We start from the raw sequence: 121,896 nt of genomic DNA on the forward strand, positions 1-121,896 counted from the left end.
GGGGGGGGCATTTCCAAAGAGTGATGTCACTTAAATTCTTTAGTTAAAATTACCCTCAAATAAAAGCGTACGTACTTGGTCCTTCAACACCTTAAATACCAAGTATAGAACACAGGTACATGAAAATATGACAATGTCTGAATACTTTTGGAGCTCACTGTACCTCCAATCAACCTCCATTTAAGGTTCCCTCCCTGCTATTTGCTGGTTGTGGATTTTGGAGAATTTGACTGCTGTTTGTAACACACACATCTGGAGATTTACATTCTTCACGTTTCCCCTCTTTCAGTGCACCCTCCCCCTTCCCCACCAAAAAAATATATATATTTGAACTGTACACACAAATAAAATATTTTTTCCATGGACAAAACCTTATATCCTTTATAAAATAAATCTTATTTCAAAGTATACAATAATAAAATGATGAACATCACAGAAAAAAGTAACAGTAAAACTCCCTATATACACATTATACTATTTTGGCAGACGAACATGAAAAAGTTCAGTGTTGTAAACAGCTCTTTTCGCTTTCATTCATTCGTTCGTTCAATGGTTTTCTTTCTTTTTGCAAACCTTCCGCTTACTTCCTTCTTCCTGTTACATTCACAGCCTCTGATTGGTCAGAAACCCACTTGTAAAATTGTGCTTAAAGAAGTCCTTTCACCAATCCCAGAGCCTTTTTTGTCTGCTGGGGTTTTACCCTGGTCCGCTGAGGTTAAGTGCATATCTCTGGAAACTGGCTCACTGCATTGAGATCCTGTGGCCCCTCGTTCAGCCGTCTCTCCCACAGGATTCAAAGAGGAATAGAGGGAGAAAATGGAGGGCTACAGAGTTAATGTGTGGCACCTATGGTGGTTATCTGGAGGTACTGTCTCATCAAGGTTTCCATTTCTAAAACAAGCTGAAAGGATAATTCTGGGGTTTTTGTTGTTGTTGTTGTTTTAAACCTGGGTTTATTTCCATAGTTTCTGCCATCATGCAAATCAGCTATGATATTTTAGTCAATGATTTAATTTTGGAAATTTCAGCCATGGGACCCCTACTGGATTCCTCTTTACATGGCATTTTATGGGGCCATTGAATATTATCCTAAGATTTGTCCTTTAAAGAAAAAAAAAACCTAGTGCCTCAGTTAGACTGTGTACACAATTTCCCATTTTCGATTACTTCTGTCTTTATTGATGGTTACTACTGCCTAGGTTAAGTAAAGGCTGCTCATTCCTGCAAGGTGAACCAGGGAAAAGATCAGCAATGCCATTGATCAGTGGTTACATATATTGGATAATGACTTTCTATTTTATTTACACTTCCAAATACATGGTTTAAGGAACTGGGTTAAATTTGACTAGCTGAAACATTTAATTCCATGCTCCCATAAGACACAGCTGTAAAGCTGAGTCTAGTGGTGGCTCCACAATGATGCCAGTGAATAAAACAATATCTTGACTGATATGCACAATGAGAAAAACCATGAAAATAAGACCCAGATTGTAAAAAAAAAAAAACTGGAAATTATCCTCTCTTTTCAATTTTCCAACTGAAGATGACAAATGTCCGAACATAAACGTGGAATGAGAAGTGGGTCAAGTTGTGATTTTGCCTGGGATACACAAATGTACACAACAGAACATAGAACAAAACAGCAGTACCTGTGGAAAAGCAGTGCTTTGGGTAGGGGGCACTTTGATTGGTAGATTTGGGGACTTTGAACTTTGAGGGCAGAGAGGCATTAGGGCAACACATCACATGGAGGTCAGCACTGAAACAGGAGTGTGAGCCTTCAGTAGTCTTCATCAGTGAGCTCCTCTTCCCCTGTGGCCTTCTCTGGAATGGCCTCCAGGCTGCGTCGGTTCTTCAACTCGGTGGAACCAGAGGAACCCCCTGAAGAACCTCCTTTACACAGGTTACAGGTGAGTGCAGCATAGTGGATCTGCTTGAGGTTCTCCTGGACTTCACTCTTGGCATGCTTGAGCAGATCTGCCTGACCCTGAGGGATGGAGAAGTGCAATAGTGAGCTCTTGCTCAGTTTTTTTTTTTCATAAGGAAGGAAGCAATGAGAGCAGAATAGGAGAAGAAAAGCAGATTTGTCAGTTCAGAAACTTAGGAGACTTAACACTGGCATCTAACCTTAGATGGATGAAATTTTCAGTGTCTGTGTCTCGTCTGTGAATGACTTGGTGCACAATCAACAGAAGCATGCAAGCATTAAAGAATAAGCCGCCAATGTGGTTCTGGGAAATGAATTTTACTCTGCCCCATATTAGCCGAGGAGGGAAAATGCAATGCAGAATGAATTATGCAGCAGTGCCACACACTTGCCCAGCTCAGTTCAATTGCCTGGGGACAAAGTATGAATTATAGCCGAGTTACTCATGAGGTAATCTTAATTAACACAAGCAAATAATATACATCAATACGCAGGACATTCATCAATCATTAGCCTAGCTTTTGTTGGCACTGGAGGTTGAAATTAAAGGCTCAGTGGCTGACTATTTAGGTTAGACTTCTCCAAAGTGATAGCATCAGCCATCAGATAGGAAAACCAGTCTCCATCTTCTGTTTACTGGTTTTCAGCTTTTATTACAGAAAGACTTTATTACAGAAGGTCTGTGGGATGCAGTCTTCATTCATCAGCACCCTGTTTTTGAACAGACTACAGTAGGTAGGATTAGACATACGATTACAGATAATGGAATAAATGAAAAGAAATCGGTTCAATTCCTGTTGCAGCCACTGCTCTCTTTAAGCAAGGCAACCTGTTCCAAAGCAAATGACACTGCGCTATGAGCCATCTAATATACCTGTAATATGCCATTTCCAGTTAAATATGCTCTTAATTCTGATAACAACATCTTGACTGGTTTCATTTATTTTCATAATAGACAAAACAAAAATATCTGATGTTCGATTATTAATGTGAATAACACAGTAGTAATTAAGCTATGTTCAGACACCAGAAAATTTGATTTGTTTTACAAATTTAATTTTCAAGACTGACTGTCCACACTGTTATCTGTAAGTGATCAGACCAGATGTGTGTTCAGGAAGGTGTATGTATTCATTTGCTGGCATATCTCCATGTGTTGATATAGCAATGACTTGGGCGTATGCAAGCTGATTAGCTGGCAACTTTTCCAGAAACTCTGGCTCGAGAAAAGTTACTGGTAAGGCAAGAGGGTCTATTCCCTCTATTTTCACTGTGATTTACACTCGTGGTGCAGAACAGATCTGATGCATGAGACAACATCAGCATCAGAAGAGGACAGTATGTTCTGTGTTGTTCTGTTGTGCTGTCACCATGGGTATCACTGTGCCGTGAGGGATATGGTCATGTTACAGGACTGATGACTGGCAGAGACATGCAGCTGGGAGTTTAATGAATTGTTTTATTTCTGTAGGTTCCTTTGAGTTTTGCCTGCACTAAGGCACCAACCCACAATGAGATCAGACATATCATCTTTGCATTTGACCATGAAAGACTGTTCTCTAGACTCCTCCATGTTAATTTGTTCCATGCTTTGTTTTCGTCATCGCCATGCAACGCACCGTCATGCTCTTGCCCTGTGGCATTGCAAGTCACATGGAGCTGCAGACAGTTGTGATTGATCTGAGCGGTAAACTTAAGATGCATTGACAATGATGTGCTTTAAATTGGGTAGCATCCACATGCAAATGTGGTTAGAAACTGATTTGAAAAGTTCACATTCCATGAGTTGTCTTGCTGTACAGATTCAAACTGGACATTAGAAAATGAGATTTCTGCTGCCAGGCTGAACCAACCCCAGTTGCCGTATCATTATCTTAGCACTAACAGTACTCCAAAATGCTACAAAAAGTTCCAAGCTTAAATTCCTTGTTAAAACCGATCCAGGAAGCTGCTGAGACCAACGTTTACCAAGGAATTGAGTGAAATCTTGAGCTAAGAGGAAAGAGCTCATCCTTAGTTGGCCATGGGTGACATTATGTTTCATCAACACACTCAGGTGCTATGCCTACAGTGATTGGTTGATTGGGACTGGTATGTGTGTCGATGACTAATATATTACAAAACTCTCAGAAGTTTGGATTGGATGAGTTCTCGAAAAACTTTGGAATGGAATCCAAGGCAACCCATACAGTAGATTAACAATGCAATGGCAGGAGGTAAAAATATTGTTGCCATAATAATCAAATAAAGAATTTATTTTAAAAAAAAAAACAAGTTTATCAGTAAGCTGATAGCATAGATGAAACCAAAAATGTTATACTGACTTTAAGAAGTAGACTATATTTTCAGGTAATTATGCAGCCTCTTACACATCTGGCACCTCCTAAAATAACCGAATTGATTATTTAGGATTTAAAATGCAGCTTTTTCCATTAATAATGTATGATGACAATGTCTGACGGGAACAAGCCTGACATATCGCTGTGCAGTCATTAACGGAAACCAAACTGGACTCAAGACCAGCTTTTATTTCTTCCACAACTCATCCCTAAAAGGTAAGAAACAAGTAAGGCAAATTTGGACCCGGGATCACCACCCATTCTAACAGCAGCAGCTGTTAGGCCCCATTTAGACTGCAGGCAAATCCGATTTGTTTCTCAAATGTGATCTTTAGGACTGACTGTCCAGACTGTTATTTGCAAGTGATCAGATCGGATTTGGCTTTGTTCAGACTGCAGCCACATCATCGACCGATCTGCATTGGTTGCCGTGGTAACGACATAGGCCTGGGTATGTTGCACGTGTGTTGTGTGATGTAATATGCTGGTGATCTGTGCAGACAGACAACAACAAAACACCATGGAGATATGTCATCTCACCCTTCAGGCACTGTCAAGTCATGGTGCAGAACTCCTCCATCGCACCAGACAATATCAGTGATGGAGGAGGCTGGTATATACCACAATGTTCCATGCTGCAGTCACGGCAGCCTTCGCTAGGCAGCGTGAGGTGAGGTGCAACCCAAAAAGGGTTGACTGGTGGGAAAATTGACTGTGGCATCCCCCCAAAGAGCTATGAGACAGTTCCCTTCGTCGTCTGTCCAGGGACTACTGTTCCCCACTTTTTAGGTCGTCTTCCTTCTCGTTGCATGTGGATTTGAACTTCCGCGCTCAGAATCTGACATCAACATGTGTTGTGTTGTGTTGTGTTGCGTTGCGAGTGACGTAATGGACAGTTTGAAATCCGATTTGAGTAGCTAGAGTGTCCAGACTGAGACACATCTTTAGAAATCCGATTTGAATCAGATATGAGACCACCTCCAAATGTGGCTCAAATCTGATTTGCAAAGACCAGATTCAAATGTGTTTTTTGCTGTTCAGACTACATAAAAGAAATCAGATTCCAATCTGGATTTGCCAAAAATCCGATTTGGCCTGCCAGTCTAAACAGGGTATTATTGGCAGAAGCCATTTCTAGGACTATTATTATTTGGTCTTAGTGTCACAGGAGTCCCCTTGACTACCCCCAACGTTTCAGATTTAGGAGCTATGTTTAGTGCTAAAATGCCTCATGATTTGCTCTTAGCCAAAAAATTGATGAGTCTGAAAATAAGGACGAACATTATTTTTAGGATTTTCTCCTAAATTGACCAGTTAGGAGCTACTTTTAGCCTTACGATGTTTCATGACTATGGCCCCTGGTATACAGCAGACCCCCTCACCTTGAGGATGGTGATGTTCCAGGTGAAACTCTCCACAGCCTTGTGCAGCTTCCTCCCCTTCAGGCCCTCCTTCAAGCCCAAGTCATGGAGGTTCTCATGGAATTCCATTGCTGAGGAGGGACAGAAACCACAACCAGAGGTTAATTTAGTTTTGTGGATTATACTAAGGCAGTCTGTCAAACACAAGAGCATGTGTACGGCTCTGGCAGTGAACTCTCTCTCTGTTTGTGTTGTGAAACTGGCTTCTACCTGTCAAGCCATACATAGCAACACTGGATATGTCAGAAGCATATATCTTAATACAAATTCCATTTATACTATATATTACCATTACATATTGCAAATTTCATCACTGAAGATATTCAGGGAGTTCTGAGAAAACACATCTTATTTTTCACTTTTTTATGGAAGGCAGACAGAGGTAAGAAAACCGTTTTTGCCTTTGTTTATAAAAACAACAATAAAAAGCTAACTAAACATGTTCCAGCAAGTGAAAGTAACACAGTAATACAGTGAGGATGTGTCCATAAATTAATTTTTTTAAAAACAATAAATTTACTATTCCAGCAGAGTTACTTCACATTTATACATGTAAAGCTGTTTGTCCTAGATTCAGATGTTAGGAAGCAGAGGACAAAGTGAAGTGGCACATCCCTGATAGATTTGCAAGAGGAAGTACAAGGGGAGACGTTAAAAGTCAAGATGTGGAGAAAAAACCCCATCAAAGAAAGAAAGAGGAGATGAGCGGAAACTACAACCAGTTAATAATGGGGTGGGGGGGGGTCAGATGACAGGATGAGAGGGGAACGAAAGAACCCTGCAGAAGCAAAGAGAGATGGAGAGAGAGAGAGAGAGAGAGTGTGAGTGAGAGAGACTGGAGCAGTGTGGGCAGACAGACATGACGTTCTCTCACAGTGGATTAGCATCAAGGCACCAAACAGAGAAGGGATTTGTGTCCTGAGAAGGACTGCTGCCTCCTCTCCTCTCCCTCAGCCCACTCCTATTTCACCTTCCTCATTGAGTCCATGTTCAGGACATGTCTGATGTCGAGTCAAGACTCCAGAGTCTGCTCAGGTTCCTATCGTACATACAGTTAAAACATACTCAGGCACCCAGAGCTTAAACTGAGCACAGGTTTGTTATGCTTGCGGTAACCATATCAGCTGATAGTGGTCCCAGCCCCTGTTGGTGTTGTTGCCATGGTAACACACATGCATGTGAAGAGACCCTAGGCATGAGAGAGAGAGAGAGAGAGAGAGAGAGAGAGAGAGAGAGAGAGAGAGAGAGAGAGAGAGAGAGAGAGAGAGAGAGAGAGAGAGAGAGGCTATGTGTGGATCTGTGCTGATGTCTGAGCCTGAGGACAGCCATCTGATACCAGTCCATAGAGCAAAGCCTGCCAGTAACCTTCATCCGTTTGGAAGGACAGGAGCAGTATACGAGCTGCCTGAGCAATGGAGCTGACAGATTATGTGTCAGCAGTACAGGCATGTGCATCTCTGTGTTCCCTTGCTTTGATGGATGTGATGTGCAAGATGAGGGGTGAGGGGGAAAAAAATCCAAATTCTTCAATATCTTAATAATTTCTCTTTTCAGCTCTGGGTAGTTGTACTGTAACCAGGGAATGCTGCTGTGCACGTGAAGCATGACTTTGCAGGACAGGGTGCACAACATTCGCTCTCTCAGACACACACACACACACACACACACAGTGAACTCACAGTGGAGGTTGCCTAGCAACATTTAATAGAGGCCGACGGGTGGACAGGAAAGCATTCGAAGCAAGGCATTTTAGATTCCGTTTTCTGTGAGCTAATGCTGCCAGACAGCAACTGTACAGTACAGACATATGCTGTGGCCTCTGACTGTATGCAACACACCCAAAAAAAAGCAGGTAAGTGGAATATGACTTCTCATTTTGCATCAAAGACTCAAGATCGTTAACCTAATTTGTTTCAATAACCAAGACTCAGCTAAAAATGGTTTATACCGTGTACTTTTATAAATCACATATGCAAGATATGGTCCACGAACGGGGCAACATCAGTACATATGTTGGGGCACATCGATATAAACGACTCACCAGGAAGAAAAGGGGCTGGCTAATGGATTGCATGAATACATGGCCATAATCCCTGGATGAAAGAAGTGACAAAAAATAAATCTGCTAAGGTCTTGTTGAAATGTTTAATTCTAGATATTACACTGCAGAAAATTCTTGCACACAAATATTTGGCAGCCAGTCACATGTTCAGCAAGATGTCAGTCAAACTGTTCCACACATCTTGTTGGACTGCCAGCCATCCATCTGTCCTGAATCCTATCTGGAATCTGAATGGGTTCGTGTTTACTCCCCCTCGGCTTTTTCAGTGGACAGCATGCCCTTCCACAGCTTGTTTGATGGTTTATTCACAACTTCACTGGCTGATGGTGCTGGAATCTGGAATGTTCTGCCCGCTGCCAAAGAGGAATAGAATTTGTATTGACCCACTTTTCTCACCCAACGGATGTGCGGGCTGACACACACACACACGTGCACGTGCACGGATGAAATGATGACAGTTGGAGTGGAGAAATAAATCAATGTTCAGCTTTATGGATTCGCCATCTGTTACGTCCTAGTTTGTTATGGCTGACTCTCGACGTTAGTCTATCTGACTCAAGGTAATTACAGAAATAGGCTTGGCCAAAGCTTGTTGAAATTGGCCCTTTATTTGATATTTCACTCTCACCTCAGAGGGACCAAAGGTGATATACTGTAAAAACCACAAGAACATCAGATCCTGATGTTCCAAAATGAGTTGTAGAAGCCGCTACAGTAACTTTTTCTAAAACCACAGATTACTTGAGTCTATTCCATCAGACGTTCAATGTTACTGCAATATCAGAGACATGGTTAAGTGATGATTAAGATGTGGATGCTGAGCTGAAGCGACATGAGATGTTTCTGGTTAACAGATCTAACAAGGGAGGAGGAGTGGCCTTGTATGTCGATACAGCTCTCAAATGTAAGACTAAGGAGAATATGACAACTACTAGAGACTATGTGATAGTATGCTTAACTATTGAAATTGAGATGGAAAAATCCAGAAACATACTTATAAGCTGTGTATATAGAACATCAGGAACATGCATGGACCAATTCGAGGATATACACTACCGTTCAAAAGTTTGGGATCACCCAAACAATTTTGTGTTTTCCATGAAAAGTCACACTTATTCACCACCATATGTTGTGAAATGAATAGAAAATAGAGTCAAGACATTGACAAGGTTAGAAATAATGATTTGTATTTGAAATAAGATTTTTTTTACATCAAACTTTGCTTTCGTCAAATAATCCTCCATTTGCAGCAATTACAGCATTGCAGACCTTTGGCATTCTAGCTGTTAATTTGTTGAGGTAATCTGGAGAAATTGCACCCCACGCTTCCAGAAGTAGCTCCCACAAGTTGGATTGGTTGGATGGGCACTTCTTTGAGCAGATTGAGTTTCTGGAGCATCACATTTGTGGGGTCAATTAAACGCTCAAAATGGCCAGAAAAAGAGAACTTTCATCTGAAACTCGACAGTCTATTCTTGTTCTTAGAAATGAAGGCTATTCCATGCGAGAAATTGCTAAGAAATTGAAGATTTCCTACACCGGTGTGTACTACTCCCTTCAGAGGACAGCACAAACAGGCTCTAACCAGAGTAGAAAAAGAAGTGGGAGGCCGCGTTGCACAACTGAGCAAGAAGATAAGTACATTAGAGTCTCTAGTTTGAGAAACAGACGCCTCACAGGTCCCCAACTGGCATCTTCATTAAATAGTACCTGTTAGAGCCTGTTTGTGCTGTCCTCTGAAGGGAGTAGTACACACCGGTGTAGGACATCTTCAATTTCTTAGCAATTTCTCGCATGGAATAGCCTTCATTTCTAAGAACAAGAATAGACTGTCGAGTTTCAGATGAAAGTTCTCTTTTTCTGGCCATTTTGAGCGTTTAATTGACCCCACAAATGTGATGCTCCAGAAACTCAATCTGCTCAAAGAAGTGCCCATCCAACCAATCCAACTTGTGGGAGCTGCTTCTGGAAGCGTGGGGTGCAATTTCTCCAGATTACCTCAACAAATTAACAGCTAGAATGCCAAAGGTCTGCAATGCTGTAATTGCTGCAAATGGAGGATTCTTTAACGAAAGCAAAGTTTGATGTAAAAAAAATCTTATTTCAAATAAAAATCATTATTCCTAACCTTGTCAATGTCTTGACTCTATTTTCTATTCATTTCACAACATATGGTGGTGAATAAGTGTGACTTTTCATGGAAAACACGAAATTGTTTGGGTGATCCCAAACTTTTGAACGGTAGTGTAATTGATAGCAGAACTACATGGTAAATTAAATAACAAGGTGGTTTTTGTATGTGGTGACTTTCATATTGATCTGTTAAAATTAAATGAACATACAAAGACTACAGGTTTCATCAACACTATGTACACCATCACTGGCTTACTGCTCTGAATTGATATCTAGAAATAACCACCATCCTAAAGTTCTCTTTAGGGTAATTGAGTCTATTGTTAATGGTCCCTCCACTTCTTTTTATGAATCTGATGTTGAGCTGTCTAAAAAAAATCTGTTGCCCATTTTGTAAATAGGGTGGAGAATATCAGGTCCCAAATCCAGCCTGACCCTTGCATCCTTTCCATTCCCCATGTTAATTCTGCCTCTTTTACCCAATTTCAACCCATTACAATTTCAGTGTTAGAGAGTACAGCCTCCCATGAACTCCTCCTGCTGCATCTTAGACATCATCCCACTAAGCTTCTCAAGGAGGTATTTTCAACTGTTAGCTCTGTTATTCTGCTATTTTTTAATAATTATCTGGCCTCTGGCTCTTTTTCAGACAGTTTTAAGCATGCCATTGTTCACCCATTGCTAAAGAAACCTAATTTGGATCCCCTGTCCATAAGTAACTACAGACTAATCTCCAAATTGTCTTTTTGGTCTAAGGTTCTGGTTCTCAACTAATATCTATTATGAATATTGTTTTTATCAATTTCCAGTATTACAGCACTTCATAGTACCAAGGCAGCTCTTGTTAAGGTTACGAATGACCTATTGCTGACTACAGAAAGAGATGACTGCTCGAGTTTAGCTCTTTTAAACTTAAGTGCTGCCTTTGACACAGTCTATCACAGTGTGCATTTTAACTTCTGGAGCAATATTGAATTGCTGGTTCGTCTAGAATAGAGTAAGTATCATCTTTCTTGCTTAACAAGTTGCTATTAGTCTTATTCCAGCTGTTTGAGTATTAGTCATTTTCTCTATACATCTGCTGCTGGTTCCTAGTGGGATCTTTTTCTAGCTGTAGTTGTCTTATTCTATTTACTTTCTTTCTTATTTACTTATTCTAGCTGTAGCTGTTTTTCACCTAGTGTGCCCTTAAATATTTCTTGTTGCCTAGCTGTTTTGACTTAGTTATCCTTTTAGCTTATAAACATATTCCTTGGTAACTTGCTGTTTGCAGTTTTAATAGTATTGTGTGAGGTTTGATAGAGTTTTACATAAGTGTCCAGTTTCTGGGCAATAAGCCTATTTTCAGTGTACCTCTTCAGCCAATTGGGTATTACATGGCCAGGGTGTGGCCTGCACTCATGGCAGACAATTAGCAATCAGTGTTCTTTAAATCACTGCTGCTACTTGGAAGCATTATCTTCCAAGCGTCAGGCAAACAAGCCTAGGTTGAACGAAGGCTAGAGTGAACAAAGGCAAGCGCGACTTTTTCAAGCCAAGACTTTGTCAAGCATGGACTGCTCTTTTTAGATCCGGTTAGTCATCTGTATTTTGTGTACCTAGTATAGACTATGTCTTTTCTTCGCATTCCTGTCCTTTCCTCTTCCCAGGGCTGGCATAGACGTTAGGTCACTCCTAGGCGCTGTGACCCTACCAATCTCATCAATCCCACTCTCTCCACTCACGTTGAGCAAGTGGTGATGGGAGGGCTCTGGAATTGCCAGTCTGCGGTGCCGAAAGCTGAGTTTCTCTCAGGCTATGCATCCTTGCTCTCCCTCAACTTTCTTGTTCTAACCGAGACCTGGATCATGCCAGAAAACACTACCACACCCGCAGCTCTGTCTGATGTGTACTCTTTTTCTCACACTCCCAGAGCTGGGAGGCGGGGTGGTGGTACCGGCCTGCTAATCTCCCTGAAATGGAAATACTCTCTTGTTTCCATTTCACAATTTTCTACACCCTCTTTTGAATTTCATGCTGTTACTGTCTCTTATCCAGTCAAACTCACCATCGTGGTTGTGCACCACCCACCAGGCCCCCTTGGTGAGTTTCTGGAGGAGCTTGACACACTTGTCTCGCACTTCCCTGTTGATGACTCTGCACTTATCCTTCTCAGTGACTTCAACATCCACACTAACAAGCTAGATCCTCTTCTCTCTTTCCTCTCCTCCTTTGACCTTCACCTCTCACCCTCTCCTCCTACCCACAAGGCTGGCAACCAGCTGGACCTTATCTTACTAGACACTGTCCTATTTCCAATCTCTCTGTTACTACCCTCCAGCTCTCTGACTACTATTTCATGTCCTACTCTCTCTCCCTCTCTTCACCCCCCTCAGCCCCTTCCCCTATCCACATGGTTTCCACCCGTAGACACCTCCACTCTCTCCATCACTGATCTTTCTTCCTCCGTTACCTCTATCCTCCCTACACCTGAATATTTCTCTCTCCTACCCCCTGACATTGCTACTGATCTTCTTCTCTCTACCCTCTCCTCTTCTCTGGACAATCTCTGTCCCCTCACCTCCAGACCTGCACGCCCAACTCCACCTGCCCCTTGGCTGACCAACTCAGTACGTACTGTGACAGACGGAGCCTGAGAGTGGCAGAGCGCAAATTGAGAAAAGGCAAACTCCCAGAGGACCTTCTCAACTTCCAATCTCTTCTTTCCACTTTCTCCTCCTCCCTTTCTGCTGCTAAGGCTTCCTTCTATCGCTCTAAAATCCTATCCTCTGCCTCTAATCCTAAGAAACTCTTCGAAACCTTCTCTACATTTCTTCAACCCCCACTCCTCCTCCCTTCTCCCTGATGACTTCGCTAACTTCTTTGACAAGAAGGTAAACAACATCAAAGCCTCCTTTTCTCACCACCCAGTTAGTGCTGCTTGCACTATCCCACCCTCTGCACCCTCCCTCACCTCTCCACGTCCCACCTTATCCCACCTCGCTCCCCTCTCCCCTGACGAGGTTCTAAACCTCATCACATCCAGTCGCCCCACCACATGCTCCCTTGACCCAATCCCCCCCCCCACTTCTTCAGTCTATAGCACCTGAACTCCTGCCCTATCTAACCCACCTCATCAACACCTCCCTCCAGGCAGGATGCTTTCCATCTGCCTTCAAGACTGCTAGAGTCCCCCCCCTTCTCAAGAAACCATCACTTAACCCCTCTGACGTCAAAAACTACAGACCAGTTTCTCTTCTACCCTTTCTATCTAAAACTTTCGAATGTGCTGTCTTTAACCAACTTTCTTTGTACCTCCACCAGAACAACCTTCTGGACCCCAACCAGTCTGGGTTCAGGGTGGGTCACTCGACAGAGACGGCCCTCCTTGCAGTGAATTGCTGCACTCTGCGAGAGCAAACTCTCTCTCCTCTGTCCTGATACTCCTGGACCTGTCAGCTAAGTTCGACACAGTGAACCACCAGATCCTCCTCTCTACCCTTGAGGGGCTGGGTGCCACAGGCTCTGCGCTCTCAATGTTTGCAACCTACCTGACGGGTCACTCCTACCAGGTGACATGGAGGGGATCTGTGTCGGAGCCTCGCAGACTGACTACAGGCGTTCCACAGGGTTCGGTTCTGGGGCCTCTCCTTTTCTCCCTGTACACGACAACCCTGGGTTCTGTTATTCGCTCGCATGACTTCTCTTACCATTGTTATGCCGATGACACCCAGCTGATCTTGTCCTTTCCTCCCTCTGACACACAAGTAGAGACACACATTGCTGCGTGCTTGACTGACATCTCGGAGTGGATGGCGACACACCACCTGAAGCTCAATTTGGACAAGACAGAGCTTATGTTCCTCCCGGGAAAAGGTTGCCCGCACCGAGACCTGGCCATGACCATTGACAACACCGTGGTGACGCCAACTCGGACTATGAGGAATCTGGGTGTGATCCTGGACGACCAACTGTCGTTTGCTGCAAACGTTGCATCGGTTGCTCACTCCTGCAGATTTCTCCTCTATAACATCAGGAGGATTCGCACATTCCTCACCGACGAGACAGCACAGGTGCTCATCCAGGATCTGGTCATCTCCTGGCTGGACTACGGCAACTCCCTCCTTGCTGGCGCCCTGGCATTGGCCATCAGACCTCTGGAGCTTGTTCAGAAAGTTGCAGCTTGTCTGGTGTTCAACCGCCCTAAGTTCTCCCACACAACTCTCCTTCTCATGTCCCTACACTGGCTCCCAGTAGCTGCTCGCATCCAGTTTAAGACTCTGGTGCTAGCCTACAGGGCAGTGAAAGGAACAGCTCCTTCCTATCTCTAGGCCATAGTCAAGCCCCCCCCCCCCCCCCCGCCCGACCACTTTGCTCTGCTGCCTCGGGACGCCTGGTTGCCCCGTTGCTCAGAGGCCCTTGCTGCCGATCGACCCGGTCATGGCTCTTTTCTGTCCTGGCCCCACAGTGGTGGAATGAACTCCCCACTAATGTCAGGAAAGCGGAGTCACGGCCATCTTTCGGCGCAGGTTGAAAACTCACCTCTTTAAGAACTACCACCCTGTTACTTGTTCTTAGCACTTATTGTATTCACTCATTTAAAAAAAAAAACTCTTTCTTGCACTTTTACTTTAGCACTGGTTTTGCTCTTAGATAGATGCTTGTTTAGATGCACTTATGACCTCTGATGACTAGTAGTTCTCCTGATTTCCTACGTTAAATGCCCTTATTCTAAGTCACTTTGGATAAAAGCATCAGCTAAATGACTGTAATGTAATGTAATATCCTCTTACATCGCTTGGAGACTTGTGTAGGCATCAAGGGCTCAGCTTTTAGTTTATTACGCTCATACCTCTCCAACAGAACTTTTTCTGTCATTCTGGGCCAGTCTACTTGCTCAATGGCTCAGTTGAGTTGTGGTGTCCCTCAAGGCTCAGTGCTTGGCCCCCACCTTTTTTCTATATACATGCTGCCTCTTTTAAAAAAAACATGATCCCTCTTTCTTTTTTCTTCTCCCTTTTTCTCCCCATGTGTTTTTTTTTTGGCCAATTACCTCACTCTTCTGAGCCATCCCAGTTGCTACTCCAACCCCTCTGCCAAGCTGGGGAGGGCTGCAGACTACCACATGCCTCCTCCCATACATGTGGAGTCGCCAGCCACTTTTCACCTGATAGTGAGGAGTTTCACCAGGAGGATGTAGCACGTGAGAGGATCACGCCATTCCCCCCAGTTCCCCCTCCCCCTGAACAGGTGCCCCGACTGACCAGAGGAGGCGCTAGTGTAGCAACCAGGACACATACCCACATCCGGCTTCCCACCCACAGACACCGCCAACTGTGTCTGTAGGGATGCCCAACCACCATTATACCATTTTCAGAGGGAAAAAATGACTAATGAAATAACTGTCTCTTTCCAGAATGATGACACAGGGTTTGGAAGGGAGTGCATCATCAAGGGACAATAAGCATAGTACTGAGACTGCATTATTAAGAGTGTCCAATAACATTCTGGCATGCTGATAAAGGTGAATACTATCTTCTTATTCTCCTAGATTTAACTGCTGCCTTTGATACTATTGATCATGCCATCTTACTTGATAGGTTGGAGAGCTGGGTTGGCATTTCTGGTACAGCATTGAATTGGTTTTGCTCTAATCTGACTAATAGATATTTTAATGTTTGCATTAACAAGCTTGTATCCTCGTCAGCTCCCCTACTGTGCGGAGTCCCTCAGGGACTTGGGCCAATTCTCTCCTCTTTATACATGCTTCCTCTGGGTCATTTGTTGAGTCACTTTCAAGACATATCATACCACTGTTGTGCCGATGATACTCAGATCTATTTCTCTGCTAAACCCAATAACCTGAATCAACTGTCCTCTCTCCATGATTGCTTAGCTGCCATCACAGACTGGATGTGCCTTAATTTCCTCCATCTAAACCCCAATAAAACTGAAGTTCTCTTGGTCCTGAGAACTTTGCCACTGCAATTGATCAGTTTATTGGTCCACTTAATTCAAACATCAAACCTACTGCTAAAAATCTTGGTATCATCTTTGACCAGAATATGTCTTTTGATCACCATGTTACTAAGCTTGTCCAATCCTGTTTTCTTCAGCTGAGAAATATTGCAAAAATCAGAAATATTTTGTCTTTTAAGGATATCAAAATATTAATTCATGCTTTCATTTTCTCCCATCTACATTACTGTAACTCCCTCTACTCTGGCCTCAACCAAGCTACTTTAATCATCTACAGATGACTCAAAATGCAGCTGCTAGACTACTAACTAGATAAGCCATAGGTCTCATATTGCCCCTCCATTGGCTTCCTGTAAAATTCAGAATAATCTATAAGATCTTATTGATTACATTTAAAGCACTGCTTGATCTTGCCCTCAGTGACATTTCTGATCTTCTCAATCCCCTTCCCAACCACTCAAATCCTCAAACATCGGTCTTTTATCCATCCCCCACTCCAACTGCAAAACAAAAGGTGACCGCGCCTTTGCAGTTTTAGCCCCAAGCCTCTGGAATAATCTTCCCCAATCCATTAGATTTGCTCAATATTTGGAGTGTTTTAAGCGGCTTCTAAAAACCCATCTTTTCAGGCAAGCCTTTTTATAGATCCCCACCCCTGCCTTCCGTTTTTGTTCATTTTTAGCTTAGTCTGTTACTCCCTATGCCATGTTTTATAGTCATTCAATTTATTTTATGTATTTATTCATATTTTCTGTACTGAGTGTAAACTACTTTGTAACTGTGTGTTTTGAAAAGTGCTATATAAATAAAATTTTACTTACTTGCTATGCCTCTACCTCCACGTGGACCCAGCACAACTATTGAGGGAGTATGTGGTAAATCAACTGATGTATTGTTGAGAGCAGAAATTGGGTTGAATTCAGTGTAGCATTGTGCAAAGTTAATTCTGTTATAACCGAAAATTATAACTGAAAAAACAAGGGCTAGGACAAATATACAAAATAGATGTATAACTGTTAAAGGGGTTAATTTACGGAATAACTGAAAGGAAATTAAAAATGTGTAGTACACTTCATGATTTAAAAAAATGCTCAAAAATAACATAATAAACAAATATAAAACTTAAGTATGAACATAATGGTGAAGTGTTTTATTTTGTATCTTGGGACTGTTGTTTTGTATTGTTTGGTTTTTCATATGAGGCAAAAAGGGTAGGCATAATAAATTAAAGTTTCAGCCTACACCTTATCAGTCAATAATATTTCTTTCTTTGTTTGACATAATTTGTTATGATTTATCAATGTATATAGGCATTCTTTTGTAACACTGTTAAAATGGGGGCCAAATAAATCAAATCAAATCAGAATCCTGTGTATTGGTACACGGTCAATAAATCCAGGCCTTCATAGACCCAGGGTTGACAAATGGATTGTATTGATAGGGCTATGGAAATATAAAATCCCTGCAATGTTTGTGTTTAAAGACTGTATTATATATATTTTTAAAGCTAAAACATGGTCAAAATAAAGTAATATTATTTAGTTTAACCTTTAGACCACAAATATGATAATTATGAGAAATATGATATGAGGATATGAGTTGTAAAGCCACTGTAAGATATGTGGGAAGCCAACGCTGCTCACCTGTATATACACAGTATAATGGTACTAGATATGCAATATGCATTCATAGGTTAACTAATAAATCTGTTCACATTAAAAATTGCTAGGAATCTTAACAAATCAAAGTCTTAATTCAAATGAGGAAGACACTAAGACTCTTTAATTTCTTTTAGGATTTTTATCCATGTCTTTTTTCTGCTGCTGTGATGAGCCAGTCATCTCAAAGGGATCGTTATAATTTCATCCTATTTTCTTATTTCTGCTGAGATTTGGTGATGGTTGTCCAACAGATCCATTGATGCTTAGTATTCATGTGTTGACAGTACTGAATGCATGTATGTAAGTCATAGGAGTACAACTATTCCCATCAACAAATGATGTTGAACTGAATGTGACAACGCACACTGAGCAGGAATGCAGACTGAAAACTACAATGAAAAAGGGGCATTGAAAGTTATTCTACAACAAAATGACAATGTTGTCAAGTTGTAGAGATAAAGCATTCATAATGACTGCTGAATGTAAAGTGTAAATGTATGGTTTGCCAGTCACTCTTCCAAGTTTTTGCACATTGTCTAGCCATGCCCTTCACCAAATGTAGCTGTGAGTAGGATAGACCCAATCTGTGCTTCTGATGTCTCTTTCAAAGCAACTGGGTTAATATGTGTACGTCTTCATTCAAAAGCCGCTGGTGGGTGACTGTTCAGGATCTGAGGTGTGTGAACTGAATAGTAAACAAGATTACAAAGCCTTTGATTTGCTGTAGTACTCTGGTTAAAAGGCACGCTCCCTCCCACCCTTTTGATGTATCAAGACAATAGACAATGAATATTTCATGAGTCATCTATCTGGAATCCAATAAAGCTGAGCTCAAGTAATGACAGACAGTCTTTTTTTTACCCTTCCACCATCACTCAGAGCAGCTAGCTGATAAATTAGCCATCTATGCTACTTACAATGAATTCAACAGCAAAAAGTACTGCATTACATCATAGCATGTTTTTTTTTCTTCCCAAGGCTGTTTTTATTCACAGGTCTGCTGGTTGGTCTGTGATGTGGCTGAAGAGTAAAAAAACAGATGTACAGATATCCTAGTAATACAGAACAAACAACAGCGAATATATCATCCTTACTTCCTACATCCTATTTCTGTATGTTTGTGTGTGTGTGAGACAGAGAGAGAGAGAGAGAGAGAGAGAGAGAGAGAGAGAGAGAGAGATATTCTGGGATTCTATTGACGAGCTCTCAATCAGGCTCCAGAGATGCTGGGCTCCCCCCTCCCCTCCAAAGCAAAATGGGATGGATTAAGTTTGCCTCTGGCCTCATTAAACCACAACATTATGAAGGGCCAAAGGTCATTCTCATCTCAGTAATGTATAAATAGACATTAAATACACTTTTTGCAAATATAAACTAAGCTGGACTGGAGACTTTGTTTGAAATACAACTAGAACACACAGCACATGAAAATCTACTGAATAACATGGAGTGATGTGGGGAATTAAAATTTAAACCTAAAAAAATACTTACAAGTACAAATGCCAAGTTCATTAAAAATGTACTACTGAAGTTTTGATTCAGCTAATAGACATTTAACTGAACAAACATGCTTTAACCCGTTATGTAAATTCTTCTCTTTTATTTGTTACAAGTGGGGACTGATGCTCATTTATACGTTGGTGTGTGTAGGGGGTACTTTTTGGTGTGCAATGCATTGTGGAGGAGCACAAAGTAAAGACTGACTGCTGTCGGTTAGCTTTAATGTTCTCTCCCTCCTGCCCTTCATGTTTAACTCCACCCACCTTTCCACCCAAACCTCAATACAACCCGTTACATCCCTGCACAACTGCTGATGTTGAAGCAAACCAAACATCCCTGTCTGAATCACACTTCATCACAGTCAAGCACAGCCATTAATTCAATTGTTGTTCTGACACTCATCCTCGCGTTGGCTCTCTTGGATAGGGAATTTTTGGATATATGTTTGGATGTAGTTTTTTGTAGTTTTTTTTTTTTTTTGTAGTTTGGATATATGTGTTCTTGTAGTTTGGATATGTGTTTTTGTCTTTGTGTTGTACTGCTGTGGGCTGAGGGGAAACAATATTTCATTTCATTTCATGTGTGCAGGTGCATGGAATGAAATGACAAATAAATGTTCCTGATTACTAAATGCCAATAACACTACTACTTCTACTACTACTTTCGGCTGCTCCCGTTAGGGGTCATCACAGCAGATCATCCGTTTCCATCTCTTCCTGTCTTCTGCATGTTCCTCTGTCACACCAGCCACCTGTATGTCTTCCGTCACCACATCCATAAACCCCCTATTTGGTCTTCGTCTTTACCTCTTCCCTGGCAGCTCCATATTCAGCATCCTTCTCCCAATATACCCAGCATCTCTCCTCCACACATGTCCAAACCATCTCAATCTTGCCTCTCTTGCTTTGTCTCCAAACCGTCCAACTTGAGCTGTCCCTCTAATATAATCATTCCTAATCCTGTCCTTTTCATCACTCCCAATGAAAATCTTATCATCTTCAACACTGTCACCTCCAGCTCCACCTCCTGTCTTTTCATCAGTGCCACTGTAATAATTTATTACCCAAAATGTCCAATATCACCGATGGTCAATCACAATGCTGAGCTACTTCAACTTGTAGGAATGACCAGCCCATACTTACTGCACATCGCAGTAACCATCAATAAACTGCATGGCAAGTGATATTGATAAGTCATAGATAATGGGAAATCATGTATATAATCAAACTGCGGTATTACTGATTTATTAATTTTTCGTTGAAAGGAATGGTTAAAGGATCATATTCAGTTGCCACATGAGGTGCTGTTGTAAAGCTGAGTCCAAATGTGGTCCTGTGTCCAAAGTCTCCCAAATAAAGCCAGTGAGTAAAATTATATCATTACCAATATGCACGATGGCAAAAACTACAAAAGTAAAACCCAGGTTGTAGGATATTCATGACTGCTGCGTTTTAGTAGTCATCAACTACCCCCAAAAGGCAGTCGAGTGGTCAATTAATCACTGGAGACATTTTTTTCACCCAATAGCAACTATCAATTCTTGTCAAAAAGGTCTCAAATACAACTGGTAAAGGGATAACTAATGTAGGTGGGACCAACCTGGGGGTAGATGAAACAGCAGAGCCCTGTATTGGCTCTGAGAGGCTGTTTACAATTGAGACAAGATCTGATTGGACTAAACCCGCAACAAGCCTGTCTGAGCTGGACTGCAATAACAACGTGACTGCCTTCTTGCAGGAGTTTCACTTTAACTACTGACCATGTTCTGGTGACTTTCAATAGAGTGCGTCCCTGGCTGTCGTGGTGACAGCAGCTGTTGAAAAGACTAAAAGCCTTAAATTATCTTAAATTGAATGTTCAATACAGTATATATTCGTCTACTCCTTTTAGTCCCACATTATGTAAATTAAACAGTGTCACCCACAAAGAAGCAGTCCAATTTCTTTAAGTTAATTTTAATGTTGAGGAAAAACAGATTAGCAGAGCAGCTCGTGTCTAATGAGGAATCTGACATTATAACGTTACAAGTTAAATGACTGAATATGGGTCACTTTTTGATTGAGGATAACGGTATAAAATACAGCTACACTGCCAGCTGCGGTTTGTTTCCCAAATAAGAAACGTTATGAGATGTGAATGAGTCTTCCTGAGCACAATTTAACTTGCGTAAATAGTTAGGGTAGATAATAAACACAGAAGAGTGTGTTTTTAAAATTGATTAAAGTAAAATTAGAAGCTTTTAGGAGGACACTACGTGTTCTGTTCGTGTTGTCAACAGCTGCCAACACTAAAGTCACAATTACTCATTAAACCAAAACACAGGGATAGCAGGATTCTTTTCTTCGCTAAATACCTTGAATTTGTTTATTTAACATGGCGTGACGTTGAAAATGATTGTTCCAACAAATCTATGTTGGAGCCACAGCGCCCCAAGCTGCATAACTGTTGCAGACGCATTGCCACTGCTTTATTACTGCCCATTGCTAAAACCACAGACGCACAATAAGGCTACAACTATGCAGTGTCGACTGGTGGCTTTGACAGTTGACTAGTCGAATATTCTATGAAATCCCTACCGGGTTGTAAAAATACAGCACTTTCCTTTGAGACACAAACTAGCTACAGCAACTCTCACCATTAAAAAACAATCCTTCGGGAAATGTTCAATATTTGCCAGAAAGCTGGAAAAACTAGCTTTATGGCCAGAGTTTCTGGAAATGAGCTGAAAAGGACAACTTCTCTACAGGTCCTCACTCCAGTTCAGTTAGGGTTGTTGTTTGTGTAATTAGTTTCAGTGTGCCGCTCTTAATAAGCCTGACGTATAGCTCTACAGCCACTTCTCAATGACTTTCAAGAGGGCCCTGCCAGTTTGAACACAACTGAACAGTATGCACCACCTTAAATGAAATGCCCTGATAAATATCAAAGCCCATTACCATCACCTTTTCAACAATCTCCCAACCCTTACCTGCTTTTTGGGTCTGAAGAATTCTGTCATAGACCGCCTCTGAGTTTTCTAGCAGAGTCTTGCTCGTCTGGATCATCTAGAGAACACAAAAACATGTCGTTCATGTGTGCTTCTGTTTTATTTCACTTCCTTTACAGCAAACATGCATCCCACAATACAGCAGTGGGCAATCTTCTTGTGGTGGCTGGGTGTCTATATCCAGGAGTGGAGCCCAAAGGAACACACTGTTATTATGGACACATTTGTTGAAGGCCATATTTGTAAAGGCCACAATTGAAGGGGAAGAAGAGAGGGGAAGGAAAGGAGCAGACTGATTTTTTTTTTAAAGCAATCGTGTTTTTCCAATGTAACTTTGCATTACTCTCCATCAGGGAGGATGGAGAGTAAGTACTGTTGCTTCTATTTAAAAACATGCCACTTTAGAAGTGCAAGCTGTTTATCAAAGCATCTTGTTTGTGATGAGAACAACTGGTAAATATGTGATTTTGTGTTTCTAAGTGTGCTGCTAGCATATTATCCGTTGAAACACAGCTGTGGAACAGGCTAACTTTAGCCCGGACTGTGTTACTCTTGGTCTTAAGTTCAGACTTTACCATCTTACAGACAGCTCAAACATCCATGGTACCTCTCATCACAGATAAACAAGGCTCAGCGTTTTCGGTTTTTATTTTTCAAAGCCATCCATTATGCTGAATTTCGCCACAAGAAGACACTGTTACATAACCTCTCATGAACAGGAACAACTTTTTGATCCGTGGAAACATAAAATCCGGGTGAAAATCAGTTTAAAAATCTGGGTATTTTTCGGTGAAAATCGGTAAAAACCGAAAATGCTGAGCCATGCAGATAGATAGGTTTTGGGAATTAATTTACACATTACGTTAATGCCAACCGCTGCCTCAACTCAGTCAATTCAACAACACCCCCACCCCCATCTTGAAAATAAATAGAAAAACACAAGAAGGCTTTCCTCACACAAGGACAACCTCAGTGAAGTTTCAATCAGTCGATGGCTTCCCTATTCAGCTTCCAAGGCAGAAGGGAGAGAGAGGATCTGGTGAGCCAGCCATTTTATTTGAGCTTTGCCTTCACAAACTTAGTGAGGAAAGAAAGAGCCATGACTGGTACTATGGCCCTGAGATCAAAACGATGAACCATGCCAGCACTCCAATCGGCCACAGAGACAAGAAAAAAGGGAGAGAATTGAGGATTAGATCAAAAACCCAAAGCAAAAGGACAACAGACGGCTGGAAAAACAATTGTTTGTTGTAAATTCATATAATTAAAACAAACAATACCAAAATGCCAAAGAAAAAAAAAGTTAGGGTTAATAATACTCTTGCTCGTGCCCCTGACCCAGTAATGGAAAGAAGAACTGGAGTTGGTCCCCGGGCACTGCAGCTGCCCACTGCTCCTATTCAATAGGATGGGTTACATGCAGAAAACAATTTTTTCATTGTAAGAATACAATTCGTTGTAAGACTACAATGACAAAATAAAGTGGCTTTCTTTAAAAAAAAAAAGCGCTGGAGGTGACGGTTTGTCTTTGAAGTGTAGGTTATTCCACTTCCCTTTCCAGGACTGTTCCGTCAGACAAAGCCCAGCCATCTGATCTGCACTGCTCTGGGGATTCACACCACTATCCTTATTATAGTCAGTTGATAAGATCATAGTTAGAGTCTCAAAACCTAGTCATAGTGTTGAAGTGAATTAACCCAGCCACTAAGGATGCACAAGCCAGTGCATCCTTAGTGCCGGTCCCAAGCCCGGACAAATGGGGAGGGTTGCGCCAGGAAGGGCATCCGGCGTAAAATCTTTGCCAAATCAAATATGCGGATCATAAATAAGACTTACATACCAGATCGGTCGAGGCCCGGGTTACCAACGACCGCCACCGGTACTGTTAACCAGCAGGGTGTCGGTGGAAACTATGCTACTGTTGGGCGAAGGAGAAGGAGAGGGGGAAAGCATGTCCAGAGGCAGCTAGAGAGGAGGAAGGGTAGGCATGTGGAGGTGAGAGTTGGAACTTTGAATGTTGGCACTATGACTGGTAAAGGGAGAGAGCTGGCTGACATGATAGAAAGAAGAAAGGTAGGCATACTGTGTGTGCAAGAGACCAGGTGGAAGGGGAGTAAGGCCAGGAGTATCGGAGGTGGTTTCAAACTCTTCTACCATGGTGTGAATGGGAGGAGTAATGGGGTAGGGGTAATTCTGAAGGAAGAGTATGTCAAGAGCGTGCTGGAGGTGAAAAGAGTGTCAGACAGAGTGATGAGTATGAAGCTGGAAATTGAAGGTTTATTGCTGAATGTTATCAGCGCATATGCCCCGCAAGTTGGGTGTGAGATGGATGAAAAAGAAGAATTCTGGAGTGAGTTGGATGACATGGTGGAGAGGGTACCCAAGGAGGAGAGAGTGGTGATTGGAACGGACTTCAATGGACATGTTGGTGAAGGGAACAGAGGTGATGAGGAGGTGATGGGAAGGTATGGAGTCAAGAAGAGAAATGTGGAAGGACAGATGGTGGTCGATTTTGCGAAAAGGATGGAAATGGCTGTGGTGAATACATATTTCAAGAAGAGGGAGGAACACAGGGTGACATACAAGAGTGGAGGAAAGTGCACACAGGTAGACTATATCTTATGTAGAAGGCGCCATCTAAAAGGGATTGGAGACTGCAAGGTGGTGACAGGGGAGAACGTAGCTAGGCAGCATCGGCTGGTGGTCTGTAGGATGACTTTGGAGACCAAGAAGAGGAAGCGAGTGAAGACACAGCCGAAGATCAAATGGTGGAAGTTGAAGAAGGAAGACTGTTGTGTGGAGTTCAGGCAGGAGTTAAGACAGGCACTGGGTGGTAGTGAAGAGTTGCCAGATGGCTGGACAACCACTGCAGAAATAGTGAGGGAGACAGCTAGGAGCTAGGAAGGTACTTGGTGTGTCATCAGGACAGAGGAAGGAAGACAAGGAGACTTGGTGGTGGAATGAGGAAATACAGCAAATTATACAGAGGAAAAGGTTGGCAAAGAAGAAGTGGGATAGTAAGAGAGATGAAGAAAGTAGACAGGAGTACAAGGAGATGCAGCGTAAAGCAAAGAGAGAGGTGGCAAAGGCAAAGGAAAAGGCGTATGGTGAGTTGTATGACAGGTTAGACACTAAGGAAGGAGAAAAGGACTTGTACCGATTGGCTAGACAGAGGGACCAAGCTGCAAAGGATGTGCAGCAAGTTAAGGCGATCAAGCATAGAGATGGAAATGTGCTGACAAGCAAGGAGAGTGTGCTAAGAAGGTGGAAGGAATACTTTGAGGGGCTGATGAATGAAGAAAATGAGAGAGAGAGAAGGTTGGATGATGTAGGGATAGTGAATCAGGAAGTTCAGTGGATTAACAAGGAGGAAGTGAGGGGAGCTATGAAGAGGATGAAGAGTGGAAAGGTAGTTGGTCCTGATGACATACCTGTGGAGGCATGGAGATGTTTAGGAGAGATGGCAGTGGAGTTTTTAACTAGATTGTTTAACACAATCCTGGAAAGTGAGAGGATGCCTGAGGAGTGGAGAAGAAACATACTGGTACCGATTTTCAAGAACAAGGGCGATGTGCAGAACTGTAACAACTACAGAGGTATAAAGTTGATCAGCCACAGCATGAAGATTTGGGAAAGATTAATAGAAGCTAGGTTAAGAGGAGAGGTGATGATCAGCGAGCAGCAGTATGGTTTCATGCCACGAAAGAGCACCACAGATGCGATGTTTGCTTTGAGAATGTTGATTGAGAAGTATAGAGAAGGCCAGAAAGAGTTGCATTGTGTCTTTGTAGATTTAGAGAAAGCTTATGACAGAGTGCCGAGAGAGGAGGTGTGGTATTGTATGAGGAAGTCAGGAGTTGCAGAGAAGTATGTAGGAGTGGTGCAGGATACGTATGAGGGAAGTGTGACAATGGTGAGGTGTGCGGTTGGAATGACAGATGGGTTCAAGGTGGAGGTGGGATTACATCAAGGATCGGCTCTGAGCCCTTCCTTGTTTGCAATGGTGATGGACAGGTTGACGGACAAGATCAGGCAGGAGTCTCCATGGACGATGATGTTCGCGGATGACATTGTGATCTGTAGCGAGAGTAGAGTGCAGGTTGAGGAGAGCCTGGAGAGGTGGAGGTATGCACTGGAGAGAAGAGGAATGAAAGTCAGTAGGAGCAAGACGGAATACATATGTGTGAATGAGAGAGAGGACAGTGGAGTGGTGAGGATGGAAGGAGTGGAGGTGACAAAGGCATTTGAGTTTAAATACTTGGGGTCAACTGTCCAAAGTAATGGGGAGTGCAGTAGAGAGGTGAAAAAGAGAGTGCAGGCAGGGTGGAGTGGATGGAGAAGAGTGTCAGGAGTGATTTGCAACAGAAGGGTATCAGCAAGAGTTAAAGGGAAAGTTTACAAGATGGTTGTGAGACCAGCTATGTTATATGGTTTGGAGACAGTGACACTGATGAAAAGACAGGAGGCGGAGCTGGAGGTGGCAGAGTTGAAGATGCTAAGATTTTCACTGGGAGTAACGAAGGAGGACAGGATTAGGAATGATTATATTAGAGGGACCGCTCAGGTTGGACGGTTTGGAGACAAAGCAAGAGAGGCAAGATTGAGATGGCTTGGACATGTGTGGAGGAGAGATGCTGAGTATATTGGGAGAAGGATGCTGAATATGGAGCTGCCAGGGAAGAGGAGAAGAGGAAGGCCAAAGAGGAGGTTTATGGATGTGGTGAGGGAAGACATGCAGGTGGCTGGTGTGACAGAGGAAGACGCAGAAGACAGGAAGAAATGGAAACGGATGATCCGCTGTGGCGACCCCTAACGGGAGCAGCCGAAAGTAGTAGTAGTAGTGTTGAAGTGAATCGAGCTTTCTGTATACCCAAGTAGTGGCGACATGGCACAACCAGTTTTTGAAGTAGCAGCATGCTGCTTTTCAAAACTATCTTGGAGAGCATTGGGCACTTTTTTTTCAGGCGCAGATGTGGATTCTAAAGTCCCCCAAGTGAACCCCTACATTATGTTAGACAGCAGTTGAGATCCAGTGTGTCTTTGCGGCAGTCTACAGCTGCTGTTGTGCAACACTGATTACTATTCTAACGGGATGAGAAATGTCTGTCGGTGACAGAATCAGTATCTCAAGAGTATTTAAGGACATGCTGTGGTAGGAGGGATGACTCAAAGCCTTGTTTGCAAGTTAAATACTATCGTACATATTTAGTGTATTTAGCAGTACCATTAATAGGATTCAACTAGCATTTAACAAGGTTACAAATGGATACTATCATTTTACATATGTAAGCACCGCAATACAATTCAGTGCCAAACAAGCAGTTTATGTGGGCTTAGATGGGGCTGACATCTTGGCTAATTAGGCATCCATTGTAAGGATGGGACTACACGCGAAATGGATCACATACGATTCAAGCACCATACAATAAATGGCATGACTTGGTTTACTGCCAAATGAAACAATGACTGGCAAAGGACAACCAAAATGGGCTGGTGGTCCACTAGAGTCAGGGTTTCAGAGTTTGTCCATCCTTATTTTTTTCTCAGACATTGTTCTTTCCATTTGTCTGTTGCAAAAATATCCAGGACTCTAACCATATTCTGCATCATTTCATGCTGGCATTTTGATGGCTTGACAAATGATTCTTTACAAGCAGAGAAATGGGAGGGGATTGAAATCCCAGCTTCCATTCCTGCCAATTAGGAAGACAAAGCCCGGTTACTCCCAATGGTAGATTCTGACACAAAGCTTGGATTTTCAACTGCATTGTTCAATGCATTATTTACAACTCTCTCAGTTCCTCTCTTGTTGTTCAGTCAAGCCTCTTCCTGCTCTCTCTCTTCTGGTACTTTGCTCTTCAAGGCCTGCAGCTCCACTTTGAGCCCACTTTCTTAATTTATTCAGTTTGGCTCCCAGAACACCTATCATTTTCTCCTTTCTATACTCCAACTTAATTTGCCAGCACGCTTTCCATCAGGGCCAATTACCTAGTCCTCCATTTTGAGTCTGAATGGAGAGGAGGGGTCACCTTGATCAGCCTGGGTTTTACTCCTTTAAGTCTCACCCCATTTACATTCATATTTTTATTTTTTATTTCCCCCCCTTTTTCTCCCCAGTTGTATCTGGCCAATTACCCCACTCTTCTGAGCCATCCCAGTCGCTGCTCCATCCCCTCTGCCGATCCGGGGGAGGCCTGCAGACTACCACACGCCTCCTCCTGCCTCATACATGTGGAGTCACCAGCCGCTTCTTTTCACCAGGCGTTTCGCCAAGGGGATGTAGCATGTGGGAGGATCACGCTATTCCCCCCAGTCCCCCCCCCCCGAACAGGTGTCCTGACTGAACAGAGGAGACGCTAGTGCAGCAACCAGGACACATACCCACATCTGGCTTCCCCACCTGCAAACATGGCCAATTGTGCCAAGCCGGAGGTAACACGGGGATTCGAACCGGCAATCCCTGTGTTGGTAGGTAACAGAATAGACCACCAAGCTACCCGGACACCCACAGACGTTCATATTTGATTCCTCAAACATGTGGTGGACCATAAAAGTAAGAGCTGCATAGCAGGGTACAGTTAACATCCTAAATAGTAACTCCTTAATCACAGTCTACATCTTTACTCCTTCCTCAACAGGCCTCTCAATATGATGACATGTACAACTACAGTCCATGTGAAATTTTTGTCAAACGTGTTGCAAAATTTATATCACATAGGTTTGAATATCTCTGGTCTTTGTGAGAGCCTCACTTGAAATAGAGTCTTGGACAAAAAAATACAATTGCATTAAGCAAATATGCAATGCTAATGGAAAACAGACATCGTCTGTGCCCTTTGACCTTTTTCCTCTACCACAAATGTCAGCCAATGTGTCAGGCTTTTTTTCTTCTCTGTGTGTACTGCTAGTGTATCTAACCTCCGAAACAGCCGTGATCAGGTGCAAATGTCACAGTGTGAATATCTTAATAGTACATTTGATGAATATTCTCAGGCCATATGCTATGGGATCAAAAGGATGCAGTAGAAAGCCTTCTGAAAGAATTCTTCCTGAGAACTTTTTTTGCTATATTTTTTGTTTCACCTACACATTTTAATGCATTAAAATATTTTCTCCCTTCACTAAAAAAATTCAACACATTTTTTCAACAACACTTTTTTCAGAAATGAAAGACTTAGATGTCTTACATAAAAAAAAAGTATTCACCCTCTCAGAATCCAGAATCAACCCTTTATTGAAATACCTTTGGCATTAATTACAAATGTGTCTTTTCAGGTTTGTCTATATGAGTTTTGCACAGTTCGGTTTTGGATTTTCGGGCCATTCATCTACGCAAATTTGTTTCAGCTCTGCCAAGTAGATGGCGAGTGTTGGTTGACAGCAATTTTCTGGTCATACCACAGATTGTCAATGGATTTGAAATCTGGGCTTTGGCTGCACCATTCAGGAAAATTAACTTTTTTTAAGCTATTCATTCGTAGATTTTGCTGTGTGCTTTGGGTCATTGTCCTTTTTAAACATGAATATTCACCCGAAACACAGATGTCTTGCTGAATCAAAAAGGCTGTTTATATAGACTGGTCTGCATTTGACTCCATTCATTTTGCTCTTGATGGCAACAAGCTTTTCAGTTCTGAAAAGTAACCCCATACCATGATGCTGCCCAACACCATTCATCCTGTCAGACATGGCATTGGCAGCATCATGGCTGTAGTAAACATAATTCTTTACTTTAAGGCCAAAAAGTAAACTTTTGTCTAATCAGAAGATAAATCTTCAAATGGTCTCAGATTTTTTCAGATGGTTTTTAGTAAACTGCAGCCCTGATTTAAAGTCCCCCCCCCTTCTATCCACTATCCTAAAGAGATTGAATCTGTGAAGTATGTAAGAGATTGTTGATCTCTGAACATCTTCTCTCATTTAATACAATGAGCTCTGCAGCTCTGTGAGTGTTGTTGCAGGTCTTTTGGTCACTCCGCTGACAGTTGCCCTTTTTGTTTGGTTGTTCAGTTTGGTAGGAAAGCCCAATCTTGAAAGCATCTGGATTGTGCTGTATTTTTTCCATTTTGTCACAATTAATTTTACAGTCATCCTATGAAGGTACAATGCTTTTCCAAAACTTTTCATAACCTTCTCTTTATTGCCTCTTAACAACTTCATCTCATCCACAGTTAGCCCCTTGGTCTTCATGACAGCAGAACTGATTTGACCTGCTGTTTGAGTTGTCACACATCAAAAAAGTTGTGGTATTTATTGAGCAGTCACGCAACTGAACACAGGTGGATTCAAAATCAACATATAGTATGTTAAAATATTTAGTATGATCTCTAACCGAACAACTGAGGATGCACAAGCACATTCTTAGTCCCGGTTCCAAGCCCGAATAAATGGGGAGGGTCACATCAAGAAGGGCTACTGGTGTAAAACCTTTGCCAAATCAAATATGCGGATCATAAATTAGATTTTCATACCGGATTGGTCCAGGCCCAGGTTACCAACGACCACCACCGGTACGGTTGGCCAGGAAACTATGCTACTGTTGGGTGAAGAAGAAGGAGAGGGCAAAGGCATATCAAGAGGCAGCAGCGAGAGAGGAGGAATGGTAATTTAGTATGATCGCTCAATAAGTGGCTTATATTAAGTTGTTAATAATGGGGGGGGTGAATTAAGTCATTTTCAGGTTTTTAGTTTTAATATAATTTTGACGACATTTAAATTAATTATTTCATTTTGATGTTATAAAGAATAACTTGTATCGGAGTGGACACACAATCATACTTGGCAGTTTTCTTCTTGCTCCGCCTCTGCCACAGAATTTCAGCAGGTGTTCTCATCTACTGAAATAACATGGTGGAAAAGTTAACAGGCTTAACAATAGGCTGAGAGCAGGATGTAATGACTTTGACTGGGAGTAGGCTCGGTGCCATATTGCATAACTTCAGTCCATCGTGAACATCGATTTTACAACATGACACCAGCCCTAATACCTAACCCTCTCCATATGTTCCCTTTGAATCCTCATAAAGCCAGGGTATTGACTTGGTTATAGTTAAAGCCTTTGTCTCAGTTGATGCACACTGAAAGTGTTGGGTTAGACAAATAGTATCAAAGTAAACTTTTTCTCTTGTAAAGAAAAATGAAGTAGACACATATTGTTTTGTCTTCGTCAAAACAAGACTCCTCAAAACCACATAATAAATCCTACCAACTATTCAACTTCAATAGATAAAAGATCAGTCAAGTCAATTTTATTGTTTAAAGGTCCAATATGACATCCAGATTTTAAATCCAAAAGTAGTTAAAAAAAGTTTTAAAAAAATAGATAAATTCTTGATAAATGGACTAGTAGCTGTGCCAGGTACCAGCTAGTAGCCAATTTTCAAAGGTCACTTAAACTTCTGATTTGGCAAAACACAAAATATATGTATTGTGATTAAAATACCACATGCAATTATTTTATTCCAGCATCCTTGCAAAAGATGTACTGGAAAACAGTACAGTGCTGTCTGATGGACAACTGATGTCTCACACATTGGTTCTGCAATGAGTTGCATTTAGCTGCATGTGCTTTCTTCATAATTGAATCATAGGTAAATATTAGCCGATGATAAAGGGACGAAAAGTTTTTAACTCTACTTTCCCAAACGTAAACTTACAAGATGTGTGTTACAATTAGATTTTGTTGTATCAAATACAATAATATTCTTTACAGCACAACACAATTTAGAATTTCAAAGTCCAACCAAACTGTGCATATTTTTTTCTAACAACAATATTTACCTGCTCTGTATATGATCTGTCTTATCTCCCGTTTGGTAAAAAAATCATGACTCAAAAGAAAGAAAAAAATTTTCAAAATGTTTTGTTCTCTTGAGGGTGCCATCTATCTCAGTTTCTACTGGTATGTGTGGATTTGGTTACCAATTTATGTAAATGGATAATAGCCAATCACCACATTTTTATCTCAAGGTCATTTATTTCCCCCAAGGTCAACCCCTCAGAGCAGGTCCAGTAGGATGCACCACGACACAACCGCATATGTGTACTGCAACAACTTCAGCTGGTCTGCAGTGTCTAAGTTAAAATGTTCTGTAGCTGGGTGCCATAGTGAGGAGTCCCTGGAGGACCAAAGGTGAGGTTTTTAGGGAAGCGTGCCACATCAGTTTACGGCATGGATTTGCAGACTCCACTTTGCTCCATTGTACTTTATCAAATGGGCTTAGAAACAAAGAGGCCTCTGTTCTTAGTGACTACAGTGCACAACTAAGTATATGAAAGTGTTTTTTGTACCCAGTGTTAACCCTCACACATCTAAAGGTCCGGATCAAAAACCATGGTAGCAATTCATACTGCTGTTTAACGAGGCTAATATTAACGGTTTTTGCGAGGAGCAAGCAACAATGTGCAGCTAACACTAGTAGCCAGTTCAAGCCAGCTGCATTCATCAACAGGGGCAAGAAACAGAGCGGCTTCAGTTCGCAGCTGCTGTTGAAATCAGGGGCTAGCCCTACAAATGCCCATACTGCACAAGTAAGTAATTTAGATATGTATGGGTTTAATACATAATATCACTGATTAATATAATCATAATAAGTAGCATCAACTAAAGATGAAAAAAATATTGGGTCAAATCACTGTCCGAGTGGAATTATTAACTTACCAGCAAATCTCATGATCACTCCTTCTAGATGTTGAATTGTGTAACTTGATAAGACAGTTCACCATCTTACATGTCAGATAATAATTTTTAGATAGTAAAAAGTGCCCCATAACATTGTTCATAGCTGTAGGGAAGCTGACAGAGCTTTTACTGGCAACACCAGCTTTCATTCAAACAACATCATGGGAATACCCACTCAGCTGCATAAGGTCTAATGCCATTTTCAGCATACCTCTCAAAAATATGCTTTACCTTCTTTAGAAAAGTAAAAAATGGAAATGTAACTTCGACATCACTTTGTTTTTTTTTTTAACATTAAAAGTGGACAGATTTCAAATTTCGGTTGGACTTTTCTCGGTTGGACCTCACACAGTCTTTCATTTAATTAAAGTCTAACCATTTGGGGACCACACTAAAGCAGGTAATAGCTCACTGCTTGGCAGGATCATGTACACAGTATGTTGATGATATGATATGAAGAGGGAGTAATTGCCAGAACAGAAGTGACAGAACTTTTACTTTCATATAGAAATAAAAGGACCCAAGATCTATGAAAAGGACCACCACTGTCAGAGGACATGTGAATGTTAAATGAGTTAAGGCTCTTGTGAAACAGTGAACTTTTCATGTTTAGTTGTTTAGAAAAAGTAGCCTCCACCCACCCTTTTTAGCTGAAAAGCAAAAAAGGAAACTTGTTTCTTTTGTTCCTTAGTGCTTTTGTTTTCCTTAAAACAATGTGTTTTTTCTCTGTTTATACATTTAATCTCCATGACTGCTTTTTCACCATGCATATAAGCTAAATGAAAGTATGTCCATGATCCTCAGCTACTCACCATGTCATATGTGGTGACCACCTTTTTGAGAACCTCCGGTAACAGGCCTTGGGCCTCCAAGTTAGGATACTGGTCTTTAAGGTTGAATAGCAGAAGGGGGTTGTTGTCAGCTCCAGTCAACCGAGGGGAAAGGGCCAGGATGCACTGTTTTAGGTTGGCCACTGCAGAAAGGCCACACAGCTCTTTAAAGGGCACTATAGCATTCTGCAGAGAGATGGAAATGAAAGACTAAGCTGGCACGAATGTAGAGCTTTGTGTTATCATGATGCATGGAAAAAGTGTGCCTCTAAAAGTTTGATAACATGTAATTACTTTTAGTAACAGTTGACATTGATGTGATATCAGCACGAAATCAAGTGACAATAATAAATGTTGGTAACACTATGGTCTTCATCATAATTACAGAGTCATAAAACCAGAGAGCTACACCCCAGCAGAGGAAGTGGTTGAGCCAGAGCACTCATTACCTGTAATAACTTTCATTTAGTCAATTGCTAGTAACTCAAAAGCCTTGCAGACATTTTTTACAGACACCAACGTCACAGCATGTCCAAACACAAATCCCTACCTTCCTGTGGAAGGCCAAATTTAAATCCTGTATAAACAAGCAGTGGAACAGCAGTGACTAAGATGTGATGTAGTATCAAGGTCAGGTGCTTGCTATCACAAAATAACTGGAATATAAACACAACCAAAATAAATTCTAACACACAGTTCATAACAGAACATCACCAGGGATCCACCACAATGTTGTGACAGTCAAGTATGGCATTTCCTTCTGATGTTAATTTCTAAATTCCTTTTCAGAAGCCTAAAAACAGTGAACACAAAAAGTCTCATAAGGTGCACACAAAATGATTGAAACAAGACAAATTTAGGCTGCATTCTTGAGCCCAGCAGCAAAAGTAGGGTTTTCTTAACAGTGGAATAGTTCAAGATGACACAAGCAAACTGGAATTACACTCATTCAAACAAACAAAAACAGTAATATTAACAGGTTTAAACTCATAAAAAGGAACCAAAATGGGTGTAATAGACTGCAGATTGTTTGATGATTTTATTGCTAAAAATTAATCCAAGGCAGATCATTTTTGTAGTCTCCTTTCTAATCCATAACAATTTGTGGTAAATGCATCCACGATTTTGACAGAGCGAAATGTTTTAATTCCAAAAGGCTTACAGCCACAAGGCTTCAAATACTATGTACCTTTATTTCAAGTTAAAATATTAAAAGCATGCTGACCTGCTACCTGGGCTTCTGAATATAAACTGTCTGGCCTCATTCCTCAAAAGGGGAATTTGCCAGACTGGTTCTAAGCTTTGAAGTCTCCCTGCATCCATCTTAACTGTTGTGCAACACAAAGGGATTAGATCAAATCTGATTAAATCAAGCCTGGTGGCTATGGTTTTCTCTTGCCAAAAGGAGGCTTTTTTTCCCTTTTTTTTTCAAAAGCGCAACAGTCTTTGCTGGAAATCTGGTCATGATCTATGCATGATTTGGAGGATGATTTTCTTCATTCCATCCTTTTTCTAAACAAAACATTATCATGATGGAATTCGAGGGATATAGCCATAGCCTACATTTAATATTGACATTGATAGATCAATCAATAATGGCAGATAAATCAATCAACATTCAAGGCTGAGCATATTGATACATTAAGGGAGAATATTGTGAAAAATCTCACCCATTTCTTACCTGCATGTTCTCTCTAAGGTCTGTTGCCTCCCTCAGTGGCAACATGGCTGTTTTAAAGACATCATCTACAGCCTTTATCAACAGCACTCGCATGGTGGCATACTCTCTACTCTTCTTCCCCTTTCGCACCGACAGCCCCCTTTTATGAGGTTTGCCACCTCCTCTTCGGTTGGTTATGGCTACATGAACAAACAACCAGGCATGTGGCAGAACTTCTCCCGTCAGAGACTGCAGTGGAATATGCCGGAAGCCAGGCTGGAGACACTCAAAAGGAATGGTATACTGTCCAATAAACTCGTCACCAATATAGTCATCATCTAGCACCACAAAGCGCACCATGGCCAGTTCAGGGAGGTTTATCTGAAACTCACAACTTTCATCAAACAAAGGGTTGTCCCCATTCTGGTTAACTGTTTTAGTCCTTTGCTCTGCACAGTCAGCAGGGATACCGTGGATCTCCACATACACGTAAGGGTCTACTACGTCACCTTTAGCGCCTGAGCCTTTGGGTTTGGGGAAGTTCTGTCCACTGATGATCTTGATGTGCAAGAGCTGTGGGGACACACCAGGTACTGAGTCTTTCGTGTTGGCACTGAAATATGATACCTGCTCCCTCATTATCGCTGGGCGCAACACATAGCCACAGTTCCCATTCTGACGGAACCAGCCAATGTTTAAATCCATCATAAGGCCTGGGGTCTGGTAGTTCATTGCCACAATTTGGCAGCCACACTTCCAGAAATCTTGAGGGTTCATGTTGCTGGAGTCGATCCGCATTGGGCTTGGGTAAACTCGAGACAGAAACTTCTTGTTGTAATTTACAAAGTCACCTGGAAAGTCAGTGGCACAGCGACTAGCAAAGACCTCATTGAAAGAGCATAGCTCCCAGTGCTTCTGACTCTGAAAAGAAGTTGGGAAGTCTTTGAACTCTACAGATTTGCACAAAGTCACCAAGTCAGAGAGGTCCTTAGACAACTGAAACTTCTTGGGTGCAACAGTCTGTTGTTCTCCAGACTCAATGCTCAACCTATGGGACATCTCAGCCCCCTCATCTTCATCAGTCACCTCGCCCTCTGAACCAGTACAGCTGGTGCCTAATTTCTTGCCCTTGAGTAGAATCTTACCTTTCAGTTCAGAAGGTGAGGGGAGGTAGCAATCCTCAGGTTTGGGTGCATCCAGCTGAATTTTGTCCCCAATTATCTTTTTAAGGTGCTGAAACATGACTCTCTGCTGCTTTAAGGAACAGTGGTTCTCCAGACATAGTATCAGCGGAAACTCAGATGCAACAAAGGCATACTTGTTAATGATGTCAATGACACTGCGAAAAACAATCTGTGATGTCATGGTGTGACCGGTATAAATGACAGGTTCATTATCTGGCCCATCCCACACATCAAGCTCTACACTGCGACAGCCCATCTTGAGGGCGCGGATGTATCCTGTGATGTCAGAGGGACCTCTAAATTGATCCTCAATCAGGTATGTGTTATGTGAAGCATTGATATAATAGTGAGACAAAGGTTGGTTCATGTCCTGGCATACTGTTTTATGTTCTGGGTCAAATATATGGCACTCTGGCGACATAAGGTAATTAATGAACCCATCAAGGGAGAGCCAGCCCTTGAGCTGGCCTTCTTTAGAGGGTTCATATCTCTGAATGACCTCTAAGCTGGTGTCTTCGCTAACTTGTGCCATTCCCTGTTCTGCCTCCAGAAATATCATTAAGTCCTTACTATCTAGAAATTCTTTGTTGCTGGAGAACTGAACAAGGAGGAAATAAATTTCCGGCCTGGTACAAAGGTCATGATAGACTTCAATGAACTCCTCCTTTATCACGTCAGAGCCACCTTTCTCTTTAGCTTTGTGAAACTCCTTGAACTTCAGTTCTATCTTGACATTCTTAAGCCCAGGGTTTAGCTTCTTAATTAGCTGCACAGCAGCACATAAGCTTATTTGTTTGCTGTTGCTAACATCCGCCTCATTAAAAAGTTCACCAAGCCAAGATGAACGCATGTTGTTCTGACTGCTCTCTATCATATTCAAGGTGTGTTTCCCATAGGAAATCAGGTACCTCAGACCTGTCACCCATATGTTGGCCACATCTGCAGAGTTGGCTACCAAGTCCAGTGACTCATAGTTTTCCCCATAAATGACAGAGAAAGCACAGTCCTCCGATATCTGATCATATGTTCCGTTGGTCCTAAACATGTCTGTGTTCTTCCCTGTACGAACCTCCTTGATGGATTTGACATCAATTTTGGCTTTTTCTGACTCCTTTTTTGAGGGCTCCCACCTCAGAGACTGCATGTCAGCATCCAACAGGAAGTAGCGGTGGTAAATGCGTGAGTTAGAGCGTACTTTCTTTAGCTCTGAGCCATCCACCATGGCATTAATGCAGTCACTAGCGCTGCTGATTTTCTTCTCAGTTGGCATGCTGCTGAATGACACAGTCTTCTTCCTCTCTTTGCGCTGTCTCGAACCATCCTGTAAAAAAGATGACCAAAAAAAGGGAACTTACTTCTTCAATAATTCAATACAAATACTTTATAAGCAATGAAAAAAAAAACGACATTTGATTCATACAATGATAATAGTTAAAGCGATGAAGCATTACAGCGAAACTTAAAAAAGTTCAAAGTCTTTGAGGCTCATCTACATGGTGTGAAAGAAAGGACTATCAGAAAGCCATGCGCTTCTTCAATGTCTGAGAACACATTTCTATTTATGGGGTGACTGGGTCACAAGCTAAATTTTTAATGCCAGGAAGTTACATAAATTATGAGCAAAGTGACTTACTTTCACCAAGAAATTTACCAGACAGTATGTCAGCTGCGTTGAATGATTATAACGTTAATGAGTTTCTTCCTCTATCACATGAGAGGAAGAGGAGCATCAGCGACACTTCTGGTTAAGTTACTTTAAATAACAAAACAGGCCTTCAGCTTTGATAAATAAACTGATGGCTTTTATTTATTTTTGAACAGTGAGAACGAAATAAATAAATACTGGTCTACTGAGTTGGCTACTGTCTGATTCACTCTGTATTTTTCAGTTGCTGGAGTGTTGCGGTCTTCATTAGGATATAAGGGGCATATCAATGTTTCCTTTTCATCCCATCCATTCAGACCCCATGGGAAAGGACTACCAGACCAAACTTAATTCAATTAAAAGAAAAACAATCATACCATTTCAGTAAAATGTATGCACTTAAACTCTCAGCCAAAAGGAAGCAAGGCCCAGAAAAACACAACCCATTCATATCAATGTGTAGAAGTAGCTAAACATGTGGCTTCAAAAACAAAGAGGTAATGGGCAGTCTGCATTCATTTACTTTCAGCTCCCGTGTCTCTAAAGAAGTGCTTTCTGTATCACTTAAGTTTGATGCAGTTTGTTTTATACCTCTACCTGGAGTTAATCATGTGTTAATCTCTAGGTTGGCTCAGGTAAACAAACATCTCATCAGTGATCCTCTAAGCCAGCGGTGGCTAGCCATGTGCCATGGAGAGCCATGTGTATGTAGATTTTCATTCCAACCCAACTCCACACCAGGTGATTTCACTGATACATTCTTCCTCTTTGGTTGAAGGGTTGCTAACCAGTGAAATCACCTGGCGTGAAGTCCGGCTGGATTGAAACCTGCATACACATGGCTCTCCATGACACATGGTTAGCCACCCCTGCTCTAAGCTGACCACATCTTTATGCTTGCTTTAATAGGCTATAGTTTTAAAAATGCTACTTCATCCTATTCAGACAGTAAAAATGCTTGGCAATATTGATATTTGAATCATATTTTACTTTACCTTTTTGCCAAGTTAGACTATGCCTTGAATGAAAGCAAGAAAATTGAGTGGCTACCTACAAGATGTCAGCAGTGAAAGATCAAATTAAGGTAGAACTATATCGTTTCAGAACAATACAATATCCGTTGATGTGAAGAACAGCACCAGCTGCCTGCTCTGATAGTCTGTTTGTACATTTTGTCCAACCTGGTTCCCTCCCCATGTTTCCTAAAAACATTCACCCTGCAGAACACAGTCATCAACTCCATGGTTGACTTAAGGTACCTGTCAATGCATATTATGGATGAACAACAGTGAGTCTCTCTCAGGAGCGAATCGCCCCCAGACATCTAGACATTCACACAGACCAAATTCCTGACATTTTTAATTGACCCTATGCCCTCATGTAGCAGCAGATTCCTTCAGTAGATGAGCTCAATCCTTTTATGTTTTGGCTTTGTCAGTCTTCAAAGGAATATTTCTGAGATATTAAATCTCAAACTTAGTTCCTGTTAAATTCAAAGTTTAATAACTGTGCGGTTAATTAGAAAAGTGTTTAATGGAGATTGGGGACTGTTGTATCTGTCACTCTGGCTTGATTGAAACTGAACATTAATGCAGTAGCTTAAAAAGAAAAAAAATATCACACAGCTTTTTTTATTATTATTATTATTATTCAGGTTTAGGTAGGCCTAACCAGGTCCTTTACTTGGGACTTCTGCTCATGTCAAAAGCTGAGAATACTTTAATGTTCTGTGGGTCAAGAGATGATCAGCTTCCCTTTTTGTGATTTGATCCAGCTTTGGAAACCTGTTAATTGCAAAATAAGAAATCCAAAAGGTTAATTTTGAATTTATTTCTGGGCATCAAATTGTTATCTATTAAATACCACTGCAGAATGAATCAATTTGGATTGTCATTGTAGATTAGTGCATATTACTATAAAACTTGATTAACTGCTGTGTTGCAAATTTTTGATTTAAACAATTAAACTCTTGTTAAGGTCTCCTGTAAGAATAGCCCAGGCTTGGACTATTCTTGAAGGAAAAAGGGTTGATAGAAACTCATTCATTGTGGAAAAGGGACGAAATCTAATTTAAGCTCCTTGCAAAACCATGGGATGACCCCCAGTTGCCTTGAACAATAGCTTACGATGTCTTTGTAATACATCATCTAGGGCCTCTTCTAAACAGCATCCTGGCTAACTTCCTGCTCCACTTGAGACTGGAAACACATGCTCATAGTTATGATTGTACGTAAGAAAAATAAAGCATTGCCTGTCTATTGTTGGTCTATAGACACACTGGAGAGGTCATTATGTGTGGAATGACTACACTGTCTGCAAAACAAATATGAGTGACACAAGATGAAAACAGGGTTCTTATTCTGCATAACCAAGCATCAAGTTCATTGTGAACTAAAAAGAGACAACTGAAACAGTGCACTCTGACAACTCAACATTATGTAATTCACCACTGAAGACGTGAGCAAATATCCTGTCCTACGGTGAAATGTAACTGTCCACTATCATTAGCTACAACTTAACTGTCAGTAAAAAAGACGTTTCCATTGACTAAAAATGTATTCCTTCACTAAGTCTGTAACTTCTTTCAGAGAAGCTCATCTTGATAAAGAGAAATTGTAAGAATTCAAGAAGCTTATCTGACACAATCGGATGGCCCAACACAGAAGGCCAAACTCCTCAGGACATGACTCAGCAGTTTATCTACACCTAAAGGAGAAGACACACTCCTTCGAGCACAGCAACGTACACATTTTGGACAGGGAAGATAGATGGTTTGAAAGAGGGGTGAAGGAAGCCATCTATGCGAAACTGGAAAAACCATCCCTCAACAGAAGAGGAGGTCTGCGACACCACCTATCTCCCACTTACAACGCCATCCTTTCATCTCTACCCAGGAGACTCAAGAAGCTTAGCCTCCAAGAACAACAGTCGGTCACTAACGGCTCCAACAACTCATGACCACTGAATAATGATGTCGAAACTAACACCCCCAACGACCGTCGTTGCTTAACATCGGATCACAAAGAGTCATGCACATCAATAGCTCTGATAACGACTCCAAAGAGGATAAATATCTGAGTTTCATCACCAGCCAGTCAGACTAGCTTGGTCTAGTCAGAAAGGCATGAACTGATGAAGCCTCTTGGATGAGAGGCGAAACGTCTTCACGGATATATACCAAGTCCAGTTGCACTTGATTCAATTCTTTTGGATAACCATGACCTGGATGAATGAGAACATTCACAGACATATCTGATTTATGTTTATCTGATCTTTTTCAAACAGACTTTTCCTAAAGATGCTCTCAAGATATCAGTGAATGCTTGTGCGAGATTTGAAACTGCATGTCATTCTCAGTGGGGGGGAAAAAAGTTGCAAAAAGCTTTAAAATTAAGGAACAAAAAGAGTCAGATATGTTGCCAATTTGACATATTGTGAGTCTCGGGCAACAGAGCACCACATACTCAACAACTTAAGAACTGACTTGACTATAAATCTCACACAAACACATCAAACCTACTGACATAGTCCATAATCCAAAAACCTGTGGACACAGTAATCACACACACACACACACACACACACACACACACACACACACACACACACACACACACACACACACACACACGCTTGCACTGAGTACAATCCAGACTAACATTTTCTGTGCCCCACCCCCCACAGGCATTTGGAATTATGTATCTCGATACATCAGGAATAGAGCAAATCCAAAAATACATATATCTTGAAACATTCTCTTACACAGTCTGGTGCTTAAGACACGCTCATTAGGTTAATTGGGAGCTACAAGTCAAGATGCATGACTGCAAATGATCCTTATGATCTGAGCAAGAATATGGACCTTTGTCTGGAGTCAGTGCTTTCACATTCACATGGACCTTTAATCGTGGTCAAAGGCACCTGGTGGTGTATTCCTAGTCCTTGCTGTATGGACACAGCCTCCAGGGTAGGAGTCTCTCTCAGGATATCCTCTGTCTTAAGATACCTAGGCCAAAAAACAATACCACATACCCCTAGCCCCATCCCTATCCCCACCCAAACTTCCCATCTCTGTCTTAGCTCTGCTGTTATTATTTCCCGAGTGACCAAGTCTTATGTAACTGCCCTATCCGGGCTCTATTCTGGAATTTTCACATATTGTTTTCTTTACTGCTGAATATGGTTTGATTTGGCTGAGCTTGCTGATAAAAGGGAAGATATAGCCTACATCAACACACTGGCTTGATCCAGTTTTATCAACATTTGCAGGGTAGGGATTGTTCTCGATACTTACAGCATTACAGCATTACAGCTCCAGTTCTTTCTTCTTGTGTGTGTGTGATGCACAGGGCGTGTGTGATGCGTCAGTGCAGTAATACTGGGGTAGTAGTGCTTGTAGTTAGTGCATGCTGCATGCTGCTTCTGCTTGCTACTCTCTGCTCTCAGCTACTGCCGCCGGCTAGCCCTCTTTGTGGGGGTGAAAAGAGGAGCCGAGTGCGTAAGTCTCCCCTGCCGGTACATAGCCTCTCTACCGCCAAGACTCCTGCAGTGCCTCCTCGTGGCCACACACGGTAACTGGGTACCTTGCGGTCCCTGGCTAAACTGTAGGGGATCTCGGAGCTACAGTGGTCCCCAGAGGTCTAATGCGCAGGCCCATGTGAAGTGGATACGCCCTGGCATTGACCAACCACTGTCCCACTGCCTTGTGGGTAAGTGTAGGACGACAAAGGCTAGGGGAGCACACCCTGAGAGAAAAGCAATGTGCATGGCGGCGCACGATAGGCGGTCCTCTGACAGACTGGAGCTCCGGCAGCCTCCTGCAGCTGTGGAAGAGTGCTGGTCGTCTTGGGCCCCCCTTGCCACCAGATCCCACCCTCTCACAGTGAAGAAGTGCTGCTGGGACATGCGCACCCCCAGCGGCACTGTAAATAATCTCTTTGCGCAGGTATCCACCTCTGCCTCGGTGAGACCAGCAACCGGAATATGGATCAAAGTCTGGCGGCGATGGGGTGTCTGGTGACGGGAGCAGGTATGAATGCACTGGAAGCTCCTAATCAGACCCCTGCACGCCAGCGGCACAGGGCTATTCATGGTCGCCAGCAGCTGGGCTTGAGTGGCAGCTGCTCTCGGCAGACCCCTGTGTGTCTGAGCAGCCCTATTTAGGAGCCACACTGCTCACCCCAACTGGGGAGGGGCCTAGAAAAGGTGGCCTAAACATTGCCCACTCAAAACATCCTGGATAGGCTACCGCACCTATCAGGACATTCCACTCTGCGGTCGAAATAAAAAAAAGAAAATAATTCCCTTTAAACTGGCAACATGGAACATAAGAACTCTGCTGGACGTTAATGCCGAAAGACCTCAGCGAAGGACTGCACTAATTGCAGCGGAACTCAATCGCTACAATATTGACATTGCTGCACTCAGTGAAACCAGGTTCCTGGATGAAGGCTCCCTGAAGGAGGACACCTACACCTTCTTCTGGAAGGGATACCCTGCAGGAGGACAACATCAGCATGGTGTGGGATTTGCAATAAAAAACAGCCTCCTACCAAGACTCACTGAAACACCGATTGGCATAAGTGAAAGACTCATGTCGCTCAGGATCCCTCTGGCCAAGAAACGTTATGCCACCCTCCTAGGTGCCTATGCACCAACACTGCCATCAGAGGATGACGTAAAGGACCGCTTCTATCAGTCACTAGATGAGGCTCTCCGTCATATACCCAAGGAGGACAAGATCTTTTTGCTGGGCGATTTCAATGCCAGAGTGGGGAAAGACAACAAGGTGTGGAGTGGTGTCATTGGTGGGCATGGCATTGGGAAAGTCAATGCAAATGGACTGCGCCTCCTAAGCCTCTGTGCTGAGCATGGCTTGACCATCACAAACACCCTCTTCCAATTAAAAAACAAGCACAAAACATCCTGGATGCACCCACGCTCCAAACATTGGCACCTATTGGACTACATCATTGTGAGACGTGCTGATACAAAAGACGTCTTACTCACTCGTGCAATGAGAGGTGCTGAGTGCTGGACAGATCACCGGCTCATCATGACCAGGCTCCAGGTGGAGGTACGCCCTGCTGTTCGTCTCCAAAGGACAGGAAAGAAGAGGCTTGACTGTACCCGGCTAGAAAAGGCTGAGGTCCAGAACAATCTCCGCCTCTCTCTGGCTGAAAACCTGGAAGACATTGAGCTTCTCTTGAGCACGGATGATTCCATTGACAGGAAATGGTCTTCCGTGAGCTCCAGACTCTACAAGGCAGCATCCCAATCCATCGGTTACAAGAGCAGAAAACACCAGGACTGGTTCAATGACAACACAGGCACAATAACTTCCATACTCAAAGGCATGCATAAAGCACACAGTGCTGTCCTCAACAATCCCACATCAGCTACACTCCGGCAACAATGGCAAGCATCCAGGAGAGAGGTGCAGTCAAAATTGCGTGCCCTGCAGAATGAGTGGTGGATATCGAAGGCAAATGAAATACAATCCCATGCCGATAGAAATGATATGCACAACTTTTATGATGCAGTGAAAACCATCTACGGCCCAAGAAACTGCTCTGTCTCCCCCCTGAAGTCTGATGATGGTACCACCCTCATAAAAGACCAGAAACTCATCACAAAAAGATGGGCAGAACATTTTGAGACTCTTTTGAACCAGCCCTCCCCAACCGATCCCTCGATCTTGGATGAACTACCTGTCCGCCCCACCATCCAAGACCTTGACCTTCCACCAACCTTTGAAGAGGTTCATTGTGCAGTTAGGTCGCTGAAAAATAACAAGACCCCTGGCCCTGACAGTATCCCTGCAGAGATTTTTAAACAGGGAGGCTACCTCTGCACCCGTGCACTTTTCCTGTTCATCTCACACATATGGAAGAACGAAACTGTCCCTCAGCAGTGGAGGGATGCTAACATCATCTCCATATATAAAGGCAAAGGAGACAAGTCCCTCTGTTGCAACAGCCGTGGCATTTCACTACTGGCTGTTGCTGGAAAAGTCCTGGCCAAACTCATGTTACACAGGCTGGTAAAACACATCTCAGAGGAGCTGTTGCCTGAGTCACAGTGTGGGTTTAGGAAGAATAGGAGTACTGTGGACATGGTGTTCACAGCACGGCAACTCCAAGAGAAGTGCAGGGAGCAACATCAGAACCTCTTCATAGCCTTCATCGACCTGTCAAAGGCTTTCGACACAGTCAACAGGGACATCCTATGGAACATCCTCCTGAAGTTTGGCTGTCCACGAAAGTTTGTCAACATCCTTCAAAGATTTCACGTGGGGATGATGGCACGTGTGACCATTGGAGGCCAGGAATCTGAGCCCTTCAGGGTGTGCACCGGGGTACGTCAGGGGTGCATCCTTGCTCCAGTTCTTTTTAACATCTTCCTCCTGTGTGTGACATTGCTGCTCCACAAGGAAATCAGGAAGGACAGTGGGGTTACTGTGGACTTCAGACTAGATGGAAACCTATTTAACATCCGTAGGCTCCAAGCGGTCACAAAAATGACATCGGAGCACATCATTGAGTTACAGTACGCAGATGACTGTGCAGTTGTGGCCCACACACCCGAGGCACTACAAGCTACCCTTGCAGCTGCTACAAGGGCGTATGGTAGGCTGGGGCTCTCTATAAATGTGACAAAGACTGAAGTAGTATGCCAGTGGGCATCTACTCCTCCATCTCATTCACCAACCTTCAACATCTCCGACAAACCGCTTGCAACAGTGGAATCCTTCAAATACCTGGGCAGCTTTCTCTCTGACGACTGCAGCATCGACAGGGAGATGCAAAACCGGATTAAACAAGCGTCATCCTCTTTTGGCAGACTTAGGAGAAGGGTCTTTCAAAACAAAGACCTCAACCTCCACACCAAAATATCTGTCTACTTGGCAGTTGTCATCACGACTCTCCTCTACAGCTGTGAGGCGTGGACCCTGTACAGCCACCACCTCAGGATGCTTGAGGCCTTCCACATCAGATGCCTACAATGCATCCTGAGGATAACCTGGCGTGACCGAGTGCCCCATACTGAAATACTCCGCAAGACCAACTGCATCAGCATGGAGGCTACCGTCACCCAGCACCAACTTCGATGGCTCGGTCACGTCATCAGGATGCCAAAGGAGCGCTTACCGCGTAAAGTGCTGTATGGCCAGCTACATCTTGGCCGCCGCTTGGCAGGGGGCCAGAAAAAACGGTACAAAGACCAGCTGAAGACCATCATAAAGAAGTGCGGCCTGAACCCGAGCCAGCTGGAAGACACTGCCGCCCAACGCTCCATCTGGCGGCAGCTCTGTCAACAAGGGGTGCAAAACCTCGAGAAGGACCGCGGTGATCGACGGACCAGAAGACGTCTGAAGAGACATGAAGCCAGTACCACACCTACACCCCCAGTCAGTGATTTCACCTGTTCTGTCTGTGGCAGACATTGTGGATCGCGGATTGGGCTTTACAGCCATAAGAAGACTCACAAGTGACAGAGGCAGGATTGTCATCATCGGACACGACGGACAACCTAAAGCAAGCAAAAAGCAAATTAATGATCACAATTAATCTCTTCATTCAATTCAACAACTCACCAAAGCAGCCCTGTAAGGGCCATGTTGGTTTCCAAGTAAACACGCATCACCTGAACAGGCTTTGGAGTTGGCAAACCTAACATATCAGGCAATTACTGAAGAAGCTGACCTAATTAGATGCCTCTCATTTGTAGGACAGCCAAGGCAACCACACTGAGTGCACGATCACACATTGAGATCCATTTCTTATTGTTCAACTTGGTCATTCTCCCTTACGTTACATCACCTCCGAGGTTGGCTTTTTTAGATGCAGAAGTAAAACTCTCGCAGAAAAACAACTTCAGAAGTCACTGTAGTGTGTGTGTGTGTGTGTGTGTGTGTGTGTGTGTGTGTGTGTGTGTGTGTGTGTGTGTGTGTGTGACACAAACTAGTATATTTTTATGAAAATCTAGTTCCTACATCATTTTCCTACAGATTGATTCACTGGGGTCTCCAACCTGTAAATTGTTCTTTAAATAGCCCTACTATGTGATTGTTGTCCATCATGGCTGAGACTCAGATCTCCAGTTTTGCAAAAGCCAGTGGTGCTTAAGCCAGATGTGCAAAGGGGACATTTTCATTTTAACATGACCAGGTACACATGTATGTGTTATGGGTAATGTGAAAAAATGGTTAATGTGCAAACTACCCGGTTAATCTGCAGATTACCCAACGGGGTGGTTAATGTGCACATTACCCGCCAGAACGGGTTATCTGCACATTAACCGGGTAGTCTGCACACTAACCGCTTGGGCGGTTAATGTAGATAGAATGAACCACATTATCCACATTAATCGGGTAGTCTGCTACTAGGCTATATTAGCCAGGCGAGGGAGGGGATCGGGCACATTTCTTGTCTTTTTTGGTGGTTGTGTAAAAGCGCATCTGAAAGGTATCGCCTGTTCATTCATTTTTCTTGCCTGATTGGCAGACAGGAATCGCATTTTGACATATTTTTTCGCTGCTTCTGGTCCTACATACTGGGCTTATAAAACGAATTTCGTTCTGTTTTCATATCATCTAGTCTTAGTATTTCTTCCCCACCAGTACCCCTCTTCCATTAAGTTTTATTTACCAGTCTGTCCACGGAGTGATTGCCATTTCGGATTGGTTGAATGACGCATGTCTCCAGTGAGAGTAGGCTATAGCAGCCTGATGGGAGATGGCCGAGACTGATATTTCTTTTCACCCTTGTCAAATTTGTAGGCTATTCATTCATATCAGGGATCAGATAGAAAGCGAGGAGGGCTCACTTTTGTGTTCTTTGATGCTAATAGCCTAGTTATACAAGTGGGGGAAAATGTTGATCTAAAGACAGAATGATATCGCCAACATCTGTTCTTTCATTTACCACAACTTGTGATTCCTCAGATGGCCTCATTTCATGAGTCATTAGGCTAAAGGCCTATTGCTGATTTAAATATCAAAATATCGTAAAAAGATGAGTTGCAGGTTCGTTCCATCCACATTAACCATCCAAACGGGTAGTGTGCAGACTACCCAGTTAATGTGGATAATGTGGTTCGTTCTATCCACATTAACCACCCAAGCGGGTAGTGTGCAGACTACCCGGTTAATGTGCAGATAACCCATTCTGGCAGGTAATGTGCACATTATCCGCCTCATTGGGTAATCTGCACATTAACTGGGTAGTTTGCACATTAACCTTTTTTTCACATTACCCGTAACGTATATATCACGATACCAAAAGGGATATAACTGCATTACCAAGGGTGTCCTACATAAACATTTTACCATGATCTCATCCTCACTTTAAACAAGTGGGATCTTAACCTTGACTTTGAAAGTCCAAGGCTGCTCAGAAAAATATTAGCCATCAACATACACACATTGACCATTTAATAGTCCAAATCAACATTCTAAACAATGTTTTCGAACAAAGAGTTGGTTGTATATTTGAAATGTGTGTGTGTGTGTATATATATATATATGTGTGTGTGTGTGTGTGTGTGTGTGTGTGTGTGTGTGTGTGTGTATATGTATGTATGTATATACTAAGTGTGCGATGCACGAAACCGGCCTGTACTGCAATATAATAAAACTTTTTTTTCCTGTATCTGTATTGATATTCCGCTCAATAGTTGAGCACTTATAACAAGACCATTGATGGTTTCGGGGGAAAAAAAGCCATATATATATATGACACACTGCTCCCCAGCTTAATTGCTATGTCAACCCCAGAGGAGCCAGACACTGCCTCAGGCCCAGCTGTTGTCGCTCTGCACCATGGGATTTCATTTATCAGTCAAATGAACTGTGGGAAAGGTGTATACCTAGGGAATAGTCATCCAAAGCTATAATTGCTGCCTGAATCCAAAAAACTAGCATCCAAACCTGGTTTCAGCTTCACAGATGTGATGAAAACCTATCTTTATTTTGAAGCTCCACATAAGGCTACTGTCGGGGATGTAGAGAAGAAGAAACCATCTATGCTCTGGTCTCATGTGTTGTTTAGAAAATGATGACAGGGGTTCAGAGTTAAACCATTATTGAGTAAGATGTGAGTCACATTGCTCCCACAGTCAAATTTTATAAAACTTGCCTCAAACAAAATATTCTGGCTAATAATTAATGCAAGAACTGAACTAACCTTTTTACACAACCATTCATCGCCATTACGTCTAAATAACACAGTGAACTATGACCACGCCAAGCCAACCTCATATAACTACTGAAGTAGGCCCAGCTACTTTGAACTGCACTGAGGAAGAGGCCCCACATAGAACGCCCAAGACCCGGGAAAGAGCACAGTGCTGGGGTGCCTGCAGGATTTCATCTTAGGGTACGGACAGAAACCTGACCATGCACGTGCACACACACTGAGAGAAACCTGACAGAGAGAAACGCCACTGACTGATCAATAAATAATTAAATCTGGCCTTCCTATTTGAGGTTTACTCTCCTCTCCAGGTCGCATTGAACTGTTTGAGCACTTCCACACGGTCTATTTTCATTTCAGGATGAATGTCCATAAGGGCAAGTCCAGTGAGTCTGCCGTCTGTCATCGTAAATAAGTCTTTAGATGCATCAGAGTGCTCGGCAGAGACCGTAGATACTGGCATAGTTAGCAGGACTTTCAGCACACAGTGAATGTTGGGGTAGAAATCTGCCATGTTCTTTAGAACCTGACAATTGTCACTGCTGATGGGTTGTGTAACATTGAGTGGCTTCCACAGCTCGAGTTCAGTGTTGGCACCAACAAGATTGGGCATCAGTTCCCTGTATTCATGTTTTATCTCCTGCCACAAGGTGTCCAACAAGAATGCCATTTTGTCCGGTAGCATATAGTGACCTTTGAGCCCCGGGAGTGCCAAGCAAACTCAGTCTATCACTTCTACCATGAGGTAATCAATGATTTCCCTTATGTGCGAATTTTCCCTTAGGTGGATTTCTCTCTCAATTTTAAATGTCAATTCCAAAGAGCTTTATTTGCATAACAAATATAGCACCCACAAATCGGTGATTTCATGGTACGCACCATACGTACAATCATACAGCTGCAGGCTCCTGTGGTGCTGGAGGCTATTGCTTCCCTCTTTACTGAGCTATGCTAACTAAGACTGAGACTGTGAACATAACTGACACAAGGATCAACCAACTTTCAATCACCATCAGGGGTGAACCGACAGCTTTCAAAAGTGAAACCAACACAGCCATTTCAGCTGTTAAAGTGGCCGCAAACGAGCATGCTAGCAAGCTCACAGATGTGGAGTGCAACACGTCTACTGCTGACACAATCACAAAGCTGGAGCGGAAAGGTGAGTGCTTAAACAAAAGTGGTGGATCAACTCTCCAACAAGTGCACTGATCTTGAGGGGCGCAGGAGGAGACAAAACCTGTGGCTCTTGTATGTGAAGGAGGGAGCTGAAACAAGGAAGATACCCAAAGACTTTGTTGCACAACTCTTAAAAGATGCACTGTCTCTGGAAGAACATCGGCTTATCGACAGATGTCACATAGCGCTCCTAATCCATCCAGGTGACAGCAAACCTCCTCGCCTCCTCATTCTCAAAATGCACTACACTCAAGAGCTGGAAGAAATACTATGGAAGGCAGCTGAGATGAAGTTGATCACTTTCAATGGACAGAGGATTTTTATATTTCCAGATTACCCCCTAGCAGTTGTGAAACAGTATGCAATGTTTAAAAGGGCAAGAGATCTGCTAAAGGACAAACCAGGACTGAGGTTTGGTATACAATACCGTCGAAACTATGGCTCACTGTCAAAAGCAAGGAACATTTTTTCACAGACCCATATAGGGTGACGGTATTTCCACAGCAGCACTTTGGAACAGCCTCCACAGGTTGATACTGGATATGTGAACCATTTGGATATATGACATGGATAAACTATTGAATGGAATACCCAATCTGATATAGATGATTTTTCCCTGTCTTTTCTGAAGAACTACAAAATCAAAATATGTTATAATGTTAGCTATAATTTGCAAGAATTTTATTTGCTTTCTCCTGCTGCGGCTACAATATATTGTCTATTTGTTGATAGGAATCTGTTTACATTTTAATTTAGACTTCTAGTGATCATCAGTTGATTGTTTTACATTGTACTACCTAAAAAAACTGCCTAATGAACCTATTTGTTGATGGAAATATAAGATCCACCCTGTTTTCTATCGCTCTCCTCTCCCCCCATTTTTTTTATATAAGCGATGTTACTTTACTGTATCATTCATATGCTAAAATGAGCTCGTATAATGTGTTTCTCAAAACCTAAACTGACTGAATTTCTGTCTGCATTTTACTTATCTGAAGGTTAAGGGCATGGTCACACATACACGAAATAAACATTAATGAATATTCACCTCCCATTCACTTCCATTCTATGCGAGCGATGGTGTGAATAAATCATTTGCTTCCAATGGCAAAGCAAATTCGCATCTTCACTTCTTGTGGAGTTCCACTTTGGTGATCTTTAACCAGCAAATTTGCGAATTTGACCATGACGTAACACTAAGGGTGGGCAATCTTATCCAGAAATGGGCCAGTGTGGGTGAAGGTTTTTGTTTCAACCAATCTGTCTTTCCAACCATGCACCTCCCCACTGTCACACTTCCCTCAAACATATCCTACACCACTCCTACATACTTCTCTGCAACTCCCGACTTCCTAATACAATACCACATCTCCTCTCTCTACTTTTTAGGATATGGACCTTCTAAATATGTATAGGCTATTCTGTTGTATCATCCTCGTGTTGAAATAGGCCTGTTTATTTTGTTTCCCAAAACCGACTGTGGAGTTACTCATTGCACTGTATTTACTTGAAGGCTGACATTAGGTTAGCTTATAGGAGGTTCCTTTATATGCTTGTATTTACTGATATTACATTGACATTATCTTTTTAATTTCTTTTTTTCCACTGCTCTATTGCTCCTTAGCCTCCCTTATGGAGTCATGCCGTATGTTTTGTTTTAGCAGCAGCCAGACATTATGGGGCTTCATGTTCATGTTAGGAGGGTGGGTATTCTGCTGTACGATAAATAATTTTTGCGTTGTAATGAAAACTCTAAGATCTTGCCAGGCTTTCTTTCTCCAATACAGGACAATGGTGTAGCTCATGGCAACAGACCAGGAGGCCTAACTTGCACCACTTGGAACGTGAGGGGGCTGAACCACCCAGTAAAGAGGGGTAAAGTGGGGCATCCGGGTGGCATGGCAGTCAATTCTGTTGCCTTCCAACATGGGGATCGCTGGTTCGAATCCCCATGTTACCTCCGGCTTGCTTGAGCATCCCTACAGACACAATTGGTCGTGTCCACGGGTAGGAAGCCAGATGTGGGTATGTGTCCTGGTCGCTGCACTAGCGCCTCCTCTGGTTGGATGGGGCGCCTGTTCAGGGGGGATAGCATGATCCTCCCATGTGCTACGTCCCCCTGGCAAAACTCTTCACTGTCAGGTGAAAAGAAGCGGCTGGCGACTTCACATGTATCGCAGGAGGCATGTGGTAGTCTGCAGCCCTTTCCCGGATCAGCAGAGGGTGTGGAGCAGCGACTGGGACAGCTTGGAAGAGTGGGGTGGCTGACCAAAAATTCGATTAGGGAGATAAAGGAGGAAGAAAAGAAAAAAAGAGCGGTAAAGCACATGCCCACCTTAAATCTCTGTCCTCAGATATGATGTTCCTTCAAGAAGCCCACTTAAAGAACAAATCCCAAGCTAGGCTAACGAGTAGATGGATTGGCCAAACTTATCACTCATCTTTTTCTGCCAAAGCTAGGGGTATATCTATCTTAATTCACAACGGTCTTCGATTCAGACGTCAATCAACAAAAACAGATGTGGAGGGCCGCGACCTTATTGTTAATGGGGAAAACCTCTCTGTCCCTATAACCTTTGTTAATATCTATGGTCCTAATCTGGCTTTTGTTTAGGAAGGTGTTCTCCCTAACAACAGACATATCACAAACCAACCTTATTATTTGAGGAGACTCAAATTGTGTTCTAGATCCTTAGACGCCCGTTTCTTAGAGGAGCTATCCTCTAAGAAACGGGCCTCACACTCTAATACAAGGGATTTCTTAAATGCATACAACAACAATTCCAACCTATCTGATGTGTGGAGATGTTTCCACTCCACAGGATAAGACTATTCTTTTCACTCACATGTACACTACCGTTCAAAAGTTTGGGATCACCCAAACAATTTCGTGTTTTCCATGAAAAGTCACACTTATTCACCACCATATGTTGTGAAATGAATAGAAAATAGAGTCAAGACATTGACAAGGTTATAAATAATGATTTGTATTTGAAATAAGATTTTTTTTACATCAAACTTTGCTTTCGTCAAAGAATCCTCCATTTGCAGCAATTACAGCATTGCAGACCTTTGGCATTCTAGCTGTTAATTTGTTGAGGTAATCTGGAGAAATTGCACCCCACGCTTCCAGAAGCAGCTCCCACAAGTTGGATTGGTTGGATGGGCACTTCTTTGAGCAGATTGAGTTTCTGGAGCATCACATTTGTGGGGTCAATTAAACGCTCAAAATGGCCAGAAAAAGAGAACTTTCATCTGAAACTCGACAGTCTATTCTTGTTCTTAGAAATGAAGGCTATTCCATGCGAGAAATTGCTAAGAAATTGAAGATTTCCTACACCGGTGTGTACTACTCCCTTCAGAGGACAGCACAAACAGGCTCTAACAGGTACTATTTAATGAAGATGCCAGTTGGGGACCTGTGAGGCGTCTGTTTTTTCAAACTAGAGACTCTAATGTACTTATCTTCTTGCTCAGTTGTGCAACGCGGCCTCCCACTTCTTTTTCTACTCTGGTTAGAGCCTGTTTGTGCTGTCCTCTGAAGGGAGTAGTACACACCGGTGTAGGAAATCTTCAATTTCTTAGCAATTTCTCGCATGGAATAGCCTTCATTTCTAAGAACAAGAATAGACTGTCGAGTTTCAGATGAAAGTTCTCTTTTTCTGGCCATTTTGAGCGTTTAATTGACCCCACAAATGTGATGCTCCAGAAACTCAATCTGCTCAAAGAAGTGCCCATCCAACCAATCCAACTTGTGGGAGCTGCTTCTGGAAGCGTGGGGTGCAATTTCTCCAGATTACCTCAACAAATTAACAGCTAGAATGCCAAAGGTCTGCAATGCTGTAATTGCTGCAAATGGAGGATTCTTTGACGAAAGCAAAGTTTGATGTAAAAAAAATCTTATTTCAAATACAAATCATTATTTCTAACCTTGTCAATGTCTTGACTCTATTTTCTATTCATTTCACAACATATGGTGGTGAATAAGTGTGACTTTTCATGGAAAACACAAAATTGTTTGGGTGATCCCAAACTTTTGAACGGTAGTGTACATCATGTTTATACCCGTATTGAATACTTTCTGGTAGTCTCTAAATTACTGTCTCACATTTATAACCCTATATATCATGATATATTGATCTGCGATCACAGCCCCTTTACATTTACACTAAATTTAACTGGTCTGCTCTCCTCTTGGCCATTGTAGAGAATGGAGCTTCAACTTACTGACCCCAAATTTTCTGAATATCTGCACATGAAAATGAAAAAAAAATTAAACCAATGATACCCCAGAGACCTCCTAAAAACATACCTAAGGAGTTGTATAATATATTTGGGGTGTCGAAATAAGTAATAAAGCTAGGGTTCTAGAGTTAAAGTTAAAAGAACAAATTCAACAGTTAGATAAGGAGAATGTGTGCCACCCCTCACTGGACAAACATAAACAAATTTTACAATTACCCAGTATAATCAGATTGTTTTGACATATTTCAAAATAATTTATTTTCTTAAAGCAGAAGTACTTTAAGTTTGGGGAAAAACTGCAAAGATTGCTTGCCAGACAACTATGCAAATTGGAAAATTATCACATGGTCCATAAAGACAAGTCCAAACATGGAGCTTGTCTTACCTCAGAGAAATAAGTATATTAAGAAGCATTTCAAATAATTTTTGAAACTCTATATTCCTTCTAATGCAAATGCAGGACCCCACAATATGGAAAGCTTTCTGAAAAATATTAATCTTCCCTCTCAAACAAGAGGATTACACCTTCTTAAACAAGGACATCACCCCTGAGGTGCTAAAAGAAACAAAACAACGGGCCTGGGGTTTTGCCTCCTGTTAAAGTATTGCAAGCTGTACGAAACATTTGCTGACACACTCACATCTTACATGCTATTTTCTCTCAGGCCCTTGAAAATGGGTCTCTGCCACAAACACTTAATGAGGCTGTCATAACCCTTATTCCAAAAAAGGGCCAAGGACCTGGAGAAGGTTAGGGGATATAGGCCTCCTTAATGTGGACCCAAAAATATTGGCTAAGTCTTAGCAAATAGACCTAACAGGCATATGAGCAAGCTCGTTCATCCGGATCAGACCAGATTTATCCCTGGTAAAACCTCCTTTTCCAAACTTAGAAGTGTTTTTAATATAATGTACCATTCTAAGTCCAGCCTGAGTGCGCTTGTAGTCATCTCTCTCAACACCAAAAAGGCGTTTGACCAGGTAGAATAGTCCAATTCATTTGTCCTGCTGGACAAATTTAATGTAGGATATTGCCTGATTAAATGTTTGTACAAAAATCCTAGGTTCCAAATATTAATGGGATGTTATCCTTCAATTTCAGCCTGTTTAGGGGCACAAGAAAGGGCTGTCCCCCCTCACTCCTCCTGTTCATGCTGGCTATTGAGCCCCTTGCAGAGTCAATTCACACAGACCTAAATATTTTTGGCTTCAATATCACAGACATACCTGATAAGAGATCTCTATACGCAGATGACATTCTGCTGTTTATTACCAAACCTCTATTTAGCCTTCCCGCAATTCTGGACAAAATAAACTTGTTTGTAACCTTTTCTGGTTACAGGATTAACTGGACCAAAAGTGAGTTGATACTTGTTGGATTAAAGGACTAATCCCTGATCAGTTGTTTAGAAATTACAGTGAATTCAAAATGTGGCAGCACGTGTTCTTACTGGAACTAAAAAGTATGAACACATTACACCTGTTCTTAGATCTCTGCATTGGCACCCCATCAAAATTAGAATCAATTTTCAAACTATGTTGCCTGTATACAAAGCTCTAAATGGCCTTGCACCTCAGTATATAAAAGAAGCTAATTAGATACAAACCAGCAAGAACTCTCAGGTCCAAAGGCAGTGGTCTTTTAAATATCCCTCGTACTAACTCTAAAGCAAGGAAAGCTGCCTTTTGTATTTACGCCCCAAGTAGATCTAACGCCCTGCCTGAGGACCTGAGAGAGGCTCCCACATGGGACACTTTTAAAAGCAGGTTAAAAACCTTACTTTTCACAAAAGCCTACGGCAAAATCTTGGTGTGTGAGTGTGTGTTTTGTATATTTTGACATTTGTATATTCTGCTCTGATTCATGTGCACATTCATTTTCTACATTTACACTTTTAAGTTTTGATTGTAGTCAGTTTATGTAAAGCACATTGTGTTGCCCATGTATGAAATGTGCTAGATAAATAAAGGCAAAAGGTTGAAGTTGTTATTTTTGATGATGATACAAAACTTACCATTTGAAATTTCTTTTCAGACATTCACCTATATTGGGATTCAGATCACTAGAGAATTTCCCTCTCTTTTCAAAGCTAACTATCACCTCTTGTGGCCAGATTTCAAGCTAACATTCAATTTTGGTGATCGCGTCCTGTTTCACTGATTTGTAGGACTAACATAATTAAAATATTCCTTCCCCGGCTGTTGTGCCTCTCCCTGTGCCTCCCGTCTTCTTGCCTAAATCCTTTTTTAAACATTTATATAATGTTATCCTCCCCTTTATTTGGGATTATAAATCTTAGAATTAAAAAAGCTCACCTTTGCAAACCAAAACCAGCTGGTAAGGCTTGCTCCCTGACATATTGGGCTTCCAATATCAAAATTATTTCAATGTGGTTAGATAACTCAACCACACCCCCTCATTGGCTGCAGCTAGAGCGGGTGCAATGCCACCCATACAGTTTGGGTGCAGTGAGCCTCTCTCCAGTGTCTTCAGATAAATCTGTTTAATCTGGAAACAAATTAAAATGCATTTCAGGATTAGCTCGCTCTTTTCTACTCCCCATAGCTGCAAATCCTTCATTCCAACCATCCCAGCTTGATAATTGATTCTTACAATGGAGAGACGTAGGAATTCACACAATCTGTGACTTTTACCTGCCTCATTTGCTCAGTTGCAAGGTACTTATTGACTCCCTAGGAGTTTTTTTTTTCAGGCGTCGGCAAATCAGAAACTGTGTGTGCACCCACTTATTTTCTTTTGAAAGTGTTTCACCCACAATTCCAGATAGGTGTCTCCTTCAAAATACGGGTCCTGACAGAAAGGTGTCACACTTTTACGATTCATTACAATCTATCAATTCCCCCTCTATGATGGCAATCAAAACTGCATGGGAAAATGAGCTGGGGATACAGATCCCAGGTGAGACCTGGGAGGAGAGCCTTAAAGATTAATGCTTGCTCTACCAACTCTAGGCATTTTCTCATTCCATTTTGGATTATCCACACTCTACTATTCAAAATCAAAACTCCACAAGATGTTTCCTGACATCTCACAGTATGATAAATACAATATAGCAGAGGCAAATCTCCTCCACAGCCTTGCTCGCTGTCCCAGGATAGAGAGATATTGGGCATGATTTTTTTAACACATTCTGATATTCTTAATATCCACATCAAGCCTGATTCTCTCTTAACTGTACTGGGAACTTCAGATTCCACATCTGTATTAAAAACAGCACAGCAGCAACTTCTTTTCTATGGTCTGATTACAGCTAAAAATAATAATAATAATTTTTACATTGTGGAAGAAGGAAGTTACCACTTTTAAGCTATGGCTCAATAAATTGACCGATACCCTTCACCTTGAAAAAAATAACTAAGTTTATTTATATAGCACATTTCACAGACACAAGACACTAAGTGTTTTACAGTCAAATAAATAAAACAAGGATAAAGAACAGATTGAAGTGCTTCAATAAACATAATAAAGATAAACAAGAGATAAAACACACCAGCGGAAACAGGGATAAACACAATTTAAAACATAAAATACCACATGCTACCTAAATACCTATCTGAAGATGTGTTTTCAGCAGCTTTTTTAAAGTGTCCACAGACCTCAGACTTATTGGGAGAACAAATTGCAAGAACAAATGTGTGCGTAAGAGTATTTTATAAATGAGGCCCAATGCATTTCCTCTGCATGGTTCAACATAGTTATGAGGAAAACAGACACAATAATCCTCAACATCTTGAGAGGTTATTCTGAAGAAATACCCTGTTTAAGACCACAGACTGACAAGAGACAGTTAGATCCCAGTAGTGATTAACCAACCGGTAAGCTGTCCTCCAATATTCCGGCAGACAGAGAGAGGAGGGCTGCAGCCACCAATTCAGATCAATAGATGCCCTGAAGCAGCCCGAATCCAAATACAGATTGATTTAAAACTAGTCAATCCACTATGAGCCCCTCTTCCTGCAGGAAAGGCTATAGCCTGAGTGATGATGGGAACAGGCTGTACAGGGACATTCCCAATACAAGACCTTGCCAATACAATAATACCAGAGAGGATGTTCGTTACCCCTGATCATGGGTTTGGCAAAGATGTAGTGCATGAGGCACAACCTGGTACTGCTTGCAGCATCAGTGAACCAATGATGGCAGTCAAGAATATCCCCACAAGTATCCATGGCTTTTGTTCAATGATTACCAATAATAATAACGATAATAATAACCCAAAGGAGTTGAATCAAGTGCAACTGGACTTGGTATATATACCAAGTCCAGTTGCACTTGATTCAACTCCTTTGGATAACCATGACCTGGATGAATGAGAACATTCACAGACATGATAATAATAATAATAATAATAATCTTTATAGGGCATTTTTCAAAATCCACATTACAAAGTGTTTCACAAAGACAGCAAAATAAAATAAAATAGTTTAGTGTATAAAAACCAATAAAAGGCAGTTCAAAGAAAATCAAAACTAAAGTAAAATCAGGAAATGCTCTCAGATAAAAGTATGTTTTAAGAGGAGACTTAAAAGATCATTGACTCAGCCAACCAGATTTCCTCAGGCAGATCGTTCAAGAGCCTCGGGGCCCTAAGTGTAAACGCTCTGTCCTCTTAAGCTTTCAGCTGAGCCTTTAGAACAGACAAATTACCTTTGCCTGAGGATCTCAAAGGATGTACTGATGCATATGGTACTAAGAGATTAGAGATACGAAAGGGAGGGAGACCATTAATAACCTTAAAAGTAACCAGTAAGATCTTAAAATCTATTCTAAAACATAATGGGAGCAAAGAGGCTAAAACAAGAGTGATGCGATCACATCTCTTGGTTCTGGTGGAAAGCCTGGCAGCTGAGTCAATAGATTTTTGGTCCTGGCAAATCAAAAGGCTGTTGCAATTATCCACGTGTGATGAGATGAAGGCATGTAAAAATAGATTGTCTTCAAAAGTTAACAGAGATCGCATATTTGGTAAATTTCTAAGATGATAAAAACATGATTGCACAAGCTTTGTGGTGTGCTGCTCAAAACTTAAGTTACTATCAAATCAGACACCAAGATTCCTTGCAACAGGCTTGATGTGATCCGATGGGGAACCAGCAGATGGCAGAATTTGTTTTGCCATGTGCTGCCAATGGCAGGAATCTCTACTTTGTTTGAATTCAGCTGAAGAAAATTTTCTGACTTCCAGTTTTTGACATCACAAAGGCAGTCTCTCAGCATTGAACTCAAGTGAACTCAGCATTCCAGGGTATGTGGCTCTAACAAGCAGGTACATCTGTGTATCACCAGCATAACAATGAAAGGAGACACCATGTCTATGAATAATGTGCCCAAGAGGAAGCTTGTACAAATAAAATAAAATTAGGCCCAAAACTGACCCCTGAGGCACACCATACATAAAGGAAGAAAATGAAGAGACATAGTTGTTCAGAGATACAGAACCTCCTATTCGATGGGTAAGATGAAAACTATTCTAAAGTTGAACCAGATATCCCCATCCAGTGCCTCAGTCTAACAGGATGTTGTGATCGATCATGTCAAAGGGTGTGCTAAGGTCCAGGAGTGCATTCCAGGAGTCCAGATAGAAGTTGCTTGGAAACTACTTTTTCTAAAATGTGTGATATAAATGGTAACTTGGAAATTGGTCTATAATTTTGAGGGAGGAAGGGATCCAGCCCAGGTTTTTTTTAACAGTGGGTGCACACACGCAGTTGCAGGATAATCGGGGACACAACCATTAGAAAAGGAACTGTTAAAAACAGAAAGCAACCAAAGCCCGACAGATTCCATTACTTTCAGTAAAAACATTGTTGGTATTGCAAGAGGGCTGGAAGACACTCTCATATATGATACTGTTTACAAGAGTTCAGACAAGGTAATGGGATAAAACTGATTCAAACTATCTTGTTGCAGGTGAAAGACTTCAGAGTAAATGGCATTGGGAGTAAACAGAGGCTCTAATTGACTCCACTTTATCAGTAAAGTAAGATAAAAACATTTCACAATCAGCATCACTTTCACCTGGGGCACAAGGAGGGGCTAGATTTACCAGCTGATTGAAAGTCTTAAATAAAAATCTAGGGTTATGTTGATGGACAGTAATAAGTTCTGGTGGTAAGTTCGGGCACCACAGTGGCCCACTGGTTAGCACTGTTGCCTGACAGCAAGAAGGTCCTGGGTTCAAACCCCAGGCCATCCCATCCCAGGTCCTTTCTGTGTGGAGTTTGCATGTTCTCCCCGTGTCTGCGTGGGTTTCCTCCGGGTGCTCCCGTTTCCTCCCACCATCAAAAAAAGACATGTGTGTTAGGATTAATACTCCTGCCTGTGTCCCTGACCATGGCAATGAAAAAAAGAACTGGAGTTGGTCCCCAGGCCCTGTAGCTGCCCACAGCTCCTATACCATAGGATGGGTTAAATGAAACAAATTCGTTGTAACAATACAATTCATTGTAACAATACAATGACAAAATAAAGTGGCTTTCTAAAATAGTGTGTTCTCGCATCCTTAACCATATTGTTATAGTGAAATAACTCCTTCACAATATTGTAATGTACTTGAAGACTGGATTTATTCCATCTGCGCTCTGCTTTCTGACATTCCCTTTTAGAGCCGTGAATATTGTCATTTATCCAAGGCTGTTTTCTTTCTGATATCTCAGACCTAACCTTAATAGGTGCAATAATATTTAGTGAAGACAATCAGATCAAATTAAAACTGTAAGCCAGTACATTGGTGTGGGAATATTCAGACAGGTGTCGGCTTTGACTATCAAACAATCCACAGAATTTTGAGACACTTTGCTCATTAACTATGCGACGACACAAGGAGTGAGGCGCAACAGTTTTAATAACTGGCTATTCACAGTTAAAAACTATATTTGTGATCTGGTAGAGTCATATCTAATAATTCAATTTTTACACCCAGGGTAAATACAAGGTCCAGTGTATGACCACGGTAATGTGTTTGTCCGCACACACACTGTTTGAAGTCCAAAACAAAAAAGTGACGGCACGGTGGCCCAGTGGTTAGTGCTGTCGCCTCACTACAAGAAAGTCTGGGGTTCGAACCCCAGGGTTGTCCAACCTTGGGGGTCACCCCAGGTCTTCCTCTGTGTGGAGTTTGCATGTTCTCCCTGTGTCTGTGGTGGGTTTTCTCCGGGTGCTCTGGTTTCCCCCACCATCAAAAAGACATGCATGTTAGGTTAATACTCCTGTCTGTGCTCCTGACCGAGGCATGGCAAGACGAACTGGAGTTGGTCCCCGGGCGCTGCACTGTGGCTACCCACTGCTCTTAGTAACACAGCTAGGATGGGTTAAATACAGAGCATGAATTTCTCCACAGGGATTAATAAAATCAAATCAAAAGGTTTAAAAAAACTTGTAGCGTTGACATTAATGGAGTCATCACATGGATATCAAAATCGCCACCAAGAACAACTCTGTCATAATTTAAAATAAGAGTGGATAAAAATTAAGGGAGATCTGCTAAAAAGCTAGAAGTATGTTTTGAGGGTGATAAATGATAGCAAATATGATCGGATGGAGACCGCCAAGTTTAAAAGTGAGAACTTCAAAGAAAGAAAATTCATCACAAGGTACCTGATAACATTTGAAGCTCTTCCTGTAAACACTCACAAGGCCACCACCATGACCACTGACCCAGGGTTGGTTGAAACAATCATAGTGTGGAGGACACAGTTCCAAGCTGGCTATGAGCATTAGTTTTCAACCAAGATTCAGTTAAAAAAATAAAATCTAAGTTTGCAGACAAAAGAAAAAAATTTAAAATGAGTCTTACTGGATAGAGATTTCACATTTAAGAGTGCCATTTTAAATGTAGTTGTACTGGCAGCTTAAGTTGATTCATTCAGCTGAATGAATCAACTTTATCATCACAAAAGCCCACGAACTTTTGTGATTACCGAATAAATTATTTCTGTGTGGGATGTGCAGGTTTCATTTGACGGGCTTTTTGTTATGATTACAGCAATATCAAAACTCTCGGCATATGAGGGGACTGGAAACTCTTGGCCAGCAGGGCGAGCCTGTGAATACACGTGTAGTCACAGCTGGGCTAATTTGAGTGATGTGAAGAATATTAGCAAGACGGCGTGCAAGAATCCAGCCAGTTTGGATGTACACCGTCCCTTTTAAAAAGACACACCAATGCTTTTGTGATGACCGAAAAGTTTTTATCAAATATATGCCTAAACAAATGACATTCAAAAAATAAAAAACAAAGAGCAGAAAGCAAGAAAAAAAAAACAATTGGCTTTGGTTACCGCATGAATTGGCATAGCATCCAATAACACATGACCAAGTGTGCCTCACAGGAATTGCCAGCACTCTGACTTGATAGCTTGACTGATATCTCCATGGCATAATGCTAGAGTAGCATAATGAGACACTGATTGCTGCCCAGCTCAGATGGCTGAGCCTTGAAACAGCTGCACCACAGGCTGGGTAGTCTTCCCATCGCTTGACTGTCTGATTGCTTACAACCTAATTTTCCATTGAACACTATTGCTGTGGGCTAAGGAAAGTGAAAGTGTGTGTGACATTATCAATATCGCCCATCAAAAAGGGAACACATACCACTTTAAGAGTTAATGTTTCATTCATGTGGTCAACAACAGTCCAATCAATATTTAGGTATGAATAATTCTCTCTCCCAGTGCCAGAACCCAGGGCATTAAAAGCAGTGGACCTGTGATGCCACAGAATATACAGGGTTTAAAACTTAAATTACTTTGAATTTAGACAAGCAGCTTCCGTTCTCAAAAGAAAATATAGTTTTGGCTGCAGAGAATTTCCCACTGACACCACCTTCCCCCAGACCATTCTCTCACTGAACCAGTTCCACGTTACATCTTCAGCTACTAATTCTCTGGCTCCAGGCTCTGTAAAGAGTTGTCTGTGCTCACAAATATTGACTCAGTCATTCTACACCTTAGGAATAAATCAATTCTTCCATTTAGCAGCAGTGACTTCTTTTAATTAATTGGAATCGTTGACATGAGCTGTAGACCGAGTCCTAATTCACCAACACCGAAGCATGACCTTTTTCCTAACTTCATGAGGCAGACATTGGCAATCACTGAAGTTATACTACAATTCTTTTCATGCATGCACACCCTCACAGTTGCACACCCACACAAAGAGCTACTACTAGTCAAAACATAGGGCCTGTTCAGACCTAGTATTTTGAATCTAAACACATCCAGATTGTGTCCAGATCTAGATGAGACAGACTGCTGTTCACACCTGGCAAAACAATACATCTCAACTGCGTCGAATGGCCAGTTGGGATGGGATCTTGGGTCCCTGCTCAATATGCAAAAAACAATGTACATTTACTACTATTTACATAATACCAAACACCAAAAATACATACCATTGTCCATTCTATTCTTGGCTTTCCAACATCAGGGCTCGAGACTAATGCCACCCCATCGTCCCAGGAATGATAGAGAATGTGTTTGGGATGAACAGAGATCTTCCTCGGGACGCCTCCAGTGAATGAAAGGGATTTTTTACATATATATTATATTTTAAACTATCCCTTAGCAAAAACAGAGCACGTCTTCTCATGCTGTTAGTATAGTTACTATCACTAGCTGTCTACTCAGTGTGAGCTTCTCGCTACTAGCTAGCCAACTTAACCAGGTGCTCTGATTAAAAGCAGATGAGCAGGTAGTGAAATAATACATCATTAATGAGGAAAACATCAATTACACTCTCTAAAATGTGAGCATAGCAGAGCTACGGTCCACTGCAGTACACCCACCCACCCACGCACACAGGCACGTGTACGCACGCACGCATGCACGCACACACACACACACACACACACACACACACACACGCACACACACAAAGTTAATTTCATCCTCTCAGACGTTAAGAGAAGCCCTGTGCCCTGTACCTTACATGTGTTCAAATGTTCTTGTAAATCTTTTGTTTTTTGGCGAGAAACTTGAATAAACACAGCTGTTGAAGGAGAAATTTTGTTTTCACAGCAATACAAAATAAATATTAGAGAGGGAATTATAAACTGTTTAACCTCCTAACAGTAATTTTAAGCAGCTTATAATGTAAAATTAAAACTACTAATGTCAAGATCTCAGTCTTGCCTCTCTTGCTTTGTCTCCAAACCGTCCAACTTGAGCGGTCCCTCTAATATAATCATTCCTAATCCTGTCCTTCTTCGTCACTCCCAGTGAAAATCTTAGCATTTGAGACTCTGCCACCTCCAGCTCCGCCTTCTGTCTTTTCGTCCTCCCTCTCATTTACTCATTTCCATCCTGCTCATACTGACTTTCATTCCTCTTCTCTCCCGTGCATACCTCCACTTCTCCAGGCTCTCCTCAACCTGCACCCTACTCTTCTTTTTTTTTTTTGGAGGATTGCCGGTTCCGAAGATCGAACCGGCAATCCTCCAGTTACCGGACGACCTGCTCTACCTCTGAGCCACTGGTGCCTCGAGCCCTGTCAGTTACTCAGTTTGGCCAGACGGCCAACTCAAGGATGACCCCTGGTGGTGCCGAACTTCTTACATTTCACAGTTAATGAGGCCACTGTGTTAATGTGAACACTCAAAAGTTTTAGAAATGGTTTTATACCCTTGCCCTGATCTATGCCTTGCCACAATTTTATCCCAGCACACTCTCCTCGCTTGTCAGCACATTTCCATCTCTATCCTTGATCACCCTATCCTTCTGCACATCCTTCCCAGCTCGGTCCCTCCCTCCATCATCTGAGTCTGCAAACAGCTTTAAAAAAAAAAACTTCTCAAAACCCATCTCTACCGACTTGCATTCCCTGTAAAAGGGCTGTAATTTATACTTTTTTGTATATAACTGTATGTTTATTTTTTCTGTATCTGTATCTTGTGCAGCTCTAAAAATGTGATTATATATAAACTCTTGCTTATGTCTTGATGCATGCTCAATAATCCAGGTAAGAAAATCAAATAAGGTTGAATCAGTTCATCTGCATACGTTTATTGACAGACACATTTCATCACTCAACTAAGTGACATCTTCACTCTAAACTGACTGTAGGTATCCCCACCTTTTTACACAATACAGTACAATACAGTGGCATAACGACTGAAACCAACGACCAGTTTCGTGTGCAAATATGGATGTGACCATTAACTAGTTTCAATGGTACAATTCACAGAGGATTTGGGAAAGTTTACAAGTCTGGTTGAATGTCTGGTTAAGTATGATTATCCTAACTGGGCGTTTGTCAAAGCCAGGAAGACGCTCAAACAGTGCACCAGCCAATCGAAGAGAGGAGGACAACAGCTGCCTAAGCATAAACCAGTGGTGATTCCGTATGTAGTGGGAGTGTCGGAAAAGCTGAGACGCGTATTTTCCAAACACCGTGTCTCAGTTGACTTTCAAACCCCAAAACACGCTGTGCCAGAAGTTGGTCTACCCCAACGAGCGGGTCCCCTGGCACAAACAAAGCAATATAGTGTACGCTGTTAAGTGCCAAGAGGATTGCTGTGACTTATATATTGGGGAAACTAAAGACGCTGGCCAAGAAAATGGCACCACACAGGAGAGCTAACACATCAGGCCAGGACTCCACAGTCTACACCAGGGGTGGTCAACTACAGCCCGCAGGCCACACACGGCCCATAGGGCTGTATAATCCAGCCCGTCGGGCATTTAAATTAATACTATAATTAATTTAAATGACTGCTATTCGCTATTTTTTTCCTGCAATACGTTATGGTTGGTTCCACTAGATGGCACGCTGCAAATACAACCAGACTTTTGTAATGTAGAGGCCAAGAGTCACTCATCGCTTCACCTGACCTGATCTTCACTTCTGGCTCTTGCATTGAGCATCAGATCATGTAGCAATCGCATACTTTCGCAAGATGAGCAGACCAAAGAAACAAAAAGTCGACAGCGAGGGCCGGGTTTTTTAAGAAAGAGTGGACGCAAAATATTTTTTCACTGAAGTCCGATCAAAGGCCATATGTCTGATTTGTCAAGAAAACATTGCGGTATTCAAGGAATACAATATCAGTCGACACTTTTTCACCAACCATACTAACTATGCTAGCAATTTATCATCCCAAGAAAGGGCAAGAGTACAACTTCGAGGTTAGCAGCCAATTTACAGGCTCAGCAAAATATTTTTACCCGACAATCTACAATTCAGGAGTCCAACACAAAGCCAAGTTATCTACTGGCATATAAATTAGCGAAAGCAAGCAAGCCTTTCTCTGAAGGAGAGTTTTTGAAGGAATGGATGGGGGAGCCAGCAAGTCTTGTGTCCAGAGAGCAAAATCAAATTTGAAAACATAAGCTTATTGCGCAGAACAATGACTTGCCGTATAGAACTAATTGACAAAGACTTGGCTTGTGGGTTGATCAAAAAAGCAGAGTCCTTTTACGTTTTATTCGTTAGCACTGAATGAAAGCAGTAACATAAAGGACACTGCACACCTCTTAATTTTTGTCAGAGGAATTAATGACAATTTTGAAATCACGGAGGAGTTTTTAATCCATGGAGTCCATGAAAGGCACAATGAGAGGATCGGATTTGTATGACAGGGTGTCTGGTTGCATTGAGAGGCTGAAGCTAACTTGGTGTAAACTGGCAAATGTCCCCACAGATGGATCGTCAAATTTAACAGGAAAAAATGTCGGACTGCTGAAAAGAATCCAGGACCAGGTGAAAGAAGAGGACCCTGAGTTGGAGTTAATTGTCCTACATTGTATTGTCCATGACTGGCGGCCTGTCTAGAAACTGATGCTGACTACCATGACTTACTTTACCACCCCAATGTCCGTTGGCTAAGTTTGGGGAAAGTGTGGCAGCGAGTGTGGCAGCTCAGAGGGGAGATCAGCTCATTTTTTGGAATCAATGGGGAAAGCAGACGATTTTCCTGAGCTGTGCGACACAGACGGGCTCTGCGATTTTGCGTTCGCTGTGAACATTTTAGCACATATGAACGAGCTGAACATGAAGCTACAAGGGAAGGATGTATTTGTGCATGAACTGTGTTCGAACGTGAAAGCTTTCAAAGCCAAGTTAACTTCTTTGTTCTCAAGGCAAGTAATGAACAAATAATTCGCTCATTTCCTGACGCTGGAAGAGGCGACTCAGCATGCAAAGACATACAGCAAATCACTGAATGACCTGCATGGAGAATTCTGTCGTCGATTCTCTGATTTTGAAAAGATTGAGAAGTCACTGCAGCTGGTGTCATGTCCCCTGTCATTCAACTGAGACAACACCACAGGAACTGCAGTTGGAGCTGATTGATCTCCAGTGCAACTCTGTCTTGAAGGAGATGTTCCACACTGTCAAACTGCATGAGTTTTATGCGTCACTGAACGAGGCCAAGTTTCCAAACATCCAACAGATGGCACAGAAGATGCTGGTGTTATCTGGCTCTACCTATGTGTGTGAGAAAACGTTCAGTGTGATGAACATCAACAAAGCATATCACAGAGCCCAGCTTACTGATCAACACTTGAGCACTGTCCTGCGAATTGACACAACAAAATTCACACCGGACTTTGATGTGCTCGCAAAAAAGGGCGACCAGCAACACATTCATGTAATGTATGCTAGTTAATTTTTTCTCCTCATCAACCAGTATTAGTGGCCCATCTTTCAATTTCTAAAACCCAGTGTGGCCCTTGAGCCAAAAAGTTTGCCCGCCCCTGGTCTACATCCATCTACAGGCCAGTGGCCACTCTTTCAGGGATGAGTATGTGCATATCCTTAATAGGGAGGAATGCTGGTTTGAACGGGAAGTCAAAGAGGCCATCTATGTTAAGAGGAAATGACCATCCCTGAACTGAGGGGGGGCCTAAGAGTTCATTTGTTGCCATCTTACAATGCTATGATTGCAACTATTCCCCAACCCTCTGTGAATAGTACACATGGTCATTGAAACTAGTTAAAGGTCACACCCATATTTACATATGAAATTGGTCATTGGTTTCGGTCGTTAGGCACTGTATTGTTATAAGTGGTAGGGATACCTGCAGTCAGTTTAGACCGAAGATGTCACTTAGTTGAGTGACGAAATGTATCTGTCAATAAACGTTGTATCCAGATGAACTGATTCAACCTCCTTTGATTTTCTTACCTGGATTATTGAGCCTGCATCAAGATAATATCACATATGGACTAAATGTAACTATAAGAATGCATAGTGAAAATGTTTCATGCCCAAGCCTTTGAAACTAAATATTGTGGTCCCAATTCCTCTGTATATTTTGCTACCAGGCTAGCTTTAACCTGGATCTTGTCACCCACAACAACAGGTTCATTCAAACATTTTTACTGCTAGTTGGCTTTATATATTTATAACGGGACCTTGAGAAAATGTCAACCAGCAAACTCGGCACACTGACATTTGAAATCATTAACAGGAGCATTCTCATTTCACAGCAAGAGTATCATATCCCAAACCAGACAAACTGCGAGAAATGAGGATCAGGAGGGTCCCAATGCCCAAATAGTTTACTCAGTCGGTAACATGACACTGCAAAAAAAGTCAGGAGCACTCTTATATGGCCCCGACTTTTTCTTTATCATTTAATGAAATATATATTTTTTGTCAATGAAAATTAAAAACAAAAATCTTTCAATGCCTAGAAACAAGTGGCAATGTCTATTCAAACTGTATGATTCACCCAGTTCACCAGTTTGTGAAGTGGGTGAATAATCAATCCATCATCATATAGGTGCGACACTATGAGCATAATTTTGATATCCCAATACAGAGAACACATTCTTAAGCAATTATTGGCTGGTACAGTTTGGCTTAATAACATATTGTGCATCCCCATCCATTTAGACAGACAGACAAGACAGACAGACGGGTAAATAGGTAGCGATTGCAAGTATGCTTTCCTGAGTAAAACATTCAAAACGTTCTATTTCAGACATTCGGAAATGTAAAAATCATTGCATCAAATCTCTTCACGGCATCTTCTTCAACATAGCATCCATCCATCCGTTATCCAAGCCACTTATCCGAATTCGGGTCGTAGGGATGTTGGAGCCTATCCCAGCAGTCATTGGCAGGTGGGGAGACACCCTGGATAGGCCGCCAGTCCATCACAGGGCCGACACATTTACACACATTCACACCTAGGGACAATTTAGTATGGCCGATTCATCTGACCTACATGTCTTTGGACAGTGGGAGGAAACTGGAGCACCCGGAGGAAACCTGTGCAAACACAGGGAGAACATGCAAACTCCACACAGAGGATGACTTGGGATGACCCCCAAGGTTGGACAACCTGAGGTTCGAACCCAGGACCTTCTTGCTGTTAAGTGACCAAGCTAACCCCCGTGCCACCCCAGATGGATTCATGTCAAAACATAATTACAGCTTTTACAAGTGACAGTATGGAAGGCAGAAGAGGCTATAAATCTACTAGAATAGAATTCCCTTTTTTTCCAAGGATGACTCTATTCTATTCAACATAACAATGCAGGGGAAATTCTGCAATGTTGAAAATTATCAAAGTTTAATATCACAATTTTGCACCAAATAAATTTTTCCCCCACCCCTAGTTTTACATTGCTTAAAGGTATAATCTACAATTGATGCACACAGCAGCTCTCTGCCCCACACTTCCATTGTTTAGTCATATTTCATAAACACTGATCACTTTCTTACTTGCAAATGAGAAAGACCAGCCAATACCACATTGCTTTCAGTTCCTTTTAAGGCTTTAAGTTGTCTCCATTTCTCTAATAAATACACAACACCACCCCGATGGTGAGATACGTCCCTTTTCTTGTTGTCAGTAGGGGACTCGTGTTGCCGTAGTACTCAATAGTCATGGTGGCGCATGCCATTACAGATTGTACCTTTAAATAAGACTGCCTGAGTTTTTTACAAAGACAAGTTTTTGTGGTGTTCTGTCTGAGTGGTATGGTTGGTAAGTTGAATGGATGATGTTCACTCTCATTTATTGATGTCAGCTGTGATGTAACAGGTTCAGGCCATGATGGGGAAAGGGCTGGGGCCATGGTGGGAAACAATGCACACTATATTACACAACCAAGTTCTACCCCGAAGCTTTGAAACTGAACAAGAATGTATGTATGCAATCCTGTAGAGTACAGTATCCTGTCATTTGCTGATGGGAGTTCTGATGGAACAGCTGTGGGGCACAGAATACAATTCTTCATTATTCAATCAGGTCACACTGCAAAGTTTTTACCTACTCTACCCATCATGTCAATGACAGACTTGCAGAAAAAGCGGCTGAGGAAAACGCTGCATATTGATCAAATTCAGAACAGCCTCAATCAGATAACAACCAAGCCAAGCTGCCACATCATGTTTTGGATCGACAAAAGGAGAGAATGGTATCAGAAGCACTCTACATAAGACGCTTAAACCCAGCACTGTGCGAATTAAATTACTGTACAATGCAGGCTGTGATTCAAGAACATTTCTACAGCTGGTGTCAAAATTATTACGATTACTGCCTGGCTGATGTGGTGCATCCAAAAGTATGTAGGGGGGGCACACAGTGCGTGACAAGACTTGAATTTTTTTTTATGCATGTTTATCAGGTGCAGTTACACAGTACAGTCGCATGTTCAGTACACAACACATACACAGATGTCTTACGAAGCAGTCCATGGATTTTGGCATCCTCTCAATGTCCACATATAGTTCCCATTCTCAAAAAAAGAAAAAAAAAAAAGAGGAAACAGGAATGAGCATTTGTCCATGAACACTGATAGGTAAATATACATTGTATAAGAAAAAAAAAGACATGGTGTTCACATTTAAATGAGGGGAAAAGAGGACCAGAGGAACTGTCACTATCTCTTATTTCAGATCAATTGAGAAAATATGAAATAATTGGGGACCATTTAGTCAAAAATGTATCTGTTTTTGATTGTAAACTTGTAGTTATGTTTTCCATGTAATACACATCCTTAACCTTCTCCCTCCATTGTTTTACCATGGGGAGCTGTGGCCTCAGCCAGGAGACTGTGATCACTTTCTTAGCAATTAGAAGTAGGACACTCAATAGTGATGTCTGATTTTTGTCTTCTGCATCTTCTGGTAATATTCCTAATAAATAGGAAGATGGTTGTAAGGGCAGTTCTATATCTAAACATTTTTTAATTTCATTTTGTATATTTTGCCAATATTCCGATAGTTTTGGAAAGTCATAAAATATGTATGCATGGTCTCCTATCAGGCCACAGCCCCTCCAGCACTGATCCGAGGTGTCACCAAAGTTTGATATTGGCATTCAAATTCCTTCCAAATGGGGCTATTTGTTATTTTATGTCCCTCTCTTTATGATAATTCCCAGTTTTTATCCAATACTGTGCTCATGTCCAATTCCCATTTTTCCTCGATATCCAAACTGCTGTCCATGAACTCTTCTTGTAATATCCTATATATGTGCAATATAATCTTCTTTTTAAAAGTCCCTTTAATAGTTAACAAATACATTTTCTATATTGGATGGTGGAGTACATAGTTTATTCCATTCTTCATGTTCCTTTAAGTAATATCTCAACTGTAGTTATCTAAAAAAGTCACGGGCTGGGATGTTGTATTTATGCTGAAGCTGTTCAAAGGACCTCTGGACTCCTCCTTCAAATAACTGCCCCAACATGATTAAACCTTTTTCTTCCCATTTTTTGAACGCTGCATCTAGTTTGGATGGGAGAAAGTCAATATTGTGCAATCTTCATTACTCTAGATATTGACATAGGGAGTCTTAACTTCTTTCTCACATTTGACCATATTTTTAAAGTGGTTTTTACCCATTGATTGTTAATTTTATTTACTCTCCAAGTATTTTGGTTTATAAATGGAATTGTGTCTAAGGGCACATTTGGACAATCACTCTGTTCCATCCCAACCCATACAGTATCTTTATCTTCAGATATCCATGCAACGATTGATCTGAGTTGGGCTGCCCAATAATATTTTTCCCGGTTAGGTAGATCTAGGCCCCCATTTTCTTTTGAGCATAGAGTTCTTTTAAATTCAATTCTGGGTCTCTTGTTTTAATAATAATAATAATAATAATAACAATAATAATAATACATTTTATTTGTGGGCACCTTTCAGAGCACCCAAGGACACCTTACAGAACAGAGTAAAAAAAAACAAGCAGCACTGTATCAGACAGCATAAAATCAATACAAAGCAGGGTAGACAATAAAAAATTTAATACAACAGATAAGTATAAACAACATCTACACAAAACTCAGTGAAGCATGGATCAGCCTGAATATGCCAGTTTTAAAAGGTACGTTTTGAGATGGGATTTGAAGGTTGAAAGGGAGTCAATGTTGTGAATTTCTTGTGGGAGAGAGTTCCATAGGTGGGGGGGCAGAACGACTGAAGGCTCTAGTCCCCATGCTAGTCAAGCCATATAAGTTTTGCCATATAAATTTAGATAACCATTTGTTAATTGTTTTAAATGTAGAAATGGGGGTAGAGATTGGAACATAAAGAGCAGCCTTGGCAATATGTTCATTCGTATGGTTTCCACTCAACCGATTAGGGCTAAGGGGAGAACTTCCCATCTTGTAAGGTCAGTTTTTATTTCATCTATCAGTTTCCCATAGTTGGCCTTGAATAACTGTGATGTGTCAGAAGTTAATATGATTTCTAGGTATCTGAACCATTGGTTACACCAGTGGAATTTAAATCTTCCTGCTAGTTGTGCAGACCAGTGCCCCACCAACATCATTGCCTCACACTTTGATTGGTTGATTTCATAACCTGAAAGTTCTCCATATTAATTTAAATTTCTTAACAATGCAGGGATAGAGGAAACTGGGTCACCAATATACGTCAATATGTCGTCCGCGTAGAGCGAGATCTTGTGTTCTGTTTGACCTTCATCTTTTATACATTTAATACTATGATTTTTTTCTTATTAATGCTGCAAGAGGTTCAATATTTATGGCAAAGAGCAAAGGACTGAGACAATCTCCCTGACAAACTCCCCTCTCAAGGTGAAAAAATCTGAACAGCATCCGTTCACTCCAACATGTGACTTTGGATTTGTATATATAACTCTTACCCAATCCAAAAACATCAGGTGGAATGCCATAGCAGCTAGCGTTTTATACAAAAATTCCCAATTCACGGTATCGAATGCTTTCTGTGCGTCAAAACTGATTAGCATAGAATTTTGTATATTTTTCTTGGCACATGATTAATTTGTCTCCTTGTATTATTAGCTCCTTGTCTGCCGGGGATAAAGCCTGTCTGATCTGGATTAATCAATTTTGCAATATTTTTTTTGCATCCTTTTTGCAAGGATATTGGTCAGTAACTTTTGGTTGTTACATAGCAAATTAATGGGTCTATACCCCTCACAGAATGTCGGGTCTTTACCTTCTTTGTGGATCACTGTTATAATTGCTTCCGACCATGTATTTGGTGGGTCACCTTTGGAGAGGGCATAATCAAAAACTTTAGTTAATATTGGTATCAAATCATCTATGAAGCATTTATAGAACTCTCCACGAAGTCCATGCCCCTGGGGATTTATTGTTTTTTAGTTTTTTTATGGCCTCTCGTACTCGAGTTTCTTTAACATCCGATATAATTTGCAATGCTTCATCTTTTGATAATGATGGTAAGTGTAAATTGGCAAGAAAGGCCTGAGATTTGTCATTCATTGTTTTTGATTTAGGTTCTTGTTACAAATTTTTATAGGATGGTGCAAAAGTGTCTGATATTTCTTTTGGATGAGGTACAATTTTCTTATGTATGGGATGTATAATCTTGGGAACCACACGATTAGCCTGGGCTTTATGGAGTTGGAAAGCTAACAAGCGACTGGCTCTGTTCCCCATCTCATAGTATCTGTTTGGAAAATCTTAAGGCTCCTTCCGCTTTATATGTGAGGAGCTTATCCAATGCCTTCCTAGTTTCTTTTAGTTCTAGCAGGATGTTATGTGTACCTGTAATTTTATGTTCTATTTCTAATTGCTTTCTTCTATTTTCTAGCTTCATTTGTTCGTCCAATCGTATTTTCTTTAGTCTTGATGCAATCTGGATCATTTTCCCCCTTATGACTGTTTTAGCTCCCCCCCCCGCAGGATTGATGGTGTTACCTCTCCATTATCGTTTATCTCAAAGTATTCTTTTAAGTTCTGTTTTAGATCTTGCACGACTGCTGTATTGGTCAGTAACAAGACATTAAGTCTCCAGTATCTAAAGACATTTTCTTTACTTAAATCTATGTTTAAAATGACAGATGCACGGTCACTAAGTGTTATTGGCTCAATATGGCAATCTATTACTTTATACATATGCTGTTGGGAAAGACAAGAAAGTCAATCCTGGAATAACTAAGATGAACATGGAAAAAAATTGAAGTCCTTCCCTTTAGGGTTTTTAGATCTCCATGGGTCAACAAATCCTAGTTCTGAAATCATACCATTAAGTGTTTTGTTTTTTATTTTATTTTTTTAGTTTGGAGTCCTCCTTCTGATGGTGTTTTATCTAATCTTCCATCTTGTACAGCATCAAAGTCTCCCCCGACTACTATCATGCCCTTAGCATTATCAGCAATGATATTTGCAATTACCTTGAAGAAATTCTGATCATATTCATTTGGGCATACAGAGTCAAAATAGACACCTCGGCCTCCCCTATTGTGCCTACTACCATGACAAACCTCCCCTGTTTATCCTGGATGACTTTTTCTGAAGAAAAGGCCAGTGTCCTAATAATTAAGATTACTACTCCCCTTTTTTTCCCCAAATGAATCACTATATACTTGGTTTACCCATTCCCTTCTTAAATTTTTTATGTTCTCCTTCTGAGATGTGTGTTTCCTGTAATAAGGCAACTGAACATTGCAGTTTATTTAGCTGACTATTTTTTCCCCTTTTAATAGGATGTTTCAATCCACGGGCATTACAGGTGGCTATAATCAAATTGTTCATGTATGTATGGCGGAAATTTTAATATTGTCCTTAAATCTTTGTCTCCCCCCAAACATCAATTTCAACATATTGAAAAGTATCTGAGACACAACATACGACTGCACATCTAATAGAATCATAGAAATAAGCATAAAAACTAACTTATACATAAGAAAAAAACTAAAACTGACTTCCAAACACCCAACTGATTGAACAAGCATGCTAACCAGTTTCTTAGTTTCTATAAAGACGGAGAGTTGTGACCATAATGTCTCCAGGGAAACACACACCGGGCTACCAAAACTACCGAAAGTTGTCTATACGCTACAGCAAAATAAAACGAAATTAAATTAAATTATCTTAACCCTTCGTCCTCTGAAGGGGGAACCCCTATTTGTGTGTGAGTGTGTCTGGTTTTTTCCCCCCTCCATTGTATGAACCAGCCGACACAGTAAACACAAAGGAAACAACCATATGAGCCCAGTTTATAACAAGTCCTATTTAAGTTTCTTGTATAGTCTACTTACATCTCAGAGTTGTTTGATATTCATTTTTCACCTTCAACACAAATCTGCAAGTCTGCATTTGTCATCGTTGATTGGCCTGCTCTGTTTGATGTCACTGCCATGACCCAAGAATTGTGCAACTGTTCCTTCAAGAGAATGTCCCGGTCATCCACCTTAACATGAATTCCCATCTCCTTGAGGGTGGGGGCCGCATCCGCAAGGGTCGTAAACGTCTTCACACTGGATTCCAGATGGATTTTCAGCTGGGCTGGGAACGATGGGCAGGGAACGGCTTCACGTCACCTCCCGTACCCGCTTGCGTTTCCACTGTACGTCCTACGTGTAGTCCTAATAAAAAAGATCTTCTGTCCTTGGTATGTTACCCCTCTTTTTTTTTTTTTCCCAGGCGTGTTGAAGTATCATATCCTTAACTCTGTAATCAGAAAATCTGACAATAATGGATCTTGCAGGGGCGGGATCCTTTGGTTTCATAGTCAATGAGTGATGCGCTCTCTCCACACACAGATCCAAATCTTGCTGTAATTCAAGTAAGGTGCGCATCAACTTAGTTATGAAGTTAATCATGTTCTTTCTTTCCTTGCCCTCTTTGCTTTCATGACTATAACTCGAACGTGATTCTAAATGTTTTGTTGGCAAAGTGGCAAGTTTGCAGGTTTTATTGAAAACAAGTGGTAAACAAATAGTTTCTCACCCATGGATCAGCTGAATTTACTTCATAAGTTTGCAATTTGTTCATTTAACTGGTAATCAAAGCTTGGGTTGCAACATAACATGCACGCGAGAGAAAAAAACAAGTTGAAAAGACACAACAATCAGTAACAATCGATCAAAAAGGTTGATCAGCTAAAAGCTGAACAGCAGCTCCTGTTTCTCAATGCTGCAGAAGGGGATTTCCACCCAACAGCGGTAAATGAAGTGTCAAGCTGTTTTAGTTCACTGGGATTCCCGAAATTCATGTCGCTTGAATGACGTAAGAAAACAATCATGAATCATTGCCTCCAACACTGTGACTTGTATTTTTTCATTTGTATATAACCAACAAAATCAGAGTAATCGATTTCAATTTAAATAATGTCATTAGATAAATGCTTGTCTACAAATACATAAAATACGTCACTTCCTGTGCGCCGTGAAAGACTTGCTGAAAAGCACGAGACAAGCTGAGCAATCCACAAATGGGTAAATCCATGTGACAAAGTTTGTTTTGTTTTGGTTTTTTTCCATTGGGGTTTGGGGGAATATTTTCAATACTAATAGCAATTAGACTGTAATATTTTTCCATAAAACATTCCCTCACATAGCGTTAATACACTGAGAAAATATGTTGTGCTTGTGCCTGTGCCACCAGGTGCACAGGCACAAGCAATTTCAAAATCTATCTTATTGTGACCGATCAAATCCCGCCAATCAATTAATTCACACAGACACAGTCACTGTTTGAAGGTGACAGTGACTGTATGAAGTGGATCACCTCCCATGTGATGTTTGAAATGGCTTGTATGGCATGGGGCCTCTGCACCTGCTGGTATAATTACAGGTCTTAAATAAACATAAATGTCTGCATAACTCACAGACCTGACGAATAAAACTTCACTAATACTGTCACCCGCTTTTCTTTAAGTCATCCAAAGCATGTCCCAAGTGTTCCTTGTTCATCAAGACAACCGGATGACCAAAAAGCCGAGCCGTGTTGTTACAATGCAACCAAATTAATCCATTTTGGGTAATTTTAAAGATATTTTCTGAGCTCTTCAGTAGGCACACTACATACTATGTATTTAGGACAATTTATAAAATCACTCCACCATCAGTGTATGAATGTGTATGTGAATGGGTGAATGTGGGGCATACACTGTAAAGCGCTTTGAGTGGTCTGTAGACTAGAAAAGTGCTTTATAAATGAGGTCCAAATACAACACAGCAGTGTTTTCCATGTTGGTGACCTAGACACTTTATTCCACTATTTTATTCCATTATTTTAAGTTGCCCTGGATAACAGAATAGGCTCCATGTCTAAAGTGAATGTGAGGTACGTGTTTCACCTCAGAAGATCAAAACCATATATCCTGTTACAGGGAAGTCTCCCTGCCATTATCTTGGGCACCCATAGTTGGAGCTGCTTCTTAGCAAGATAAAATCAGTATGCGAGAGTTCACCAGGAATTGCATTTTTTTTTCAATGCAGTGAAATTTATTTCTACTTTTTTTAAACATTTAATTATCAATGCAGGTTAGTGGTGTTCTGCAATACCCTATTTCAAATTCACCAAAAAGCCTGGGAACTTACCAGTACAACAAAACCACCTCTTGCTGGGATTGTGCAGGTTAAACACATGTGATCTGATAGTGAATGGGCTATTTTTCCCATTGATGAAATAAATTCTAGACACCAGGTATATCCAGGATGGCCGAATGTGGACACTGTGGCGGACACTAGGGGCTGTGCCTCTCACCCAGCAGGACTGTGGGCTGGGGGCGTGGTTTACGTTCCCGGGCTCGCCGGTGCAGGGTTGTTCCTGCTGCAGTTGGTTTTTGGAGTTGAGGAATAAATATCAAACTCGCCTTGGTCTCCTGTGTTTTTCCTCATTCCTGCCACATTGGTGACCCCGAATTGAACATGTTTGGAGCAGAAGAGGAGTGTGAATCCACTTCGGCCACGCCGCCCCAACTCTCACAGCCGGCCGTTCTCGCCGCGGCTGTGAAACTCCCAGAGTTCTGGCAGAGCGACCCGGCCTCGTGGTTCCAGCATGTCGAGGCGCTGTTCCACCTGCGTGGAATCTCCGCGGACGACTCCAGATACTATTTGGTCGTCGCTGCGCTGGACCAGCAGTCCACACGCCGGGCCATGCAGCTGTTGCGTGCCCCTCCGCAACACGCTAAATACGTCGCCCTCAAACATCTTCTGCTCTGGAGGTACAGCCTATCTGCCACAGAGAGGGCAGATAGAATCCTTTCCCTATCCGGTTTGGGCGACGGGACGGCTGTGGATCTCATGGACAATATGCTGTCGCTGCTAGGCTCAGACGAAGGTGGGTTCATTTTCCCACACGTTTTCCTGCGCCAGCTCCCGTCTCCTGTGCGCGCGGCTTTGGCTAACTCCCCGTGTCTAGCCGCTGGTGACTGCCGAGGTTTGGCTGAGGAGGCCGATCGGGTCCTGCTGGCTACCAGACGGTTCTCTGTGCAGAGTGTGGCATCAGAGCCTCTGCAGCCGACGTCGGAGGACGCGGACCCGGCAGTGGTGGCTGAAGTGAATGCCCGGAGACGGCGCGGGAGAGGCCTCCGTTTCTTCCACCAGCGGTTCGGCGGCAAAGCGAGGCGCTGCGTCCCTCCGTGCACGTTTGAGGCGGCGGGAAACTCCCAGGCCAGCGCTCAGTAGCAGCTGTGGGCGCTGGCGGACGTAGTGAGCTGCTCTTCATTCAGGACACGATGTCAGGAAGACGGTTTCTGGTGGACTCAGGCTCGCAAAAGAGCCTACTCCCTCCTGCTAAGACAGACAGGTCGGCCGAAGGCGGCGGCCCACAGTTAAGTGCAGCTAACGGTTCGTCCATTGCGACGTTTGGCACAAGGTTGGTGACTGTTTGTTTCCACGGGCGCCATTTTGAGTGGGACTTTGTAGTGGCCGCCATTACTGTTCCTATTATCGGCGCGGATTTTCTGTGTGCTAATGGTCTGCTGGTTGATGTTGCAAACCGCCGTTTAATTGATGCTGTGTCTTTCGCCAATGTTCCGTGCGAGACAGGGGGAGCCGGGCCGTTAACACACGCCAACTTTTTAGCATTAGGGGATGTTTTTCAGCGTTTGCTGGCGGATTTTCCAACGGTGACTACACCTGCCTTTTCCACCGCTGTAACTAAACACGGGGTAGAACATTTCATTCCCACTCTGGGACCGCCAGTTTTTGCGCGCACGCAGCGCCTCAACGCGGTAAAATTGGCTATAGCTAAGGAGGAATTCGCCATCATGGAGCGTCTGGGTATAGTGAGGCGTTCCAACAGCCCGTGGGCCTCGCCGCTTCACATGGTACCCAAGGGGGATGGGTCGTGGCGGCCTTGCGGCGATTTTCACCGCCTGAACAACGTCACCGCCAATGACCGCTATCTCATCCCACACATACAGGACTTTTCCATACGCCTGGCAGGTACCACTATTTTCTCTAAGGTGGACCTGGTGCACGGCTATCATCAGGTTCCCGTGCGCGCAGAGGACGTGCCCAAGACCGCGGTGATCACCCCGTTTGGGCTTTTTGAGTTTATGCGTATGCCTTTTGGCTTGAAGGGGGCAGCACAAACCTTTCAGAGGCTGATGGACTCGGTGTTGCGTGACTTTGCTTTCGTGTCCGTTTATCTCGACGACATATTAGTGGCCAGTCCGTCAGCTGAAGAACACCTGGCGCACCTGAAACAGGTTTTCCGTCGTCTGGACGACCACGGCCTGATAGTCAACCCGGCCAAGTGTCAGTTTGGACTGCCGGTGATTGGCTTCTTTGGTCACCACATTTTGCCGCAAGGCGCGGTCCCGTTGCCTTCTAAGGTGCAAGCGGTGGTGGAATTTCCCCGCCCAGTCTCTGTTAAGGCATTGCAGGAATTCTTGGGCATGGTGAATTTCTATAACCGTTTCCTCCCTCGCGCTGCCCACCTCCTTCAGCCACTTTACGAAGCCCTGCGGCTTAAGAAGGCTAACGACCCTGTCGACTGGACTCCCGAACAGGTCCAGGCCTTTGACGGAGCTAAATGTACCCTGGCTAACGCTGCCCTCCTCGCCCATCCCACACCCACGGCGTCCATAGCTTTAACAACCGATGCATCTGACATAGGGGGCTGTGGTTGAACAGCGTGTGGCGAATGCGTGGCAGCCACTCGCATTTTTTAGCCGCAAACTGCGGGATAGCAAGCACAAGTACAGCGTTTTTGACCGGGAGTTGCTGGCACTGCACCTTGCAACCCGGCATTTCCGCTTCCTGCTGGAGGGTTGCCCATTCACGGCTTATGTGGATCATAAGCCGCTGACTTTTGCCATGTCCAAGGTGACTGAGCCGTGGTCTGCTCGTCAACAAGGCCACCTAGCGGCGATCTCCGAGTTCACAACGGACATTCAGCATGTGGCCAGGAAGTCCAACCCTGTTGCTGATTGTCTGTCGCGTGTGCTTGTGTGTCCTGTGCACCTCGGTGTGGATTTCTCCACTATGGCTGCCGACCAGCCCAGCAACCCGGACGTCCTTGCCCTTAGGTCAACGCGTACCGGTCTCAAGCTAGAGGACGCTGTGATGCAGGAAGGCAGTCCTGCCCTCCTCTGCGATGTCTCCACCGGCCGTCCCCGCCCCGTTGTTCCAGTGGCCTGGCGCTGTCGAGTTTTCGATTCGATTCATTCCCTCTCGCACCCTGGAGTTTGGGCGTCGGTGAAGTTGGTCGGTTCCAAGTTCGTCTGGCCTGGCCTCTGCAAGGACGTCAAGGGGTGGGCAGCTGCATGTGTGACGTGCCAGCGCGCTAAGGTCCACCAGCACACTAAATCGCCCCTCGAACCGTTTCCGATCCCGGCCAGACGTTTCGACCACGTGCATGTGGACCTGGTGGGCCCTCTACCTTCTTCACAGGGTTTTACCCACCTGCTCACAATGGTAGATCGGACCACCAGGTGGCCAGAGGCTGTCCCTCTATCCTCCACAACATCCTCGGATGTTGCACGCGCTTTTCTTTCCTCCTGGGTCGCCCGTTTCGGCACTCCGTCAGATATCACCTCAGACAGGGGCCCCCAGTTCGTGTCAGAGCTCTGGTCGGCACTTGCGCGATCCTTGGGTGTGCAGGTACACCGCACTACCGCGTATCACCCTCAGGCTAACGGGTTGTGTGAACGTTTTCACCGGTCGTTCAAGGCAGCGCTGCGCGCTGCGCTCTCATATGGTAACTGGGTGGATCGTTTACCTTGGGTTATGCTCGGGTTGCGTTCGGCTCCTAAGGAGGACCTCGACGCGTCACCCGCTGAGCTGGTGCTCGGTCAGCCGCTCCGCGTCCCTGGGGAATTTTTGCCTGGGAGTTCCGCTCCTCGACCCCGTCCGGCCGTTTATCCTTTTTTGTCCAACAGCACTCCGGTTCCAGGCCCCGTTCACCACTGTTTTCCGCGGTCGTTCGTGCCTTCGGAGCTCATGTCGGCTCGTTTTGTTTTTGTACGGCATGATGCTCACCGCTCGCCCCTCCAACCCCCATACGATGGCCCATTTCGGGTTCTTGAGACGGGTCCTAAGGGTTTTGTGCTAGATATGGGTGGGCGTAGGGAGCGTGTCACACTTGATAGGCTTAAACCGGCGCACAGGGTGGCAGGCAAAGTTGTGTTTCCGGCCCAGGTTCCCCGTCGGGGTCGTCCTCCTTCCAGGACCCCAGCAATGTCTTCACGGGTTCAGCGTTCTGCTTCTCAGCCAGCTTTGGACTGTGTTTCACCTACTGTTCTGGCTGAGGGACGGCACAGCCGTTATGGCAGGCTGCTTAAGCCTCCAGTGAGACACTAATTTTCTTTCCAGGAGTCCCTTCTGGGTGTTCGGGGGGGGGCTGTGTGGCGGACACTAGGGGCTGTGCCTCTCACCCAGCAGGACTGTGGGCTGGGGGCGTGGTTTACGTTCCCAGGCTCACCGGTGCAGGGTTGTTCCTGCTGCAGTTGGTTTTTGGAGTTGAGGAATAAACATCAAACTCGCCTTGGTCTCCTGTGTTTTTCCTCATTCCTGCCACAACACCATTTTTTTTCCCAAGTTGTTAGAAACATCAAATAATATAAAGGGGGTTTACATCAAATAAATATTTGATTAGGGCGGCACGATGGCGCAGTGGATAGCACAGCCGCCTCAAAGCAAGAATGTCCTGGGTTCAAGCCCCGGGGTAGTCCAACCTTGGGGGTTGTCCCAGGTTGTCCTCTGTGTGGGGTTTGCATGTTCTCCCCGTGTCTGCGTGGGTTTCCTCCGGGTGCTCCGGTTTCCTCCCACAATCCAAAGACATGTAGGTCAGGTGAATTGGCCGTACTAAATTGCCCCTAGGTATGAATGTGTGTGTGTGTGTGTGTGTGTGTGTGTGTGTGTGTGTGTGTGTGTGTGTGTCAGCCCTGTGAGATGGCCTGGCGGCCTGTCCAGGGTGTTTCCCCGCCTGTCGCCCAGTGACTGCTGGAATAGGCTCCAGCATCCCCACAACCCTGAGAGCAGGACAATCAGCTCACTTAATGGATGGATGGAAATATTTGATCAAACATTAAGAGAGTCTGGTACTTCAGTCGACAATACTAGTTTGTTTTCCTCCATCAGTTAATGACATCACAGACTTAATTGTGAGGACATCATAAAATGTTGGTTCTGATCCATAGTTTTAGTTCTGATTCCATCATATATGTGTGTTGTGATGGCATCATATAGTCTAGATTCTGATGACATCACGTCTCAGTTCTGATGAAACCATAAGAATCTTGGTAGAACAGATCCCAGCTTCTGAGAGACAAGTTATTGGTGAACTTTAATCATTATCTTTAAAGCTTTTTATTGAAATTCCATGAGTTTTTTAAGACAACCCAGTGAATTCCCACCTCTGCCATTATTGTGACAAGACTGTAATCACTGCCACTTCATTCAGGCTACTCTTGAAACAACGGGCTGAGGCCAGGCCAGGGCACTTAACAGGAGTCCTCATTCTTGTAAATCAGTGACACCTGAGCGGACTGATAAATAATCAATACTTCAGGTGAGGGACTGACGGCTGCAGCAAGTCATCTGGAACAAACACAGCCACAATGAGCAATTTGAGATGACGGCTTTGACTGGTGCCAGGAATGATGACAGAAGATCTTTAATCAACAACCCTGTCAATATCCAACCATATTGGCTAATGTTCCTGGATCATGATCATGCAGCTCAACTGTTTGGATAATTAGGTGACATGCAGGCAGGTACGCTGCCTTGCAGAGAGATTAGTTTTGCAAGACCTCATCATGGGTAAAGAGACAGCTTGTGATTGGCTTAAATAAACAATCTGAGCCTGACAGATTTAGGGCTAAACACAAATTAGCTTCAATGGCAGCTGCCTAAATGAAAAAGGAATAATAACTTTGATAATAAAAAGGCATGATTACCGTTTTCAGTGTAGAATCTAAAATGGACACGATTGTGTTTAAGATGTAATGCACTGGAAGTACTTTTGTTACTCATAAAAGGTTTGCTGAGCGCTTTCTCAATTCTACAGAAGGAGGCTGGTGACTAAGTGCCTTGCTCAATAGTATCTTTGTAGTAGCTGTTGAGAGAGGTGTTGAGTGTTGTACTGATTTTCCCAGGCATTTGTAGTGAGTAAATGGAGACAGGCATGCAGAATGATTATAGAATATTGGAGACTACTTATAGTAAGAACATTGTCCTATATGAGAATAATATAATGTTAATACTGACTGTCATTCCCTGTAGGGAACATTGTTATATGCCTATGTTTCACCTTTTGTTGCAAAAACAGGCTTGTTTACACTGATTATCAAATTAACCAGAGAGAAATCAAACCAAAATAAATAGAATACATTTTGAGATGACAAACATCACACCATGAATCAGTTCCATGGTCCAAAGACCTGAGGCTAACCTGTTACTGGCCCTGACAAAATGTTCTCCAGTAAAGTGGGTCGGATTCCAAACTGCACTTCCGGCTACAGAATTATTGAATTCATTATTAGCCTATTTAGCAAGCAAAAGAGAGACTTTTATTTGCTCAAGAAGAATTCATGGAAAGACCTGATTTAGCCATAGAACAGATTGTTCTTCCCAGAATCAACCACCTGCAGACAATACTGTTATAGTTTACTGGTGCAGACACAATCTGAAAGGGTTCAATAAACCATCACACAAGTTAACAGTAAAATCTCTTCTCACATGACAGCAATCCTAAAGACCACATGAAATGAAAAAGTTGTTTTCCTCCATTTACCCCTTTTATCTGCAGAGTTCACATTTGTCATTATGTGCAAAAAACATTTTTTTAAATATATATATATATTGTCCTTTTTACTTGCATCTAAAGAATCCTTTGGAATTCTTTAGATGCAAATCCTCTTCCTGGAAAAGGCATCAATTTCACAGTTGCATCTCTTTGCATGTGTGGGCATGCATCAAGGAAAATGTCCAGTAGTAATTTGATTTCCATTTCCTCACCCCTCCCCCACCTTATAAAAAGCTAAATGCACACGTTTGCACTCAGCAATATTATGCGACACAGTTGAATCTTCGCCTGTTCGCATCCAAAAACACTTTCCTTTCCCCAAACCTCTGTGGTTATAAAAACAATTGTTGGGACTCATTCACATTAGAACGTCAATCAAATTGACAATGTCCCTTATTAACGGTCTGTTGCTCTTGTATATGAGTCACATTGTGGAAGCTCACAACGCCCTAAATACTGTTTTATGTGGTCTTTAACGCAGGCCATTTCTGATTTCTGTATTTGACCTTTGTCAAATGAGATTTCTATCTCAAACTGACTGTCTTTTATTTAGGGCATTGATCATTTTTAGGGTGGACGTCACCTCATTCAAGTGGTGGGTGCATTATTTTGGACTAACAATTTTGAAAATAATGTACGGATGTGACCATGGCTTTACCCCCCACAGCCCACCCTCTGCAAATGCATCAGTCACATTCAGGTTACTGAAGGTGCAGGAGCTGTTCAGATATGAGAATGTGGCTGTTGATGTCCCGACCACATCCTCCCATCACTTCAGAAAAAGCAGCTTAACAAGAGCGGAAAGCTCTGACTGACAGTGTGAAATGGACTACCCTGTTAGAGCTAGGCAATGTTCAATCAGTTGCAGCTGTCAGAAGAAAAGAAAACTGTCAGTTTTCAGGAAAATACTCCAATGCAGATGAATATTTGCTTTGTTTTGTGGCTCACAGATGGGAAATTCTGGGTATTGCCTTCACATGAAAGAAGAAGAAACTAATGAGTCACACACAGGCTTGTTTTATAAGCATAATACAGCTGAAGAACATCCCATTTTCATGTTGTGGACACCAAACTACCTATGTGCAACCCTTACTTTCCAGATTAAATATTTCACACAAGGTCAATTTTGTCAGGTGTGCAAACCATGGTTGTAAAATAAAAAGTGACTAAACAATAACCCCCCCCCCAAATGGTGATGATCACAAATAACTGACAATGGACACTGGGACATAGGCTTTAACCTGAAAATCTGACAAAGATCTGGCATGTTTATTTGTTTGATAATTGTATTTCTTGTGATATGTTTGATGGCCTTGACTATTTCTACCATCTTCAGTGCCCTCTACTGAACATAATATTCTCTATCCCAATTCTCTGCTATCAAGGCAAACTAATTTCATCAAAAGGATCATCTGATCTGATCTGAAGTATGCTTTAAAAAAAAACTAAAACTACCCAACATAACCATAGTTTAGGTGGTTTTAGGTTTGGTTGGTGAAAGAGATCAGGGTTGGAGTGTAACGTCCCTGCACACGTTATATCGTGTACAGCACATGTAATGTGCTTAACACTGAAACTGGCAGAGTTATTATTTCAGAACAGTCAAACTGAAACCACAGTTTTTCAACCAGCTATTAAGATCTCATTCACAACTACAGGTTATAACAACATTATCATGCAAGAGACTTCAAATTCCAATCTTGGAAAAAAATCATTTGCTAGCTTTAAAAGTTGATCAAGTCCATATCTGGTAACAGGACCCCTTACCAGACCCCTAAACATCTGCACTACACCTTGCGGCTACTAAATGGGTCTTAACCTGTCATTAATTTTGTCTCTGACTTGTCAGACTTTACCAATTTGTGTGTCTGTCCATGTGTGTTTTGCATGGAGCGAATGCCCTGAAAATAATTGAATATTCTATTCTATTCTGATGTGCAGTAATTAATGGCTGTTATTGTATTGGCACTGCACCACCCTTTGAAAACTTTTCAACCCTTCAAGCTCTACAAGGCAGGAGCATTCAATTTATAATACGTTTGTTATAACAATAAAGTTTGTTGAGACAGAATACTACTAATGTAGGACTGAGAAAGAAATTTCTGACAAATTGTTCCGACAATGAATCCAAAAAGGCTTTTAAAGTGTCTCAGATGATGTATTCTAACAATTTTGTCCCTCCAGTAATTTTCACTGAGTTTAATTAAAGTTATTTTTCTTTTAATTTTATTAATTCATTCATTGTTTTGTAGTTAAGACCAAGTTTAGCTCGCAGGAGTGGACATGCTAGGGAAATAAACTGCACTCTAAGACAGGTCCTTGTGTAAGCCGGAGATTTACTTGAAGTTTTACAAGGCAGAAACGTCAATATTACCCCCATCAATCTTGAGACAGTCAGTGTGTCAGAGTTCAACACTGTCAATGTGCCAAGAATGTGTTGCAAATAAAAAATGGCAAAGAGCAGCAGCTGAATGTTGCCTACTGTCAGAATGAACCAGAAGCATAGAAGATCCAATAATATCTTGAATCATGTTATTGATTTGGTGTATGTTAACATACTGATTAGGACCTCAAAATCATATTGTTTTGCCAATTATTTTTAATTCATACACACCTACTAGTACTACGACTGCATATTTTTGGTACATGTAGTATAGATATGTCTCTCTACAATCTTCGGGCTCTAAAAATTGAGACAACCACAAAAACAAAGGGCATACATTGCAGAAATGCAGACCTAAGCCACATGAAGCTTACATCATGCTTTTTTTTTTCAACTTGTGCAACATCCCTGTCTTCCAAATAGACCAACGACAGATGGGGAAACCTAAACTCACATGACTGGTAATGACAAATACATTGAGCCTGATTCATGATATTTTGTGAATATTGCTATTCTGGCAATGGTTGTCCAATAGCCCTGTTTCATGGTGAAACTAATAAAAGAGCAGAAACAGTACATTATATATCTCTATACACAAACGTCCCCGCATTTATTATTACTATTGGCATCAGAGGGCAGGGGCAGTCAGGAACAGGTCTGGCTTGAATGTCTGGTTCAATGACTTTTTTTTAAATGACCCGGCCACCCAGGCACAATCTTTTGTTAATTTTTAACACTATTTGTATCACTTCTTCCACTTATTTACACCAATACAAAAGCAGTGGCCAGGCTGAACACAAATTTCGATCTCTTGAATTCTTATGTTTTGTCTGCTGACTTACGTTTTTCCATCTCAGTAATTCCTCATATTAGGCATATGCTTGTGCATTCAACAATGACACTGTAGTGTTGCTGCCTATGTAAAATTGCCTTCTTGTTCTGTATGTGTGCACCCACAAACTACCTATAGCAAGTCCTTCTGTAGTAGCTTTGATTCATTTTATTGCTAGACTGCCGATATTCAAAACCAGGGAAGGAGAAATTCAGCTTTGCCGAGTCTTGCAAAACACAGGGTATGGCTCTGCTGATGTCATTACTGGCCCAAATTCTGAAAAACCACCCATTTCATTTTCACTATCCATGTATTTTACCAGGGTGCTGAAAAATACGAGGAAAACTATACAGAGCAGGCAGACGGATGAAAAGTGGGGATTAACACGCCTATTGTGCGTGTGGAATTCCGGTGTGTGGCGTGAAGACACAGAACAGAGATGGGCTGAATAAACAGACTACAAGTTCAGGGTTTACCTTGATAATGCTGCTACGGCGGGGGATTCCAGATTTGGCGTCCAATTCAATGGAGGTGTTGGCGGCTTCAAAACCGGCTTGAACGCCCGGTACAAGCGATCCGTGACCGACCATGTTGGCTGATATCCCACAGTCCCCGTTAAAGACCGATACTTCGCAATGCGTCTTGCCGTCCGCTCGGTTGCCGGGTATGGCTGGATCCCCGACAGTCGACGGAGGCGAGCTGTCGTTCTCCCCAAACTCCGCCATAAAGGCACTTCACCTACCCTGGCTGTCAAGGTGCTTGGCAGCAAAGCCTTGTATTGCAGCTTTCCCCCAGTTCCCTGCCCTGGCCTATTGCCTCGTTATAACATCTGCAGAAAATCTTGCCGTATCATCTCCCGGAGCAAATGTAGATCAGGTTCCCTTTAACAGCAGCGCTGACACCATGCATCGTGCGCTGCAAAATAAAAATCACAACCAATTAGGATAATTAAGCGGCATGACAAGAATAGCAGGAGCCGTTTAACGTCCTGCAGCCTTTCACAGACATAAAGGCTGCAGCTGGCAACCCTCACGCTGCTTATTGATCTGGCTTGCACGGAAAGCGGATGTTCTCGCTAATTCAGGGCTGTCTGTGTACATGTACAAATAATGTACACAAGATTATGGCTGTGCATGCTCAGAGAGATCACGTTAACGTGTTCTTCAACAACTTCACTGTTTTCACTATTTTCTAACGTATTTTCCTGCATTTCCCCCCTGGCCGCCCCTACGATTCAATCACAGTAATTTCAACCCACCCTCTTCTGATGAACGGTAGTTTCCCAATAAACTGCCATTTTAAATTCAGTTAAAAACAATTCAGCACATTGTTAATCGTAATCTCGGCTCTCGTCCTGGGGTTACTCACCTTTTGGATGTCTCCTCTGTCGCTCTGGGAAACACAACCGCGGTCCATAAATTGCTGTGGCCGAGTGTGGCGAGACGCACAGCGGCTGATGAGAGCGGAGCTAATCGGCGCTAGCCTGCTAGTTAGCCTGGCTCACTAGTTGAGTCGTTTTCACAGCCGAGACTCGGTTCAGTTCACCTAGCTGGTTTACCCACTTCAGAGACCGGGTTTATGTCGACCAACAGCCCCGGTTTCCTGGAGGAAAACCTCTTTTGTTGTGTTAATCAGAGTCCGTGTCACGCTGTTTAACTTTCTCTCCGTCAGAGCGCCGCTCCCGCTGCCGTGGACGCGCGTCAGGCTGACCTGTCAATCAAACTCGCGGCGTTTTTTTTATTGCGTTTTTTTCTCCGGGCAGTTCCTGAAAAAAGGCGAACCTGTCAACGGGGACCGCTTCCCCAACTAGTATGACTTAATATAATGGGAACTGATAGATATATATGTAGAACCAAAAAACAAAACAAAAAAAGACAAAAACAAAAACTTTACGGTCCTCATTTTCTTCATGAAAATGTCCTGATCTTCAGAATGCGCTGTACTGTCAGTATTCATACGTACTTACAGAACAAGAACAATGTAACTTTTTCACAGCCTACCATCCTTCCAAGCCTATCATCTCTAGTCGTGTCATAGAACTTACTTTTTATGTAAAACACATTTTCACAGAGTAACCTGTCTTTTATTCCGTCTCTTTTAATTATTCTATTCTCTATTTTATCCCCATCTCATTACATTTTATGTTGTCCTCCTCTCCTTTATGATGTTCTAAGTCCTTTTCAGAGTCCATCACAAAGCCGTTCCTACTCAACCAGATAGGCGAACGTGTCGGCCGTGGCAACTTCCCTAACAAGTATCAGCGTCAGAGTCGTTTTATTGGCCCAGCCTGAGCACACAACAGCGATTTGACTTGCTACCTTGCTCTCAGTTACATAATATAAGGCAAGAGAAATGTAGATTAAGACGTGGTTATGAACCCACTACAGCTATAGGTACTCTACATGAGTTAAAACAGATCACTTTCCGAAAAAATGGGAACCTCACGGGACACTTCCATCTATTTCATGTTTGTCTGGCACTGTTTTTTCTGGATGCCCTCATGCCCTGAACCATGGTAAATTCCGAACCGTTTTACAGATTGCATGGTTTAGTTTCTATGAGGGTTCCCTGGGCGAGGGTGGAGCCATTGCGTCAATTTATTGGTTGGAACATAACCTGTGACCAGAGGACAAAGTATCACATCTTAGTCATGAATTGATTTTCACGGGAGTTTGATTCACAAAGCTCTCTCTCTCTCTCTCTCTCTCTCTCTCTCTCTCTCTCTCTCTCTCTCTCTCTCTCTCTCTCTCTCTCTCTCTCTCTCTCTCTCTCTCTCTCTCTCTCTCTCTCTCTCTCTCTCTCTCTCTCTCTCGCCCCCCCCCCTTATGTGGGTGAGGATACGTGATGCCTGATTTAAGCGGTCCTTACTTCACACAGTACAATTACGTGCTACTGGAATGCTATTAGGTGAAGTAAAGCAACATAAGCTCCCACAACGGTGCTGAGAGCAGTACGAGAACATCCTTTTTGTGAAACGCAAACAAGGCGGGTAATCACAATGAAAGTTTGGAATATTTCCACTCTTCTGCAAATGCCCCGCTGGGGGCACTAGATAGCGTTTAGGAGGTGCAGCTTTTTTTTTTCCCCTGCAGAGACGCTTTGGTTACTATGATACGGACTTTCCGCGGAAATTACAGTTCCAGTCATCCATTATCCAAACTGCCTATCAGCCCTCCCCGGTCATGCTGGATGCCTATCCCAGCAGTCATTGGGCGGCAGGCGGGGAGACACCCTGGACAGGCCGCCAGGCCATCATTCATGATATTGTGGTAGTCTGGGATCATCTGGGATGTGATGGTTGGTCTTTGTATCCAAAGGAGTTGAATCAAGTACAACTGGACTTGGTATATATCCGTGAAGACGTTTCGCCTCTCATCCAAGAGGCTTCCTCAGTTCGTGCCTTTCTGATTCGCCTTCACGGATATATACCAAGTCCAGTTGCACTTGATTCAACTCCATTGGATAACCATGACCTGGACGAATGAGAACACTCACAGACATGTTGGTCTTTGTAGCATTTGTCCCACCCCTCCTCCTCTGTGATTGGACAGCTGGGTAAAAAGTGACAGTGACGAGTGTAGCGTTTTACGCGAAGTTGAACATTTTTCAACTCTCGGCGAAACGTGCAGCGCTCAGCGCTGAATAGACACCCAGCACCTCGTCATGGGGCTGGTTGTAGTGTAACCTACTAAAGACTCGCTGGCCGATCAACCAGAGGGTCGGCCCCCTTTCATCGAGTGGTAAGCGATGTCGCCTCGTGGTGCAGTACAACCCTGGTCCGAATCCCGCAGCGGGCGGATATATGCTCGGTTACACTGGTGGCAGCGATGGGACCCGGAAGTGTCCGGAAGCGTGCAGAGCCTCATAAATCTCTTCGGAGCGCGGGAATAACGAAGCGCGCTTCAGGGAGAGGGTGACTACTGTAACCTACAAAAAGACTCACTGTACCGTAACCGGGGCCTTTGCCCCTTTAGTCGAACGATTAGCGACGTCGCCTCGTCGTGCAGTACAACGTTGGATCGAATCCCGCGGCGGCCGGAAATATGCTCGGTTACAGTTTCATAGCATAAGTAGGCGGCGCTCCCACTGCAAACAATTCATAAATACCTGTCCTCAGGAAAAAACGCTTTGGTGGACGCTAAGAGCTAGACAGCTTTTTCAAGTCACTCATGTGAGGATATTCGCGATTATCCCCATTTAGATTATCCCAATAATGGAAATTCACCACGATCAAATGTTCGTGTTTTTTTATCGCGATCCGCGATAAAATCTTTTATCATCCAACCCCTACTCCTACTACTCTGAAATCTCTTCACTGGCTGCCAGTTCGTGCTATAATACTGTACCGATCACGGATGAATAGGCTCGGTAGCCCTTGGCTAACGAGTCGGACCCTTTAGTTGACTGGTTAACGTTGTAGCTTGTGATATGGGAAACACGGGTTCGCGTCCCGGCTTTTTCGGTGCTCCCGGGTGCCCCCCGAATTCGCTGCATTGGTTTCAGAAGTGGGATGGTGAGACCGTGAGGTGATATGCTGAAGCCCGCTTCCCGAAGGAGGGGGTATTGTAACGTTCACCGGTAAGTAGCCCTTGGCTAACGGGTCGGACCCTTTAGTCGAGCGGTTAGCGATGTCTCCCGCGGTGCGGGACATACGGTTCCTGCGGTTGCCCCCGAGTTCGTTACATTGGTGTCATTAGTGGGATGCGCGCGGACGCATTTCCCGAAGGAGGAGGGTAGTATAACGTGCATGGATAAGTAGACACGTTAGCTCTTGGCTAACAAGTCAGACCCTTTAGTCGACTGGTTAGCGGAAGTCGCTTGCGGCGCATGAGCCCAAGGTTCGCGTCCTGACTGTGGTGGGAAGGAGACAATGTGACGATCACGGATGAATAGGCTCGGTAGCGCTTGGCTAACGGGCCGGACCCTTTAGTCGACTGGTTAACGTTGTCGCCCGTGGTGTGAAAGACACGCGTTCGCGTCCCGGCTGTGGCGGTTCCCGGGCTGCCCTCCGCATTCGCTACAATACATTTTAAGATTATTTTACTTATTCATAAAGATTTAAATGGCGGTACGGTGGCGCCTATGCGCGGTCGCCTCACAGTAACAAGGTCCTGGGTTCGAGCCCCGGAATAGTCCAACCTTGGGGGTCTTCCTGTGTGGCGTTTGCATTTTCTCTCCCGTGTCTGCGTGGGTTTCCTCCCACAGTCCAAAGACACGTAAGTCAGGTGAATCGACCATACTAAATTGTCCGTAGGTATGAATGTGTGTGTGTGTGTGTGTGTGTGTGTGTGTGTGTGTGTGTGTGTGTGTGTGTGTGTGTGTGTGTGTGTGTGAGTGATAGTTTGGCGGCCTGTCCAGGGTGTCTCCCCTCCTGCCGCCCAATGACTGCTAGGGTAGGCTCCAGCATCCCCGCGATCCTGAGAGCAGGATAAGCCGTTCGGAAAATGGATGGATGGATAAAGATTTAAATGGACTTGGTCCTGACTACAAAAACTATTTGCTGCATAAATCATATGGTCCTGTGGAATCGTGTCCCATCGGAATTGAGAACAGGCACCTCAGCAGCAATTTTCATTGAAACAAATCATTTTAATGGTGCTTCCACGTAGAGTAAACCTTGCCGCATTTATTTATTAACTCTTAATCTGCTGCTGATAAATTATGCCCAGGTTAACAACGGCCGCCATCGGCGCTGTGATCTCACAGGGTACCGACGGAAACTGTAAGATCCGCTGTGGCGACCCCTGAGAAACAGGGAACAAGCCAGAGGAAGAAGAATCTGCTGCTGATAAATTATGTGTTCCGTCATAATCTAATCAGTTATATTTGATTCATATCATATTTTACTGTTCTACAGTTTCTTGGATCTGTTTTATCAAGGTTTATTTTGCTTTATATATGTGTCTTATGTGTTATCTTATTTACCATTATCTTGTTCTTGTCTGTGCACTTTCACTTCACATAAAGCGCTTTGCATAGCATTTCGGTGTACAAAATTGAATGATTGACAGAAGGACTGGCAGATAGATTTGATGGATTGAACCCAGCGTCTATCTGCTGTACTGTTGTACAGCATCGCCATCTGTTGGTTTGCATGGCTTACTGGTTTTGTCTCTGTATTACTTAGCAGATTCCCTACTCTTATTTTTAACCGCTTCATTCACATTTCAGAAACCAGGATAAAAAGGTCGGACAACAAAAGAACTGTCGCTATAGTTGCTCATTTATTCATAGCTAGTCGGAGATAAAATACAAATCCCAGTATTTGATAAAGAGGGGGAAACTGATCCATTCAAGTGGATGATAGAGAAACAACTTAAATCGTTAAGCACCATAGCTCTTAAAGCTGCTCTGATTATTTTCTTGAATAAATCACTGAAAAAAAACATTATGCATGTATTATGACCACAATGGAAATCAGTTATCGTTTAAGTTTATTGTTTTATCCTTGACATTTTCAATGAATATGTATTTGTCGCGGTGTATGATAGATAGATAGATAGATAGATAGATAGATAGATAGATAGATAGATAGATAGATAGATAGATAGATAGATAGATAGATAGATAGATAGATAGATATGTCAAATAAATCAAATCAAAAACATGTGATATGCGACAATGTTTGTATTAATGTTATGTAAATATAGCTAACCCTGAAATGAGATTGAGGTGTAGCTTGTTGTGTGTCTTGTAGAGATAAAATGATCTTGTTTTGCTGTGTGGAGTACTATTGGTTGCATCACCATGGCAATCACAGAATGGTGAATCAGTTCATCTGGTTGTGTCCAGATGAACTGATTCACCATTCTCTGATTTTCTTACCTGGGTTATTGAGCATGCATCAAGACAATTACTGGCAATGTTACTGCAAGTCAGTGAGCTACAAAACCTTAACAGGGAGGGTTTATTTTTTGCCTATTGGAATGATTGTGTCTGTACATTTGCATTCGGCCGGACACCAGGCGTTCACCAGGACGTTGCCACACCCAGCCTGTTTTTTCAAGGCTGCACAGTTGGAGTACTTGTTTATATATGGACAGGGGTTGGCTGTAATGAGAAAAAAAGACAAAATATGGTCAACAAGTCTAAGGTCATCTATTTAGCGTAATGGAAAAAAAACTAAATGTCGGATTTATTCAAAAATGGAATGTCAAGTAAGCACGATCAAAGAAGGTTGAATCAGTTCATCTGGATACAACGTTTATTGACAGATACGTTTCACCACTCAGTGAAGTGACAGCTTCAGTCTAAGCTGACTACAGGTATCCCCACCCTTTTAAGCAATACAGTACAATACAGTGCCTAACCACCGAAATCAAGGACCAGTTTCATATGCAAATATGGGTGTGACCGCTGATTATGTGTACTATACACAGAGGATTAGGGATTGTTGCAATCACAGCATTGCAAAATGGCGACAGATGTATAATGACCAAAACCAATGAGCAATTTCATGATCAAATATGGGTGTGCCCATTAACTAGAGTTTCGATGGCCATGTGTACTATTCACAGAGGATTGGGGAATAGTTGCAATCACAGCATTGTAAGATGGCGACAGATAAATCTACTCTTGCCCCCCCCCCCCCGGTTCATGGATGGTCGTTCTCGCTTAACATAATATGCCCCTTTTCCACTACATGGTACCGGCTCCACTCGACTCGACTTTTTCATTTCCCATTACTGGAAAGTACCGGCATTTTGGTAACTGGTACCACTTTTCTGGTACCACCTTTGTCGAGGTTCCAAAAAACTGGAGCGGGTACGAAAATCAATGCAGACCAGCTACACTGAGGGGGCACTGTTATGGTGATGGAAAACGACACTCTGCGAGTCGAGTCGAGTTGAGCCGGTACCATGTAGTGGAAAAGGGGCATAGATGGCCTCTTTGACTCCCCGTTCAAACCATGTTCCTCCCTATCAAGGACGTGCACACCCTCATCCCTGAAAGACTGGCGGCTGGCCTGTAGATGGGTGTAGACTGTGGAGTCCTGGCCTGACGTGTTAGCTCTCCTGTGTTGTGCCATCCTCTTGGCCAGTGTCTGTATAGTTTCCCCAATGTACAAGTCACAGCAATCCTCCCAGCACTTAACAGCGTATACTATATTGCTCTGTTTGTGCCAGGGGACCTGATCCTTGGGATGGACCAACTTCTGGCACAGCGTGTTTTGGAGTTTGAAAGCAACTGAGATGTGGTGTTTTGAAAATACGCGTCTCAGCTTTTCCGACACTCCCACCACAAACAGAATCACCGCTGGTTTACGCTTAGGCAGCTGTTGTTCTTCTCCTCTCTTCAATTGGTTGTTGCACTGTTTGGGCAACTTCCTGGCTTTGACAAACGCCCAGTTAGGATAACCATACTTAACCAGACATTCAAACAGACATTGCAAACATTCCCAAATCCTCTGAGAATAGTAGCTACATGTGGCCATCAAAACCCTAGTTAATGGTCACATCCATATTTGCACATGCAACTGGTCGTTGGTTTCGGTCGTTATGCCACTGTATTGTACTGTATTGTTATAAGGGGTAGGGATACCTGCAGTCAGTTTAGACTGAAGATGTCACTTAGTTGAGTAACAAAACGTATCCGTCAACAAACGTATGCAGACGAACTGATTCAACCTAATTTTCTTACCTGGATTATTGAGCATGCATCAAGAATTTATTTAATAAGCAAGAGTTTATTTCTAGCACCTTTTTGGTGCTGCAGAAGATACAGATACAGAAAAAATAAATAACATACATATACAGTTATATATAGAAAAGTATAAATTACAGCCCCTTTACAGGGAATGCAAGTCAGTAGAGATGGGTTTTGAGAAGTTTTTTTAAAGCTGTTTGCAGACTCAACTGATGGAGGGAGGGACTGAGCTGGGAAGGATGTGCAGCAAGTTAGGGCAATCAAGGATAGAGATGGAAATGTGCTGACAAGCGAGGAGAGTGTGCTAAGAAGGTGGAAGGAATACTTTTGAGAGGCTGATAAATGAAGAAAATGAGAGAGAGAAGGTTGGATGATGTGGGGATAGTGAATCAGGAAATGCGGTGGATTAGCAAGGAGGAAGGGAGGGCAGCTGTGAAGAGGATGAAGAGTGGAAAGGCAGTTGGTCCTAAGGACATACCTGTGGAGACATGGAGATGTTTAGGAGAGATGGCAGTTGAGTTTTTAACTAGATTGTTTAACACAATCTTGGAAAGTGAAAGGATGCATGAGGAGTGGAGAGAAGCACACTGGTACCGATTTTCAAGAATAAGGGTGATGTGCAGAACTGTAGCAAATACAGAGGTACAAAGTTGATCAACAACAGCAGGAAGTTATGGGAAAGAGTAATAGAAGCTAGGTTAAGAGGAGAGGTGACAATTAGCGAGCAGCAGTATGGTGTCATGCCATGAAAGAGCACCTCAGATCCAATGTTTGCTTTAAGAATAATGATTGAGAAGTATAGAGAAAGCCAGAAGGAATTACATTGTGTCTGTGGATTTAGAGAAAGCATACGACAGGGTGCCAAGAGAGGAGGTGTGGTATTGTACGAGGAAGTCAGGACTTGCAGAGAAGTATGTAGGAATGGTGCAGGATATGTATGAGGGAAGTGTGACAGTGGTGAGGTGTGCGGTTGGAATGACAGATGGGTTCAAGGTGGAGGTGGGATTACATCAAGAATCAGCTCTGAGCCCTTTCTTGTTTGCAATGGTGATGGACAGGTTGATGGACGAGATCAGGCAGGAATCTCCATAGACTATGATGTTTGCGGATGACATTGTGATCTGTAGTAAGAGTAGGGTGCAGGTTGAGGAGAGCCTGGAGAGGGGGAGGTATGCACTGGAGAGAAGAGGAATGAAAGTCAGTTGGTGCAAGATGGAATACCTATGCGTGAATGAGAGGAAGGACAGTGGAATGGTGAGGATGCAAGGAGTAGAGGTGATGAAGGCGTACGAGTTAAATACTCAGGGTCAACTGTCCAAAGTAACGGGGAGTGCAGAAGAGAGGTGAAGAAGAGAGTGCACACAGGGTGGAGTGGGTGGAGAAGAGCGTTAGGAGTGATTTGTGACAGAAGAGTACTAGCAAGAGTTAAAGGGAAGGTTTACAAAATGGTTGTTAGACCAGCTATGTTATATGGTTTGGAGACAGTGGCACTGATGAAAAGACAGGAGGTGGAGCTGGAGGTGGCAGAGTTGAAGATGCTAAGATTTTCATTGGGAGTGACGAAGAAGTACAGGATTAGGAACGAGTATATTAGAGGGGCCGCTCAGGTTGGACAGTTTGGAGACAAAGCAAGAGAGGCAAGATGGAGATGGCTTGGACATGTGTGGAGGAGAGATGTTGGGTATATTGGGAGAAGGATGCTGAATATGGAGCTGACAGGGAAGAGGAAAAGAGGAAGGCCAAAGAGGAGGTTTAGGGATGTGGTGAGAGAGGACAGGCAGGTGGCTGGTATGACAGAGGAAGATGCAGAGGACAGGAAGAGATGGAAACGGATGATCCACTGAGGTGATCCTTAACAGGAGCAGCTGAAAGTAGTAGTAGTTGCAGACTAAGCTGATTTTACAGAGGGAGCTGTTCCTGAGGGACGGGGCCCTGACAGCAAAAGCACAGTAACCCTTGGATTTGCGGAGGGAGCAGGGTATAAATAACAGATCCTGGTTGGAAGACCTGAGTGGCCTAGAGGTGGAGCAAGGATGCAAAAGTTCAGAAATGTATAAAGGGGCAAGACCATGTAGGGCCTTATATGTGATAAGCAGTATCTTGAAGTTTGTTCTATAATTCTCGGCCCTCGGATGAAACGTTAAACCGAGGTCCTGATTCACCGTGGTCATTAAAGATCCCATGGTGCTTATCGCAAAAAGTAGGGGGTCCCCCGGTGTCCTGGCAAATTCCCAATCTGGCTCTCTCCACCTAATCATCTCCCCATGTAATTGGCTCAATGGTCCCTCCCTCTCCACCTCAAGCTGATGTGTGGTGAGCGTTCTGGCGCAAAATGGCTGCCCTGCATCACCCAGATGGGTGCTACACATTGGTGGTGGTTGAGGTGAGTTTCCCCCTTCACTGTGAAGCACTTCAAGTGTCAAGTTAAATCGGCGTAAAATGTAATCCATTATTTACTGGGAGCCAATGAAGGGATGCCACTATTGGTGTGATGTGGGATCTGGGATTGGGATTGGTTAGCAGCCTGGCTGCAATGGTGGTTCCACAAAACTGTGTTAAATAACTTCTAATTCCTTGAGTACATATTGACTAATCAAATCCCTTAAAAGTTCCTTAACACATCTGTGTGGAACCACTTGACGTAATATTTTTAAATAAATCCAGCATTTCTTTTTGTTTGCATGCAAATGAGAGACAAATTTAGTATACATAGATTTCAAGAGAATACTACCATCTTCATCGACACACAGAGTGTCTTCGTCAAACTATCAGATACTTACTGCAAAGTTTATTGTCACAGGCTTTTGGACAGGAGCTGCACGGGGTGCCGGCCTTGTATGGAGCCACTCCCCTGTAGTTCCCCCTGTTAAATAAACAAGTAAATCCATTTGGATTTATTTCCATGACTTTTAGATATCACTTCACTTTTCTCTGAGTGGATCTCAGCGTTGGGAGTGTTTAGACATCATGCATTTGATTAGCTCTTTGGCCTGTTCTAATAAAGACCACCATTGACATTCTGTTTTGGGTCATTTTATCCCAAACATAATTTCAGGAAGTCCCAGTTGAACAAGAGAACCTTTCATTAGTTTCAGAGTAGTCAAGCAGGATGGAGGGTTAGAGGATGGGAAGACATACGCTCGGTAATAGTTGCAGCCATAGTAATAGATGCTGTTAGGGCACAAGGCTACTCCACAGCCAACTTTGTAGGAGCTGTTCCACACCACCTGGGTGAAAAACAAAGCAAATAACTGTTGTCAAGCTGCTTCATCAGTCCTACAGCTACCAAGTTGGACGACATCCCAGTTTTAGAAAACAAAAAGTGGGTACTCTGATCAGTCCATTAAAATTGCTGCGATCATATTTTTAGCTTTTCTCAGAAAATGAGGACAAATGGAAATATTTCCTGCATTCATTTGCTGTGAAATATGTATAGATAGATAAAAGTTGCGAGCATGTGAGTGCATGAACAAATGAGCAGCCGTTGTGTTTCGACATTTTGTGTATACGACAGTCTACGTCATACTTTAAATGATCTAAATGGTTGATACCCTGCTAGACTTTAGAGAAAATCCACTCTTAAACCAAAGTCTTCAATGTTATTGATATAGTGTTTAATGGGAGAGTCAGTATTGAAAAAGGTAAACATTTGTGAGGGTTGGATGTTGAGTAAAGTACATACTGTAGAAAACATGTTGAACTGTTAGCGTATGGAGGACTGCACTTCACCTTTATGCAGGGTTGAACTTCAGCGTGCGTGTGTGTGTGTGTGCGTGTGTGTGTGTGTGTGTTTGTGTGCTTTAAAGGGGAACAAAACAACCTTGGCATTATTCAGCTGATTGGCTTCCTGCTTATTCAGTCAGCGGTAGAAAACGTTTCACATGACATGACAGGAAAGACTTTTGTTTAGTTTGACCATTTCGACGCTTTCTTGGAGAACAAGTCTTGACTAAACTGTCCAACATCATTAAAGTGTCAAATCTTTTCAAGAACAGAATACGGGTGTCATCTAGCAAAGAACACACATATTTCATTATCTTTAAAGGGAATTAATATTATCAGAAGCATGATTTTTCTCTTGAACTTTTCGCCTTTTGGGTTCTCTAAAACAGACATTTCATTGTGTTGCTGTCTATTGTCTGAACAGTTCTTACTGTAGTATCCTAACATGAATAAGAGCCAGATTGTATCTGAGAGAACAGGAAGTCCCCGGATCACGAACGACTTCTGGTTTTGAGTCTGTTCGTAAGTCGAATTTGTATGTAAGTCGGAACAGTTACGTACAGTTCACATCTAGCGTCAGGTAGTCAGATGTTTGTCTTAGTATATAGTATATATTTCACCTAAAACATCATAAACATAATAATAAATGTAATAATAATAAATTCAACCACAGTACATTATTCATTATATTGTAGCGAAGTTGCTACCCTGTCAAAATTGTGCTAATTGTCCTGTTTTACCCATCAGGCACTGCGTGCAGATTGTCAGTTGTTATTAAATGTTTTGTAAGTGTTTTATGTGGTTTTATGTGTTTATGTGATTACTATTTGTTGTGGTGTAATTTTAGTTGTCATTCTGTTGTGTTGGGTAACCTTGGAACTGAAACCCTGAACAACTTTGTTGTTCGAGTAGATCACGCCCATGTATTGTGTCACATTTCCGTAAGTTCTCGTTTCTGTGAGAGGTCAACAAAGGTGCTGCAAAGTTACCTTTGTCGATGCTTCTACGTTCGCCACACTGGTGTCAGAAGTGGGATAGCCGCCGCCGACGCCATGTCTTCGCCGGCCGCCGTTGTCTCCACCGCCGTCTCATCGCCAGCGACGGCCGCCGCTGTCTCCACCGCCGTCTCATCGCCGGTGCCGGCTGCCGCCCATCCACTATCAACAGCCGCCATGTCGCTGCCGGCCGCCGGCAGACACTGGCCGCTGCTTTAGACCGACGCTTTGGTCAACGGGTCTCTACTGACAGCATGCGAGACCGACTGGCCCGCCGGCGCCGCCAAGAGGGCGAGACCCTGGGAACCTATGCAGCAGACGTGCACTTCTTTGCACATCGTGGCTACCCCACCTTTGATCCAGCAGCTCGTGACGAGTTACCCCTGAGTGCCTTCATCCAGGGGCTCTCCCCAGAGAGGTTGAAGGAGCACCTCCGCATCACGGCACCTACAGCCTTCAAGACTGCATTGGAAGAGGCAGAGAGGGTGGAGGCTGTGATGGCCCCACACAACCAACCAAGACCCCGAGTGCGTCAGGCTGAGGTCCACGCAGATGAAGGAGACGTCGAAAGAGGGGTCGTCTGCCAGGCTTGTCCGTCACCACGCCGAAAGCAACCAGGCCGACGCCAACCACCCCTCAGACCTTGGTCGCCTCGTGATCCATGCTACCGCTGTGGAGAAGCAGGGCACAAGGCCCGTGACTGCCCTGCCCCTGCACCACGACACCGTAGCACTCCCCAGTCGGAAAACTAGAATGGGGTGGCACTGCGGGGAGACTGCTACCCAGCCAACCGACCATATCCCCCATTAAGAACTCTTCCCAGATCGGCAGAGTGGGCCACGCACACGGTCTCTATCTTTGTTTCTCCATTGGTGGACACCGCTGCTGGGCCCTTGTGGACACATGGTCCACCATCTCCATTGTGCGTCCAGGGGTGCTGCCAGAGACAGAGTGGAGGCCCACCACCTGTAAAATCAGAACTGTGACTGGGGAACTAACCAGCATGCTGGGGAAGAGAGCACTGCAGGTGCGGGCAGGGAAAGTTGCAGCCACCCACGAGTTTTGGTTGGCTGAAATACAAGACCCTTGCATCATCGGGCTGGATTTGCTGACTCGCTGGGGGGCTCTGGTCGATGTGTCGAGTAATGCCATTCACCTTGGCACAGAGACCCTGGCCCTTCGGCGCCGTCCAGAGAGGAAGGTGGGACGTATCCACATCCAGCCAACTCCACCTGTCACCATGCCGCCGCTGCCGCCCCCACCTCCACTTCCAACCGAGGGGATGACGACACTGCCCAGCCCACCAACAATGACGACGACCCTCATTGAGGCTACCATTCCTCAGACACCCTCGCCGGACACTGTTGCCGCCATCCAGGATCTGTATCAGCGGAGCAGTGAAGGGCTGGACCCTCAGCAGAGTCAACAGCTGAAAGACCTGCTCCAACAGTTCACTGAGATGTTTGCTGCACGCGAAGAGGAGTGCACCCAGACCAACCTGGTGCAGCACACAATTGACACTGGTACAACCCCACCCGTTAGACTGCGACCCTACCGGTTAGCGCTTGCCAAGCGTGAAGCTGCAGAGCGGATGATTCTAGAGATGGCTGCGGCCGGGGTGATAGAGCCATCCAATAGCCCTTGGGCCGCCCCTGCCATCCTGGTCTAAAAGAAAGATGACACCTGGAGGTTCTGTGTGGACTTTCGTCTGCTGAACAATGCAACTCGCAAGGACTCCTACCCCTTGCCTCGCATTGACGACGCTCTGGACCACATCGCAGGGTCACAGTGGTTCAGCTCACTTGACCTACGGAGCGGTTACTGGCAGGTGGAGCTGGCACCAGAAACCAGACCCAAGACAGCCTTCACCATCGGTCAGGGACTCTGGCAGTTTCGTGTGATGCCCTTTGGTCTCTGCAATGCCCCCGCCACGTTCGAGAGACTAATGGAGAGGGTGCTGGCTCACATTCCCCGCAACCGGTGCGTGGTTTACCTTGATGACCTTCTGGTTCATGCCGCTGACTTCGAGCTGGCCCTAGAGAACCTCCGTCAGGTCTTCCAAGCCATTCGGGGTGCGGGCCTGCGCCTGCACCCCAAGAAATGCAACCTCCTTCGACGTGAGACCAAGTTTTTGGGCCATGTGGTGGGGGCAGAGGGCATGGCCCCTGATCCTTCTAAGGTGGAGGCGGTCGAGAAATGGCCAGTTCCGCGAAACGTCAGCGAGGTGCGCAGCTTCACGGGGCTCGTCTCTTACTACCAACGTTTTGTCCGCAACTTTGCCTCCATTGCCAGTCCCCTACACCGTCTCACCAAGAAGGGACGGGAGTTCCACTGGGACGACAAATGTGCAGCCGTCTTTGCCCGGCTCCGCACCGCCTTGATCACTGCACCCATCCTGGCCCTTCCTGATCCTAAGTGCCGCTTCATCGTGGACACAGACGCCAGCAATGTGGGGCTGGGGGCCGTCCTGTCTCAGGAAGTTGCTGGGGGAGAGAGAGTGGTGGCTTACTAGTCATGTCTTGAGCCGCCCTGAACGCAACTACTGCGTTACACGATGCGAGCTCTGGCGGTGGTCGCGGCGTTCAATCATTTTCACCCCTATCTCTATGGCCAGACCTTTCTCCTGCGGACGGATCATGCGGCCCTGATCTGGCTGCTCAGCTTTAAGGAGTCCGAAGGCCAGGTGGCTAGGTGGATTGAGGAGCTGCAGAGCTACGACTTCGAGACCCAGCACCGAGCTGGGCGCCTGCACAGCAATGCAGATGCCCTCTCCCGTCGTCCCTGCAAGGATTGTAGACATTGTGAGCGCCAAGAGGAGCGAGACAGAGCAATCCTCCAAGTGTCCACCACGCGGCAGGTAGAGCCAGAGGAGGCGTGGCTGATGGCAATGGACAAGCAGGAGTGGCAATCAGCGCAGGATAGTGATCCCACCCTGGCCAGGGTGGGACAGTGGGTCGACGCCAAGGCACGCCCCCACTGGCAAGCTGTCTCTGCCATGTCGGTGGAGACCAAGGCCTACATTTCCCCGTGGGCCACCTTGGCCCGGCGTGATGGACTGTTGTACTGGGTCTGGCAAGCACCGGGCCGGGGAAGAAGTGTGTGGCAGTTACTGGTGCCCAAGGACTGGCGCCAACGAGTGCTATGGGCAGCCCACGGCTCGGTGAGGGCAGGTCACTATGGGGTGGCAAAGACGCTGAACAAACTGCGCCAACGGTTCTACTGGGCCGGATGCAGGCATGACACAGAACTTTTTGTGCACTGTTGTGATGCCTGCACTGCCAAGAAAGGACCAACCAGACGCTCCCATGCCCCTCTACAACAATATCAGGTGGGGGCCCCCATGGAACGGGTCAGTGTGGACTTTCTTGGCCCATTTCCCACCACAGACAACGGAAACCGGTACGTCCTTGTGGCCATGGACTACTTTACCAAATGGCCTGGGGCGTATGCGGTCCCAGACCAGAGCGCTGCCACTACAGCCGAGCGGCTGGTGTGTGAGATGTTCTGTTGGTTCGGTGCGCCCGAAGAAATACACAGCGATCAGGGGCGGAACTTCGAGGCACAGGTATTCGCTGAGGTGTGTCAACGCATGGGGGTGAAGAAGACCAGGACAACGCCCCTCCACCCCCAGAGCGATGGACTGGTGGAGAGGTTCAATCGAACGCTCACAACACAACTCGCTATTGTCACCTCACGGCACCAGCGAGACTGGGACTGTCATCTACCCCTGGTCCTGTGGGCGTACCGGTCGGCAGTACAAGAAAGTACTGGGCGTACACCGGCCGCGCTCTTGTTCTGGAGAGAACTGCGGACCCCTGTGGCACGCCCCCGGGTCCTGACCTTCCCAAGATACCCGGTTTCGAGTACCTACGGGACCTCCAACAACGTCTGGCCGAGGCACATGAGTTTGCTCGTCAGCGTCAGGAACAGGCAGGTGCAAAACAAAAGCAGGCATATGACACTCGTTGTCAGGGCCGCTCCTTCACCCCAGGAGCAAAGGTGTGAGTCTTCAACCCAACCCGGAAGAGAGGAGTCTTCCCCAAGCTCGCCAGCCAGTGGGTGGGGCCCTGTGAGGTGTTGGAGCAGCTTTCGGATGTTGTGTACTGGGTGAAACTGTGTGTCCGGGGGCGGGTGGTAGTTCTGCACTGGGACCGTTTGGCACCTTACCGCCCCTTGGCTGAAGAACCTGTAGATCAGTTTAGCCCACCCGGGACGGTCCCTCCTACACCCACAGGCCCTACCAACCGGACAGACAGTGGGGAACAGGGACCCGTGCCCCCGCGGCGGCGGAGACGGCTTCCCCTTCGCTATAGGGACTTTATTGTCGACTGAGGACAGGCGACACGCTGGAGGGGGTAATGTAGCGAAGTTGCTACCCTGTCAGAATTGTGTCAATTGTCCTGTTTTACCCATCAGGCACTGCGTGCAGATTGTCCGTTGTTATTAAATGTTTTGTAAGTGTTTATGTGGTTTTATGTGTTTATGTGATTACTATTTGTTGTGGTGTAATTGCAGTTGTCATTCTGTTGTGTTGTGTAACCTTGGAACTGAAACCCTGAACAACTTTGTTGTTGGAGTAGATGAAGCCCCTGCATTGTATCACATTTCCGTAAGTTCTCGTTTCTGTGAGAGTTCAATAAAGGGGCTGCAAAGTTACCTTTGTCGTTGCTTCTACGTTCGCCACAATATCATTCATTATATCATTTCATTTTTAACATGTGCCTGCACATTGTTTTTAATGACAATAAATTGAATTGAATTGAATTGGAATTTATAATTGAGAATATGTGTATACGTATAGGTATAAAAAAAACTATAAAGAAACGTTTCTTACATTTCAACCCCCCACCTGCCACTGTCCCAAGAGCGGGTCGCGACCAGCGGACGCCGGCTGTTTGACGCCAGAAACGAGAGCCCGCTCGGGGCTCTCTTCCCCGTCTCACCAGGTAAGTGAAAAAACGATAAGAGCGTTTCACCGCTCTCTGAACACTTTATTATTTCCACTTTCGTTTCAGTCGTGATCGTGTTCCTTTTCTTCGATGCATCACCATCACTTGCGTCACATTTACGCTTTGACGCCATGATTAAGAGGGTAAACACCCAAAAAATAAGTCAAAACACAACGCTCCCAACAGTGTTTATGCGATCAGACTTAAAATGGCGGTGACAGCATGGCGTTACTATCCCTTGGGCAGACGAACCGCCTAAAATGCGCAGTGTTTTGAATGTCGCGCAAAGTAGTCAGTCGTAGTAGTAGTTAGTACGAACCATTGTGTGTATCTTGATATTTTGAAATAATAGGCTTTCAGGAGGTCGGTTCGTAAGCACGGGAGTTCCTAAGTCGGGCGTTCGTAACCCATGGACTGCCTGTATTGTAATATCATTGTTGTTAGGTTACAGTCAGGATAAGTATGACGCAGAGTCATTATATGTTATTTGTATGCTGCTGCAGGTTCTCTGTGGTTGGCTTCGACACGAATTCCTCTCAATAATCCATTTTAACGGTTACCTGTGTGTAGTGACCGATAGCTCGGCCATTGGATCCGTTGGGGTACCGGTAATTCGCCACCTCACTGTACCAGGCCTTGATGACTTTCTCCCAGCTGCGCAGTGATCTGGCGAAGAACAGATTCTGCCCTAATTCATAGCCTGCTCGACAGTAAGAAACGAACAGAAACACTGATTTATGAGAAAGCAGGATTTTACTTCTAAACTGTGATAGGGTACGTTACAATGTGAGGTTCATTGGTGGCTGGACTGATGATAACACATCCTAGCCAGTGTAATTTTTAATTTAAAAAAAGTGCATTAAGATAGGCGATACGATAATATTCAATGTGGCGGTAGAGACCAAGGCCATTAAGGTGACAGTTGAGATGTTCAAACAAATCCAGATTTCCACTTCTCCACAGGAAAATTATCCATGTTTAGAAAACATTGAGTCCATGATTGAGATCTAAAATCCCAGTTTTCTCATAATAATTTTAAAAAAAAGATTTCATCAGGCTAAAATAATTTCGCCTTTTTCAATTATAATCAATTTCTTTGGACAGCACATTTTTTAAGCGGGTAATGTCATCTTCTAAATAGCCAAGTGATCATCTGTATTTCGAGACATTTTTGGTTGTTGTTAGATTCTGAAAGCGGACAAAACCAGTATTGGAAATTTATTTTTAGGCTTTGCACTTTTTGACCTGTGTTGAAAACTTTTTAACATTCAGTTCTGGACGTCATGAGTTGTTGGCAGCTTACGATGAATCTGTGTTGGAGTTATGAACCACATAGAGCAGATACAGTGGGTGGAAAAAGGCGGAATGAGGTGGAAGAAAGGAGGAGAAATACTGTATACCTCCAAGCATGCGAGTGCTGGATGGTCCGTGAGCCAAAACACACTTGTCGACCCATGCCTGAGCGCTGGCTGCCACCTCATCACTCCAACTCTGCAGAGGAGAGATAACATCCAATCAATAAATCAATCAATAAATAAATACCAGCCAGAAGAAACTGGCATTCATGGGCAGCCAAGATAGACACCATTTCAAAAATAAAGATGCCTCCACTTGCAATATGAAAAATGGCTGTTACGACTGTTGGCATGAAAGTAAATTGGCTATTTTTAACAATACAAGTCATTGCCAGGTGTTGGCTTTAGATTTAATGCTTTTAGGAGGGAATAGCTCTGTGTATTTTCAAAATGGATTGCATGAATGGTTTATGGTGTTTTAAACCATCACAAACACATACGTGTTCTCATGTGAGACAGACTGTTTGGCTTTTCTTATGGACTTAGATTCAGAATCGACTTCAGTGGTCAAGTCTGTTTTCATTTACAGGGAATTTGACTCGGTTTGGCAGCGATAGATCACTTTAGACAATACACAATACAATACACTGTTCACAATATGTAGATGATAGACAATATACAATCTACCATACACACCATATACAACAGCAGCAGCAAAAAGGCCAAGGGCAAGGGAAGTTAAACAATAATGATAAAGATGACATCTACTTTTCACTCTCACAGATGATAACACCGTTTCTGAATTAGCCGTGGAACTTCGGCATGTTTATTTCGCTCCATGCATAACGTGCACATAATCCGACTGACCCTTGTCTACCTTCCCGCTCCCGTGGCTGCTCTGTTTACTATCCCATAATTCCCTGTGTCCTTAAAGGTGTATTCCCCTAATACTGAACATCACATCTCTCCAACATTCCCAAGAAAGTAAACATTACATTCCTGCTATAGGATAGGGGTTGAAGTTTCTTTGTAACAAATCCCACTAGAGGTATCACAACATAAACATTTTTGTTTTTGTTTTTGTTTTGTTTTTTGAATTAACGGCATACAAAAACCAAAATAATGCTCCACTACAACACAGTCCAAGGTGTTATGTTATGGCACAAAATCATTAAGGTACTCTGGCCGCTTCACGGCAACCCTTCTTGGGTAGCGAGGGCCGCCTGAGGTCACTGGGCCTGACGTTGGGTTGGGTTCATCATTGTAAACAAAGTCATTTGGGTCATTCTCACTCCGCGTGCTGTTGTCCTCTCCCAGTGTACCAGTTGGACCAAGTGTGGGGGACACTCGCTTGAAGCGTGACGCATTTCTTGTCACCACCTGCTGCCCCCGTTGAGCAGTGATCATTGTTCCTTTTGCTGCAGTGACTTGAAACGGCTCCGGATGGAAAAAGGACTGGAATTTGTTCTCTAGTCGCAGTCTTTTCACCAGCACATGGTCACCCACTTTCAGAGCAGGGGATGGGCGACAGAAGTGTTTGTCGTGATGCCCTTTCATCTTCTCTTTTGCTTGTGTGTCTCTGGCTCTCATGAGCTTGTCTGGAACTGTGTTTTGGACATTGGGTAGTGTTGTGCGCACCTGCCTACTAAAGATGGCTGTGGCAGGTGGTTTCCCAGTGGTGCTGTGTGGGGTTGTTCTGTATGCTCTCAGGAAGCGATTCAGTGCTTGTTGAGTGTTTTTGCATTCAAGTGTGGCAATCTGGATCGTTTTTTTCAACGTTTTCATAAAGCGCTCAACCTCCCCATTTGCTTGGGGCCAATAAGGGGTTATCTTTCTGTGGCGGAAGCCTAGGTATGAAGCAAACCTGGAGAAGTCCTCAGAATTGAAAGGAGGACCATTGTCACTCTTGACAACTTCTGGGATGCCAAATAATGAGAACATGCTGTCTAGCTTTGGTATAACAGCTTTTGCAGATGTGGTGGACACCTTCTCCACCACCGGGAATCTTGAATAATCGTCCATCACTACAAGTAAGTACTCTCCATTTGGCAATGAGCAGAAATCCACACTCACCTCAGTCCAGGGTGCAGCTGGAAGGGGAGTCATCTGGAGTGGTGCGTGAGATTGTGTTGTTTGTCACTGCTTGGCAAGCAAGACAGGTTTTGACGCAGTCTTCTGTCTTTTGGTCTATACCAGGGAACCACACTTTTTCCCTCAAAAGTTTCTTTGTCTTTACCAACCCCTGGTGGCCTTCGTGAGCAATATCAATCACTTGGTTATGCAGAGATGAGGGTATTACCAGCTTGTTACCTCTGAGAAGGAAATCAGATGTGGACACCATGAGCTCTGACCTCTGTGCATGAAAACATCGGAGGAGTGATTTTTGGGCTGGAGACATGTCTGCTGTCTGTTCCAGAAGAGTGTGCCACTGTCCTGTTCTGGCCGCAGCTATGACCCGCTGGAGGCATGGGTCAGACTGTGTGGCAGTGTGGATCTCCTGCAGGTCATAGCGCGGGGAACATCATGGTCAATGATGAAACGCACATGTGCTTCAGCCAGCTCGGTGGCATGTGTGCTATTCGACTCGTGTGTGTGGACTGGGTGTCTGGAGAAGTAGTCAGCTGGGTTACCAACACCTGCCTTGTAGGTCACAGAGAAGTTGAAGTTCTGTAGCTTTAGTAGCCAGCGTTCAATTCTGGGAGGGGGAGAGGAAGATGGCTTGTTAAACATGGGCACCAGCGGCTTGTGGTTAGTAACCACTGTGAATGGGCATCCGAGTAGAGATAACTGGAAATGAAGGCAGCCCCAGATTATAGCTAAAGCCTCCCTCTCAGTCTGTGAGTATCGCTGTTCTACAGGTGACAGTGTTTTGCTGGCATAGGCAAGTGTGTGCAGTGTACCATCAGAGTCAGTTTGGGTAAGAACAGCCCCTAGGCCTACAGGGCTTTCGTCCACAACAATTTCTGTGTGTTTTGATTGGTCAAAATAGGCCATGACTGTGTCGCTGCTCAGTGCATTTTTGAGTTTGTCAAAAGCTGTCTGGTGGGTTGGGGACCAGTCCTACAGCTGGTCTTTCTTTGTGAGCTCTCTGAGAGGCTGTGTCAGGGTGGCTAGACCTGGAATGAAACGACCACAGTATGTGACAAGGCCAAGGAAACTTCTGACCTCTCCTGGGTTCCGTGGGGCTGGGGTCTCCTTGACTGCAGCCACCTTCTTGGGGTCCACTGAGATGCCTTGATCTGAGAATACATATCCGAAAACCTCCACCTTGGTCTTGTTGAAGTCACATTTGTCAGCATTGAGTGTGAGGTTACATTCACTGAGACACGTAAGGACCGCCTCTAGGCTCTTGTCATGTTCTTCTTGGCTAGTGCCATACACCAGCATGTCATCACTGACGTTCAGAACACCCGGGATGTCAGACAGTGTCTCTCTAATGGTATTTTGGAAAATCTCTGCCGCTGAAGATATCCCAAAGTTGAGTCATTTGTAGCGCCTCAGGCCCACATGTGTTGTGAAGGTTGTTATGTAGCGGGAGTCAGGATGGAGTTCAATCTGGTGGTAGCCAGCTGTCAGATCAAGTGTGGAAAACACTTTTGCCCCATTGAGGTTTGCTAGAATGTCGTCCACTGTGGGAGTGAGGTGCCTCTCATGCTTGATGGCTTCGTTTGGGCGTCTCATCTCAACACACAGTCTGATTTTTCCTTGTTGTTTGGGCTTTGGAGCTACTACCACCGGAGAGACCCATGGCGTGGGGCCTTCAACACGTTCGATGATGTCTAGCGCCTCTAGTTTCTCCAGCTCCTGTTCCACTAGCTGTCTCATGTGAAAGGGGATGCGCCTGTGTTGTTGAGCCACTAGTTGCACTGTACTGTCAATGTGGATTTTCACTTGGTGATCCTTGAGCTTTCCAATGCCTTGAAAAACGGTGGGGAATTTTTTTTGGAGCATGAGCGGCACATGTACACTACCGTTCAAAAGTTTGGGATCACCCAAACAATTTTGTGTTTTCCATGAAAAGTCACACTTATTCACCACCATATGTTGTGAAATGAATAGAAAATAGAGTCAAGACATTGACAAGGTTAGAAATAATGATTTGTATTTGAAATAAGATTTTTTTTACATCAAACTTTGCTTTCGTCAAAGAATCCTCCATTTGCAGCAATTACAGCATTGCAGACCTTTGGCATTCTAGCTGTTAATTTGTTGAGGTAATCTGGAGAAATTGCACCCCACGCTTCCAGAAGCAGCTCCCACAAGTTGGATTGGTTGGATGGGCACTTCTTTGAGCAGATTGAGTTTCTGGAGCATCACATTTGTGGGGTCAATTAAACGCTCAAAATGGCCAGAAAAAGAGAACTTTCATCTGAAACTCGACAGTCTATTCTTGTTCTTAGAAATGAAGGCTATTCCATGCGAGAAATTGCTAAGAAATTGAAGATTTCCTACACCGGTGTGTACTACTCCCTTCAGAGGACAGCACAAACAGGCTCTAACAGGTACTATTTAATGAAGATGCCAGTTGGGGACCTGTGAGGCGTCTGTTTCTCAAACTAGAGACTCTAATGTGCTTATCTTCTTGCTCAGTTGTGCAACGCGGCCTCCCACTTCTTTTTCTACTCTGGTTAGAGCCTGTTTGTGCTGTCCTCTGAAGGGAGTAGTACACACCGGTGTAGGAAATCTTCAATTTCTTAGCAATTTCTCGCATGGAATAGCCTTCATTTCTAAGAACAAGAATAGACTGTCGAGTTTCAGATGAAAGTTCTCTTTTTCTGGCCATTTTGAGCGTTTAATTGACCCCACAAATGTGATGCTCCAGAAACTCAATCTGCTCAAAGAAGTGCCCATCCAACCAATCCAACTTGTGGGAGCTGCTTCTGGAAGCGTGGGGTGCAATTTCTCCAGATTACCTCAACAAATTAACAGCTAGAATGCCAAAGGTCTGCAATGCTGTAATTGCTGCAAATGGAGGATTCTTTGACGAAAGCAAAGTTTGATGTAAAAAAAATCTTATTTCAAATACAAATCATTATTTCTAACCTTGTCAATGTCTTGACTCTATTTTCTATTCATTTCACAACATATGGTGGTGAATAAGTGTGACTTTTCATGGAAAACACAAAATTGTTTGGGTGATCCCAAACTTTTGAACGGTAGTGTACATTGATGACCAGGCGGACTAGGTCGAGGGCAACTGCTGTCTGGCAGCTTACTACAGTATTTGCTGGCTTGTCAACCATGAAGAATGTTTCTCTGACAATTCTGTCTCGGAAGCCGAGTTGTGAGCAGAATTGCCCGCGCATTGGCAGAGGTGTGCGGGAGCCATAAGCAAAAATCTGGACTGATGTGTTCTGCAGTACTGGGCGAGCTGGGAGTGATTGAAATGTGCAATAGTCCATTACATTGACTGAGGCTCCTGTATCTACCAGCACTTCGAGAGGCGACCCATTTATCTGAATGGTCTGTTTTGGCGCTGTGATAGCTGGGTCTTTCAGTGTAAAAAAGATATCTGGGGGAGTGGTCTGTGCTGTCTTCATTGGGACGCGGTGAGTGGGCATTTGATTTTGAGGTGTCATCTGACTGTTGACATTGTACATAGTTCATACTTTGTCTTGGGCACGACCGGCACATTTTTGAGAAATGATTTTGTTTGCCACAATTGCGACATGCAAGCCCACGTGCTGGGAAATCACCTTGATGAGGGAATGAGCCACCGCAGTTGAAGCACTCACGTCCGTGCGCGCCTGGGGCCGGATGTGCAGGCTGCCGGGCAGAATGAGCAGGTTGCCTAGCCCGCTGATTCCTGCGCTCTCGGTGGCGCAGAGCCAAAATACCATCCGAAACGGTGTCTGATCGTTTCTCCATTTCACGTGCTTGTTGTTCAGACGCTTCTTCCAGTCTGGCTGTTATGTCTGCACACATCGACAGTGCTGCATTTGATTTGGTGCTGTTCTATTGTGCTGGGATCGATTGGTGATGCCTGCGGGCTCTGGGTTGTTTGATCGGGTCTGCCTGTGACGCTGTGTCAGTCTAAATAAAGAATGCAACATAGCAGTTGTGTCGAGCGACAGCGCTGTGTCCTGACGTGATTTCTAAATACAATATTGGCGATGAGGATGGCTGATATCTCTCTCCCACCACCTGCCCCCTTCCTGGCATTACCTGGCGAGCCTCTGGTACCATGGACTCGCTGGCTACATAGTTTTGAAAATTACATCATCGCCTCAGGGCTCGACGACGTGAGCCAGGCTAGGAAGACGGCTCTGTTGCTACACTGCTTGGGAGCAGAGGGTCATCGTGTGCTCGGGACTCTGGGGAACGTCACAAGCTTTGACGAAGCTGTGGGACTTATGAGCACCCATTTCGCTGCTCCACAGAGTGCCCTCTGCCTGGTGAGTCTGTGCAGCAGTATGTAGCTAATTTGCGAGGGCTAGCTAGCTCATGCAAGTTTGGCGCGCTTCGGGACGACATGGTTCGCGACCAGCTAATCGAACACACCAACAACGCAAAGGTGCGTGAGACTCTCCTGCTGGAAAAAGACGATCTGCTGCTGTCCAGAGCAATTACCATCACTCTACAGGTTGAGGGAGCAGCTGAGTGTGCTGCTGTGCTAAATACACATCAAGTGGCCACCTCCAGTCAAGCTGCCAACGACTCCTCCCTCTACTCACGGCTGCCCCTCGGGACGCAACCCAGCCAGAGCGAGGCGGGCGCCGACTCCACTGGGGACGTCTTGCAACTGCAACGACGGCGTTCTCGGCCCCGCCCTCAACAGTCTTGTGGTAACTGTGGGTCTCGGTCTCATGTTTCAAGGGCTCAGAACTGCCCTGCCCGTGGCCAGACATGCCGTAGCTGTGGTAAGCAAAATCACTTTGCCAACATCTGTCGATCTTCCCCGGCTGGGTCAGAGGGCCACACCCCCCAGTCTTCAACCGCCGTCATTCACAAGGTGAGCTCTGGGCCAGTGTCATTCAAATCATGCACAGTCAACATTAATGATGTGTGCATCCCCCTGCTGTTGGACACCGGTGCAGGTGTGTCTCTTCTGAATGTTGATACCTACAGTAAATTTTTCGGTTCACTGCCACTGTCCGCACCCTCAGCTGTCCTCAGTGGGTACGGTGACTCCAAAATCGATCTGGTTGGCTCTCTCCAAGTGACTGTCCGCTATGGAACCAAGCTGGTGCCCAATGCAGTTTTTCATGTGGCACGCCGTGGGGCCAACCTGATGGGCCTGGACCTGTTCTCCGCTCTGGGCTTCTCCCTCTTAGACACAAGGGGGGCAGCAATCCTGACTGTTGCCACACCTTGGCAGCAGAAGTGGCCATCGCTGTTTATGGGGCTGGGCTACCTCTCCGCCTTCGCCCATCAACCTCTCCTCAACCCTGCTGTGAAATCTTTCATCCAACCACTGCGCCGCATCCCGTTGGCTCTCCGTGATGGGGTCTCCGCCGAGCTGCAACAACTGCTGGAAGCTGGCATCATTGAACCGGTGGACGCGTCACCTTGGGTCTCAAACCTCGTGGTGGCTAAGAAGAAGTCGGGGGGCCTGCGTGTCTGCGTCGATCTACGTGCAGTAAATAAGGCAGTGGTCCCTGATAAGTATCCACTGCCCACCTCAGAAGAACTCACTGCTCAGTTCTATGGCTCTGAGGTGTTCTCCAAGCTCGACCTCAGACAGGGGTACTTACAGGTGCCCCTCCACCCCAGCAGCCGAAACCTCACAGCCTTTGTGACACATGCAGGAGTGTTTCGCTACACCAGGATGCCTTTCGGTCTCAGCTCCGCCCCTAGCTGCTTCCAGAAAATCATGGTCTCTGTGCTGGCTGGCATACTGGGCGTGGCCATTTATCTGGACGATATAGTGGTACACAGGCCCACCAGTGAAATCCACGACAAGCGCCTCAACAATGGTCTTCACAGCCCTGTCCAAGCACAAGCTAACTCTCAATGCTGAGAAATGTGTCCTCTCTGTGCCAGCCATCGAGTTCGTGGGGTTCCGGCTGTCAGCGAGCGGTGTAACTCCACTACAATCCAACGTGGACGCCATTCAGGCCATCCCTGAGCCCAGCTCGGCCGCCGAGGTCGCCTCCTTCCTGGGTATGACAAGTTACTACCTGAGGTTTCTTCCCCAGTACTCTGCGACCACAGCCCCCCTGCGCCAGCTGCTGCGTAAGGACGAGCCATGGGTGTGGTCAAAGGCATGCAGTGATGCTGTGCGTGATCTCAAGACTCAACTGACTTCACCGCCAGTGTTGGCTCACTTCGACATCTCCAGCTCCACCTTTGTGACCTGTGACGCATCAGCCACAGCGATAGGGGCTGTGCTGTCTCAAACCCAGAACAGTGTGGAGAAGCCCATCGCCTTCACCTCCCGTGCCCTCAACCTGACCGAGCAGCGGTACTCCGTGGGTGAGCGTGAGGCGTTAGCCTGTATCTGGGCTTGTGAAAGGTGGCACCTCTACCTCTATGGCCGCTCCTTCACCCTCAGGACAGATCACCAGGCCCTGACAGCGCTGCTGTCCACATCTGGGACAGGCCACAAACCCCTGAGGTTGCACCGCTGGTCTGACCGCCTCCGCCAGTACAACTTCAGCCTGCAGTTCACCCCAGGCAGAGACAATGTTGTCGCCGACCTGCTCTCTCGCTCTGTCTCCACCCCAGCTCCACAGACGGACACTGACTGTGTGGAAAAGGACATTGTCCAAATGCTACACACACCCCTTCAGGCCACTGTCTCTCTGCAGAAGCTGAGGGCAGCCTCCGAACAGGACCTTGTCCTCTCCCAACTCCGCACCTACATCCAGAACGGCTGGCCTCACAAGGTCCATGAGGAGCTGGCTGCGTTCGCCTGAGTCAGACAGGAGCTCTCCTGCTGGAACGACACCTGCGTGGCACGTGGGTTTTGCACAGTGGTCCCAGCTGCTCTCTGTGCACGTGTTTTGAATATGGCGCATGAAGGCCACCTGGGCATTGTGAAAGTGAAACAGCACTGCCGAGACCTGGTGTGGTGGCCGGGGATAGACAGAGATATTGAGGCTCTGGTGAAGGACTGTTCTGCCTGCCTTGTGAGTGGCAAGACTGGCCACCAGGCTCCCCCACCCCTGCAACCTCTCGCCTGGCCCTCTCAGCCCTGGGAACACCTGCAGTTGGACATTTGTGGTGAGATCCATGGAGTTCCCCACCACCAACGCTTCATGGTGGTCGCCTACGATCTACACTCAAAATGGCCTGAACTCACCACTTCCGGCACTGTGACCTCACAGATCATCATCGACTTCCTGGACTCTCTTTTCTCTCGCTGGGGCCTCCCAAAGACCATCACCACTGACAACGGCCCTCAGCTGGTCTCTGCTGAGTTCACTGCTTATCTCGAAAGCAAGGGCATCCGTCATATACGCACTGCGTACTACCACCCCCCGGCCAATGGCGGCGTTGAACGTTTTCACCAGTCACTGAAGAACAGCCTCAGAGCACACATGGCCCAAGGGTGCTCTTTCACGCAGGCCATCCGTCACACTCTGCTGCACTATCGGGCCACACAGCACTCGACCACAGGCGTCTCCCCAGCCTCTCTCATGCTAGGCCGGGAACTGTGCATGCCCCTTGACAGGCTCCGCCCCTCCACACCCCAGGCACCTCCCTCTGGGGTCAGAGCCTCAGTCACTCGTCAGCAGACGTGGATGAAGCAACGGTTTGACCAGTCAAAATGAACCAAGGTGCCAGACATCAATGTGTCAGACTGGGTCAGTGTCCGCAGGCCCCACAGGGACAATAAAATGGCTTCATACTGGTCCTCTCCTCTCCAAGTCACCCATCAGCTGGGCTCAGCCACTTACCTCCTCAGCGATGGCACTCGGTGGCACTCCAGTCGTCTACGGAAGGTGTCAGCTCCGCCACACACAGCTGGTGACACAACCTTAGCCATTCCCTCAGCATGGCGAGACGCCCCGGGGCTTCATGCAGCTCCTACACGGGCCCCAGGCATTCCTGGGGCTCAGCTTCCCCTGCCTTCTCCCTCCCCACCTCGGCCTGCCCAGCCTCAGGCCGCCCCACGACCGGTTCGCACACGTTTACACCCTGGCCACCTAGAGGACTTTGTGTCAACCTTTCATATTTGAAATCCTGCCGGGGGGAATGTTATGTCTGCACAAATCAACAGTGCTGCATTTGATTTGGTGCTGTTCTATTGTGCTGGGATCGATTGGTGATGCCTGCGGGCTCTGGGTTGTTTGATCGGGTGTGCCTGTGATGCTGTGTCAGTCTAAATAAAGAATGCAACGTAGCGGTTGTGTCGAGCGACAGCGCTGTGTCCTGACGTGATTTCTAAATACAATACTGGCTAGTTCCAGGAGTTTTGTCAGATTCACCGTGGGATCAGTGAGAGCTTTTCTCCTAAGCTTGTGCGATACGCAGGTTTGCACAATGTGGCGTCTAATTTCTGCGTCAACATCAGAGAACTCACAGGATACTGCAAGTGTGCATAAGCGGACATAGTATTCCCCAACGGTTTCATTTCCAGACTGTGTAGATTGCCTAAACTTGTACACCTCAAAATCCACATTCCTCTTTGGTGAAAAATAAGTCTCAAGTGCCTTAATGGCTTTATCAAAGTCTTTAGCGACTCCCTTATCAGGCAGCGTCACAAAAATGTCATATACCTGTTCGCCCACATAATGAAGTAGCATGGCACGTTTCCTAGTATTGTCTTTGATGTCCATGGCCAACAAGAAATTTTCGAAACGAGCCGTCCATTTCTCCCATCTAGGTTCCAACGTCCCCGGGGCACCTCCATGGATATGAAACGCCGGGAATGCGTCACTCGGCGCGAAAAACTTTGCCATGAGGAGATGGCAGATGACGTGGATGAACTTGTTGATTCGTGCTAGCTAGCTCAGCTAATGCAGTTAGCTGAACGTTACTACCCTTTTGTTACTACTGATTAGAGTTCATAATTCAATTCCGCAGAGCAGGTTCCGTCAATCCACAAAGTCCTCGTCGCCATTGTAATGACCTACTTTTCACTCTCACAGATGATAACACCGTTTCTGAATTAGCCGTGGAACTTCGGCATGTTTATTTCGCTCCATGCATAACGTGCACATAATCCGACTGACCCTCGTCTACCTTCCCGCTCCCGTGGCTGCTCTGTTTACTATCCCATAAGTCCCTGTGTCCTTAAAGGTGTATTCCCTTAATACTGAACATCACATATAGCACAGACAATGAGAGCACAACGTTTAACCTAGTGTAACAGTGTACGACCATGGATGTGTAGTAGACTCGCTAGCCCTTGACTAACAGGTCGGACCCTTTAGATGACTGGTTAGTGCAGTCGCCCGTGGTGCGAGGAAGGCAGGTTTGATTCCCGGCTGCCCCCTGAATTTCCGCTACATTGGTGGGATGCATATGCGCTCAGAGGTGTGAAGGGGAGCTGGTATGCAGAAGCGCGGGGACACACTTCGACCAAATGTAGCAGGAATTCAGGGAGCAGGCAGGAATCGAACCTGGGTTCCCTGCACCACAGGTGACTGCGCCAACCAATCAACTAAAGGGCCCAACCCACTAGCCAAGGGCTAGCGAGTCTACACATCCGTGGTCATACACTGTTACATGACCCTCCTCCTTCGGGAAGCACATCCCCACGCTAAGTTCAAATGTCACGTTCCCAAAAAGGGCCCAAATCATCGTAATTGAAAAGTTCCCCTCGTAGGAACTGAGAACAACAGATTTTTCAACTTGTAGACATTTTATTAGGTCTCTATAGTGAAGGGGCTTGGGCCAAGGAACAGGGAAAAATGTTATGTCAAAGATAGTCTGCTGTAGATAATTACTAAGAAATAACATAACATTCAAATGACAATAAAGATTATTATCCTCTATAACCTTCCATGAACGACAGGTCTGTAAGTAATTTGTTGTTAATTGGCATACTGTATTTTGTATAAATCCAGTCTCAGTACCAGGTGGGTTAAGTTTACTGCTTCAGAACTATCTCAGGTACACAATTATATGACAGTGATTTCCAAACTACCTGCTTTAACCTCGTGGTTGCAACTGTGTTCATTCGGAGCGGTAAAGCCCAACTGCTCGGCGCTTCACCGCAGAGAAATCGAAGGCTCAGTTATTTAAAGGTGATGTTTAGTGCAGGTCTAGTCCACTGGAGGAGGCCCAACTCACCATCATTAGCATGTCAGCAGCAGTCGGCTCAACCGCTCTCCTGAAGGCATTGTGCTGGTCAACAATCCCAGCCTGAACTGCTGTGTTGCCTGTGAAAATGTCTACACACACGTATGCACATGTGCACATCAATACACATTCACATTTGGAAAAAAAAATCCATGCGCAAACACTTGATTGAGTCCATGGTAAAAAATTATATTTACTCTGGCGGCTTATTACCTATGGACACGACTCACCCAGTTTAATCACGTAGAAAACGTTTGCAAATAAGAAGGCAAGGTCTAGTTAGCATCCTGCCAAATCCTGCAATCTTTGACAGACTTTTTGGTGCAGTTTCAGAGTTGATGTAGGACATAAATTCTCCCCCTTGTGCAGTGAAGCAAAGCTGATGAGTAATGTATGGTCCTTACCTGGCTATGGACGCATTGTTTCAACACAGCAACAGGCGTTTCAAAACCAAAAAGAGACTCAAGTTAGGCTCTCGTCAATGGTAACAGACTACAGAAGATTTATTGGCATTTTGGCACCATGCTTTCTGGATCAGCCTTTTCTACTTACCACTTGACAAGCAGAATACACTTGATGCAGCATCAAGATGGAAATCATGAAGACAAACATTGTCCTGGTCAGGGAGGAAGATGCCTCTGTACTGAGAAAATGAAAAAAAATGCTGTGTTGTTAATTGTGTAAATAATTATTATTTATGTTCTATGACTAAGACCTGGCCTTTCCTGTTGTTTATTACTGTTCCTCATGTTTTTGAAATTAAAAACTAAAATCTATTAAAAATTAAGATATCCTCATGCTGAAAAATAATTTGTAACAAAGTAAACACAGTATTTTGCAATTATATTGCGTAGCCAGTTTGCTATGTACACTCTTTGACTATTGGAGTGTCTCCTTAAATCACATAATTTCAGAGGTATATTGTTATATTACCTGCTCATGGGTCCCCACAGGTGGCTGTGACTCACTGGACTCTCCTCTCTCCTTCTTTTTATAGCCCTGCTCCCACGCCAAGGTAATTATGTTTCTGAAGGAGCATTGGCCTCGGCATTACTTGATAAATATTGGACTTAAACAAATGTATCATGAGAAGGTCTTTATTACTGTTTTTTAGGAGAGGACGCCTAACCCGGAGTAAATATGACATTGTAAGCCCAGGGGTGTAGGTAAGAGCTGGAAGAGTGGTACAAGTTTACACTGCATGGAACAACAGAGGCCTCCTAAGGTGAAGGTAAATAAAGACCAGATTACAAGACAGAATATAAATGGATTACCAGCCAACAAAAAGACACACCCATGGCTCTCTATTGCATGCAGCACCATACATCGGATTCTGACCAGTGGGAGTGGGAACTTATAAGTTATGGCACATCTTTGTTTATGTGTACAGACTATAACGGAGGATTTTTTTCCTCCACAGTTTAGTGTTTACACTTCTACTATATGTACATAAATAAAGTGAATAGAAAATAAATGCAGAGGGACTCCTTTGAAATCAGAGGTGAATTGTGAGATAGCATATCTAAAAGATATCATACATTAAAATTTGTACATAGCACTCTTTCATAACATGCTCATAAGGAAGGTTAATTTAATAATGCTTTGTAGCACATAACAATGTAATAATTTCCTGATAATGTAATAACGCCTGGTAATGTAATAAAATTTGCACTTAACTTGATTGAAAATGTAATAAAATCCAATAATGTAATAACTTGACCAATAATGTAATAAAATGTCCTGACTGATATTGTAATAACATTTTTAACAACAATGTAATACTTTATTACATTATTGGGAATTTATTACATTATTACGTGGGTCATTTTTTTCCAAAACTGATAATGTAATACT

The 121,896-nt window shown here is 43.8% G+C and overlaps 2 protein-coding genes across 2 annotated transcripts; both read right to left on the bottom strand.

The window, feature by feature from the left end:
* Positions 1-340: 340 nt before the first annotated feature.
* LOC130117600 (inactive phospholipase C-like protein 2) lies at positions 341-89,919 on the bottom strand. Its single transcript, XM_056285715.1, has 7 exons — positions 89,611-89,919; positions 88,719-89,157; positions 35,180-37,663; positions 33,481-33,684; positions 21,970-22,045; positions 5,649-5,758; positions 341-1,987 (listed from the first exon to the last, which is right to left on the bottom strand). The coding sequence occupies exons 2-7, from the start codon at positions 88,965-88,967 to the stop codon at positions 1,781-1,783; spliced, it is 3,330 nt and encodes a 1,109-aa protein (XP_056141690.1). The 5' UTR covers positions 88,968-89,157; positions 89,611-89,919; the 3' UTR covers positions 341-1,780.
* A 5,154-nt stretch (positions 89,920-95,073) lies between these two features.
* Positions 95,074-120,654, bottom strand: LOC130118667 (cysteine-rich venom protein latisemin). The gene is made up of 7 exons (XM_056287109.1): positions 120,591-120,654; positions 120,034-120,134; positions 107,956-108,046; positions 107,116-107,255; positions 100,027-100,115; positions 99,669-99,751; positions 95,074-95,292 (listed from the first exon to the last, which is right to left on the bottom strand). The coding sequence occupies exons 1-7, from the start codon at positions 120,652-120,654 to the stop codon at positions 95,150-95,152; spliced, it is 711 nt and encodes a 236-aa protein (XP_056143084.1). The 3' UTR covers positions 95,074-95,149.
* Between the last annotated feature and the right edge of the window lie 1,242 nt (positions 120,655-121,896).

The sequence above is a fragment of the Lampris incognitus genome, chromosome 9 (genome assembly GCF_029633865.1).
Source record: "Lampris incognitus isolate fLamInc1 chromosome 9, fLamInc1.hap2, whole genome shotgun sequence".
NCBI lineage: Eukaryota > Metazoa > Chordata > Actinopteri > Lampriformes > Lampridae > Lampris > Lampris incognitus.

Excerpts from the sequence above, each read along its gene's own strand:
- LOC130117600 (XM_056285715.1), bottom strand. The coding sequence starts at position 88,967 with ATGGCGGAGTTTGGGGAGAACGACAGCTCGCCTCCGTCGACTGTCGGG. Across the intron at positions 33,685-35,179 it reads ACCTTAGAGAGAACATGCAG|AATGCTATAGTGCCCTTTAA; the intron begins GTAAGAAATGGG and ends ATCTCTCTGCAG. Across the intron at positions 1,988-5,648 it reads GGAACATCACCATCCTCAAG|GGTCAGGCAGATCTGCTCAA; the intron begins GTGAGGGGGTCT and ends TCCATCCCTCAG.
- LOC130118667 (XM_056287109.1), bottom strand. The coding sequence starts at position 120,654 with ATGTTTGTCTTCATGATTTCCATCTTGATGCTGCATCAAGTGTATTCT. Across the intron at positions 108,047-120,033 it reads CTGCTGACATGCTAATGATG|AGTTGGAGTGATGAGGTGGC; the intron begins GTGAGTTGGGCC and ends TCTCCTCTGCAG. Across the intron at positions 95,293-99,668 it reads CTGTGACAATAAACTTTGCA|CCAACCCCTGTCCATATATA; the intron begins GTAAGTATCTGA and ends TTCTCATTACAG.